Source organism: Colossoma macropomum, unplaced genomic scaffold (genome assembly GCF_904425465.1).
Source record: "Colossoma macropomum unplaced genomic scaffold, Colossoma_macropomum, whole genome shotgun sequence".
Lineage (NCBI taxonomy): Eukaryota > Metazoa > Chordata > Actinopteri > Characiformes > Serrasalmidae > Colossoma > Colossoma macropomum.
The window spans coordinates 15609645-15731132 of NW_023494795.1; the positions used below are offsets into that span (position 1 = coordinate 15609645).

A 121488-nucleotide genomic window follows, 5' to 3' on the forward strand; every position below is an offset into this window, starting at 1 on the left:
CAAGAATAACTTTGATTGTTTGCATTGTCATCCATGTAGTTACTGAATAATAAGGCTTAAGATGTAACAAGTCTGCACTGTAAAAATAAGAAGTCTGCTCAGCTTAAAATGATATAGTAACTGATTACATGGTTTTTCTTGAGTTGACTCAACTTGAGGACACCAGAGTTCACACAACTCAAACTTCTTAGTTGAGTCAAAAAATCTCCCAGCTACTGTTTCCAGGTCTGCATCTCAGTTAGCTAAAAAAAACTGAATTAACAATTTTTACTCAACCTCTGCACTAGCTGGCACTCCTTCTATCACACAGTCCCATCTGGCATAGTTTACTTTATCGGATATGGACAGCTATGGTATGGCTGGGATTCAAACTCACAACCTCTTGATGTTGGGATGAATTATTAGACAGTTGCACCGCAAGAGACGATACCATGCTTTAAAGTTAAAACAACAAATATTTTCTCCAGTGTATTAAACATTTGTAGACACAAAATCTGAGTTACATCATGTGTCCCTGAGTGGTGCAGTGGACCAAGCTGTCACCCCAACAGGAGGTTGTGAGTTTGAGCCCCAGCAATGCCATAGCCATCCGTAAGTGTGTACCCGTAAGGAAAAATGTCTAGCAGCATTGTGTGATGGAAAGAGTCCTGGCTAGTGGAGACGTTGAGTATAAAAAAACAAACTTATTTTATTTACCTAACTGAGCTGCAGAACTAAAAAATGAAAAGAACTTTTGACTCAACTAAGAAGTTTGAGTTGTGTGAACTTGACAAAAGCCATGCAATCAGTTATTGTATCATTTTGAGTTGAGCTGACCTCTCATTTTTAACAGTGTGGAATTTTAAAGGGTTAAAACAAGGAAAAGGTACAATAACTAGCGCTGTCAAATGCATAAATTAATTAATTGCAAATAATCACTCTTTTAGTTCATTGTAATTGATCACACTTTCCTTATTTGCTTATAAGCTTCATTAGAATGTATTGATTACTTTCAATAATTCAACAGCGTCATTCTCATAATGTGAACGCAGGCTTTACATAAACTAAACAACATCATTTTGTGTGTGGTCCTAATTTTTCTACAAAAAAAGCAATCAGAAGGTGTGAGATACCCAGTCTTTTCACAAACTCTTATGAAAGTGCATGCTTTGGAACAGCCACATAAGCTTTTCTGATCAAAATGTCCCTCGAAAGAGGGTTTCGTAAATCATCCTCCATCAACAGCGTCCACTGAAGGAGTGCTGAGCTTAGCTGCAGCTGTGTAGGGGGTAATGCATATTTGTAATGTATATTTATAAAATGTTAGGTAATGTCTCGCTCACACTCAGCCAGGTCAGTGGAGGGCCTGATGTCACTGTGTAAACCTTCAGCAAAAGTCTGAGTCTTTCTCACTCTGTCTTTTAACACACACTTCTGTAATGTCACAGCTGCAAACAGAGCCCCTCCAATGAAAAACATATATTAACCATTCCACCCATTTTTTTTGTTTTGAATATCCATTATTTTACTTTCTACTTTAATTTGTACAGCATTTTATATTTAAAAAGAGCCAAACAATGCTTTATTTATGTTTTAGTGGCCCATTTGTTTTAAATATAGGGCATAAAACAATGCCATACCATGCCTATATGATTTTTACAAAAAAGAAAAAAAAGTATATGTTGCAAAGGCTAAATTATGGCAATAATTCCACAATACTTTGATCTGTCAAATTGGGCAACAAAACAGGGTGCTTGTTAAAGGTTTTCTACCATCAGTAACATGTCTGTGGTCAGCTGTACGATAGCAAAGGCCCATCTGACAGTGTGTGGCAGGATGAGAAGTGCATTATTCACTTAACCATAATGAAGCTTTGTGTATTTCGCTTGCATGATGACTACAACATTTTTCTTAGAAAGCTTGTTATAGACCTTCATGAGAATGAGTTCGGAGTCACCCAAAACATTTGTCTCTGGGTTTTTGCTCACTATTGTCCCCCCCCCCACATCCCTACCCCGCTTGAGTTGCGACACAAGTCCATAAAACATAATTTTTCCAAACCACAGTCTAAGCGTGGTGTTTTTTGTTGGCAAAAAGAAATATTCCAGGGTATCCCATCACATTTATTGCTGAAATGATTGTGTGCATATGTGCACGCGTGGTTAAGAGTGCATGTCTCTACACATTTCTCTACACCATTTACACAGTACCAATAAGAGGTTATATGACTTCTTACAGAACTATATCTATTACTTAAAGCAGAACACTTTTGGTTTGATTTAGAACCATTTGCAACAGGTTCTTTGGTGGGTCTTTAGAAAACTATATAAAGCAGGCGCTCTATCATGTAAAATATGCATTATAATAGTAACAATATCAATAATATTACTGCAATAGTGCATAATAATCGACCATCATAATCTTTCAGACCCAACTGTCGCAAAATTAGATTTAGACACAGGTGAAAACGTTCTGCAAACGGTTCCTTGAGTTTTATTGGTTCTATATAAAACAATTGCCTGACTAAAAAAACTTTTACAAGCATCTTTGTACACATAGAATAATCCTTTGTTCTGTATATGAGTATGTTTGGGTGTATATGAGTGAGTATTTATGTCAGTAATGAGCAAGTGTATCTGCACTTCAGACATCATTCTATCACCGTAATGCAATGCCACCCATTCAGTGCTGATAACGCCACTGCTTTTATGCTTCCAATAAAGGCTGCCCACACCCATAAAGAAGTGCCTACTTATTCTCTGTACGCTTTTCAGGAACAAACGAGAACAATGTCTGCTTTCAATAAATCAATGGCATGAGTTCATCCTCGAGGGCTGTGGAGAGTACGGGCCTGAGTGTTAGCTTGCGACGTTTTCCTGGGAAACATCTGGAACAGAATTCCATGAAACACTCGAATAAGGCTTTGACCATTTTCGAGCCAGCAGGGAGCACATCTTTTAACCTTTTATCTCAGAGACAGAGAGAGAGTAAGAGGAGATCATGAAAGGGTTATGAGAAGAGAAAGGAAGGAAGACAAAGACAGGGTGCAGGCGACCGGGCCTTTGCATTTGTGGATCTAAAATGCCAGCTTGTAAGTCAGGATGCAAAATGTAGTTTTAAGCACCTCAAAATATTTTAGGCAATAAAATGCTGTGGCTATGGGTGCATGGCATTTTTGTGTTTGTCCTGTACATTGTTGTTATATACCAAAAGAGATGCAAAACTTTGCTAACTAACTCAGAACCTCTTGTCACTTATTGCTTTTATAAAATTGTGGCCAACAAGAAATATGATAAAATACACAATTTTTCAGAGAATAATTTGAGTTAATTTTAATAATAATTGACATAAACAATATTCCACCAAGAAATGCAGCTCCTTTAGAGTGCGGTATCGTTGTCAAGCAACCATACGCCACTACATGAGGAGAACGTTCGGTTGCCCGTCGCTGTATATTACTGTCATTTCATGATCTTTTTTTTCTTTTTGTCGTATAACAATCAACATATGATAACTCAGCACTGTTTAATGCAAAAACCTTCACTTTAAAAGTACTTCTTGGTCAACAAATTACCACCACAAATTACCATAGCACACTATTTAGGCAATATGGAGCCGTTTGGGATTTAGCCTGGATTTGGCACTAAATCTGACTGAAACATGGACATTTAAAGCGTGTAAGTCACTCAAGGTTTTAGATATAAAAAATAAACACATAATACGAATGAATAAATAACTTTGAATCTAAATCAGAGTCATTTTATTGGGCAAATACAAATGTATGAACAAGCTGTCTTGGTGAATTTGTTGCAACAAATAATACAAACAAATACAATCCACAATCACAAAGTGTATCACAAAATACACATATTCACAACAGAGAGACAAAATGTAGAGGGTCTTTACAATAATATTAGTCAGGTAGGATATAATTATAATAGGTATAAGGTCTCTAATGAAAACATTTCGTCAACTATTGCTGTTTTAATGCTTACATTTCCAGGGAATGCAGTGGAAAATATTATACATGTGTTTTACTAAAATGTCACACAACAGTATTACATTAAACATTCAGCAAAGTTTGAATAAAAAAATTGAAATGCAATAAAAAAATGTTTAAAATCACTTCACAGACTTATTTGAGAACCATCTGAGTGATGATGAGCATTTGTGATTGACAGCCCTCAGTCCAACACTCCCAGTCTCATAAGCCCCTGAACCAGAACTAAGCACACTAGCATGAGTGATGAGGAATGTAAATGGACTCTACATATACAGGTGAGGTAGTGGACCCTGCTGTGTCCATGACTCACTAAAAACATTATCCAGCATTTATATGGCAATGTCTTAAAGAAGGTTCTTATTTACTAGATCTGCATTCAGGGAAGACTGGCATGGCCGGCTGAACACACAAACAGATGAATGGATGGACAAATGGACATCAGGCAGACAGATGAGCTAGCTTGCTAGGTTAGCTTTCGCTTGGTGGTGAGCTGAACTTGGTTCGTTCAGTAAGTTTCTCTGACTTGAGCATAGAGAGAATGTGAGAGAACACTGTTTTGTTAAAGCTGTGTAGTACAGTTAGTGAATAATAGGTCCTAAGACTAATAACAGAATAATAAACCTAGAGTTAAGGGGGTTAAATGTGTATTAATAAAATGAACTCACTTACACACTTACTAGCACTGTAGAAAGTTTCATGCTGGAGGCAGGCTTTGTGGCTGTCGGTTACTCTGATTTGTTTGCACGGTATCAGAAGGCCCAGGCTGGACCGCGGGCCCAGCAGGATACCCTGCCTGTGCCCAGCTATAATTCAATCTGATCATGCAAAGGCTCTCTGCAGGATCCCTGGCTTGAACCACACTCATCTACAACATGCACAGACTCATGCGCTACTCAGCCACAGCAAATGAGTCAGAGTATTCAAAACCCATGCAAACGTGCACATACACACACACAGACTCAGGGTTGACCTTGTGCAATCATTGACCAGTAAGCATTAAATGAAATCAATAGAGAGATGAGAGGTTTGCTCCACATACAAAGAATAATAGGACTTGAATCAGCAAGCTGACTTTCTATTCAGGATTCAGCTTAACATATACGTCCACAAGGATCCAGACAGCCCTTCTAATTAGCGAATTTGATTACTCAATTGCTGATAGGTGTTCAAATGCCCACAAACAAAGCTTGTATAATCTCTACAGAAAAGCTTTACTAATAAGATGGCTGCTCATGAACCTAAGGTCACCATTGCCAATGCCAAGCATTATCCAGAGGGGTATAAATGAGGAGTTTAATAGCCCAGAATTGGGCTGTGGAGTAGTGGAACTGCATCTCCTGTAGTGGTGGAGCACCATCTTATACCTCTGGGATGGGTTTGAGTGGGGTTTGTGATACAGAGCTAATCATCCAACATCAGTAATGTTGTAGTGGCTGAATGCAATCAAATCTTCACAACAATGTTCCAACATCTAATGTACAGCCTTCCCAGACGAGTAGCTGTTACTGCAGCAAAAAGGGGACAAACTCCCTTTTAAAACTATTAATTTCAGAAGAAACACTGTAGGTGTCTACAAACTTGTGGACATACAGTGTGGTAAGTGTGTAACAAGGACAAGGTGGAAAAGACTTACACAGCATAATGTTGCATAACAGGATGAGAATGGAATGAGTTGTTGACAGTGATGTTGACAGTAACCTAACACTGCCATTCCAGAGTGATTACTAAAAATAAATTTCATTGTGCAAGTCCGCTAGTGCATCTGCATGCAGGCTGGATGGACGTGTAAACATTTCAGCAGGCCGTTTGATGCCAGGATGTATGAACAAAAGGGTTGAAGAAAATAAACCAGTCTGCTTTATGCTTTGCAGGGGGATTTTCAAAAAGAAGCTACCAAGAACCCCTGAAACATCTAGAGAATGCCCCCCAAGACTCATACACACACAAACACAGTCAAACACTACTGCACTTTACGATCCAAACACAATGACACACTAAGTAAGAGACAATCAACAGGTGCCCGGTGTGGCATACAAGAAGTCCTGCCTCCGCTCCTCACTGATCACATCCAGATGTAAACGAGTGCACACACACATACACATATAGACATGTGTGATGTTACTCTTGAAACATTCTATATGGCTGTTTGTTTAAAGTAGGGGTGTTAAAATAGATGGGTGAAAAAAAACATTTTCTTAAAGGGCCCATATCATTAAGAATTCAATTCTCTTACGATTTTAAACAAAAGGGTTGTATGTCGTATGTAAACAATGTTAAAGTTTTAAAACATGCCACTCACTGCCCAGTCCAGAAAGCCCATATCTTGGAAATAAGCTGCAAAGCAACCCATTTTCTATTGATTGTGATGTGACCAAAATAAACTCATTACATACAGTTATATTCAAATGTTTCACTTAAATTTTTTGTTCAATTTCAATTCAAATTTTGTTTCACATATTGATAAGACTTAAAATACAAAATGTGCCAAAACCTTTGCTCAGGCCACAATCTGTTTTTTTTTCAATATGTCAAAATCAACAAATAAACAGTAATGGTGCTTTAAAATGTGCATAAGTGTGTTTTCTGCAGAGAATGTGTGCTTATTTTTACACCAACAAAACATTTAATCTAATCAGGGGAGCCCAAACTGAAAAAGTGATTTGAATTTATGCTTTTTTTTTTTTTGTTTTTTTTTTACTTTGACTTGAAATTACATGATTCAAATGTGTCAGTCAGTTGCACGCCAATAAAATGTGTTAAGGCAAAATCACTACAGATAGAAGTGATGATTTTTGTCCTGTCGCTTGTTTTTCAAATTTTTGGATAAAAGGCATCAATATGCTTTTTCTTAAATCACACCAAGATAACTGTCAAACCTCGGCAAAAAAAATATTTATTTTAATACCTTTAATCCATTTGCATCCAGACTTTTGCATACAACTACATATATTGACCAATTCATTCTACAGCAATTTACCTCCACTCATTCACACTGAAGCTATAAGGAGTGTTTCAGCCTGGACTGCTCTTTTAAAGAAACATAATTTAGAGCTGACAATCAGAACAGAGACCATTTATATATACAGACAAAGTAACCAAAGTAACCAAAAAGTAAGGGATAAAGAAAGGTTAGAAAATTGTCATGTAAAAATGAGTTATGATTGTCTTTGGTACATAAACCCATACAATATTGTGAGTGGACTCTCAAAGGGAAAAATAAAGTCGAGAAATGTAGGATACGGGCCCTTTAAGGTCTGGTTTATATGGAAGTGTGTCGGCATGTCTGAGTGGTGCCGTTGCGGAGTGACGGATGGTTTTTCTGTTCAGTCAGTGTGTGTGTGTGTGTGTGACAGGTTGTATAGGAAAGTTAATGCACACCGCTGCTACATTAGTGCATGTATATGCAGGTGTCTCTTGGGCATATGCAGTCCAGCACATTTCACTCCATACCTCATGTTCCCCTCCTCCACTCCATGTTAAAGTTTCTGTCAGGCCTGTGCACTAAAAAAAAGTGATTTGAATTTATATGATTCTGTCATTTGCACAGTAAAGTGTTAAGGCTAAACATTACAAGTAGAAATGACAGTTTTAGTCATGTCAATGGTTCTTTTGATTGATGGAGATCATGTTGCATATGGTTCTATACACAGCCTTTTTGAAAAGGGTTCTATATGGCACCAAAAAAGGGTTCTGCTATTTTTACAATGTCAAACTTTTAACAATAGAAGAACCCTTTTGGTGCCATAGAGAACTCTTTTCAAAAAGGCTATATTTAGAACCATATACAACACATTCTCCATCAATCTGAAGAAACATTTTATCATGCAAACAACCCTTCAAGCATGCAAATGGTTATTTGAGTGTTCATGGTTGTATATAAAACCATGATCTTTACTAAAGAACCCTTGAAGAACCATCTTTTTTAATAATGTATGTTCAGAACCATGGCAAGACCTTAGCTTATAGAAAACTTGCATTCATGAAATTTTACATGTTCATTCCTAGTCATAGTCTGAAGGATATTACAAACGAATCTCCTAATCTACTGCTAATAACTGGACTTCAGCAAGACTTTATACTACAAAATGATCTAAGAAAAACATTTTTTATTGTGCATATTGTTTGATTAAACAATAAAACAATAAGATTTAAAAAATCAGTTCCAAAAAATATTTCTTTTGTGTCTTCACAATGAAATAAATATTGCAATTGTTATTCTAAATATGATTGCATGTCTAAAGTTAAAATAACAGCAAAAAATGGCAAAGATTAATTGAGATAACTATTGTAAAAATAGTATTGAATTGTATTGTATTGAAAAAAATACCTTATTCACCTGTAGTGTCTCACCTTAAAACACAATTCTTGTCAAAAAAGCATAAACTGAAAGACAGCAATTGTGTAGGTATAACACAGTTTGTACATGTGCAACCCACTTACACATTGGCACATTTTAATTATGCAAATACAAGGCAACTCTTTTTTGGTACATAGAGTGCCCATAGAGTGGGGGCACTGCACTGAAAAAAGAAAAAGAATCGAGGCCTTAGGCCTGCTCAGCCTGCTACCAACAGCATATGGAGGCAGTTTCAGACTGCCGTGAAACACCTCCCAAGGACTGCCTGGAAAAATGAGTAGTGTAATCTACTTTGCACAGAAATGAACGTTTTCCATTGCATTGGGAACATCAAGGACAAACCTTGTTTCTGATTTAATCACACAAGCAAAGAACTGGCAATCAGCTGCCTGATCAAAAGGCGGAAGAATGTGTACATTATGTATACACACATGCATTACAGGACGACAGCTTGTAAGGGACACAAACTTTGTATAAAGAAACGCAAACTTTTATTTTTAACAGACACAAACAACTGAACATACAGTTGAAGGCAAATACATACATATACATATATACATGTAGATAAATAGATAGATAGATAGATAGATAGATAGATAGATAGTACTTGGCAAAAGTCTTAGGCATCTATACAATGTGTGTTTTGTGTTTTTACTCACTTTTTTCTTTAGAATAAATACAAATAAACATCAATAGACAACAGGCATCACAAAGTAACAATAACCATCAAAAAGTTCCATTTTCTTTCTTTTTTTTTTTTTAAAAAGTTGACATTTTGTGAGATATTTTGAGGAGAAAAAAAAAGTTTCGTTCCAGATTTCTGCTGGATGCTCCCAGCCATCACAGACGTTTATGATTTCACATAATGAAGAAGATGCTTGGAAATGGTTAAACTAATGTATATATAAATATAGATAGATAGATAGATAGATAGATAGATAGATATAACGAAAAGTTTGAAGAATTTTCCCATGTAACATGCCAGAGTGAGAGCAGATAATGGAATGTATTAGTAAATACTTATGTTGTTAAACTGTTAAACTTAATGTAAATAAACTTGCTATATTGAGTTGGTTGCTGGCAGACATTTTAGCATGATTTAACGTTCCATATTTGCCTGAATATATATCAGAAACACAGAAGGAACTTCATGACCTCGGCATTCCAGCCCACAAAAGAGGCCAATGTTTTTTTGTTCAAGAACGGTCCATGGTTTAACCCTCTGAGGTGCAAAGCAGCCTAAGAGGCACATTGGAAATATTATCGTGAAAGCTTTTTAAACTTCTCATAGCCTGAGCGCTGGTCATTTTATCTGCGGTCCATTTCCATATTATTATAATAACAATAATAATAGTGGAGCCAGTCTGATATCAATTCTTGAGCCACCACACAAGAGTTGTTATCTTCACAGGCGATTAATCAGGATGTGATGATTCTGAGCAATTAGTGTAAATGAACAGCAGAAGTGGAGTAAACAGTTACATCCTGTGTCTTCTCCGGTATGTGCGTGCTGCATGCATGCGTGACACGCTTGATTTAGATGGGTTATATTATTGACACTGGCTTGCCACTTATGAAATTCTTGAAGATTGCTGACCTCAGAGACAAAAAGCATATCTTGGACTGCTCAGTCAGCCACTCATCTCTCGGCTGCGCAATGACAGGGGCTTTCCCGCAGAGAGCCATAAAAACTCATTACTTTTTATTAGTCCCAAATTTTCATTAAAATAAATTCCTTTCTGAAGAGGGAAAGAGAAAGAGAGAGACGAAAAAACTCACGTTTAATGAAAGCCCTTGATTTATAGTATGTTATTGGTCGTAAGAAGAAACAGCCTAGAGGTGGGAGGATGCCGTAAGATCCAGAAACTGCAGGGAAAAAAATGAAATTAAACATTCCCCATTCCCATCAAATCTGCATTGTGGTGAGCATCTAATTGCTTTCAAGGAACAGCCACATGCCTTTAGAAGATCACGTAGGCTTCTCTGTCTGTGAGGCCTCAGGCAGAAACTGCTTCACAGAGTTTGCGGTCCATCAGCATATAATTGAAACTGATATCATTAAGGGAGATTAAAACAACCCAGCTTGTCCATCAAAGCAGGTGTGAGGGGATGCAGTCATGCACAGCAGGTGGTTAAGGTCACGTAGTGCAATGGCATGTATCAAACGTACTCACTGACCCCATTTTTTTCCAATTTGTTTTCTTCGTCAATTTTTTCCTGTCCTCAAGTCACTCCACGCTTCCATGTAAACAGGTTGCGCGACTCACCTACCACTCATTAAGTGATTCATGGTTTACTCCCCCACACACGCAGACACACATGCACACACATAACATTACATGAAGGTGAAACAAGGTTATGCAGACCTCACAGTTGTTTTCTGTCATTTCTCAAGCTATGGAGTTTGTAAAATCCTATAAAAACAAGAATCTGTGATTTGTTGATTCTCTTGAATCTTTGAAAAACTGACAAAAGCACAAATAAAAGATTTATAGTGTTTTCACTGACCAATTTAATTGTATTTTGTAAATATAAACAAATTTTTGATGCATACAGCACACTAAAAAAAAGGCATGTTTACCACTGTATTAGAGGACTGTTGCAGTTTTGCAAGTGGAAGTTTTGCCCATTCTTGCTTGATATAAAACTTCAGCAGCTCAACACTCCGTGATTGTCATTGTCTGATTCTACTCTTCATAATACAGCATACATTTTCAGTAGAGGAGAGCTCTGGACTGCAGGCAGGCCAGGTCAAGCACACGTACTCTGTGTCTATGCAGAATAAGGCCTGACATTGTCTTGCTGAAATAACCATGGACTTCCTGGGAAAAGTCATCATCTTGACGGCAGCATATGTCTCTAAAATCCCAATATGGCAATCCACATTAATGGTATCTTCACACATGTGTAAGTCACACAAGGTGCAATACCATTGGCTTTTGCACCTTTAAAAGTCTGGATGGTTTTTGGCATGGAGATCTCAAAATCTATTTTTCCCAAAAACTACCTGAAACGTTGGCTCATCTGACCACAGTACACATTATTACTGTCTTTTGGACCATCTGAGATGAGCTCAGGCCCAGAGAACTCGGTGGCGTTTCTGCATAGAACTAATGTACAGCTTTCTCCTCGCAAAATAAAGGTTTAAGTTGCATTTCTGATGTATTCCCAAGCCCATGTGTCTATATTTAACACAGTAGCATGACGATTTCTCATGTAATACCATCTGAGGGCTTGTAGATTACATACATTCAGCCATGGTTTCTGGCTTTGCCCCAAACAGTGACTTCTCTTGATTCCTTGAATCTTTTCAGAATATTATGTACAGTAGATAGTGAAAGACCTGAATTCTTTGCAATCTTTTGTGGAGAAATGTTCTTTTTCAAACTGGTTGACAATTATCTCACAAAGTGAGAGCCACAACCAATCTTTCCTTTAAAGTCTGAGCTTTTGATGGATGCTGCTTTTAGGCTGAATCATGATACCCTCACCTGTTACCAATTCACCAGCTTATTGTGGAATGTTTTAAAACTATTAAATGCCTTTCAATTTTGTTTGTGTTGCAAACGTCAGAGTCAACATTTGTTTAGATTTGCAGCATACAATCAAATTGGTCAGTCAAAACAGTAAAAGTAATTTCTTTGTACTTTTTACTTTTTTTGTACCAACATTTCCAGAAATGGGGTTTGTTGAAGAGAAGTAACTCAATAATTCTTGGTTATGTACATGGCTTACTGCCCAGATAGACACCAGATGGGAGCCTAAACTCCTGCCCCATCTGGCCATCACACTCTAACAAGTGTGATGTTAACTACATACAGGTGTGTATAACAGCTATACAGCCTCCGCTATTGCTCAAGATCAGTTGGAAGTGCCAGTTGCTTCCAACCTGTCATGGATGCATGCATCACCTCAAGGCTGAATATCCCCCAGATACAGCACCAACAGACACTTTCAAAGTTTGTAAACAAAGATGATGTAGCAAAGATGTGGGGGCATTTTGGCAACAGAAGTAGAACATTCTGTCATTGACCTGAGTTAACAGAGGGAGCCAATCTTGAAATGTCCTGGTGTTATTCATGACACAAATGTCTGAATGCTGTGTATATGGTTGTTTGAGGTGTTCCTGGTCATGATTTTCTGTCCCTCAGGCAGCAGCTACTGCCTTCTCTGGGCTCAAGGCAATTTAAGATGGACTGAGACAAAGTGTCCTGTAGTCCAACAAATGAAAATGCATATTCTTTTTGGAAATCGTGGACACTGCATCCTGCAGGCTAAAGACCACGTGGCTTGTTATCAACATACAGTTCAAAAGCCAGCATCCATATAGGGGTGCATTAGTGCACATGGCATGGGTGACGTGCACATCTGTGAAGGCACCATTAATGCTGAACGATATATACAGGTTTGAAGCAACATATGCTGCCATCCAGATGATGTCTTTTTCAGAGAAGGCCTTGCTTATCTCAGTCAAGACAATGTCAAACCATATTCCACATGGATTATAACAGCATGGCTCTGTAGTAAAAGAGTCCAGGTGCTAAACTGACTTGCCTACAGTCCAGACGTATCACCTATTGAAAATGTTTGGTGCATTATGAAACAAAAAATATGACAAAGGAGATCCAGAACTCTAGAGCAGCTGAAATCTTACATCAAGCAAGAATGGGAAAACATTTCACTTTCAAAATTACAGCAATTGGTCTGCTCAGTTCCCAAATGCTGAGTGTTGTTAAAAGAAGAGGTGATGCAAACTTGACTCAACTTTTTTGGCAATGTATTTTTCAAAAAGCATTACATGCTTTGCATATCATTGCATTCTATTTTTATTTACATTTTGCACAGTGTCCCAACTTTTTTGGAAATGGGGTTGTAATTATGTTATATTTTATAGTATGTTTAGTAAAATGTAACTTTAAATAATGCATAGCCTAAAATATTACTGTTATAGTATATTTAGTATTTGTTTTTTGTATTTTTACTTTTGAAAAAGCAAATGATGATAAAACTCATTCAGAAACACTACCTAAAGCCAACTGACTATAAATCAAACAACGTACATGTATTTTACTATTAAATGAATTTCAACAAACAAACAATGCCCAGTTAAGTCATCATAGAAAGGATCGATTAGATTATCAACGGGCAGTGAACAGATTGTTTTTAAACATGTAGAAAGGACTCTTTTTCTACGTGTTTAAATATAGGTTTTGCTAATATTCAATAATAAAAAAAGGTTTCCAACCATTTACGATACCTTACCTTGAGACTTATTAGGCCTCAATTGACTCATTAGAAGTGGTTAAGCAAGTTAAGAATTGTCATTAGGAATTGTTAGCTGATGATAATTAGTGTAGTAAGAGTGTAAAAATTATCTGACTTTTCACACCTTTTGCTAACAGCCAAAGTCTCCTCTAAGCATTTAGGATCTGACAATGAAGCTCACTGATGATGACTAAAGACAATTAGTGTCTTCTGAGTTTTTATATGTAATGTTAATAAAAGTAAAATAGTGGTAAATCTGAAAAAAGTTTTATTTTGCCCTAAAACATTCTGCATGTACCTCTTTACTATAAATGTATTTAAAAGTTACATTTTAGGCCGAAAGCTTATCTTAAAACTATCACAAAACAACGTGTCAGGCATCAGGCAGCATATACTTAACTATTTTATGCAATAGCCTGCTGTGAGGTAGCTTACAGAGGCATTATATGCTGTGGATGTCTGGTTCCTATCACCACTGCTGTGAACAATTCTGACTCAACAAGTTTCTCTAGAATGGAGCATTTCACATCAAACCACTCTGAATGGCTTTATTTACATCCTAACCATTTAATTATGGAGAAATTTTGAAAAATCAGTGGAACTCACCATAATTTAACTTCAGCGTTCAGATTGGAGAGATTTGTGTTTATTTAGTGAAGTAATGAGCTGATGTAGGTGTGTCTCTGGGGGACTGGCACACAAACAGGCCTGCATACACTGCGGCAAAGCAGGAGTAGCACTGTCTGCTTCAGCCTGCACTTCAGCTGTACTCTGTCTGCAGTGATTAGGGGTTTGTCTGGGATCGTTCAGTAGTTCTAAGCTGAGTTTTACTCAAATGTTACATAGTTTCGAATTTCCCCTTGAGCAGAGTGACCAAAATGAGGAAGGATTAAGGGGATGATTCATCTTACATTGTAAAAATCATAATTTTTTTCAAACAGACTGTGTGCGTGTGTGTGTGTGTGTGTGTGTGTGTGTGTGCACAATTTTCCATTTGCTAATGTTTATTCTCTACTGTTTTTATGAGCAAGGCATCTCTCTGTTGATTCAAAACAGAAAATGTGTGTGTGTGTGTGTGGTGTGTGTGTGTGTGTGTGTGTGTGCGCGCGCATGTGTGTGTCTGGTGTGAGTTGCACTTAAGTGATTTGTAATGATATGCTGTTCTGTCTGTACAATGTGTATTTGTGCTCGAGTGAGACGTAAGGAACATACTCTCATTAAGTTAAAAGGACAGCCTCCAGCCACAAAGTGTATGTTTCAGGGCACATACACACACACACACACACACACACAGAGGTTTGTTTTTATACAATGTCAGAACATGGGGTCACATCCCATATGCATTATAAGCTTACTGGACAAAACATTGGTCACATTATTTATTTTCTAATTCTTGGTTATGCGTCCCCTCTCTCTTAACAGCATCAATCAAGGATTACTACAGTCTCTTGAGATAGTTCCTGTCCATTCTGGCTGCACTTTTCAGCTTCCTCTGTGCCTGTTTTAGCATTTCACCTACTGTTCCATATAAAAAATGGGGATCTAGTGATTTTGCTGGATGTTCAAAGTGCCCCAGTGTTTCATCATGGCTGTTGAACCAGTTACATACAGACATCCCACAGTGGTCATCCTGCAATATGAGAGGGTCAATATTGTTTTTGGCTTGGACATGAAGCACAAAGTTCATGAAAGAGAGTGATGAGTGTAATCTTTACATTACAGGACTGCTGTCATTAAGACACTTGGATGCTACATCATAAATAAGCAGAGTTTTCTCTCACTTTAGTCTTGTTATGCCTTCCTATATACATATATTTTCTATTGTTACAAGCTTGACATTGTAACACTAAGAAGAACTCTTTTTAGCGCGTTGTAGAATCATTTAAAAAAAAATCTGATTAAATTAGAGGATAAATAACACGAGTTTTAATTAAATGCTAAGTTAAAGAGATATGTTTTTAGATGCTTCTTAAAAGTGAGCACTGAGCTTGATTGTCTAATAAAAGGTGAATTGAGTTCCACAGTTTAGAAGCAGAATAACTGAAAGAGTCCCCATGTTTTCTGTATTTTACTGAAGGTATTTGCAAAAGGTCAGTATCTGCAGATCTAGGATCACATGCTGGAACATAAACAGACAGACACTCTGTGAATGTAAGTGGTGCTTTAAGGTCATTTAGAGCCTTAAAAACTAGTAGCAGAACTTTATAATCTATCCTAAACGATACAGGTAGCCAGTGCAGTTCTTTTAAAATGGAAGTGATGTGATCTCTCTGTTTAGTTTTTGTTAGAATACAGTCTTGATCATCAGAAGGAATGGAAATGTATAACTGGGTGTCATCAGCATAGCTATGAAAATGTATATTATGCTTCCTAATGACATCACCTAGAGGTAGCATGTGCAAAGAGAAAAGCAAAGACTCGAGGGTTGAGGGACTCCACAAGAAATGCTAAATCTTTATGATGACTAAATTCCAAGTGAAACCATGAACTGCCTGTTACTTAAATATGATTTAAACCATTTAAAACTGTGCCCGAGAGGCCGACCCAGCATTCAAGACGCTGGATTAAAATCTTGTGGTCAGTGCTATCAAAAGCTGCACTAAGAACTAATAAAACCGGAATAGAAGGATTTTGTGCATCAGCACTGAGCCTGAGGTCATTCACAATGCGAATCAATGCTGTATTAGTACTATGGTTAGAACGAAACCTGACTGAAACATCTCATATAACTTGACATTTTACATATTTAATTGTTTGAAAACAACTTTTTCTAAGACTTTACTTGAGAAAGGTAGGTTTGAAATTGGTCTAAAATTATTTAGTATGGAAGGATCCATGCTAACCTTTTTTAGCAGAGGCATGACATACATGTATATATATATATATATATATATTTTTTGAGTGTTCATGGTTTTATACAGAACCGTTTTCTCACTAAAGAACCCTTCAAGAACCATTTTTTTAAGATTATACAGTGCAAGGGTTGTAGGCAACTGAGAAAATTTTAAAAGTTTAAAACATTTTTTAAATTTAAAAAGGTTTAGGCTTAATCCCTGACTGGGAAACCAAGTCTATGGTCTGATTTCCTGGACAGGGATTACGTCTAATCTTAGACCATAACTTTACCCTCAGTAAGAAAAAATAAACGTTTTTGCTATTTCAGTTAAAAATTGATTGAAAAAAAAGCTCTGTACAAAGTTTGGACAGTTTGTCGATGCTGATATTTTAAGTTAATCCTGTTTTCGCTGGATATCATAAACAGTCAGGACTTTTTGTCCAAAAAAGATACAAAACAAAAACAGACACACACACACAAATACCCACACATTGAAATTTGTGGCCGCTGACCATGAATGGCAGCAAATGGCAAGTGCACAGAAAAGAAATGGCATCCCTGCTGTGTCTCAGCATACGCTGTACACACACACACACACACACACACACACACACACACACACACACACCCCGAAAGCCCTATAAAAAGCAAGGAATTTGGATAAGGAACATTATATTAAAGGCAAAGTGAAAGGTTGTGTGTAGTGCAGCCATAACCAAAGAACTTTCCCAGAGCAAAAAGATTCTCATTCATCTCCCATTCAGCTCAAATGCCCTATAAACACTTCAACAACATCCTTTTCTACATGCACTGATAAAACAAATATAATCCCAATGAACACAAAACACAGGGAAGTCATTTTGTTGTTGAATCATTTTTGAGTATTTGAGCAAAATTAATATCTAGTATACAAATAAAAATACATTTATATGAGGGAGTATGGATCTCTCATTGTTTACATTAGGAGGCTTAGATGTCACCCTGAATTAGAACTAACCCCACCATGTGGAGGCTGTACTTTAACCTGGCTAGATCTCAATCTGAGTTGTTTACATGCTTCAAAACAGTGCTATATTACAGACACAGTACTCACTAAAAAATGCAGGTGTGAATTATGTGATGTAGACAAACACCTCAGTGGTGGAAAAACAATCGTGATAAAATAAGTTTTAATGGTTCAAAAACAGTCTCTAGGGTGAATCTTAAAAAATGATCTGGACAATCAACTGCTTTGAAAATACACAAATGGAAATACAAGAAAGTGACAAAAGTTCTGTATGAAGCTATTTAAGGGCATAAAATATCCATGTTACATTTTACCCCCTTGTTAGTGCCCTTCTCCTTTCCATAGCAACCTCACAATATAATATACATCTGCAAAGGTTATGCATTGCAATGACTTGATTCAAATGCATAATTTTAATTTACTTGAATATTGCCTAAAGTGAACTGAAAGACAAAATATAACATATTTGTTGTATATGTTGTTGTAATGTATTTAATGTAATATATTTTATTAATATGGAAATGATGCACATTTGATCAAGTCAGTGCAATGCATCCCTATTTCAGTGTATGTTACAACTAAACTAATCCGAATGGGCTGGTGTCATTCATTCAGTCAGTCTGCTTAGCATGGTAGTCCCACTCACATTGATCATATTGATGATAAGCTTTGCCTGGCAGGGCTCTCATATGATTTCATGTGACAAGCGAGCGCCTGAATCAGATGTGTGTGTGTGAACACGTCATATGGGGTGACATGCGTAGCACGGTCTCCAGGGATCAGGAGATGGGATTGTCCAATGAGAGAGACTTTAAAGAAACATGCAATATGTCAATCATGCTACGTCAGCCTAAACACGCTAGCACAACCCCCCACCCTTTTCCTGCTAGTAAAGGGTTAATTAATTTTTGAGTGTGACTGGTGAGAATTCATTTGTCCTCTGGCCAAACTATGATAAAGGCTTTGAAATTTGTAGGCTTTAATTGACAATATTGTAATAAACAATGTTTTAAGTTGACATATTTATTTATATTTATTTATGTGTAATAACATAATAACCTCTAAAAATGGGAATGTAATGAACTAATGAAATGTAATAAGAGTCACAAAACCATGTAGTTGTAATAGACACAATGAGCCTGGCATTGCTTAAAGAGCAGGATAAAGCTATTAAACATCACGTAATCTGAAGCAATCCCCCCTACTATATTGCTTACAGATCAATAAGCATAGTAAGTATGTGGCATAGATGAGGCAAATTATCGAAAGACATACTGGATAAACTCATAGAATTAAACAAGGCACAAATGTTAGTTTTATGTTTACAGTGAAAATAAGCCATTTAGATGTGTAAGTGTTAATATTACAAAAGTACATCGTAATTAGACATTTTTAATGTTAAGAAATCATTTTTTACCCCCTGTAGTTTCAATTATTGATCTTTCACAAAAGTAGATCTTTCCCACTCATAGGAACCATTTTTTAAAGTTTTGTGCAATGTATATATATGACCCAAAATGACTTAGAAAAAAGTCTGGTTCCATTGACTTACATTGAAAGTTAAGTAGGTTTTATATATATATATATATATATATATATATATATATATATATATATATATATATATATATATATACATCTAAAATGCCTCATCACACTGAACTTGTAATGGAGGGGAATATAAAAGGTGAATATTTCATGCTAAACTATTTTATGTGCTATTTCACAACAATTAATTAGATGGCTTCTCTGTGAACATCATAAAAACAAAAGTTGTTAATGATGTTAATGAAACTTTTATTTAGTAATATTTGATATGGCACTTCTATGACTATGTAAAAAGGCTGCACACACACACACACACACACACACACACACACACACACACAAAGAGCTGCAGGCCATGGGTCAACTGATGTGCCATAAGTTCAAGCACCCCACAGTGTGTTTGTGTGTGTGTGTTGTGCTCCCACAGTGTCATCTGTAGCACTGGCTGATGAAAGCTTTACTGCTCACCCTTGACCTTCGAACTGTTAGCACTGTTTCCCTCTGACCCCACCCTGTGTCACACACACAATTAACACTCACACACACATACAAACATGGCAGGGCTGCCTAAACTCACATTGCATTAGATGACCATCCCCCTTCAACTCCTCCACATTTCCTCTATGAAATGACTGCTCGCAGTAACTGTCATGGCCTGACCCCTTAAAAAAAACCTTTATGCAATTACTAGGCTCAACTTATTCAAATACACACACATCATCTAAACCACTTATCCTTCTGGGTTGTGGTGGGTAGCGCTGTCGCCTCACAGCAAGAATGGCCTGGGTTTGATTCCTGGCCGGGCGACCCAGGTCATTTCTGTGTGGAGTTTGCATGTTCTCCCCGTGTCTGCGTGGGTTTCCTCTGGGTTCTCCGGTTTCCTCCCACAGTCCAAAGACATGCAGTCAGGCCAATTGGACACGCTAAATTGCCCCTAGGTGTGTGTGTGTGTGTGTGTGTGAATGTATATGTCTGTCTGTCTGCCCTGCGATGGACTGGCGACCTGTCCAGGGTGTATCCTGCCTTCCGCCCAGTGACAGCTGGGACAGGCTTATCCAAATAATTAATCGCAAATAATTGCATTAGTTTGTGTGGTTAAACACAAATGAATTCATATGAGCAAAGAAGCTGTCATCCATGAGTTTCAAAAAGAATTTCAAATTTTGATTAGTCGGACCACAGGACACTTTTCCACTTCACCTCAGTCCATACTAAATAAGCGCAGGCCCAGAGAAGGCGGTGGTGTTTCTGAACCTTGTTTATATATGTTTTTTTTTCTGCATGACTTTAATTAACAGATGCAGTGATGGGCTGTGTTCACAGACACTGGTTTTTGGAAGTGTTCCTGAGCTCATGCAGTGATTTCCACTACAGAATTGCTTCTGTTTTCCAATGCAGGGCCTGAAGATAAAGACCAGCCAATATTGTTTTTTGTCCTTGTCCCTTGTATACAGAGATTTGTCTGAATTCTCAGAATCTTTTATTGATATTATTCACCATAGATGATGAAATCCCCAAGTTCTTTGCTATTTTACATTGAGAAATGTTAGTCTTGAATTCTTGCACTATTTGCCTGCACAGCCTTTTACAGAGCGAAAGACTCAGCCTCTCTGCGATGCTCTACTGACCTGTTGCCCAGTAACCTAATTAGTCGTGTTAGCAGGTATTTTTTTTAGCATCAAATAAAAAAAAATATAATTTCTCTGTTTCAACATTTGATGTGTTCTGTGTACTATTTTCAATTAAATATAGGATTTAAATGATTTGCACATCATTGCATTCTGCTTTTATGTATATTTTGCACAGCATCCCAACTTTTTTGGAAGAGGGGTGTACATAAATTGCATATATAGCATTTAATGAAATATCTATACAACTCATTTGACTTTCTTTATTTTAAACACAGACTGTAACACTGTAACACCTTAAAGGCTTAACAAGTAGTGATGAAGAGATTGCAGAACACACACTAAAACATAATTTTCACATTAATAAACAAAATTATTTATTTATTCATTTATTCATTTTTCTTTAATCTGGAAATGCTAAAATCAAGTGAATTCAATGCATTACTTTTTTCAGCGTCTGGAGGGAAAGAGAGAGATACGAATGAAGGAGAAGAGGAAAAGGAAGAAGAGAAAGGGGGGAGGGAGTGAGAGAAAGAGAGAAGGAGAAGGGGAGGAAGTGGAAGGGCACTTCAACAGTAAGACGAGCCGTGAGCCGTGTGAGAGATTTACTGCTGGACGTGTGGAATGCTTCTCACATTTGGAGAACGAAAGTAGAGAGTAGAGGCAGAGAGAGAGAGAGACAGAGAGAGACAGAGAGAGAGAGAGAGAGAGAGAGAGAGAGAGATCATCTACATATGTGTTTATATATGTATGTGTACGAGAGGCCAAACTCGTGAACCAGATTTTTTGTGATCATTTTTACAATAACACATGCCCTGACATACATACACATATACACACATGTACATAAACATGCACACAAATGCAAACACACATCAAAATGAGGCAGGAAGAAGGCAGCGACAAGCATGTAGAGCATCTTAGGAATCTAAATACTGTGCCAGTTATACATACACACAAGCACACACACACACACACACACACACACACACACACACATACATACACAGTCTAAGGTTTGGGGTTCTGGGAAGAGCTGTTTCAGAAATGGAATTGCCACCCGCATCCCTCATAAACACTGAATTCTGGGAAAATATAAGTGAGGCAGCAGCTCCACAGCAGAATGAAGGGGCAGAGCATCCATGACATCTTAACAATCTTGTATGGCCTTTTTCTGGAGGGGTTTTCAAATATTTCTCTGTTAGACACCCCCAAGCTCTATGTTTAGTCCAGCTGAACATTTGCCCCAGTCATAGATGGAAAAGTCTCTTTCTTTATCTGTGCATGTCTCCCTGTGACCTCTCTCTTTCTTCCCACACAGAGAAGAGCATGAAGGTTCAGGCTGACCTGTCAAAAGGAGAGTTATGATGATCATCATCCTCCTCCTCTCAAAGCTTCAAATATACTCTCTCACTTTCATTCTATCCTTCTCTCTCGCTAGTCGATCACCATCCTCTCTCTATCTATCTATCTATCTATCTATCTATCTATCTATCTATCTATCTATCTATCTATCTATCTATCTACCTATCTATCTATCTATCTGTCTATCTATCTATTTCTTTGCCTCTCTCTATATATACCCCCTCCCCTTCCTCTCTCTCTCTCTCTCCTCTCAGTCTCTCTCTCTCTACCACCTCTCTTTCTTTTCTCCTTCATTCCCCCTCTTCTATCTATCTATCTATCTATCTATCTATCTATCTATCCTTTCTCTGTCTTTCTCTCTATATATACCCCCCCCACCCCCTCCCTCCCTCCCTCCCTCCCTCTCTCTCTCTCTCTCTCTCTCTCTCTCTCTCTTCTTGGCAAATCACAGGGCATCAGCTGATATCTGTAGCGGAAAGGATTTGGTGTTCCACGAAGTCTATTTAAAAGTGCCAATATAGCTTTCATCTCTCTCTCTCTCTCTCTCTCTCTCTCTCTCTCTCTCTCTATCTCCTCTCTCTCTCTCTCTCTTCTCTCTCTCTCTCTCTCTCTCTCTCTCTCTCTCTCCCTTTCTCTCTCTCTCTCTCTCTCTCACGCACACACATATCTGTGCTAAAGGGAATCAATATTACTTTGTGTTCACTAGGTCCTGTGCCCTATTTCTCGCTGTCCCTTCTGTAATGCGCTAACTGATCGAGCATAATGATAAATTCTACATTTGAGTTCACAGTTACAGGCTCAGGTATTACGATACTCACTACCACGGCATGCTCAAATACCTGTTTAAGAAAAGTATAGCATTTAGAGGAGTCAGAGAACAAAAGACTGCAGCTGTAACATGTCTGTGCTCTACAGGGTGATGTTAGCCGCAGGGCTCAGATGAACTGGCCACGTGTGCAGTGTCACCCTCAGTGGGCTTGTGTAAAACTAACGTCAACTACACTGGAGAAAAAGTGTGTGTCTGCCAAGTTTCGATCTTTGGTTCAAAAGTAGAAACGTAAAAGGAAGTAGTATTTTATATAAGTTATGTAAATATCACATTTCCTGACACTGCACATAGTATATTGTGTTTGCAATACTGGATTTAGGAATTTAAGACCATTTCAGAGGAGCAGAAATGCTCAAAACTGTTAATCTCTCACTTCTTAACTCATGAATTAACTTTTCTTAAGTGAATTTTTTTTTTTTTATCAAAAAGAACAATTCTTCCTATCAGCCTATGGGCACCACTGCAGCCTTAGTTTGTGATCCCGCTGTGCTAACACAGATAATTCTGTTCAGAAAAAAAATCAATCATCATGATGAGGTCTGTTAGAGCAGAGAATACAATAAACTGCAGCAGTACTTCAAGATTATAATAATCCTCAGAACTTCAATATGAAAAACATGCAGGATTTTTAACAAATAATGTCGATTTCATGTGAATGATGGTGCAGGAAAAACCATGAAGCAAATGATGAACTTTACATAAGAGTTGGTTTTTTGTGAATATCTGTAATTGAGGTTTTGAAAACACCAAACGCCAAGTTGACTTGTTGGAAGCAAAGGAGGGTTTTTACTTCTTTGGAGTGGTTTTCTTGTCTCCTTTTAGTCATGGCAGGTTTCCACCTGCTAGCTAGGTATCCCTCTATCACACAATGCTGTCAAACTGTGGGAGTAAAGGCTAGCACAAGCTTCCTCCAACACACATGAAGCCAGGCATCTTATCTTTTCGAACCGGTACTAACACGACACCCCTGGACTGCGCAATGCACTTAGAGGATAAAGCTTAACTGCCAGTTCAGTTAATTCAGTTAACAGGCGCCCATGTTGGCTAGCAAGAGTGACTGAGGGAGAGGGAGGGCCATCATACCCACCCAGAGAGAGTGAGGCCAGTAAGGTTCTGTTGAACTCTCAATCACAGATGGCTGTGGCATCAACGGGGGCTGAACTCATGATCTCCCAACACAACTGCTGAGCCACTCGAGAGCCCTTGGGTTAAATTTAATCTTGCATTTGGCTATTCCAGAAAACAATATGGCCTTGTATGGAAATCTATATCTTTCACTCCATCTACTACCTACATTTTGAGCCTTCAACCTTCAACTTCATAGAAAAGTCTAGTTAATGATTTTGAAGATTTCAGGTCATACTGTGTGATGGAGCAACAGGGGATGAATTAGCATTCTTCCAAGCTTTCTGACATTCCAACAAAAGTCTGGCAGCATTGGAAATCTGGAGCACTGGTCATGCAGTCTGCATGGTGCAACAGGCTGAAGTTTTCTCGCAGTGCTAAGCTTGAGAATCCACCCAAAATATCTTTGCCAGTCATGCAGTGTGCATGCTCAGCAGCTTCATATCACACATGATATGAGCTACCATCCAAATGCTACCTTAATCTTAGAGTGTGACTGCATTCCATACAAAGTGAAGAAGGATTAACAGGTTTAACACATTGTCATGGTGATAACAAAGCCTTGTATCTTTGAATTGGACACAGATTTTATTCCAAGGTTATGTCTGTTGGTCCACTCAGCATAAAATGTTCACAAATGGTATAAATACACCAAATTTGTGAGCTTTTGATATGACAGTATGTTGCTTTTACATACAGTTATATAACACATTACATACACCTTATTTACTGTACTATTTTCAAAAAAAGTCATTCTGGGGAATATTTGTCTGTTTTCTATTTTTCACTCCACTACTTCCCCAAACTGTTTGCAGATGCTATCAAATTTCCCAGTGCTTGAAAGAAGTCTTGTTCACACTGATCATTTTATATTGGTCTATACCGCACTCTCGCATATAGCTTCAGCTCCAAAATTAGTATTTTAGTATGCAGTTTTCTATCAGTTATGCACTGAAATAAAAATTATCCTATTTGAATATTTTAATATATATTTTATTTATATTAAAATAACTTGGAATCTATGACTTCTCTTCAAGCCAACTATCATTGTAGCACACATTGCTCAGTTTTTAGCTGCTCTTTCTAGGAAGTGCTGTTTCTGCTGTGGTTCAGTGTGTAATGGAAAAATGCCACAGTTGCTTTCTGGACTGAGGTACTCGGTTGGACATTAAACAAATGTAAATTATAAATATAGTTGTTTCCATGGTGTTCCTCCTGCCTAAAAAGTGTGGCACTATAGTGACACATGGAAAACCTAGTGTATACTAAGCCTAAATCTGTTGTGCTAAACCAGGAACTCTGCCTCAGAGCATAATCCTTCAGGCTTTAAATCTTGCATTCTGGGAAGTGGTCGTCTTCATATTGGCATGCAACTATTTCTTCTTCCTTCTACAACCCCATGTTTAGAGGAGCACAAAAAGTAGGCCAAAGTTAAACATGAAATCAGGCCTGCTATACCATCCTCACACCCCAAGAGAAATGGAAGGAGACAGAAGGAGAAGTTTAATGTAACAAATTGTGCAACATTACTTCACATGGCATTAAACATTCAACGAGTTATGCATAAGTTTATAACAATTGCCTGATACAGATTTCCACTTGTTCAGTTCCCATCCATGCTTGTACTTAGATTTTTGGCCAATATTTGGATTGAATAAAATGGTTTTGTACTGAAACCAATATAATAAAAATCTAGTCACAACTGCCTGTTTAAAATTTTAACTTTAGCCAGGTGTACACTGTACCATTTAAAAATGTGCTCTTTGGTTCTTCAACTCACATCACACGTTTCAAATGCCTTTCTTGAATGGCTGAAATGCTCGCTCCACCTGACATGCTACAACACCAGTGGTGAACTGTGACTATTCGAGCTAAGCCTCCAGTTCGGGCCATAAGTGTTGAAACTTAGTTAAAAATTAAGTTTAAAATGATAATACTAATTTCTGCTAACACCCCTAAGGGACTTTAGTATTATGGTAGCACTAATGGTGATTTACATGAACTTTTTGGCTATTATACATTAAACATGCACATCTGAAACTTGTAAAAGACATTTCATGCTTTTGAACTATATGCTTTTTGTAGTAACAACAAAAACAACACAAACAGCCCCCATAGCCCCCCTCCCCCGTATGGCTTTTGGTGACATCCCCCGTTGGTGATGCTGTATTTTAAGTGGCTTTTCTGTCTTGTTCTAAATAAAAGAGCATTTTATGAGCAGAAATTATGGTCGCCCTTGACACTTTCTCTGTGTGATGCCCCAATATACATTACTGTGTTGCAGTTTTACAGTGACTCCTTTAGTAAAACAGCTTGGCATGGCATAGAGTTGCCACTGTTTTCCATTTCTAACATCTGACTGAAACACACTGGCAAGGCTTCAGCTCATACTTACAGTCTGTAATATATTTAGTCCCTCCAGAAGGCCTAAAGTAATGCTTTGTTCTCACAAAATTGGAACCACTCATTTTAAATCAAAACATGAGTGGTTAATTTTACTGTTAGCTCCTGGTCATGTTAGTGGTTTACTTGATATGTCTCCTAAAGTCCAAACCAATGGGAGAAATTGCTTGTTTAAATACAACAAGCATAATGATTATATTATACAAAACAACTTAAAAATTACAGACATGTTTTTACAGATATGGTCCACTATGGATGATCTATTGATACTTAAATTATTAATTAACATTCTGGTGATACTCTGTTGATTATTGACAACATTATGGTATAGGGTAGGTTTAGAGGTTGGTGCAGGTTTTGTATGGTAATTAAGGTTAGGGTTAAGGTAAGGGGTAGATTTAATAGAATCTTTCACACTCAACTTCAGGTTCTATTGCATTTAATATCAAAAATCATTAGGTCTCTGGAGGCCTAGAAGGCACTAAGGTTTCCCTACCACTGCAACATGGATGCTCACACTTTATGTGAAACACAAGCCCTGAGTTCTGTCTATGGACAGTTTCCAGCAAAGCTGACAAAACCAACTACCGAGCAAAAACATAGATAAAGCATGCTACAACTTGTGTCAGACTGTGATTTGGAACTAAAACCAGGAAGATAAGGTGACATACATGGGTGGGCGAGGACAATACAGTCTCTAATCTTGGATTTTGCAGAGACAATAAAAAATGATCTTATCAAAATTGAGTCAGCAATATAGTGGACATAAAATGATGACTTTTGGCTTATATTTTTTTATTTGTGTTAACCTGTGCAGGGGCAATGGTTGTGTTCATGTGAACATGTGGTTTGCATGTAGCTCCTGAGAGTGCTCAAACTAAGACAAGTGACTGAAATTTCTGTCAGAAATGAATTCAGTAGTTTGACTGCTCAATCTGAGCTCATGTGGTCAGTTAATTGGGCATTACACTTACCCGCACACTGCACGTCAATTGACGGCAGATAAATCTGAAATTCAATCCCAGATTTCGGTCATTGACAGTGAAATTGGGCTTAAAACTGGGCTAAACCTACAGAGCCTATGCCTGCCTTTATGCATAGTTGAACTCCTGCTGGATTGCAACAGTTGCCATTGAGTTGTCTTCATATGAATTCAACTAAATTGGACAACTGGTTTCCTTCAGCGCAAATAAAGTGCATCAAACAATTGCAGAGCAAGAGGGGATTTAACCTGTGGAATCGTTCAGTACTGCTCTGCTTAAGCAAACACATGCACAAGTGAGCACTTGTGTGGAGTCATTCTATGTGTGTGTGTGTGATGAGGTAATGGTTAGTGCAAGCTCTTATCAGATGGAGAAGGGAAGCCAGGTGCATTTCCTGCTGGATCCTGAGCCACAGTCTTACAAAAGCTTCTTTGTCTGGCCTGTTTCCCCATCACTGTGCTGCTGTACGGCGTTGTGGATTCAGCCCAGTCTCCTGGCCCTCTCTCGGCCTTCCCTTCTGTCTCTCTCTCCTCCCGCCTGGGAGAGACCAATTAGTGACAATACAAGTAGGTTAGGCTGCCCATTCAGAGAGGGCATTGTTGAGCACAATGCCAGGAGGATTGTAAGCTAACAATAAGGCCCATAGGCCAGTGCTAGAGTGTCACTGACATTGTTGGGCTAAACCAAGAGAGCCATTTAGTTCCTGTGGAGTGAGAGGAGAGACCTGAGCTTTTTCTCCCTCTCTCCCTCTCTCTCTCTGTGCGAGTGAAAGAGAGAGAGAGAGAGAGAGAGAAGGGGAGCGATTTGAGAATGAAAGGTTTGTGTTTCATGGCAGAGACTCGTTTTCTTGTCACTTACACAACCTCTTTCTTTCTCTTGCCTTTTCTATCATATCACTCCATTGCAGTTTCCATCAGTGGCTGCTCCAACACACACGCTCACCCACGCCCACACACTCACTCAGTCAATAGTTCTATGGCCCTAATAATGATGGGAAAGGGATGATGTAATGTTCCCAGTCTGCAGGTCAGAGGTGAGGGGTTATTTAAGTGCATGCTTAAAGGGCAAACTCTAGTGGAGTTGTCTGGGGTCGTGACCTCTGATCCGAGGGTCAATGGTTCTTATTCTATTGAGTTTTGATATCATTCCATTATAGCGTACAATTCTTTCTCTCTTTCTGGCTCTCTCATTCTCTTACACACGCACTCACATGCACAAAATCAGGTGGCTCTCTTTTTTTAGCACACAAAGGCCTCACTGAGGTCACACATCTAGCTCAGTTGGGAGTCACCCCTGATAGAGGAGATAAGGACATGACCTGAAAATGAAATCTGTTTGGTGAACATGCGTAATCCAGTCGTATTTCATCATCTTAGGACAAATTTAGCACTTCTTCCATTTTAATCTGAGATATATCTGCTTTGCCCACACGCACACTGAGACTGATAAGATGTTATCAGCTATGCATGCTGTGATGTCACTGAATGAAATGTCTCTAAAAATGATTTCAGTCTTCCAATCAATTCTCACTTATAAGGTGAATAAAAACCCTTCCTAAATGACAGTGATGCAGATCTTTTCAATCCAATTCAAGTTTAGTGTCGGTATATAAATACACAAATGTACAGTATTAGTAAATGTGTTCAGACACATTTGTAGTATTGGCCCTCAAACTAGATTGTTAAAAACGGCTCTTGCTATATATATATTGCTATTTTAATTTACATTAAAAATAAAGAATGTGTTGCTTTCTCCTGTCAAGTTACCATTGTGGAAATCTGAGACTTTCTGCTAACAGCAACAATATGCAGTGTCACAGTTGCATAAAAAGTTCTTCCACGCTGATAATAAACGGTTTATTTCCACAAAACAAGACACTGGGTGTATGTATATATATATATATATATATATATATATATATATACACATAGCCAAAAGTATGTGGACACCTATACTTTGCGCCCATATGAGCTTGCTGGTCATCCCATTCCAAAACCATGGTGCTTAATATGTAGTTGGATCCACATTTGTGGCTACAAAAACCTCCAGTCTTCTGGGAGGCTTTCTGTGAGAATCTGTGTCCATTCAGTTAAAAAAGCACTGATGTTGGATGAAGGCCTGGCTCACAATCAATGTTCCAATTCATCCCAAAGGTGTTGAATGGGGTTGAGGTCAGGGATCGGGTGCAGGCTGCTGGAGTTCATCTACTCCAAACTCATCAAACCATGTCTTTATGGAGCCAACCTTTGTGTACAGGGGTGCACTCATGCTGGAACAGGAAAGGACCTTCCTCAGACTGTTGCCACAAAGTTGGAAGTATATAACTGTCTAGAATGTCTTTCGATATTAAAGCATTAACGTTACTCTTCAGTGGAAGTAAGGGGCTGAGCCCAAAACCTGAAAAACAGCCCCAGACCATTATTCCTCCTCCACCGAACTTTACTTTTGGTACTCTGCAATCCAGTAGGTAGTGTTGGCATTTGCCAAACCCAGATTCATCCTTCAGCCCGCCAGATAGTGAAGCTGCATGCTTTACACCGCTCCAGTCGACACATGGCATTATGCATTTTGATTTTAGCTTTGTGTGCTACCACTCAACCATGGAAATCCATTTCATGAAGGCCCCAACAGTTCTTGTGCTGATGTTGCTTCCAGAGGCAATTTGAAACTCTGTAGTGAGTGACGCAACACAAGATAGGCTGAAAAAATGTGACAACGTGCATCATGGAGATGGACGATTACAAGTATGTGCTGTTTATTACGCCATCCAATGCAAATGCATTTTTGAACACCAGCACATCATACATCATGCTCCCATACATCACAGTTTCTAGCCTACAGTCTAATACAGTCAGTTTGTTTTTTATTGCAAATGACATGAGGCCGTTTTCTTAGTTGATAATGATGGATTTCAGCTTCTATTTAACACTCTGGAGCCCAAGTACAGCATTCCATTACATCCACACCTCAGTCGCTCTGTTTTATTGGCCCTGTACAATGAAACAAAAGCAAACGTGATGTAAACTTAAAAGAGGCAGACAGTGTAGCAATAACAACAGTAGGATGGACTTCGAGGGCATGTGATCACCGGAGAGTGGGAAATAGCGAGCTTTGTACTCCAAACTCGCCTACTTTTTAGTAAAACATTGCCGAGGTACTGAAATTGGCCGTTTTGGATTGGGAGCTTGAAAGAGCTAATCACAACTGTTGTACATTATTTTAAATTGTTATTCTTCAGAAATAAAAAAAAGAAAGTTTTCTCTTGGATATTTCATATATGGTGAAGCTACAATAGTATATTTTGTTTACAAAGCTCTGTTCCTAGTAATTTCCTTTAAATTCAGGAGACTAAAGTTTTTTGATGAAAAACTTCTACAAGCAAATGCATTGTTTTGCATTGTTTACACTTCAGAAATAAAAAAATATCATTTATAATTTTTGTTTATTTAAATTTTGTTTAAAATATCACAGTGTATCATTACACCCCTAGTAATCAAGCTAACTAAAGTACTAAATTCTACTTTGTTCGCATTTTGTTTTGTTTTAATTAGCTACAAAAATGTAGTTTAGCTTGATAGCATAACATTTAAAACTCAACCGTGTGTAGTGATTCTTTATAGAGATTATTATAGAGATCGTCATTTGGTGGGTCACAATTTATACACCAATATGTAGTTCATTATGTAATACCTCAGCACTGTTACCAAAGTAGTGTTACACTCTTCTTTCATTTTCTTAAAGTTGCTTTACAGGGCCTGCTGGACATTCCTGAAAGTGTGTGTGCTTCTGTGTGTGTCAGTGGGCAGCGGTTACCCTTAGCGACAGTCCACACTGCCCATGACAGTGCTGCCATCCCTAACGACCCTAAAGCTATTTATAAAACCACCACATCGCTTTAGGCCTCTTTCTCACAAAAAAAGCTCCCTCTGTCTCTTTCTATGTCTCTCTCACTCTCTCTCTCTTTCTCTCTCTCTTTTCTACTCACACTTTCCTTCACTCCTCTCTCTCTCTCTCTCTCTCTCTCTCTCTCTCTCTCTCAGTCCCTCCCTGTGTGCTTCATCCTCTCTTTCTTTCTCTCCATTTCGGTCTGATTAATTCGTTCTTCCGCCACCCCCCACCCCCTCCCTTCGTTCCTTGACGACGAGTCATTGGAATCTGGGTCAGAACAAGCATCTGCTCTGGATCAGAGGCCACGGAGACCACAGACTTTCCATCCGATTTGCATTCAACACCAACCATGCTATATTTCAAACAGCTGTAGTCCACCACTATTCTATTAGTGTACCCCAAACCAGCTACTAAACAGCAATTAAGTCACATCAGTGCTTCAGTCATTACTGACCTGTAATTCCAATCTAAATGCAGTTAAGCCTTTGTCTTTTTTCGTGGATCATCCGACATTTTAGTCACATTTCCTGACAAACAGTAAAAGGTTTAGACTCAAACTTGTTGATATAAAATATAAAAGTAATCCCTATATAATTAACTACATAATTACATGTCTTTTTAGAATAAACAGTCCACTGTAGATGCTTTTCAGAAGTTCAGTCTGTCTAAACATTAAACTAAATAACTATTAAATGCAGCTGAGTTTAACCATTTCTGGATCACTGTACCAGTACTGGCACATTACCATCAAAGTGTACGTTTTTTTATATATTTTTTTTATGCATCAAATTGTCCAGCAAAGTGATGCAGTACACCTCTCAGAATGTGATTCCCGCAAACCACTTTATGCTCCATTATTTACAGCAGTTGCAATCGTCTCATTTGCAACATAAACACCAAATGAGCAAACACTAAATCTGTGGGTCCTTATCTTCAAATCCGCTATCATAATCCAAAACACGGCAAGAGTCAGAGATCAGTTTAGAGGTGGAACCAGGTGGAAATAAAACTCCTCCGTTCTAGCCTCTGTTACTCTGTGTCAGTATATCATACAATTATTCTGATGATTGGGAAAAAACTTGAGAGTGCTACCTTTCAAATGAGACCAAGATCATCACTGTAGCTCAGAATATGTGAGAACAGTGCTCCTTTTACTTTGGGTAGGCCGTTTCAGGGAAAGATGGGTCGAGAGTTGAAAGTTGAATTGTTGTAAATCTAACCTTTAATCTATCCATAATCTTCAACCTCAAACCTACACCTACTCCTTAACCTAGGCCTTACCCCAAATGTGTTGTTAATCAACTAACCCCAGAAAGTGTGTTAATAATTTAAATATCTGTAGATCACCTATAGGGGACCATTAAAATAACAGTATGGTTAAATAAATAAATGTAAATAATTAAAAGCTATTCAGACCATTCTAAATGAGGCTAATGAAGATATGGCCTTAAATAGTTCTGCATATACATTACATTCACTTACCAGTAACATCCTAAGCTTATATTCTTAATCTACACCGCTGCCATACACAACCTCAAACCAGCCAAATACCAACAGAAAAGTAAACTATCCTCCTAAGTAATATTTTATGCACAACTGCATACAGTCACTAGGGTATATTTACTCAGACTGAGGTCAGCTAAGCTCCTTTTTATCCCACAGACAATTTCAGCCTTAACTCCACGATGCAAAGACGACTGCTTTCATATGAAACCTTGATTCTGTGGAATAAAGTGAGACATGACTCACAATATGGGGTTTAGATGATTGTATCAAATTTGCTGGAAATCTTTTCAATCAAAGCTTTTAGACAGACAGTGAGGGCCAAGAAGCAGGGAGGTTCTACCCTCCCCTGAGATTATATCACAATCTGTACGACTGCTGCCTCCTTAAATATCACATACCACACTGAGTCCACATAGCAGTCCATCTCTTAATGTGCATGACTCTGTTCATTCACGGCACCGAGGATATGAATTAGACCTTTTCCTTTAGTTACACATCTTACAAAGTGATCCTGCAAGAAAACAATGGAGGGCTGCCAGCTAGTTCAAAGCCCACTCTGTTTACAAAACTGCATTTTTACCTAATGATTCGACCAGTTCTTTCTGGCTAAACATAATAATTTCTCTATGGGCCAGTGTCCCAGACTCAGATTAAGTCTAAATCTAGACTAAAAAGAATTTCCAATAATGATTCATCATTGACACTGCAATTTAGTCCAAGACTAGGCACAATTCATGACCGGGAAACTGGCTCAATGTGTTTTAAATTACTTTTCTGCAGTTATTTTAGTGACCACTACAACCACTACATTTTGGTCACAATTATGTTATTTGTAGGGCTAAAAATACACAGTTTTGCATTATATTAAGGATTTCAGTTGTGTATTCTATACAATAACAGCTGAAGTTTGATGATATTGGTGACAGCCTTAGTCTTAGTCATGATATTACCAAGAGATACTACCTCTCTAATCGAGAAATGCTACCTCTACCTAATACTACTAAGTAAAAATGCAGAATTTTACAGTGATTGGCAAACATTTGCCACACATATTTAGGAAGTGACCAGTGCTTTTTGCATGTTATTCCTACCCAAAAATATGTCTGAATGCACTTTACATGTTTTGGAACCACGAGAGAGTTTGTGTTTAAGTAATGGTGAGATTGGTAAAAATTACGACGCTGATGTGAAAAACAGCATGATCGCTCTCATATTGGCATGCAGGAGTGTTCGAGCATTTGCTACCAGTTTGCTAGATAGACTAGTGGTGTTTACCGAGGGCCCACAGACAGCTGTGGGTGCACATTAGAGCACATATGAGCTGTACATTAGAAATACAGGTGCGGGAAAACACTGTACAATTACAGTAATCATCTGTATTTAGAAACAGTACAGTGTTGTAATTCTATGATACAGTGTAAGTACTGTAAATAAACAGTACATTTTGGGAGAAATTGCTGCCGGTAACTTGCTGTAATTTTACACAAATATTTTTTTTACAGTGCATGTTCATCTAGTTCTAAATCAAGAAGGCCATCTTAAATTGATATCCACCTCGTGTAAATGCCCATCTCAACACTAGAAACTGATCTTTATGCCTGTAAAAAGAACCACAATAGCATCCCTGCAGCGATCAAGTCCTTTTTGTCACCTCATTATGGTTCATTCCATCATAAAGTGACCTGTTTGAGACACAATAGGAACACAAACAAAGGGAGCACTCTTATCACACACTGAAATCCAACCACATCACATTTGAGAAGGAAACTTGAGTGCATCTTCACTGGCTGACAGGCATGTTGTCTATAACAGACATGCACAGACTAAATAGACGATTATTTGTGACTTGCAGGAAGCTACATGGCTGCTGTTCTCACGAATGGTCAGAACTCTGCCATATCAGTTGGAGTTGGTCTTGTAGTGACCTTGAATAACAATTAGAGGAATGAGGAATATTGCTACATAGAAAACTCCACCATGTTGCCATCGACTTTCTCAGCAAACTGCAAAAGTTCCTTGGAGGAACGTAATTTCACTCCACTGTGTACTTGTACATAGATGGAATGACAATAAAAGCCTCTTGAGTCTTGACTTGACTTGACTTGACTGCAAAAGATAAAATAAAAAAGCACAAACTCAATTTTATTTTTGCCGTCCTGCAGTCTGTTCTTATCAACGTGACTTGTAGCTTTAAAAATGCTTCACATAATGACATCAAGTTTTGCCAAAACTCTTGTTGCATAAGTTTTGGTTTATTGATAAAAGGTTGTGTTTGACATGTTTCTATCTGTAATTTTATGTATTTCACAACTTGTGCATATTTGGTTTCCCTCATATCTTCGTTATCTACTGATAAGTTTTGTTTATTTTATTTTTATTATTATTTTATTCACAATATTTCATGCATCAAAAAAAGTTACATTCATAAAATATTACAGACATCTTCTATTTTCATAGCCTATATCAGCAAATTTTTGAAGCATTGAAACAGTTTTCATGAAAAATTCCTCAGGTGGAAACCAAGTTAGCTATGTTAGCTATGTTTCCATCTGAAGAATTTTTCATAAAAACTTTTTCAACGTTTAAAAAAGTTTGCTGATGGAGGCTAAGGAAAAGGAAAATTGAATATAAAGAGAAACTCTAGTGGTCTAGAGTGGTGCATCAATGCCTGGGGTGCACAGAAATCTCTGTGCTGAGCATCATATTATATAATAACACAAATTCCATCAAAAATGTATAAATGTAGCTGGCCTACTGATTTTAAATCTTTTGATTTTAAATGAGCTGGTTTTGTGTTTTCATAAAACATCAAAGTTTGTTTTATTTTATTTTATTATTATTATTATTATTATTATTATTATTATTATTTAATCAAGAAGTATTTGGAGAAAAGTTAATATAATAATTTTTTACAGAGAACTTTCTCTCAGTGATGCAGTTAGGTTTAAAAGTAATGAACAATTTGTATGTGATTACTTTTAAGACTAACTGTGTCCATTACTGAGAAAAAGTTGCCCCAGAATAGTCAGTTCAGGCCCAGATCGCCCAGTGGGTATTATGGGTGTGTGGCCAGGGGCCCAAGCCATAATTGCCCACGAGCAATTATGAGAAAATGTAAACAGCTGTTTTGACTTGTGATGGGAACGGCACAGTGGGTAAAAATGAACTGATCCCATGTCCTAACAGCAAGCGATGTGAGTGACAACAGTGAAACCAAAACACTTCCAATGTAAACAATGAGGATGTCTACACTAGCAGCGGGCAGCAGAGTGCGATGTGACTCATCATGCCATTTTTGACAGACGCCCCATTTCTGTTTTCGACACGTTGCATTGCTTTGCAATTCCACTTTAAAATGGATGAGAAGAAAATCTTCCATGAAGGAGAGAGGGACCTCTCCGACCCTTACAGTAAACAAGTTGGAGAGAAACAGCCAGAGTGCTGGAGGTTAGGGGTAAAAACTATTTGCGTTAGATAGCTAGCTAGCTATTTAGGTTAGCTAAGTAGATACAAGTTAGCATAACCAAGCTGCGCAACACCAGGGTGGTATAATGCCATGTTATTTAGACTACTGATGTTCAATGTGGAGATTAAACATAACTCATTTCAAACTCTATTAAATACAGGCCCCAAACCACAGCTGGACAGCTATCTTTCAGAGAGGTCTGTGGTTTGTTTACATTTTGACCTGACGCACACTTGACATTTCCAGGGTTGACATACTGCAGACCCTGTGATGCCATGCGATACTACATTTGAGTGCCAGTTTGCTGTTAGGACACGGTGTAATTTTGTGTCATCACAGATCATAACTGACACTCACTATGTCTTTCCTAGACATCCGTTTATTTATTTTTCACCTCAAATCACTGCTTAGTAACTGTTACACTATCCTCATTATCTCAGCCCAGCTTTCAGGTTTTTAAAATTGAGCTAGAGTTCCTATGAATGTACCCAGAATATGAAGCTCCAGGTATTTAACAGATGTGCCTGAGGGATCTGTAAAAGCAAGACCTCAAACTTCGACAGCCAAATACATGTTGACCACTTGAGTTAAAAAGCTAATTTGTCCTTGTGGGCAGTGATCTACATCATCAGAGGTAAAACATAAATGAAACATTTTCACGTCCACTGCAGCAGCATACTTTAGCTAGGCTGCTCGACACTTTGGGTTTTTAACTTTGCTGCTTTTTCTGTCTTTATGTACATTTCAGCTGTCTGATTGTAATTTATGTTACCTTTGCTGGGGTTAATGTTTTGCTTGTCAAGAGTGGATGCTTTATAGAGAGATGCTGCACTGGTTGTTGGGTTTATGTTAACCAGTGTTCTCATTAACGTGTGTGTAATCTTGCCATTAGTCACATTTACATGCAGCCTAATAATCTGTTAATAATCCAACTAATAGCTCAATTGGAATAGAATACGTCCATGCACACACCAATCGGAATAGACTAGTCCGATTGAGGCCATTCAGAATACAATTTCTATCAGATTGAACGAGGTGGGTAATCCTGTAAATAATCAGTTAAATAGAAGAATAATAGCCATGTAAACGCCTGTATCTGATTACATTTCCAATCAGAACGTGTAAGTACGTTCTGCGCATGTGTGTTCGCGTCACAGCAGAAGCAGAGAACTTATAAACCGGCTCTGGCAAACGTTTATAACGTTCAACATGGCGGGAGCAGAAACTGGTCTGCAGAGGAGACGAAGTTTGTGTTTTGAGCTTTAAAAGACAGCGGTGGGACGGGCGTCCAGCTTATGTGTCTCAGAACACTTCTTCCTCTCTGCCTTCTTTAGTAAGTACACGTGAGGTACATTTTTCTGAGTCTGACATATTTTAAACTAATTAAAAACACAAGCGCGCCAACTGAAAACTCATCTCACTTTGACTGGATCTCACATGCTGCTGGCTGTCATGGTAACTTTTACTGGTGGTGCTACATGCATGCGCGTCATTTTCGATCAGATTACTTGTAGTGCGCGTTTAAACGAAGATCTTCCATCAGATTGTTGAGTAGAGTGAGCATAAAGACACCCAAGTCTTAATCTGTAATCGGAATGTATTCAATCAGATTGGCAAAAACTTTGCATGCAAACACAGCCACTGTTTTGTCTCGATTGAAAAAAAGGTGGTTAGTATGCTGTCATTGTGACACCGCATAGGCCTTCTTTAACTTGCTGTGATATCAAAACAAAATTACTGACCACCCAAAAAAAAGTAGCCAGGTAGTGACCCACCAAACATTTGTGCCCAGGGGCCCATTAATTTGATGACAGCCTGTGTCAGTTCATCCTATTAAGCCTTTATAGCTCCCCGAGGAATACATTATTATAACAAATGCAACAAATCACCTTAAAAATGAATTTTGTTATACTGTAGTGAGCTAGCCTAAAACCTTGTATTTTTAGATTAGCTAGCATTTTATTTTAGTAAGACTTCAAACTGGTTTCATAGAAGTTCATAGTTAGTTAACTGATATGAATGACCATATTTTATCATGAAAACAAAAAAGTACATCAATCTCTGACAAAGACGTGAGGTAACACAAAAGCAACTTCCAGAGAAGGTAACTGTGACCTTACAAGTTCCTCTTATTTAAAGTAATGAACAGTTTATTACTTTTTTACTTCACCTTTAAAAGTAACTTCATCCAAAGTTAGTAGAAATTGTACCCGAGAGGTAATTTCATTCCACAAAGTCTTATAGCTCTCTGAGGAATACATATTAAAATCCTATAAAAATGGAGATTTTATAGCAATATCCTTACTCAGGAGTATAAGTCTGTCCTCTAGTGAGCACGAAAGAGAACTGCACTCAGATGAAATGAGGGGCACCCCTTATTAAAGAAAATGAGGACTTAATGACAAAGTGGCTTTGTAGCAGGAGGTGTGTTTGGAGAGACCTCAACCCCTTATTAGAGAGCTGTGAGGTAGCAAACATGGCTGAATGTGGGAACAAACACTAGCAGAGCTCTCTGTGGAGGTGCAACCGAACACAGATGACGTTGTCCTCCTTCCATCCAATGCAAATGTGCCCAGCGTCTTCAGCAGCGTGATACCTCTATTTAGTATGCCACAGAGGAGCCTTCCTTCCCTTTGCAAGTGATTTTATTTAGCAAAAGTGGCTAATGGGGCTAACCTAGCATTTAATGACTGGAGGGAGGCAAGAAAAGCTGAATGCCAGAAATGGGAAGATGCTTATATTGAACAGGAATATAACCAAATTAAGTAGAAACTAACAGCATTAGCAAAGACTCTCTAAAAGCTCTCCAAAGTTCTTAAATGTTTTTTTTTATCATTATTGTATAGTTACGGCTATATTACCATTATATTATGTAAAGGTTATTTAAAACTTGAAAATTGTTTTCACATTCACAATTAAAGTTATAGAAAAGGATCAAATGATCATCAATTACAAGGTTTCCCAAGGACCAAATATGGTTCTTCTATTTTCACAACCCCCAAAATTTGCTTACAGCACCATTAATTTTAGCAGTGCACTTCTCTCACCCAGGAAATATCCCAAATTGCTGAGTAATAGAAGTTATCAACATATGCCTTACAGCAAATTTAAAACAGTTTAAGAAATTATGCATTCTAGCTAGTATTTAAGATGTTTGCACATTGACCCCACATTAAAGGAACAGTTTGGCAAAAGTTCATATTTACACGAAAAGTGCTTCTACAGTTTAGCTCTAAAGCTATAAGACTAAGGCTAGGTTCACATTACAAGCCTCATTGCACAAATCAGATTTTTTGCTCAAATCTAATCTCTCTGGCGCGATGGTTCACACTCGTTTAGGTAAGTGATTCAAGTTTTAATAAAGAAACTCTCAGTTTCTTTATTAAAACAAGACAAAGGTGAAAAAAGGTGAGATGAGCTGCTTTTCCACTGTTTACAGGCTTTAACTTCTGTTTGGCGCTGCTGCCATGATAACGCTGTATGATGGTGAAAGCGCAGTGGAAAAAAAGCACATGAATTCCGATCTGAGCATTCATGTTAAGGTCACATGGCCATGAATCGGATACATATCCGATCTAGGACCACATATGAAAATGGCTCAGGTCAGATTTGAAAAGATCAGATTTGCATGTCCACACAGCCCTGAAAACATCAAATGGGAGTCACATTTTGGCAAAAAATCAGATTTGTGCCACTTCGACCTGGTAATGTGAATGTAGCCTAATGGTGCTAACAAACAGACAACAGTCATCCCAATCTTTTCTATTAATTCATGTCTAAAGCATTTCTCAACCCACTCAAACTGCATAAAGGTGTATAAATGAACAACACTTCACCCTGTATCCAAGCAAAAAGTTCAAAATGTGACTGCAAGACCTGTACAAGACCTGTTTCACCACCAAAACTATCACATAGGATAAAATCATTAAAGCTCACGCTTACATCACAGCTGAAAAATCCACGTTTCTGTCCATATTTTCACTGTGAGAAGGCAACTCAATACTATGAGTCTAAAAGGATGTGTAGCTGTCAAAAAAGTCTTTAATGAGAAAAAGAAACACACAAAATTGCAAATCAAAGAAGCTGCTGGTTTTCTCAGAACAATGGATTAACCACCCCAGAATCCATCCCAGACCTCAACATCATTAAATGTGTTTGAGATTACTTAGCGTGTGAGAAACAGAAAATACAACCAACTTTTAAAGCTAAACTTTGAAGGTGGAGAAAAATATCCCTGCAGATTTCTTTGAAAAACTGCAAGCAAGTGTTCTCAAAAGAATGGAAGCTGCAATAAAGGCAACGGCTGGGCACACTAAATACTGAAAAATGTTATATTTAGTTGTTGAGGCTTCTGTATAATGTTTCAGCCCAATATCGTGCTCATTTGCTCATATTTGTTCTCATAAAAATGCCCCAATACCAACATTTGTTACCACCTAATAGGTACCTGATATGTGATGTAAGTGTCCGCTAGTGTACTCTGCCGCACTAATGAAAAAACGACTCAAGCTGGCAGTGAACGAGGGTCTGCTTGCACGGTGGAGTGTTGCTGAAGCTGTGGCAGTTGGACACAAAGTCATTGGTCACTTCAGACATTCTGCCTTAGCAGATTTCCACAGATTTAGCCTATTTTTAAACACATACACACATGGAGGTGAAAAAGGTTGACATTTGCTATCAAAGTCTGGTGCTTTCAGGATCAGCGCACAGCAGGGGTGATTCTAGGATCAGAGCTTTAGGGGTGCTGAGCACACAATGAGACCAGCAACCCACACCCCCCCCCTTTTTTCTCATCATGTCCTTCATCATTCTATAACATTAATTAGCTGATACACATACAGACAGTACAAGTCTAGCACTTTGGCTTTAATATCAACACACAGGCCAACCAATGGCACAACAGCTAGTTTCTCTCACTATAATTCAAACAGTGGACAGTGGTTGATTGATGACCTGCAACATTAACTTGCTAGATAAAAAAACGTCAGGTAGCTATCAATAACAACATGAAGAGGGATCTGTGATTCAGTGCAGCAGAAATGAGGATTGCTGCTAATGACTGTAATGTATTGGTGCTGAGTGATAAGAAATCCTTGTCTGCGCTACTTACTGGAGACACCACACCTCACAGTCACACTGTAACTGCACTAGCACGCAGCTACTGCACGGCTCCAGGGAGAGCAGGAGGGTGGAAGGATAGGAGAGAGAAAGAGGATCATATCATTTGCTTGTCAGATAATAAAAAAACAACTTTTTACTCTTATTTTTAGGGGTGCTAAGACTCAATTTAGGTTTGAGCACCCCTAAAAATGGGCTAGACAGGCCTATCGTGCACAGTGTAGTTGGCAAAGCTGCCGTGGCTCAGTTTCTCAGTGTGTGCACGGTGCTCTTGTAGACAGAACCATCTGTAGGGGCTGAGTTTCATAGAGTATCTCAATCAGACCGAGTGTTTGGACACAGTGTGAGTGTAAAAATCATAGGTTTCTAATAGACAATGGTCTATTAGAACACACAATGTGACTCATCAAAGAACAAGATGTCTAAAATCGCAGTGTGTCAACTGCAGCTCAACTAGCCAAAAACACTCCAATAAGACATAAAACTCGACAAGCTCCTCAGAGTTGGCTCAGATGTGATTCCTGCTGTCACTGTGCTACAGAGGACGAGCAGAGATCAAAAATATGAAATGTACTTTACTTACATCTGTACCAAAGCACTTTCCTGATGTGGAACAAAATCTGCTTTTATCTACTGCAACGCTACTTGATCCAAGGTACCTAATGTAGCATAGCTAGCCTATCATTTAAAAGCAGCTAGATCTTAAGAGATTTAATTTTAAGGTATGTTGCACTCATTTGCACTGAATTATAAGTAGGTTACTCAGTGTGGTATTGGAATTGGTATTAGTGAGTGCCAAAAACTATGTATTTGTCTTCACAGTCTGATATGATGTATTCCTGGGAGGTTTTATACTTATTTTCTGATACTGAAAAATGTGTAACATGTACTTAATGGCAGTTTTGACTGGAAATTAAATAAATGAAGTGTGGTCACTGACTTCTGCACAATGCTGTATAAAATGTATTAAAGTTTATCTTTTTTACTTGAAGTAACTGCAGCACTTGATCTGGGACAGCTGTGGTGCTGTTTCAGCAATTCCTGCTTGAACCTTTCAGGAGTTAGTGAGTGAATGGGGGCAAGAGGGAATGAAAGAAGAGTAGACATAGACAGTCTCACACAAGCCCCTCTCTCTTTTACCACCCCCCCCCACACACAAACACACACACACACACACACACTTACATACACTCAGAGTGACTCTCTCATTAAAGGTATTGTATAAATGCTGATGTAATGAAAGTTAATCTGCTGGTCTCTCCTTGGCTAAGAGGCCTTTGTAAGTGTGATTACCCTGCCCACCCCTTACACAGGTTCATTAAGTCTTTGACCGAATGTGTGTGTGTGTGTGTGTGTGTGTGTGTGTGTGTGTATTTAAGTGTTTGAATGCAGAGACAATGCATAGAGTGAGCTGATCACAAAAGGCAAGACCTTCTCAGCATGTGCTTTAGAGCACGTAGGCTAGTCCGAAAAGGAACGTGAGAGTTTGTGTAAGTGTTAGTGCTTGAGTGTGCTTGTGTACTTGCGCGTGTGTGTGTGCGCGTACGCGTCCCGTCTCGGAGTGAGGAATCTGTAGAAAATGCTGAGTTCATTGTCACATGATGGAGGCAGAGGAGTGTGTGAAGAATGTGCTGCTCGTTAAAGCCGAAGATGCTGAAGCATGAAATATATCACGGCACCCTCTAGCTGAGAAGAACAAGATGTAACCACACATTCACCCCCCCCTCTCTCCTCAACATTTACAGCCTATATCAGATGCAGGACTTTTTATCAGGAAGAAGGAAAGAGGTGCTGACTCACACCTTAAACAGAAATGAGGGTGTGTTTATTTATAATCGCATCTTAAAGGGACACTGTTGTCAAAACGAAAAAAAATGTAACCCTAACTACATTTGCTGTAAAAATCAGAATCAGAATCTCCATTTTTGATGTTTTTCAGATTTTTTACATACTTTGAAAGTACCCGTTACCCTTCACATTGTGTGTAAATTTAATGATGAATGGACTTAATGAAATGACCTAAAATGACTTGGAAAGAAAGTCTGGTTCCATTGAATTGCAGTAAAAGTAAAGTAGGTTTTTTCACTCTCCTGAAAAGTTCTTATTTTGGAGATACGAGGTTTTAATCCGACAACAATGATGTGCACATTAGAATATCTGGACATATGCAGGTCTGAGTAGACATATACAATAAAACTACATACAGAACTACATACATAATATTACAGAGTGATATGAATATCATGTGTACTCACATCCGACGGTGGTGCTGCAGTAGTCTCTAGAGTAGTAGTCTCCTTCTGATGATGCATTTTGAAGGTGGAAGGAACTTCTGAAAAACTACACCTGCTTTGTGAGTTTTTGGAGGCGGGCTGTTTTGAAATTCTTTTTTTTTTTTCCAATAGCTTGTGAATGTAGGAGGAAGGCAGATAGCTAACGTTAGCCATAGCTAACACTGCTAGGAAGCAGAATCTCTTATTGCAGCCATAAAATTATAGTAATTGTCTACAAGTTATCATTACAATGGAGAGAATATATTACTCAAATGACATGATTTACTAATCAGATAAAGAGAACTACAAGCTAAACGCTAAGTTTGGCTTCTTTTTTGTGGCTGAAAGCTTACATTTTTTCTGGCATCTATTTTAAGCTAAATAAAGACAAAATCACTGTTTTCTTAATGGTCTTGTTGGACTGCCATGGCAAGAGTTGCACTAATGCTAGTTTTGTTTTTATAGGTCAGTAGCTAGGCTAGCTGTGTGAATTGGTTGACACCACTGGGATTCTCCATGGTTGTACTTACTTGTGTAATGCATGCTGGGTACGGTAGTGAGAGAACATTGATAAACGAAATCATGAAACCAATATAAAACCATGACTTCTGTCAAACTGATGAGGCTGAAAGATTCATTGCTGCACTATGGAATATGCAAAACACAGCAAAGAACATATTAAACTCTAGCTTTAGGCCTTTAAAGCAATTGTATACATAGGATCTTAAAAAATAATGGGTCCTCCATTTAAAACTATTTTAAAATAATGAAAAATCATAATTTATCTTGCTTGTGTACTGGCTATTGTCCTGTCTTTACCCAAGTTGATGCTCTCAAGACACACCACTCCACCCCCAACATCTTACATTAACCCAAATATTTACATTACACTTCCTGTTTGAGATTCTAAGATGATAATGAATATATTATGTTGCAGGTTGTGGAGGATCCATTTACAAACAGTGTCATGGATGAGGTGGATTATGAATAAGAGGGGATAAACGGACGTCAGGGCTGAGTGTGTAGTGTTGATAGAAGCTAACTGGTGAGGTGTGTTGTTAAGAGATTGGAAAGGGTGTGCAATATTTTCAGTATCCATATGAGGGTCCTAATTGTTTTAAGGGTCCCTTGCACCATGAACCTAAGTGCAGTTGCCCCCCTGCCTACTGAGTATTTACACCATTGCCTAAATGTAATACAGAGATTCTCACTATAATAACTGCTATGCGTGCTGTGTATTGGATATCATAGACGAATTGACAGTTCTTGGGTCATTAAAAGAACGCTTTGGCGAAAAATCTCATTAACACGGTTCTCCCATTTCCCCTAATGTACTTCATCAGCCAAGACATGTTTAATGCCTGAAGTTTACTTCTTTAGTTTTACAATGAAACTACGAGGGTAATGTAACTAACACGGATGACGGATATGACATAGTGAGTGCTATCTGTGAAAGTGACAGAATTCAGGCTATGTGATGGCTGCTACTAACGTATCTATCTATGCAGTGTACCTATCTCCATTTTGCAGGTCACCTCTTGCAGAGAAAGACAAATTAGTACTATAAGAAACATTCTATGCATTCTATGCTGTCTAACACTTCTACAACATTCTATATCTCTTTATATCTGTATAATATTTCTGTAGTTCTGCCTTACAGTGATTTGTAATACTTGATTAGCATCCTAGATTATAGCAAATATTTGAATTTGTTGTGAGATTCTTATAATAATCTTGTAGAAGTTACTGTAGTATTACTATCGTTCTTTTTTCATAAGGGAATTCCTAAGGTGCTAGAAATCACATTAGCAAATAATTTGAGGTTACTTAGCAACTTAATATGGTTTGACACAACTTTATGATGATTTAGGCATAGACACATTTACATTTAGGTTATTTATTACCTAGCCTCAGAACACCAGCACTGTAAAAATGACAAGTCTGCTCAACTTAAAATGATATAGTAACTGATTACATGGTTTTTCTTGAGTTGACTCAACTTGGGGACACCAGAGTTCACACAACTCAAACTTCTTAGTTGAGTCAAAAAATTCTCCCAGCTACTGTTTCTAGGTCTGCATCTCAGTTAGATAAACAAAACTGAATTTGCATTTTTTTTACTTTTAGTTTCTCCACTAGCTGGCACTTCACACAGTCCCATGTGGCATAGTTTTCTCTTTTTCTTCTGGATATGGACAGCTATGGTATGGCTGGGATTCAAACTCAAAAACTCCTGATGTTGGGATGAATTATTAGACAGTTGCACCACATGAGACGATGCCATGCTTTAAGTTAAAACAACAAATATTTTCTCCAGTGTATTAAACATTTGTAGACAATGCCATAGTCATCCGTAAGTGTGTACCCATAAGGAAAAATGTCTAGCAGCGTTGTGTGATGGAAAGAGTTCTGGCTAGTGGAGAAGTTGAGTATAAAAAACAAGTTTTGACTCAACTAAGAAGTTTGAGTTGTGTGAACTCATGTGTCCTTGAGTTGAGTCAACTCAAGAAAAAACATGTAATCAGTTACTGTATCATTTTGAGCTGAGCTGACCTCTCATTTTTAACAGTGAGCACAAAACTCAAGATGCAAATGTAGGGCACCATATCTAGATCAAACTATAGTTGGGATCAGTGGAAAACTTAAATCTTAATTAGATTTTTCACCAAGCTGTTCTTCTAATACACCAAAGAATTAATCGCCCAGACCCTGAAGTACAAGCTAAGAAGAAAGCTTATAAAAAACCTGCAACTTAGAAGCGCAACAGCGGTCATTGCTGGGTTTCTTCGGAGGAACGACATAAAGCAGGTCAAAATCACACAGAAATTCCACAATACTTCACCTCAATGAAGTGCTAATGGCCATTCAACTTTCACAGGCTAGCAAGCTAGTCTCCAATCTACATTCCATCTCCTTTCTGGCTATGAAGAGCATTTGGGCTAGTTCTGAAACCATGAACCCAGGCTGACCACTCACTACCCTTATCAAAACAGTTTTATTTTCATATTATTCCGCAGCTGCAGAAGTGCAGCATTCTGGCTCTGTTAGCAATTATCACTATGTATGAACGCCATGTGCCTAAGCTCATCATCAAATCATAAACAGTTCAGCCGCCATCAGGACTAAGAGCTCAGCCAGAGCTCACTGTGCCAAGATAAAGAGATAAAAGTGTCAGACTGCTTTAAGAGAATCCACTCTCTTGGCGCAGAGACAGAAACACTCGTAGCCATTAAGCAACTATTTAGCTTTACTTGATAAATAGCCAGAATGGCCAGTGATGACTTGGCAAAAAAAAGGAAAGAATGGCTAGTCAGCATCTTTTCAACAGTCCTTTTATATAGTATCTGCTATTTTATTCATCATTAAATATTTGGGTTGAAATGCCTTTTTGAGAGTGGCTGTGTGTTGAGATTAGGGGAGTGTGTTTTTTTTTTCTTCTTCATCTGGTGTGTTAAATTTCTTTTCTTTCTCTCTCTGTTCACCTTTTGACAGCAGGCTTTTGTGTGGAGACTGTGGGAAAGTTTCCTTTCCTGATGAGGTCATCCCTCCAAACCCCTCTTTCACTTTCTCTCTCTGTTTCACACACACACACACACACACACACGACTGGGGTATGCTATGACCCGACAAAGAAGTGTGTGTGGGTGGACAGGAGTGATTAACAGTTAATAGCGTACGCAACAAGATCTTCACATTTTTATGTGTATATATTGGCAAGTGTGAACAAATGAAGGCGTATTCGAAACGCTATGAGGAAGGTAATACAATCCAGTGCAATGTTTTGATTTCTCAATTTCCTTAATGATTCAATATAGAACATGACAAAGCACCCTTAACCAACACAAACCAGCCCCCAAACATCACGTAGGCACCACAACTTGGCTCCTCCACATAAACACCAACCCCCATACTTCACGCATACACTCCAGCTTAACATGCACCCTCCTCAGACATTTTACATATACATACACCCCCCTCAAGCCCACATTTCCATCAAAACTCATGTTTATTCTTTAAAGCTACATATACAGACCACCAGCCCCCAAACATCACGTACATGTACCAACCCCCAAACCTCACGTACACATACTAACTGCATGCACACCATTACAATACACCCAATCGCAACACACACATCCTCCTCAATGGCTCCACCATACTGCTACATCAATATCCACAAACACTTTTTAAATAAAGGTGCCAACAAGGGTTCCTTGGGATAAATCCATAGAAGAACCACTTTTGGGACCTTTCTGGCAGCTCAGTGTTTTAATAGTGCATGTATATATTAATTTAATCACAATATAGTTATCATGTGAATAGCAGTATGAAAGACGCATTAGCATCACTTTTGGTTCCCAAAAGAATCTTTCTTTTGATGATTCTTTGAAACCACAGCATTGAAACGTTCTTTAGGGCACCAAAACTGTTTGATTGACCAGATTGTGATCAGGTTGGTATATTGCAGACATATGTTCTTAAAAATAAAAGGTGTCAAAAAGGGTCTTTGCTGAAGTGCTGCATTTTTGTTCCCTAAAAACCTTTCAATAGATTTTTATTTAAAATCTCAGTTGAAACTAGTCAAATGAAAGGTTCTTTAGGGAACCCAAAGTGCCAAAATACAGGCATCAGTGTTCTTTGGAGTAATGCCAGAGTAAAATCAAATCTCTTTTCAGTGGATGGTTCTTTTAAAACTTGAATCCAGCCAATTGAAAGGTTCTTCAAGGAACTCAAAGTGGGATCACTTTGGTATATTGTGGATGTGTACTCTTATAATTGTTCTTTGGAACGACGGCATAGAAAAAAAACATTTGACTTCCTAAAGAATCCTTAATGGATGGTTATATAAAAACAGTCAGTTGAATTCAGTTAAGTGACAGGTTATTTAGGGAACCCAATAAGAGTCTTGTTAGTAGACATTCACTTAAAAATAAATGTGTCAAAAGGAGTAATGAGAAAAATAGAAAAATCACTTTTGGTTCCCTAAAGAACCTTTTAGTGGAAGGTTCTTTTAAAATCTAGTTAAATCCAGCCAACTGAAAGGTTTTTTAAGGAACCCAAAGTACGAACACTTTTGTATATGGTAGACAAAATACATAAAAGAACCATATTCGGTTCCCTAAAGAACTAATGGATGGTTTCTTTAAACCAGTCAGTTGAAAGGTTCTTTAGGAAACAAAAAGTGGTTCCTCAATAGAAAAGAGCCAATTTTGTCACCTTTATTTTTAAGATTGTATGTGAACATACCAATCTGATCTCACAGAAAATTATAATGAACAAGGCTTATTATATTAAATATCTATATTATATTATTATATTAATATCTAATTATATAGAAAGTAAACCAACAACAGCTAAACCTGCTCCCACATCTAAATTGACCATCCATACCATTCATAAGGCTGCGTAACACCTATATAAGTCTTTCATAACACATGACATAAACCTATATTGAGGTTTATTCCAACAATTGTCAGTTGCTATAATGTTTGCCTGAAATGACAGCAAAATTGACAAAAGCAACCTCTATGAGAACTGAAGCATGTTGGAATGAACTTTTAAGTGTTTATAGAGGTTTGCCATTTGCCGTTTGTTATGAAAGGCCTATGTAGGTGCCATGTAGCCTTACAAATGCTGCCTTTCAGTAAAGTGTTACCGTGAATTCTTACCAAATTGCAATAGTGAGATTCCACTGCATATACTGAACATTACCTACCAGAATTCAACACATACCAGAGGCAAATATAATCACCTTTCTGTCGGCAACACTCACCCAGTGCTAAGTGCACACACAGTGTAGTGAGTAAATGTAATTTGTTACCCCTGAGCTCCTGCCTGAGCTCATACTTCTCCATGACTATGAGTCTGTAGAAGAGGAATGCCAGCCGGGCAGCCGTCCAAATACACACACGCGCTCAAACACAATCACATACATTCATACACCTCCACACTGTACAGACACACTTCATTCCCACATGACCTTAGTCATCAAACACCCCTGATCGTGAATCAATCTCTTAATCAAGCATGCTGCCACTCGCAATGAGGTGGCAGGAAGCAGTGAATACACAAAGACAGACAGTGTATGTGTGTGAGAGTGAAGAATGCTAGCTCACTGGCAGTTCTCCTCAACAGACTTAGGGGAAGGGGAATTCCACCAATTTTTCTAAATTTTAAATTTCTGCAGCATGTAAATAAAGACATTCAGAGTGTTATGATGCGGAATGGTTAATTAAAGCAGAAAAAAACGACTTGGATTTCTTTACTTTAATGGTGGTGATAGGAACCAGGAGTCGTTTTTAAATGTAAATAATGTATATGCCGATAATGATAAAATGGTGATAAATCTGAAAAAAAAATTCTTTGAGATCTATTTTGTTGTACAACACCCTGCGTGCACATCCCCACTTTGCATGCATTTTAGATATTTTAAAAGTATGTTTTAGGTTAAAGGCTTATCTCTAAATACAATAAAACAACCTCTCAGACATAAGGCAGTATATTCATAACCGTCTCATATGTACCTTTCTGGGAGGGAGCTTTTGGAGGCGTTAAACTCTTCAGCTGTCTGGTTCCCATCACTATCACTATGAACTCGGTAAGTTCCTCTAGAATCAAGTGCTTCACATCAAATCACTCTGAATGACAGTCTATATCTTCTCCATTTTTATTTATTTATTTATTTATTTTGCATAATTTAAAACATTGTTTTAATTTAATGATAAACAGATTATTAGAAATGGTCCAAAATTAAAACAAAACAAAAAACAACCTTTTACACTGACTTCCATTGTAAGTTAAGAAGGTTCTCTTTCTGCTGTAAAGTTATGGAAATATGAGGTTACATGCACTTAAGTAAAAATTTGACATATTTATACTTTGCTGAGTATTTTCAAACGATAATACTTTCACTTCCAATCAAGTATATTTGTGTGGAAAGTAATCTACTTTTTACACACATACATTTTTTTGTGTTTTATTCCATGATGTTATGTTGGTAATTGAATCTGTACTGCTTTGCGATGAATCTCTGACCTCTGACCTACAACTTTTGTACTTTGACTCAAGTTGTTGTTTGGAAAGGTACTTGTACTTCTAAAAGAACATTATTTCACAATGGTAACAATGCTTTTACTTGATGCTATTTAAGCTAATCTACTCATCTCAGGTGGGCTTATATCCCACATGTATAATGTAACAACCTACATGTAACATGAATGTTCTAAACCAGACATGCCCAATTCTGGTCCTGGAGATCTACCACCCTGGGGAGTTCAGATCCAACACACCTGGCTCTAATATTCAGATGCCCCTGAAGGCCTTCACTCCCAGGATCAGGTGTGTTAGATTAGGGTTGGAGTTAAACTCTGTGCTAGATCACCAGGACCAGGATTGAGCACCCCTACTCTAAACCTAATCTTAACCTTAGTAACCAGTAGATGGTTTCATTACGTTTTAAAAAAATGAACCATGTAGCTTTAGTAAAAAACACATTATAAAGTCAGAATCTAACTATTGGTGCTGATGTTGTTGGTTATTCCTGTTTTGCTTTGTTTTTTCTATAAATTCAGAACATTTTTGGTCTGAAGATGTATAAAACACACACGTGTGTACATAGAGACACCACACACACACACAATTTGGCTAGAGGTGTATTAATAGTGATAATGATTAATAAAGCACATCTATTGGCTATCACACTCATAAGTATGTACTCCTTCGTTGCCCTCTCTGAAGCCACAGTATTTATCATCATAAATTAAATATACTTCAGTTATCAACATCCCATTTAATTTAGAAGTTTTCAATGAGCAAATCTCTGCCTCTCTTTCTCTCTATCTCTCCCTCTGTTAACTATTGCCACCTGCTGGTTTTGACAGAAACACGCCAGTCTTCACATATTGCCGAATAACAACAGATATGAGAATTTGCTTTTATTTTATTGTGAGCATGTAGGATGTAGTATATACAACTGTAATTTACAAAATAAATGAGTTATAGGAGAGTTTAGTAATATACAGAAAGTGATACAGAGAGATTTTTACCTCAACATAACAACACAAAGAGACAATAAAATGTATTTGTCATTCCTTCGTACGTGAAGAAAAAAAAGAGTTAGTAAATTCCATATCTGATGTGTTAAAACACGCTAAGTTTAGGATCTACTGTAACTTTTAAAGTCTATTTACAGAATAAATATATACGGTATGAACTGTTTAAACGTCCTGTTTGTATCTAACAGCTTGTATACTATATACACAGCAAATACTGAAGTCTGTAGATAACTACAATGTACTAGCATCATTACTGTACACTGCATTAACATGGGGGAGATTTGGCTTTAAAATAATATCCAGGTTTTTTCTCTTGTCAACACGGATATATAATTTACAGGTTTACACAACTGAATAATCAAACCAGACTTTTCTCTACTGTCAGATTAAACATAAATCAATGAATATGAAAGGGGTATACACAAAATATAAGCTAGAACACAACAGAAAAACAAATACAGTTTATTGTAAATGCCACCACTTACTGCTGAGCACAACATAAAAAAATAAAACTATATAACAGTTTAGATGCAGTTAATGGTAAAATATGTCATTTATTTTATGCAAAAGAAAAGAATGTTTTTCAACACTTAAAATCTTACATGTTTATTTAACCATAGGCATGACAGATTTCTCTTCGCTCAAAGAAATTGCTAAATGTGCATTAGACATGACAACATATTTAATTTGTTCTTTAATATAAGGCCTACTAACACAACTGGTCATTGGTCTACGATGAGGAAAACAAAAAAGTAGGAATGGATTTTTAAAAGTAGGATAGTATCTGTGTATATAATAAATATGGCTTGTGCTGAGTGTAGCCCTTATTATCCTCATGTTTAAACAGTTCAGCCATTGAGTTCTTTTGGTCAGTATTTGCTTTGACTTGCTCTGCAAAACTTTTATGGACCGTCATAACCAAGAAATTTGCTCTATACACATGCTAATCAGGTTTGCTTGCATTTCGCTGAGCAAAATTAGGCATTCAGTCAGATTTCTCCAACATTACCAACTACATGTCTGAACCCAGTTCTAGTAAATTCGAGGATGCAGCGCAGTTTCACTGAGTCTTAGAAACATGAAGTGACTGAGGAGGCACTGGAGAGCTAAATGGTGCTGTAAGCTGTTTGGATTTAACAAAAGACTTTCAAATTGAGGCTTACTAGAAAGTGGCTTGGGAAAGCGTTCTCACACAACTTGCCGACTTGGCACAGGGCAGACTGCAGCTCTGGCATTTAGATCACATGGTGCTGCCGACCTCTTTTTGCAACGGTCACAGCCAGTAATTTAAAGTTATTTTAAGCAGAGACACTGGGACTCCCTCTATTGGTCTAGTTGTGTAGGAACACAAAGCAGCTGGTAGCACTATGAACGCTACCCTAGAAAAACTAAAGGTCGGTCAGCTAAAAAATTTAAGTCAACATTCTGCACAATTGTTTTTTTAAATGTGTGTTAGGGGCAGTTTTAGACTGTGGGAGGGAATTGCTTAAATGAATAAATTGGGGGATAAGAACTGAGTAAAAATTCAACATAAAAATTTAAGCAAATCCACCACATTAACTGTTTTTTTTAATTTGCTCAATTTAATCTGTATTTTGTAGACCTAACTTAGAATCAGTAAAAAATGGCTGTAAGGAGAACTAAATTAAGAAAAATAAATAACGCTGTGGAGAAGGTTGACTTAAAATTCCAACTTGACTTTTAATTTTTAACAGTGTAAGTTAACAAAGTTTTATACTCATTAAACTCATTTTACTCATCAAAAGCCCACACTGGCAGTGTCATTAACAGTCTTTAGAAGCCTCTAAAACATTAAGATGCCAAACGAATTCTTTTTTTTAGCAAACTTTAGTTCCCTAAAGAAGCTTTCAAAAGATGGCTTTTTAACCTAATCTCTATTTCCACATCTATAACATCAAGTATTACCATGGACAATTATAGTTTGCTGAACTTAGTAAAAGAATAGAAAACCAACTGACTCAAAATACACTTATAATAAAAGCCGATGGGCAGTGTGCTTTCAGTCAACAGGTTTTTTGCTATTTTACTAAGTACAGGGAAAAACGTCTAAATTATCTGAGTGATCACATGCTAGAGATGCAGCAGATAGAGATTAGGGCTGAAAAACATGAGGGTATTCCTTTAAAAAGTGATTCACTGAAGGGAAAGTTCCTACAGGGAACCAAAATGTTTCTTCTACTTCTTCATCGCTTCATCGGCAGCTTCATTTCTAGGGGTGTAGAAAAAATATACCATGTGGTTTTGGATTCAGAGTGCAATGTGTGAGAGACTATTAAATATGGGGAATGTGAAATCAGCCAACCATGGTGCTGGGAGTGGCTGATTGTAGGCATGGTTCTACTTGGCCTTCTGAGAGCCAATCATCACCTTGGAGACGAAGTTGACGATAGCACTGGCAGGCTGCTCGGGGTCATGTTCTGCAAACAGGTGACACACGTTCTCTGTGCTGCTACCACTCTTCCTAGCCACAAAGCCAAAGATCCTGCGTTCACACACAAAAACATGCAAATCAGTGAGGAAAAGAACGCACTATGATTAGTTAGATGACAAAACAGCACTACAAAAAGACAGAGAGGTAAAGAGGTTGCGAAAGCAGGAGCAAGACTGGTTCAAACTTACTTTGCAGCCAAGCAACCGTCTCTCATCCATCTGTGAATAAAGCATTAGAGAAATAAGGCTTGAAAAAGTGCACCAGTACATGTGCTTCAGTTATATGTGTAGGAGCAGGTTTTCTTCCACTTGTTCACTTAGCCAGATGAATTTAATTACACAGCTGCATAAGAAAAAAACTTGGCATTTAGAGCTGCAAAAAATGCCTGTCTCTATATTTGGTTAACGGTTTGACTGTAAACGGATTAACTGACTAATCGAACCATTATGCTTTCTGTGGTTTCCTCTCACTTCTCCCTGTCACATCGCCACTGTCAGAATGACTGCAGTAAATATATGAACATTATAGAGCTTCATGGAGGATTATGTTATTTTAAAGCAAACAATATATTGACTTTTTTCCAACTGTCAGTCATCATTGACCGCAAGGCCTGTGCACTGACATTTTGGGGGCAGGCAACCCTAGTTTTTCTCAAGATAGCCTAAAATACTAGCTTGACTGCCCAAATGGGGATTTTAACCCCCATCTTCATTATACAAAGCTGTGAAGTTACCCATTCATGAACAATCAGCTATTTCTAATTCAATTTGGGCCTCACCTATATCCTGTTTTCTTGACAATAACATGACAATAACATGAATCTATTTGTACCCCTTACTGCCATCATTACGTTTGGATGTTGATAACAAATAGCCATAGCATGCAATAGGGATGGGAAATATGACCATATTTTATTGTTATCATTATAATTTACATCACAATATGCCTTTCTGAGTATATTGTGGATATATTATGAATTGGTTTTAGTGCACCACAGTAAGTGAACTGCATTGAATAAAAACCATTGTTTTCGTAGCGTTAAATAGCTTTTTTTGTGGAACTGCTGGTTCTTTATTGTCTGTTCCAACTTATCACAACAGAAAAAACTATATGCTGTCATACATAATATGCATCATGAAAATGTCTTGGTTTTCTATTTTTGTCTTATTGGCAACCTCTAGTATGCACTATGAAATTTTCTTGAAAAGATTCAGTGCTTTATTAACACTGAGAATTTCCCCATTGTGGAACTAATAAAGGATTATCTTATCTTATCTAATGGTATTTTCAGTGCTGTGAATAAGTGTTAATCTGTGACAGGAGTTAACAGAGGCAAAATCTTCTGAACTTCCTTGTCCATGTCTGTGTAGATGTAAATGTGTATGTAGTAATTACTTTCTGTCTTGGGGGTCCAGAGCGCAGAATATGACTGTGTTGACAGCATAGTGCCTCCTGAAGAACAGCCTGTGAACACATGTAATGAACTGTACTGAGCAACTCACTTTAAGCACAGTGCTTTAAAATTGTTATCTGCAGGTATTTATGAAGATGCACATCATAAACCCGTCTCAGTTGAGTGTGTAAAACCTAAGCTATCCACCTGCACCTGGTGTGTGAAAGTGTATTTTTGGTGCACAATCTAAATGTGTCTAGGTGTGGTCATGTCTGTCTGAGTAAGAGTACACATTGCGAATGTGTGTAAAAGAAATTCATCTCTGGCTGTGAAAGCAGATGTTGAGTCACACACTGTGTTTTGGGTGTAATGGCTGGTATGTGGTTTGGTGATGTAAGAAACTGAGACTGTTCTACCCAGGAGTGCGTTTGTGTTTTGCAAGAAGTTGTAAATGTGCAGTGTGCCCTGGTGGTTCGATGTTTGCATGTGTGTACGTAAGACGTACTTCCTCTGGTTGTCTGTAAGTGTGATGCCCTGTGCAGACACTTTAAAGTGGACGATCGTGGAGATGGCCGGAGGGTTCTGACCAAGGATCACTGTGGTGGCCTTCTGTATGGCCTGCACCCCCGTCAAAGACTCCAACTCCACACTGCCCAGGAACCACACATTACATGCTGAAATACACACACACACACACACACACACACACACACATTACAGTCACTTAGACAAGGAATAAAACCTTGAAATTTACAATGAATCAATAATGTAATCTTTTTAAATTAGAATCTTTTTTTTAATTACAACAAAAATACAGAAAAATATAGAAAATACATTACATGAAATAATCTAAAAGTAATAGATAGATTTTAGTTTTTAAAACTAAAAACTTTATTAAAAAAAAGCTATCCCACATTTTCGTGTCACTACAAAAACACAAAGAACTTGTTTGAGATAAACTGAGCAGACTGTGAATCAATCCGGACAGTTTACCCGGCAGCTCCCCAGTGACGCAGCAGCTCTTACGGTGTTAATATATCAGATATAACATTTTTATAAGAGTATCACTATGTGTCCACATGGTTGTCAGCTGAGTTTCCAGCCAATGAGAATTAAGTTTTGTTGTCATCAAGTCATCTCTCAGCTCGTGCAGCTGGGTGTTGAGAAACTGCTGCAACTGTTTCTGAAAACTCTGGCCACCTCACTCTGGTGAGACCATAACCACGTCTGTCATTGTGACGTGTGGTGGCACTGACACACTACCAAAAAAGTCACTACCAAAACATTTGATAGCGTTTCAGTGGCATTATGATTGTTTTAGTAGAGACAAAATGGAATGTTCAATAATTTGTTGTAATAAAACATACAGAACTAAGATACAGGGTACAAATAAACAGATAAAGTTTAAAGACCAAGTCTGTTAAAGTCCAAAATGTGTTTTCTCTTACTTTCAACCAGTTTGGCAGAATGATCCATACAGAATAGGCATGTCAAACTGGGGACCTTCCAGGCCAAAACGTGGTGTGAAGATCAGCATTTACCCTTATCTAACACTCTGACCTTGCTAATTAGCTGAAGAGCTGAATCAGATGTATTTAATGAGGCAGTGTGCTGAAGTCTGCAGTGTTCTGGCCTGTGAGGACTGGAGCCTGACACATGTGATATAGAAGAACACACAAATATCACACAAACCTGCTCCTTGTTTTAGAAGCTCAGTTGCTGAGTTTGTGGAGGTCTGTGCTTGAGTCTCAGTAAGCTCTTCCAGAGGGTCTGAGAGAGAGAGAGAGAGAGAGAGAGAGAGAGAGAGAGAGAGAGAGAGAGAGAGAGAAAGGGAGAAAGGGAGAAAGGGAGAGAGAGAGAGAGAGAGAGAGAGAGAGAGAGAGAGAGAGAGAAAGGGAGAAAGGGAGGGAGAGAGAGAGAGAGAGAGAGAGAGAGAGAGAGAGAGAGAGAGAGAGAGGATGTGATTAAATGATGGTATTAATGAACAATGCACAGAGCTAGGGCCTGATGAATAACTCATTTGGCTAAGAATATGTCTGTTTATGTACACAGACATACTAACCTGATCTATGGCTTTAAATTTATACTGTACATTCAGTGGAAATAGTTCATCAGTAGCACTTTTTATGTGAAGTACTTTTGTTAAGTAAAACAAGAGCTTAACATTGTGAATTCATGTTATTTACCTGTTTTAAGATTTATGTTTGAGTTTAAGAAGTGCAATAACTAAGAACTGAGAATTATATATAACAGTAAAACACTGTTTGACTAAGATCTCTGGATTTTATTTCTATTTTATTAATTATTCATTTTTTCTCCTTGATATCACTGACAAAACGTTCATGACAAAAATCAGTCATGTCCTAACATGCACACACACACACACACACACACACACGCCAGTACCTCTGGCGGGGATGATTAGTTTGCAGGGTAAAGCCAGCGGTGTGATGGAATGTTGGCACACAAGAGCGGTGAGGCTGCCTGTACACAAAGAAAAAATAAATTCAAATAAGTTATTTCTTAAAGTTTACTTGAGATATATGCAGAACAGAATTCCTTCAAAGAAGACTGATGCTGAACACTATGCCTGCAAATTTACGAAGGACACAACATGGCCACTAGAGGGAGGTGGTGTACAAGTAATACTTTGAGAACAGCTGAACGCATTACGTCTGCATGATATGGAGACTTAGGCTGCAATTATTATCTGTGCAATATACTGGTATGTATATGGTCATTTTACAAGAAAAGGAGAAACGTAATTTTAGAGGAAGTTACTGGAAAAGATTTATTTTCAAAATAATTTTAATCCATTTTTATTGGTCTATTCATAATGAAATATTAACACGTTGTTAATGGCAACTAGCATGTTAAAATTCTAAAAAAGACAAAAACCTAGATACAAGGTTTTATGATGATGTGATGATATATCGCCAACACAATACATTTAATCATATACACTTTGTCACATATCCCTCTGGCTCAGACTTACCCAGGAACTCCATTTCCCAGAATTCCCTGGGAGACCACATGACTCTGACACTTCCACAATCCACCAATCTTTGTTCACTCTCACCTGAGTACTGATCGCAATGCAACATGCCTTGTATTATTAGTGTGGCATACTGGTATTCTATATGTAATATAATGTAATATATTGTAATATATATGTAATACATGTAATAAGTAAATAACAAATATAATGCAATGTATTAGAACTGCTCTATATTAGTATCTTTGCTGTCTGGACAAAATGTTTTATCTCCAAAATGGTAATTTTACAGGAGAAATATTTTTTCTGAGTAATTTTGAATCATTTCTATTGGTTCATTTATCATGAAAATTCAGCACATTAAAAACAGAAACTGGCATGTTTAAATTCTGTAAAAATAAATAATATGATTTTTGTCATGATAGTTTCAATATATTGACAGTGTAATATATTTAACTGGCATCATGGCACCCTAAAGAGCAGCCACAATGTTTTAGTGTCTTGTTTGTTTGTTTTACTTGTTAAACTTGCCCATGGCATATAGTATATCTTTTCTATGTTTACTATATTGGATTAATTTTTATGTTGTCACCTGCAGAGAAATTCCATGTACTTGGCGAATACAGACTCTGATTCTGATTCATATACATATTTATGGATTAAGATTGGCCTGCCCCATTTTAACCAAACGTCTTCACAGTTGTTGGATTACATAAATGCCTTGATTTAAAAACACATCCATTGAAGACTAAAACCTGAGACTGGGCTTATTTGCAAATTGCAGCCTTCTGTGATATTAGTATTTCAAAATTTCATATTGTAATAATGATTTACACGTACCAAAGTAGGGTTCGTTAGGACAGCCCTTCAGCCTCACCCCTTTCTGTGTGCACTCGATCAGGAAGTGCCGCACAAGCTCACTGGTCAGATCGCCTGCTGCACACAGAGACAGGATATGACATTACTTAGAAAAGAATTCCCAGCTGTTCAGCAATGTACATGTGCCAGGGTGAACATCTTGGCACTACAAACGTGTGGTTTTTTTGCATCGTGACTAGGCTATTAACTATTTTAATTGCAAAAGGCTGCATGTATTCCCCACCCTCTACTCAGCACATGTACTTTGCGAAATCACTGAAATAAAAGGTCATATGGGCACAATAATGTGTGGCATGTGGTATGGTTCAATAGTAAGATTTGCGGTTTTGCTTGCTCAGACACACATGTACACACCCTACAACAGATATACAATCTCTTCCCACAATCCCCCACCCTTCCCCAATAAAGCTTGCGAAAACGACTCTATAGAGCTTGTAGACAAGGATGAGGATGTGAGTGTGTGAGTGTGCTTCGCTTCCTTCCTCAGATTCAATGAGGCAGGCTGTCTAAGGAGCTGCTCTGATATAAACACACACACTCTAGTACTTCAGTTCATTATTCTGCACACAATGGCATTCATTTGTGTGGCAACAAACACCAGCTGACCTTCATGTACATTTTTTTTCTAAAACACACCTGCTCAATCTGCGATTTTCCAGATTGGGCACAGTAAAATGGATCGGCACTGTTTCCTATCACTGTATAAAAGAAGCACTATGTTCAAATCGCTAAGGGTTTATTTCAGATTTATTTCATCAGAGTAACAATAAAAGGCAACTAAAGTGTGACATATACACTGACCAGCCACTTCATTAAGTACACCTCCTTGCATCTGCCATTTTATCAGCTCAACTGGTGGATCATTCTCAGCACTGCAGTAACACTGACATGGTGGTGGCATGTTAGTGTGTGTTGTGCTGGTATGAGTGGATCAGACACGGCAGTGCTGCCTGAGTTTTTAAAACACTGCGTTCACTCACTGTCCACTCTATTAGACACTCCGACCTTGTTGGCCCACCTTGTAGATGTAAAGTCAGAGACAGTAGCTCATCTGTTGCTGCATAGTTTGTGTTAATAGTCATCTAGACCTTCATCAGTGGTCACTGGACACTGTTGGGTGGATAATTTTGGTTGGTGGACTATATAACACTATGTGAGATCCACTTGTGCCAGCACAACCACCAACATGGTGGTCACTGCAGTGCTGAGAATGTTCCACCACCCAGATAATACCTGCTCTGTGATGGTCCTGTGGGGGACCTGGCCATTGAAAAACAGGGTAAAAGGGGGCTAAGGGGAGAAAAGGGGAGGAACAGATGGACTACACTCTGTAATTATAGAACTCGAAAATGGATAATGAATGTAGATAGATGCAGGTATATTTAATAAAGTGGCTGGTCAGTGTATACCTTTTCTATTTGTAAACAGCTTTGCTTGTTTTAATTAATTTATGAAGTGAATATTTGCATGTTTCAAGAAATGATGCCTAAAGGATCTTCCATTACAAGATTATTTTACTTGATGAGAATATTGAATATATGTAACAGGTCTAGAAATAGGTTGTATAATCCTCTAACTTTCTCACAGCATATTGGGAAACATTAGATGCTTGGACTCAAAGATATCATTTCACTTTAACCCTGTAATGTAAACATAGCCCAGATACTCTTTCCTTCTCGCCCCCTGACCTTTCTTGCTCTGCTGTAAGACGGAGGGTGGGGGTGTGGCCACTTTCATGGCCAGTCCGTACGCTCCTCTGAATGAGTGACTGTCTCTGACGATGAAGGAGCCAGGCTCTTTATCCTTCAGCAAGGCAATAGCTACAGCACATCAGGAGACAAAAGCAACTTCATGATTCCAGAAGAAATGGCGAAATGAAAAAGTGTAAGAGACACTTCACGTGATGATGCTCACCCTGCTCTCTAGAGATGTCCGGCTTGTACCAGAACTTCGACGTGTCTTGAACGAATTTCGTGGTGTCAGGCTTACTGGACAGGGGATCTGTTCAACATGGTAATAATGCTGTCAGCATTATGTTTGCTAGTGGGAATATATTCAGTGTACCTGATATTGTTTTATGTTATGTGTTTAGGTGAGAGTAATTGATAACTGACCTAGAATAGATGTCCGGTTGAATTAAAAACACTGGAGTATTAGTTGCCATTGATAATTTATAATACAAATGTCAGCTCATAGTCTTTTATGTGCCACTAAATAAGGTATATAAAATGTAATATATAAATGAGGCATACAGAACTTGAGTTTTAGTGTGGCACACACTACAATTTCTCAATTTTTATATTCATAAAGGACATAACTAATAGCAATATCATAGAATTTACCAAAACATTTATAGTCTTTACTAAATAATAAACCTCAACCTAAAACTTTGTCTTACTAACTTGTTATCAGCGATACATTAGGACTACATAAAGACTACATAACATCTAAAATTTCTTATTTATTTATTTATTTATGTATTTATGTATGTATGTATGTATGTATGTATGTATGTATGTAGGTATATATGTTATATTTTTTACCAGATTTCTACCTACTTTTTTTTTTAAACCTGTGAATTTGCACAGGAATTATTCTAAGTAGAATGATTTCGTTATTTTATTTTACTCACAACAAAACTGGTTAATAATACTCAATTCTAAAGTTTCGAACATTGGGTCTCATTCACAAATATCTTCCTAAGTGTATTCTTAAATTTGTTCTTGAGAAAGGTCCTAAGAAAAAGTCCACAGAACCACAGAACTGTTTGCACCTTTGTGCTCTTGGGGGTGTGTAGATTCTGTTCTTACCTGAGAACAAATCCCACAAAAGAAAACATTGATGAATGACAGAATCTTTGTGACAACTGCATAAGTTGGTTTTAAGAAGAGATTTCTTCCCAAGAATGGTTGGTGAATGAGGCCCAGTGATCACAAATGTTTGAATGATGATGTACATTGACTACATTGCTGTATAAGGGAATGTATAAGGGAATTGCTGCCAGTGTTGTTATGACGTGTATATTCACATTCAGCACAGTAAAATGTATCAGCCTGTGGAACTGCAGCTTTTCTGTGTGCTTCTGTGCTTCCTATCACTGTGTAAAAGAAGCACAGTGCTGCCTTTATTGTTGGTTGCACTACAATAGTTTCTGAAAGGGCAAGTACACACCTTCAGCATCAAATAGGTTATTGATTTGTTTCATCAGAGTAAGAGTTCCTATGCAACTATAACATTCCTATGCATTTTTTGTCTTACTCGAAATGGGTGTTTGTGACACAAACAAAACGAAAATCTACAAATGTGTTAGATTATGTTCTTCATTTCTCAAAATAAATGAGATGACAACTTTGAAAAAATATGTTATTAAAGAAGAAAAGTAGATTAAAAGGCTAAAATAGCTGCTAATAACAGAATAATAATCCTGAAGTTGAAAGGGTTAAGGTCTGTACAGACTTAGTACCTGGGCTAGGTGTTGACCCTGTCGGTGAACCATTGTTACTGGAAAATGAGGCACTGACTGCACTCCGGCTGAGAGAGGAGTTCAGGGAGAGCTCTCCTACATCCACCCCTCTCCTCTTCTGGGGTAACAGTGGTGGCTGTATCCCATCCAAGCCCAGAGACTCCAGACCCTCCATAGCCTCCAGCAGACTGAGCTCTAGACTTCCAACACCCAGAGAGGAGGGCAGGCCGCGAGGGCCACCCCGGGGAGAGCTGTGGGCATTGGGGGCAGAAAGGGGGAGCGGAGGAGAGGGCTGGGGTGTGTAGTGACTCAGGGGGGTGTTAGAGCCACTCTCTAACCAGGAATGAGCTGCAGTGGGGCTGGAGACAAGAAAATAGAAGTTTAGAATCAACAACAGTTTATTTAAAGGGCTTCTACAATGTATATTTATCCTGTATTGTGCCTCATTCAAAAAAGTTCTGGTTCAAACACTCCTTATAACTTCAGTACAAATGGGCGGGGCTAACTTCTGTAGGTGTAATAGGCAGATATACGTACATTTTTCCACTGTTTTTTACATCGCAAAATAAATTAATTTAAAATGGGCTGTTTCGCTGTTTAATATTTGTACATGAGCAGGGGAGTAAGTGGCACATTTACAAACAGTATATACATACTACAGCAAACATATCAACAATATATTAAGGTATTAATACATCAAAAAATGTATTAAAAAATGAAGGAAATTTGATTTTCCATGATAGGATGGTTTCAGGTAAAACAAGTGTTGGGAAATATGCCATACATAGGTCCCCGAATGATAAAGATGTTCATTTATTTTATTTAATTAGCAACACATTTTTTTGTGATTTAGAAAGCATCATCTCAAATTTGAATAAACAAAATACCAGCATTTAAACTTTAATTATATGTTATTTATGTGTTTTGTTCAGTAGCCAAAGCAGCTTGATGTCAACCAAAGGATACTGAATTAAAAAATCACAATATTTACATTTTTATTTTTATTTTTATTTATTTATTTATTTTTAACAGATTTCCAGTTTCCCATCTGAAACTGTGAATGAAGTAGTAAAACAATTTTATTTACTTACTTGCAAACAAATTGGTTAAAAAGATCCTAACCTTTTAAACAGTTTTGAACAGCTGAGGCACATTGACTACACTGCTGTATGTATACAGTACAGGTGATTTGTAGGTTTTGTGGACAGTAGGTTTGATTGAGAGTACCTGTCATTGATGGGGAGTGGGCTGGGGGTGTTAACAGAACGCATGGACCCAAACATCCTTTGGCAGGAGGTGGGACTTGACGTCATTTCAGAGCGGAAAAGGTCTCCATCTGACGACATAGGAACGTGTGTCATACTGTCCACATATCCCCGTGACTCTGCCAGGGTATAAAACACATGCTTTTAAGACCCCTTACACTAAAATAGCATTTCAACAATTAATTTAAATGTACACTTCCATCATATATGTTTAAAACCATTATGTATTTACTATAACAGCGCTATGTAGAGGAATAGTCTTGCTTATGTGGTTTCTGACACTTTCTTACGTGTTATTTTTAGAACTGTAATTTTTCTGAAAATATAAAAATTCAGTACTCATGCAATGCAATGTACTTTTGCCCATCTGTATAGACAACAATATGTGTTTGTTCACAGTGTGTTTTTCCCTGAATTATTAATAGTTTTACACAATATTTGAGTTCAGATAAACAATAAGGAGTTAACCTCAAACTATGTGATGAATTAAAAATAAAGGTTTGGCTTTTAACAAGTTGGGGGGCTGAACACACACACATGCACACCCACACCCACACATTCCTGAGATAGTACACATAACAAACAAAGGAGGAGGCTTCCCACAATTCTGTCTTTTGCAAAATTCTCCAAAATTCATAAGCTTTCAAATGCCTTCATAAGCTTTTTTTGATCAAGACAAACATTGAATTTAACACATAAATCATGATAACTAAAATCACATTGCTGCATCTTAGATAAGACTGCAGAATCTGCATATAGGCAAAAACAAATCCACAGTCCTCTGAGAGCAGAAAGAGGTGGTGACTGGAATTAAAAGCTTTCCCACAAGCGATGCACTGGAGTCAAGGGACGCAGCCCAGAAATCTGAACCTCAGAGCTTATTCCCAAAGCACAGAAGCCCTGAGCCCTATTTCCACAGAGCATTCAAGGTCAGTGAGATTCAGATTAAAAGGGAAGCACGCAGGAGAATGTGAGTTAGGGAGAGCGTGTGAATGCACTCTTAATAATAAAGCTTTCTAAAGATGCGAAGATTCTTTGAAAAACTTTTAATTGGTATAAAATAATAGGGGTGTAATGATAAACATGATCAACTGTTTTCAGGTTGAGTATAATTATCAATTGTGAGATCAAGATTTGTCTTTTTATTTTCAATATTTTATGTGTTAAAATGTCTTGATTTAATAGAGCTCTAATTATATATGACACAGACTACTTATTGTGCACCACAGGCTCGTCTGGCTGACTACAAAATAAGCCCCAAAAATCACTAACTCCCCCTTTTTCGCCCACTTTACCCTTAAAGGACACACTCAGATTATAGGTTTTGATCCTTGACAGTGGTTTCCATGAAGGATGGCAAAAGAGAGACCATCAGAAGAAGTTTCAAATTTCGATATACTGTTTTGAATATATTAATTTATTTATTCTTCCATGTCACAGTTCTCAAGACCCCTTTTTGGCACCTTTATTTTTAAGGATGTGTAAGGGAGTCTTCAGGCTTGTGAAGGTTATTCTTAATTAACTGAATCTTAAAAGCTGCTCCCTTTATAAGCAGTAAATCCTAGATGACTGGCTCCTACATGAGGGGTAAATGACCTGTAGGATTGAACCATCCCACAAAGAGGAGGGGTGAATGAGATGGCCATCAGTGCAAACAACACTGGAGCAGATGCTCCTTCATACCAAAGGAGAAAGGCCAAAAGGTCTAACGCACCATGATATAGAATAACGTACAACAGACTCTTTTGAAGACACTAAGTAAGCCCAGCAGGTGGACACAAACACACACACACACATATTATTGACTTGTCCAGGGTGTATCCTGCCTTCCACCCAATGACTGCTGGGATAGGCTCCAGCTCCCTCCGTGACCCAGAAGGATAAGCAGCTTAGAAGATGTGTGTGTGTCTGTGTGTGTGTATATATATATATATATATATATATATATATATATATATATATATATATATATATTTTTTTTAATAGTGAGTGCTGATAAGTGCTGACAGAATTTATTATTATTATAATTTGTAAATTGACAAAGCACATTTTAAAAAGTTATGTGTCCCCAAAGTTTTGGCAGGCAGAGTACACACATTAAAAGTAAAAGACGAAGAGCTCCACTAAATGCTTGGACGACAGGCTGAAAGCTGGGGACAAATAAGATAACAGCAAGAATCCGGCTTGTTTCCTGGTGGATACCGCTCACTGAGACATTAAGGGCAAAACGGAAAGCCACAACAGATAATAAGACTTCTAACAATCCTCCAGTGGTTCAGGTTCTCAAATGAAATGAAGGAGTACAAAGAGTTCTCAGTACTTTGAAAACACAGCGCACGCTACCAACTCCATGTTCCTCCAAGCGTGCCTGTGCCACATATTTAAGAGTACATGTAGAAAGCAGGGCTGTCAAACCACTGCTATAATTAACTGCAGTTAATCGCATTAGTTTGTTGTAGTTAATCATGATAATCACATTTCTCTTATTTACACTAACCTTTGTCCTTAAAGAAGGATATTTTTTCATTTAAATCAATGCATTTTATTATATATCAGTAGTCAAGATAAGCTTCACCAGAATGTTTTATTACCTTCAATAACAACATAAACATGGACATAAAACCATGTGAATGCAGGGTGAGAATGAACACAGGGTGAATTTCTAAATCCAGTTTCGAATTTTCTTCATCAACACCCAGTGAGAGCAACAGTGGCTACACGTTCCTATCCCTCCATCACTGTAGTCCTCTCACTCTCATACCACTACATTATGTCTTACTACTCTTATGAACTTTCCACTTTGCTGCCGTTAGTTATTGGGTTGTTGATTTATCCATAGTTCTCCCATGAACACTGTCCTCAGAGCCTGTTGAAGACATCTGTTGAAGGTGCTAATGCTACTAATATGGCTGACATCAGTGGTGCATTTTGCTTGTAAATAATACTTCAAACTCAAGGTACTTCATGTCAAACAAATTCATGACATGGCAATAGCTGGAAATTATGGTAACACTTTATTTATATATATTATTATATTATATTATATATTATGATAGTCTGCTGTAGATGGTTGAGTATGAAAGATTCTATTAAATCTATTAAGTCGAACTACGACAATGTGTTGATGACGTTAAAATAAATGAGTGGCATTAATATTATTTCAGAAGTATTTGAGGTTGAGAAGCTAGATTAAAAAGAAGAAAGAAGAACATGTGCTGGATATGTGTGTGTATGTGTTTTGCTGCTTTATTCTGACAACTGAGTCTCTCTGGATTAAACCTCCTGCATGCCACAGAGACAAAGGACGACTTCAGTTTTACAGGCTTAACAAACTCACCATTCAGAGGAGGAATGCACACATGCGCACACACACACACGCACACGCACACACACACACACACACACACACACACACACACACACACACACACACAAAAGACTGAGCCAAGTTGAAAACTATCCAGCTGTTGTGATCAAAGCTGCACAGGGGAAAATGAGTGGGGGTAGGAGAGAAATAGGGGAAGGGCAAAAGAATGGAAAAAAAATAAAGGAGGGGAGACAAAAAGAGAGAGAGAGATGGGGAGAGAGAGAGTGTGTGATGGAGAGAAAGAGAAAAAAAATCAGAAAAGTGAATTCCTTTCAGGTTAGAGTAACACATGCCACAATACTAAGATATTTCTGGACTCATTTTCAGCTCTCTGATTCACTATTTATACCTTTTTCCATAGCTTAAAATAGAACTTAACAAAAATTTGCAAACTGACTGTCAATTCTAAGCCCCACCCAAGTTGTTTGTTGCTATGGTGACTGCACACAAACAGAAGCATTGGATTTTAACTGTTAACCTTATCAGAGCTTTCTCAATGTCAATACATATCTCACAAGGTCATCCGTTACTGAGTTACATATTGCAAATGTTTCCAATCAATCATTCAGCAAAAACATCAAAAGCAAAACACTACTATCCATTCATCAGTGGCACTGGCTGTACGGTAGACTTTTCCTTGATTGATCCAGGCCACTTTTCTAAATTCCTGTCAAACTTATCAGTGTGGTCTCTCTGGAAGACTTTTGTCATTTTAATCCCTACAGCAAAAAGAAGCTTGGAGTGAATTAGTTTTACCCGAGGAGATTAATTTATAAGAAGATCGCAAATTTCATAATGTCATCATTTACGTTCTTAAAAAAAAAAGGTTCCTAAATGATTCTTGGCTTTGGTGTACACTTGTAGGAAATATTTCACGCACTACCTGAGCTGGATTTAGCAAGGAAGGTTCTGTAACTGGTCACAACACCTATTGTCCAAAATAGCAGCATTCAGCTACACGGTGAGGTTTTGTTCATTTTCATGGTTTACAGTAAGTCATATTGTGTCCTAAACCATGTCAACAAGTCAGCACAAGATTCATGAGGTTTTGGAGATGAAGTAACGGAATTGATTTAGGTGACTATTGACTTGCTATATTAGCTGTGTAGCTTCAGTTTTGTTTATTTGTATGATTTACAGTAAGTCATACTGTGTTCTAAACCATGTCAACAAGTCTGCACAACATTCATGAGGACCTGGATGCAGTTTAAGAAGGTTGAAAGATGTTCTGAGGATGTAGTAACAGAACTGATTTAGGTGACTACTGACTTGCTATATTAGCTCTGTAGATTCAGTTTAAAATTAAGGAAGCAAAATACACGTCTTGGCTCATCGACTAAATCTGTGGTAGGTTGAAAAGTGTGTAAACTATTCATTTAATAACAAAAAACACGGCTGTGTCTATTACCAGGCTTTGTTACATTACCATAAGGTCAGTTTGAACAAGACTGCTGTTAATAATGGAGCTCTGGGTTTAGTGAATTAGAGAAGGTCAGACCGACTTGCAAGAACTACAGACACTGCAGATTCATTCTGGATATAAATCACTGATCTCGTTGATTATAACTTAGCCCAAGACAAATTAATTCAGCCCAAATACGACTTTAAGGCCCCACCTCTGACCTTGTCCCCATCACAAAAAGTTTTTCCAATTATACAAAATCCACATACACAGTCTTCTGTACTCCTTAAATTTGGTTCAATTGGGCAACTCTGCTAAAACTACACTCTTCACGTGAGAATAATGCCCCAAGTGCTTTAGCTGTAAGTTCCATTGTCTCCATGCTTTCTGTATACAAGTGCCGCTTATTCACTGACTAATTGTCACCAGCAAGAGCATAAAGGCTGAATGCTTATTAAACTGGAGAGCCTTTCGGTGCTAAATACTGAGTTAACTGAAACGGAACAGAGTGAAATGCTTGCTCATTGGTCTGGCTTGCTAACCTGACAGCTTCTTCTCTAGTGACTGAAATGAGGCAGACTTCAAGCACTGTTAAAGCACATTAACAGATTTGGCTGCTGGTCCATGCTTCAAAGTTGCCCATGTGTTTTTGCACTCACACTGTGGCCCTGTCATCACTTCAAAGGCTTTAAAATTCCTCATACACGTTCGTAGTGACCACTGCATTCTGTGAAAAGCATTATCCTTCATGACATCTCATTGCCTAGAAGTACCAATTATGGGTCTAGTTTTGCATAAATGGCACATAAAACTTTGGGGTCCAATGATGGCTGCAAATTCTGCAATGTCTGTTACTTACATTCATAAAAATTCCACAGGAATTCTGTTAAGCTGCTATAGAAGTACATTATGTGGAGGTAAACTTAAAAAGGTTTCTAATACTTGCGGATCTCATTTAGAAAAGTGGTTCAATCCATTGAAAGGTTCTTTAGGGGGCCAAAAGTAATGCTTCTTCTGAAGAACTCTTGTTTGGCACCTTTATTTTTCAGAGAGTTGTTTATCTAGAGTGAGTCCCAGCTTCTGCTTGGTCAAGCACCATTTGAGCTTAAGAGTGTTTTGTTTCAAGCCCACCTAATGGGCCACTACAATTATGCAAGACCCCCATCCACCTCTTCCCAAAAACACGTTTCCACACTTTTCTTCAGTGAAAGAAAGAAAAACAATTTCTTCAAAGAATCTCCAAAGTACACTGAACCACACTCAAACACTACACACAAAAGCAGGTAGGGGTGGGCGACATGGCAAAAATATATCAAGATACTTCAAGACCTTTTTACAGTACATGATATCATGATATTTTTCTTAGCAGACACCTGATAAGTTCACTCTCAGAAAAAAACATATGGAACTGTCACTGGGGCACTATCCCACTTGTCACTGGTGTGGGAGCCTCAAGGGTACATCTCAGTACCTTTAGTCAGGGAACATAATTGCACCGTAATCCATTGAAATTATATTTTCTAAGTTGTATTGACTCCACACAGCCCGTCTCGTCTCCAGGCTTTTATTTTATTGTTCTGCTTTAAAACATTAGGTAATGAAAAGGTACAAATACATACTTTTCACCTGGAAAAACGTATTTAAGGTACACAATTGGACCTTTAAACCTCTGTTGTACCTTTGAGGGTACATTTTCATTGTTTATACCCTGATGAACAAAAAATGTACCTTTACCTCTAACAGTGTTGGAACAGACAAAAAGAACCAGTGGTGCCACGTTAAAATGATGAAAAACTTTACGAACCGTATTCTGATTTTTATTCAACATTTCACTGCATTAAATCCAATTACACAGGACTAATTATGCTCTCTTTGTATCGGAACATGCAGGTCAATGTTCTAGCAGTACTGATGATCCATGATATGCTCAGAAGGGCATAATGTAACATAATTATCATGATACATAATGTTTTTGCTTAGCCTTACAAGCAGGTACACTATATATACAGTTTGGACACCCCAGTCAAATTATGTATTTTGTTATTTTCTAAGTTCAAATTAGTACACAACCTCTACAGAGAACATACTTCTGCACAATGTAATTCACAATTGTTTATTTGACAAATTTAACATACACAATTAATATGGCCTGTGGAAAAAAAGTTATGGCACCTTTTATATTTTATGTTTCCCCCCCAATATGTTAAACACAAATAAATAGAAATTATGCACCAAACTTTGCCAAAAATGCCACTGTCAGGTTTGTTCCCTGTAGAGGACGTGTTAACGTATTTTCACTTGGAAAATCAACAAAACATGCTATTTGACTAGGCGTTCATACTTTTCCAAATGACTGTATGCTCAGTTGACTGATGCTGGGGACACCACGCCACCCCCCATCCACTTTCTTGCTCTCATGACAGTCCAGTGAATCTGCCAAAGACCAAAAAACAAACTGCCAAACCTCTTTTTCTTTCTTTCTCTCTGTGACAACACTACATTATCCTACTGATGTGAGTTATGGAGGGAGAGGGCGAGAGAGAGAGAGAGAGAGAGACAGAGAGAGAGAGAGAGAGAGAGAGAGAGAGAGAGAGAGAGAGAGAGAATGCTTTTCACAGAATGCAGTGGTCAGTTTGTGTGTGAGCCACGTGAGGAATTCCAAAGCGTTTGAAGAACTGACAGGACCACAGAGAAACTGCAAAAACACACGGGCAACACCAAAGCACAGACAAGCAGCCAAATCTCTTAAATCTGTTCAAAATCTGTCCCCGTGTGGAACCACACTTATTTGGGAAAAACTGAGGATTAAACACATCGAGAAAAAATCCAAAAACTACACAAAGAGACAAAAATAACTCTCCAAAAAAAGCATATCACATACATAAACACATTCAGGGCATGCAGAACACATCACCACAGTGACTTTGTGAGTGAGTTTAGACCTCAAACATTTTACTTTTGAACACTGTGGTTCAAAAAATTACAAAGTGATACATCAGTGGAGGTTAAGATGAGGGTGATATCAGTAGGGAGAAACAAAAAAGGAGAGGCATCTGCTGAACAATCAGCAACGTGACATTCCGCTGGCTGTTTGTAAATACACACATTTTCCTGGAGCTAAAGGGTTGGAATGTGTCTTTTATCAGTGCCTGAGGAGAACAGAGGAGGCAGAGAGACAGAAGAGAAGAGAAAAGAAGCCCAAAAGTGAAAAGAAGGGAAAATGATAAAAGAGAAGAGGACAGAAAAGAGAAGATCAAAAACAAGCCAAAAGTTGAGTAAAGACGAGAAGAGAAGAGAAGAGAAGAGAAGAGAAGAGAAGAGATCTTCTCTAGCAGGAGGTACCTTCTCACAGTTATCTGAGGAGACAATGCAATGCTGGCAGAGACAGCTAAAGCAAATGGCTAACTCATTAGCATATAAACACACACACATCCTCTGTGCCACACTCAGCCACACAGACTCAAACCCACCATAAAAGTGATAGAAGTAAACTGAAGCACCACAAAGAAGGACTTTTGCACACATACCTAGAGAAGCAGTCATGATGAAGAATTCTTCATGGGAGATTCATTGACAGAGAAAAAGGAAAACAGAGCCAATTGCTGTTTCTATTGCAGTCTGTCTGCTGCTGTGGCTAGTTTTCTGTCCCCTGTCCTCCGTCTCTGGTCAGTTTCAGCCCTCGCTGAAAAGATTTCTCCCCAAAGTGCTTTATTTCTCTAAAGTTCACTCTAAAGTTCTCTCCTCTTTCTTTCCTTCTTAGTGGTCTGCTTCCTGGCACAAACACCAGCGGCACGTCGCACAGTTACTGTCTGTTCCCCAGTTACTCTCCCCCACTGCCTCTCTCTCTCTCTCTCTCTCTCTCTCTCTCTCTATTTGTCTGCTGTGCCCAGATGAATGAAGTCATTGAGTTGGCTGCGATCTGTGAGGCTCCAGATGGAAAACTACTTCACTCATTATTCCTACAGTAATATGCCATTGACTGAGTGACTCCAGCTTTGAGGAGAGAGAGAGAGAGAGAGAAAGAGAGAAAGAGAGGGAGGGAGGGAGAGGGAGGTATGAAGGGGAGGAGGGACGATGACTGCCCCCGCCTGGTGTGAGGCCGATGGACACAGAAAGAGCCCTTCAGGCTCATTAACATATGACTTCACAACCACTCTGCTGCCTTCCACTGACCATTGACCACTCTGCATTATAAACAGCAAACCCTCGCAATCTGTTGTCTCCAACCAAAAAGGCAGCACCAGGGGTCAGAGGGCAGGACGTCCTCTTACTCTTACATCCGTATGCTCTGCTTTTCTACTGACATGTGCAGCCACCCAAAACATCTGCTCTTATGCACACAAACTTTCTCCCTTTCTAAAGTGAACATAACATCGCTGTCCGAGAAGAACTTGTAGCTCCACTTTGGTCACTTTTTTAGTTTTCTACATCATTCAAACACAACAGCTGTGCTTTATGTTGTGTGAATAAAACCTCTTTACATCAACTTATGTTAAAAGTAAAGAGTGTTTTTCCTTCTCCTGTAAAGTTACTATTTTGGAGATTCATGGTTTTTGGACAGTGATGATAGGGAAAGTCATATTGCACAACTAGCAAGACACATTTCAGTATATAAATACAATAAATAATTCAATTTATCTGAACTACAAACTGTTTTTAGGGTCATACAAAATATTACATCACTAGTTCTATCTGTAAAGTTGTATTTGTATGGTCCCCTAAGAGATGATCTGGACAACACCCCCAAGCTATCAACAGACTATCAGCAACTGAACTGTGGGTCTGCAAACCTTCAACAAAGAAATGTCCACAGACATTTAACAGTCCATTAACTAGCTATAAGCATCAAATATGTGTTGATGTACTGGTTATGGCAGTACTGTCAATTGGAGTTTATAAATATTACTGCATGAAAAATCAATCTCTATACTCAGTTAAACATTATATTGGTGCCCTTAAATGTGCAATAATGAAGGTATCTAACAATTACAAGGTAGTAGTAGTTACTGTGAATCAACTACAGAGGCCACAAAAAAGTATTTGGACATTTGTGCCATACTCAGAAATGAAACAAATTAATTGGGTTAGGAAAATGTCAAATCAAGTGTCATTTATTTTAAACAGACCGTTCCAAAACTGTTATTTTATTTTTGCCCAAGTATTCATCCAAAAGAAATGAAGTGTGTTTCAGATTGCTATCATTTGAGCGGTTCATTTACAGACTTCTGCAGGTTGGCACCCAAAATGCCTTTATACACTTTTGAGTTCAAGATTCCAACAATGAATACAAGCTCACCAACAACATTGTACACTGTCAAAAAAAGGTACTGTCTTGGTAAATTTTAGTCCTCTAAGGTACAAACAATAGACTTACCCTGAAAGGTACAACATGGTCCTTAAGGTCCAATTGTGGACTTTAAATAAGTTACACTATAGTCATGTTTCCAGGAGAGAGAAGCATATTGCATTTTCATATTTAAGTAAAATAAAAACACAAAATAAAAAGCTTGGAAAAAATCAACTGCAGAATAGCATACAATTATGTTCCCTAGTTAAAGGTACTGTGTTACCACCAGAGTGACAGCATTTGTACCCTGAAAGGTACCCTTTTTTCCTGAACGTATGAAAAAAGCCAGAGACTTTGACGCTCCACCTCTGTGCTGTACAGCACTCTATTTGCATTGGAATTTTTTTCCACACAAACGTATTTGTCAATATGATTTCGAAAAAATAATATAATTTGGTTAAACATTTGATGGTGTACTCTCAAAAGAACGTCATTAAAGTTTACCAATGATTAAAGTGTACAAATACTTTTTTGGCCACTCTACATATACACTGAGCTGATTCATCATGTTATTTAACTTGTACTGTACTTAAACTGTACTACAGACAAAATGAACTTCGTGGAAATAGTTTATATTTCACAGTTTAACATCAGCTGTAATTACAGCAGATTCAGCATTCCTTAACCAGCTGCCATACGAATTTACACTATGAAAAAACTAGTAAATGCACCAATAATAATAGTGCAAATTGCACTGAGTAATGTCAAAACTAATACCTCTGCAAGCATGTAGCCATCAGTATTTAATGCAAAAGTTTGGGCACCTGTGGTCAAATAATATGTTTAGTCAATTTTTTAAGTGGAAATAAGTTAACACATCCTCTACAGAGAACACACTTCTGCATAGTTACTGGTTTTTGCAGAAATGTAACATGTCGCCTGTGCAAAAGTTATGGCACATTTTTTATTTTATATTCTATTTTTTTCTAATATGTTTAACTCAAATAAATAGAAAGTATGCACTAAAATTTGCAGAAAGAAAATGACAAAGGTTATGCCGTATTTTCGCATAGACGGTCAGCAAAACATGTAACTTTAAAAGGGGGTATTCAAGTTTGCATATGACTGCATATCTATGGGGGACCTAAATACATTTTTGCTTAAATAACACCAATAAAACTTTTCGTATGTCAGTGAGTGGTGAAAACAGGAAAGATAGAGACAAAATGAAGATGGAGAGGGCGTGAAAGCGCCCAAATGGTACACAGGTGTTGTTACAATCACAAACTTGCTGTTTATTTAGTGCTTTTATACATTTGAAAAGAGATGGGCCAGAAGGGGGAGCTATCTCTGAAATAACAAGAGCTCTAGTCATAAATGCCATTCAGTACCAACTTTAATCTGATTCTAACCTGTGATTATAATTTATTAGAAGCTCAGTGTGTCTGTACTTTGAAAAATAAATATTTTACTCTTTCTCTCAAAAAAGACTAATTTGGTTTTGTTTCTCACATTAAATTCCGTTTGTCAGTGAAAGTCCTTTTCCTCTCCTCAAGCATCTCAGTAAATATTTACATTATTCTGTCAGTGTCTACTTGGCTGAGAGGGCTGCTGTTTATCTCCTGTTTATTTTAAATTAAACACGAGTTATGTAACCTTCTGTAATTTTCCCACATCAGGAAATTAAAATACACAACACATCCTCTGGATAGACAGCCTGGGGTCTTGAGGGCTCATCTTTCATCCTGTTTGTTTAATCCTTATTTTTTTAAATTGCTCTCTCCTGGGTTTAACTTCAGAATGAGCAGAGAAACTTAAGGAAGCTCCTTCTGTTTACATAAAGCTACAATAAAAATTTTATTACATGACAATTAAATTCGATCTGAAGCACTAATGAGGCTTTATGTAACACTATCTGAGCCAGAGTAAGAAGTTTATGTGCAAAAATCCTATTTACAAATTCTAATACATATTTAATTAAAACTCTGGAGCAATAATCTGTGCAGAACATTACCTGAACCAGAGGAAGAACTGCACCGAAAACAATAGCTTCAATTAGCTTGAAAATAACTTTAATGCTTTGAATGGACATGATCCGAATATGATTTAAATATGTACATCGGATGCACATGAATAAAATGCATTGACACAGTTCTTGCTTAAATAAGTAAACAGAAAGACAACATCTCCGTTGATGCATCAGCACTGCCTTACAACTTGCTGGCTCTCAGATTTGCTTAGCTATTATTAATTTCTTCCTGGTCTTATGATATTTCATGCTAGAGTTTTGCATTCTTTTCAAAGGTCGGCAAAGGTTTACATGAAAACATCTGTCCATCGTCATATAGTTGTACATATTTCAGCAGGCAGACCTCAGAGAGATCTGGACATCCTAAACTCCTGAATGGCCGAGGCCACAGGAAGCCTGTTTCCTGGCCCAAAGGGCCACTTCCTGAAACACACGAAGCTATTTTTAGTAGCTCAGAGTTTTTTAACACAGCAGCTACAGGCTTTACAGACTTATGGAGGTGAGGGAAATGATTTTGGTGTGAAATGCAACTGAGGCAAATGAATGCCTCCCTGAAATGCATGGACAAAGCTTATTTGTTATCTCTCCCTCTCTCTCTCTCTCACACACACACACACCACACACACACAGACACATGGAGATGTGCACGTACACATGCACACACAAAGTCATAAACTGTGTCATGTCATGGCTCTCTGCCCATATCCTTGAATGATATTACAGGTCAACTTAGAGCAGAGAGACACACACACACAAAGGAAATCTCACCATCAGCAGTAGCCACAAACACGAGTTAGTTCGCTCTGTGAAAAGATCTGCCTTAAAAAATATGTAAAAAGATTCCATTCCTACACTTTACTGTAGGGTAGTGTTCATTAGGCTACATGACATGTACATAACCAGAAAACCTACATAAACATTTTTAAAGGCTTTTTCCAATAGACGTCATCAAAGGCTGCTAAAGCTGACAAAACACCTTTGTCAGCTGACTGTTTTTTTTCCTGCCATTGGGTTGTGTCCTGACACTTTTAGGTGAAATGATACAGCATATTATAACTTATATTTTATCTTTGTAACACACACTATTCAAGCTGTTTTAGTTTTACTAGAGGAGAGCCAGTAACATAATTTGTAAAGGACTCAAATGGCCGATTCATACGGGATAAAGTATTTGTGTTATTTCCCCAAACTGCCCCACACAGCCTGGATTGAAATGTCATAGCCTAGACGTTCACTTCAGGGTTAAGATTAGAATTAAACAGATCCAAATAAATAAACAACAAAGGCGAACTTTCAGTTAACACCACATAGAGTAGCCTTAGGCTTAACAAATGTCACCCAACAGGTCAGAAATCATCAATCGCTCTGCACGGTGAGAGGTAGCTTCGGATATTTCATTTCATTCTTCTTCTAATTAGCTCATCACCAAAAATGTTTTCAATTACAGTTGTCCAGTTTTGAAATGGAGGATAAAGGAATAGGTGCCAAGAGATCTGTTTTACTTAGCCTCATCTGCTAAGTACGTCTCACCAAAAACCAGAGGTGCCAGGTTCTATTATTAGGCCTTGTGAGGTCGATTCGAACAGGACTCTTATTACTGAAGGAGCTCTGGGTTTGACGAATTCTAGAAGGTAGTTCACTAAGGAATTATTACTTAAAAGGCTTAGCAAAAACTATAGACATGGCAGATAATTACTCAAATTACAGCACCTCAATGTCTAATCCAGATGTTATAGGGCTTTAGTATATAAGCAACATAACACCGATGATGTGATCTTGTAAATGGCAAACTGAAACTCATTTTACCTAAGGGCCGCAGTACATGCCTGACTTTGCAAGCTACGTCATACTGTCAGCAATGTCACTGTGATGTACACTGAGCTAGAATGTCATTGTCATTTGACCCCAGAAAGTGTCATGACAACGTAATGTTAAAAAAAATAAAAATAAATAAAAAAATATCAGTGTCACCTGACATAGATGTTACGTCATCCTGTACTGTCTACTGGCATTTTTCTACATTTTATTTCTTTTTTGCACATTTTATTTCTTTAACAATATTGGCTGTTAGAATACTGTATCAACCAAATACTGCATTCTGTTGCTGCTGTTCTGGCTGCCACCTCAGTGACTGCTATGCTCATAAATGCTAGGCTATCTGCTAATACGTCATAGTGGGTTACATCCTGCTTTGCACAACTCTGCATATTCTCAGTAACATGTACTATCTGTGCCATGTTTTGTATTTATTGTAAGGCTTTTGTATTTATTGCACTGTATTATCTGCACTGTGTTGGAGTAGCACTTGTGTCCCTCTGTTGCACCAACGTTGTTTTGTTTCACTGTGTACTTGTATATAGCTGAAATGACAATAAAGCCACTTGAACTTGAACTTGGACAAAGCTGGCAAATGCAAACTTTAGAACAATTGGAGCCTTTTGGAATAAGTGTTTAGAAAAGGTCTATATCAGTTGTCATAAATGGCTTACGTAGGTGTCATCTGTCTTTATGAACCCAGCCACATACCAAACACCTTTATGTCATCATGGCAAATAAGTTTTCTTAATATAGTTCAGTTGGTTAAAATTTGTTTCTATGACCATACACTCAAAAGAAGTAATACACTGAACTAACAACAAATTACATCACATTCAACAAATTATATTACATCATCATAATTTAGTCATTCTGTTGACTTATTTTTGCCTATTATTGTGTTGCTATAATTTATTGATGTGGAAATAGTGTGCACATTTAAAACAGGCTAATCAAACGTACCACAGCTTTTTAACTGTAGATTAAGTACTTTTATGCTTTTATTTGCTCTCAGTGTGGGGGTTGACAGGTGAGTTTAGTTTACCTTGCTGTGTCCTTGAGAGCAGGTGCTGTGCACTGGGCTGAGGACTGTGGCTCATGTGGGAAAAGTCATACATACTCTTCACTGAAAGAATAAAAAACAAACCCTTGTTAATTCATATATACACAAAACCTAAGACGTGTTGTTTACACTGTAAGACAAACAGTCGTATGCAAAAGCTCAAACACCCCCAGTCAAATCGCATTGTTTTGATGATTCGCTGAGTGAAAATAAGCTAAAACATTCTCTACAGGGAACAAACTTAAAGATGGCACTTTTTTTCATTTTCTACAGTTTATATTTATTTGCTGAATTAACATAGTGGAAAAAAATAAAACATAACATATTAAATATGCCATAACTTTTGTACATGGCACATTTGATGTTTTCCCCCATAAAATGTTAAATTCAGCAAATTAACAGTAAAATGTCCAGAAATGTGTTCCCTGTAGAGGACGTGTTAACTTATTATCATTTAGAAAATCAATAAAACATGTAATTTGAACACAGGCACACAAACTTTTGTATCATCTATTAGCTTTACAAATTGATTTTAAAGCCATACATCATTATAATATAAGTGTATTTTTCAAAGACATAGAGGAGTTTTTGACCTCGTTGTTTACAAACAATTTTACCATAAACAGAGACTGTTAACAAAGCAATTTAAATTACCATTTCTCATTTTTTGCTTTCAGGCTCTGCCTATGCATTTGAGGTACACAAAAAATTCCAACATCATCCTTCACATTTACAATCACAAAAAACAAAAAGGAGCCAATTGAAATAAAAATCTAAGCGATGAAATAGAAGAACCACTTTTAGTTCCCTAAAGAGCCTTTCAATGCATGGTTCTTTAAAAAAAACAGGTTTGTAAATAAGATGTTTGAAGAACCTTTGTAAGGTTTAAATAACCTATATATCCATATATAATAACTAATTTAAAGAATTCATATATCACCATAACATACACCATATTATTGATGGCTTGAAGTGTCTAGTGTTTTCATACACAAAGCTTAAAATTGAATATAATTAATAGTGGCAAAGTAACGTTTCAACTGCAGCAGCTTCAGAATTTCTAGACACTCAGTGATACACTCAATAAACCTACACAGACATGCCTTCAAAGAAAATTTCTTCAGAGTAAAAAATAAGAGGAAAAACTTCTCAGAACGCTCATGTTCAAATAATTCATGCAAAGAGACAAAGCCAGTAAGACTTACCATAAGGCGTAGGAGGTGACACTGGAAATGCAGGTGTTGATGGAGGCTGATTAAGGTCCACCCATAAAGATCTGTCAGTCTGTGGAGTGAATTCTTCATAGTCCACAGTGTCACCACCATAAAGACCCCCATACTGATGAACAAATATGCACACATGTTTTTATACACTGTCAGGATTAGGGATGTGCACGGATTCATTCAAGGTGCCAGAACTCAAATACTGAGATGACGGTTCGGCTATTTGTTATGTTTCATCACAGGAAGATAAAGAAAGACCAATAAATCAGTGCAATGCCAATTTTATGTCTTAACAGGACTGTAAAATGTGACAAATGTATTCGTATTTGCGAGTAATTAAGTGTATTATACTACAACTTTGCTTAAACTTTGCTATGCCTTTGCTATGTCTAAGGTTTGTCAAGGACATTTTCAGTCACAATGAGACTGAATCACTGTATCACTACCTAGGCATCCAGCATTGTTTTTTTAAGTACAATGCTCTACCTGCTTCTAAGCTTTTGTGCAACACCAGTGCTTTAAAAAGGAAAGCCTACAGTTCTGCATTAATTTTAGCTGAAGTCAAGTATTTGGTGATGGTTTTTGCAAAATTAGTTAGAAAGCACATCCCTAGTCAGAATGAGGGAGCACACATTTTGTTGCTGTCCAAGGAAAAACATGTATCTCCATGCCGATTTATATTGTTCTACATAATTTGAACATGGCAGCTGTCCTTTACACTATGTGAAAAATTATGATAAATAGACGAATAGAAATGCTCCAAAATCACTTGGAATAAAATGACTTCACATGAATTGACAGTAAAAGTTAAGAATGTTTTGCCTTCTCCTGTAAAGTTACTATTTTGGAGATAATTGTTTTTCTTTGGACAAAGAAATGAATTATATATATATATATATATATATATATATATATATATATATATATATATATATATATATATATATATATAGTTACCTATATGTAATAACAATGTTCTAACCATAAAACTAACACTAAAGATAATGTAATGTAAAAAATATAAAACACATGGATGTGAAATTATTCAGATGGTTTGTCAAAGAATCAGAATCACACAGCATGGTGTGTGTGTGTGTGTGTGTGTGTGTGTGTGTGTGTACTGCACCTGGGACGGTTTGGAGAAAGCAGGCTTGGGTAATGCCTGTAACAGATCACCAGCAGGACTCCTGTATGCAGACTGGTTAGTGACATCACTAATCTGCCTACTGTCTATGCCTGAGAGACAGAGAGAGAGAGAGAGAGAGAGAGAGAGAGAGAGAGAGAGAGAGAGAGAGAGAGAGAAAGAGACAGAGAGAGAGAGAGAGAGAGAGAGAGAGAGAGAGAGAGAGAGAGAGAGAGAGAGAGAGAGAGAAAGAGAGAATTTTAATACCCATTACCCATGTCATGAATTCCAGAGTCTACACTGATTGTAAGTTCCAGTAACAAACTGCCTCTTTATAGTAAAATCCCAAAGACCATCATGATCTGAGAACTGATTTTTAAGCTTTTTAACTTGACTTGGACATTTTTCTCATAGCAGTATGATAGCATGAGTAATACAATCTTTGTTTCATTGGGAAAAATTTCTAGCATGGTCATCATTTTTCCACTGAGCTCTGATATTCTTTTCAGGACAGAGCTGTTTTACTGGTGTTCAACAGTCATCCACAGTCTTTATCCAGGAGCACTCCTGCACTGCACATATAGCTTAATTGGCGGATAAGCTGAATCAGATGTGTTGGAGCAGGGAAAACCCTAAAATGTGCAGCAGGAGTCCCAGGATCAGGACTGGAAAACACTGGTTTACATAGATTGAGCAACTTAGTACTAAAGTAACATCTTTTGGGACAGATGCTCACAGAAATATGTCTCGTCCAGAAATGTACAGAACAGGTTCTACATTCTAAAACAGCATCATCATGTCAGTAGACTGACCTCAAATCTAACTCTGGCACACTGTGTCTAGTTTTACAATGTCACAAAGATAACTAGCAGTATATAGCATTTGACACATAGGTTAATTGTAAAATCACTGTAATGCATGGTCTCAAGTGACATATTGGTGAAAAAAACATTATTAAAAAGTATGCCAATGTTCAATAAAATTAATAATAAATAAATAAAATAATAAAATAAATGATAATAAACAATTCTTCCACCAAGCACTATACTTAGAATAGTAGTAATAGTAGACCATGGTAATAATAGTAGGCTACGGCAAGCAAAAGTAATAGTAGACTACAGCCAAGCAAAATAGCTATTATTTAGTTATTAATAACCCGCCATATAATACAAAACACACAGTGGAGTAACAGTGAATGAGTGATATGAGGAGATAATACCATTGAGGAAAAGGGGACAAATGAGAAATTTAACGATAAGGAGAGTAATTAGAAAAATTAAGATATTAAGCCAGGACCATAAAACAGATTCTTGTGTTGATTGGCAACCATAGCCTACAACATTTTACAACATTGTCAGGGGTTCATTGCAGTTGTTATTAGGAACAAATGAAATTATATATGGAACATATGCTGTGATTTCTCACAGAGCGTGTTTTAAGTAATAAACCACTCAAGGCTGAGCATTACAGTGTTTTACACTTTGCGTCGTGGCATCCCTTAACTGTGATAAACCATGGCAACTTGTTGATTATTGCTTTATTCTAAACACATCAGAGTCTGATAGCCTCTGTCTGTACAGTAACAATGGACGGTAACTAAGATCTTGTGATATAATACAGGTGCATTACAGATAAACATTGATTTTTATGGTCCAGATCCTCTAAAGTCATGAACATGATGTGATGCATTCAGCGTTTTAGAAGTTCATACCACCATAACACTCCACTGACAGTGACACAAAGAGGTGAAGAAAAGTAAGTCTGCAAGGTATCTTTTACTTCAAATGCATTCCTGAGCTCTTACACAATACGCCTTCAAACGCACATACACATAACAGGATGTGTGCCAGAGGACATGTTACAGTAATGATATGCTGCGTATTTCAGTCAGGAGTCTTTTTCTCTCAGTCATCTATATGTGAGTGTGAGAATCAGTCACTGAAGAAGGGAAAATCCCAGACATCCTTTAAAAAGAACCCCTCCATTATAACAACTAAGATCATTGCACTGATACTAAATGTGTGACTTTATGCAAATGTATGAACGTCACTGGTCAAATTTTGTAGGTGTTATAAGTGAAAATAAGTTAACACATCCTCTACAGAGAACACACTTCTGCACATTTTAATGCATGATTATTTGCTGTTTATATGCTGAATTTAACATTGTGTAAAAAAAAATATAAGCATGCAACTTTTTACCCACTATGTTAAATTCAGTAAATAAATAAAAATTGTGCACTAAAATTTGAAGAAAATGCAAGTTAAGTTTGTTCTCTGTACAGGATGTGTTAACTTACATTCACTTAGAAAAACAACAAAACTAGTACCTACCCTGGGGTCTTCAAACTTTTGATTCAACTAATATGTGCAGATATAACCTGTGTGTTTTTAAGCCTTAAAATTGTGCTGCAGGCACAATTAACATTTAACTGAAGTTAAACTGATAGGAAGTTTTGGAGAACGTGGCTTTGTTCCAGTGAATCACTTACTGTACTTTTCTTCAAAGTTAAACTATTACTCAGCAAAACTGCACCATGTTTGTAGTTACAGCTGTCTCTCAAAATATGGACTATAGTTGGACCGGATACCTCCTAAAAATAGGTGCTTTATGTCATTCAAATATGACAATGAAAAATAAAAAAAAACTGATAAAGCAGCTAACAGGCTTCCTACTTTAGAAAAACACGGCGCCTAAATAAGCCTCTTAACACGCTTTTTCATGAATATGGCATTTTTGTTTTGGTAGATGTCAAGACTTTTGCAAATGTTTAGCAAAGATTAGAAATTGTGAAGGGGAACGAAACAATACTTCTCACAGAACGTAACAGAAAACAAGAACAAAATCATATTTAGCTGTTCCAAAGTGAAAACTATTTAAAATGGGTTATTAATGGGTTCTGAACGTTGTTATTCTTCATAGAATTCTGAATTATGACTACAATTAATCGCTTTTCTCATACATGCTTGCTTTCCATAGTGCTTCATCTCATTTCAGCAGTGCTGCTCTGTGAGCTGCATTAACAAAGTATCCTCAAAAATGATTTTGCCATTGTATCTAATTACAGTTGAGTCATTAGCTAATTACAGCTAAAGCCAGGTTTGGGCTAATGCTAGGTTACTTTGCTGTCTGATTATCTTCTTTCTCATCAGGCTCATGAGTAACCTGTAGCAAGTGCAGCTTAAATGAATAACTCCTAACCTAATGTTGTCCACTGAAAAAAGGGATGAATTTACTCAGTTCAAATGCATCATTACCACATGAAAAACACAGTTTGTCAGCACATCAGCACAATTTTGTCTTTCAGTTTTAGTTACAACTGGCAATAATTGTGTTGATGTAATGTAGAAATTATTCATGTATTTGCAGAGTAAATTTAACGCATCACTTTTACATTATTTCAATAATGTAGGCCTAATAAGCATTTGTGTTTTATCTACATTTTTCGTGCATGTTTACCTTATGTCCACAGACATGCATTCATTTTGCAGCGCAGAGAGAAAAGACCAATATGGTGGCAAAGTGGCTTTACTTTGCTAATTATGTCATCAACTAGTCTCTAATTTATATCTATGACTACAACAGCAGCTCTAATGCTGAAATTATATTTTATTGATTGAAGTAATGTAACCCATTACAGTTTAAATTCTTGTAATCTTGTAAAATACACCACCTGCATCAGCTGACTGCATGATTTCAACTATGAATATGAGCAGCACAAGCATGCAGGCCAAAACTTTGCACTGCTGTAAGACCAACAATTAGTTAAGGCATTATATTCCTATGAAACTAATGATTAAAAATCTTTGTGCTGAAGAAAAAGAGCTGCAACCTTACCTAAACAGGCCATATGGCTTTGCGACGTTTACAATGCAACACACTGGGTAGGTTTCAAGAACTGTGTTTATGATAGGAAAGAGCTGTTTGACTGATGTGCAAATTGGCCAGTCATAGAATGTTTAGTGCAATGTGACTGGCAAAAGGTAAAGTGGAGTAGGAGTTAGCAAAATTGGTACCTACTGTTTCAAACAAAATTCAAGAATACAGGATAGCATAAATGTTTTCTGGTTCTGCTGCTATATCTATATAGCTATATAGCTCTGAAAGGCTTATTTACAAATATGCACCTGCTTCCTACTAGCACTGAGCTTGATAAACAATCATTTCATGTTTATCGCAAGTTCATGGCAGCATGAACAGGCAGAGCCAGATTACATTCTCTGTGGTAGGTGAGGTTCTGAAAGCTGTGGTGATTTTAGCATGCAGCTTACTTCAGACAGTCGTTGTACCTCTATGGGCAGAGTGCATGAGGCTGAAACTTCTCACACTTAAAACCACAGCCTCTGCTGCCCAAGCCTCTAGCAAGCTACTAACAAAATACTTTTCAGTGACATCTGTTTTTTTGTTTTTTTAATAATGCAATGATGATTAGTTTCCTAGTAAGAATTAATAGTCATGCAACCCATGATTTGTAATGATTTAGGTTTTTTGACCTCAACAAGGGTCACCACACTACACAATGAATACACAAAGGAATCTTGTGAATCCAGGAATGAAGCTCCAGGAACATTTCCACTGAATTTCTAAGGTGTTAGCAGCTTCAAGCTCATGGGGATGCTGAGAATGTGATGAATTTCAGTCATATGGAAAGTGCGTATTCCTTCCAGTATATGTAGCACAGGTAATTGAGACGAACATGTTATTTCGACACGGTAAACAATGGTACTATGTCAAGTTTAAACAAAAAGAATGTCATACATAGACTTCACAAAACACTCTGGATCTGGATGTTTACACACCCAAATATGCATGCATGTGAGTGCACACACACACACACACACACGCACACTTACACAATTAAGCACATGCATACACACGCGTGCACACACTTCTGCTTACTCAGAGTCGCTTGCAGCACACACAAATGTGAGGGAGTTTATTTTGCTTAGCTCTACCTGCTCAAGGCACCACATAGAGGCCCATTATATATGTGCGTGTGTGCAGCCATAACTTAAGTCCGTCCCAGCCAACATAAGCTTTCCGCACGAGTTAAAAAAGCACAGAGTGAGGCTCCCTATTTCGAGCACATTCAAATGTCTAGTGGGGTTTTTGAAGTTCCAAGTATTTGGTCAACAGGACTACATTCACTGTTTCCACTGTCCCAAAGAAGTCCAGCAGTTTCCAGTAAAACTCAATGAAGGCCTAAAAATGTCCAGAAGCTCCACTCGGCATAAAATTAGTACAATAAACAGTTTAGCGTTACAGTCAAGAGCAGTACATTTCTGAAGTCAGTTTCATTCATAAAGTACTGTGCAAAGGTTGTTCATATTTTAGGACATATTTCTGAGGATATTAGATATAAAATAATCCACTTGCACAAGGAAGGGGAAGGTCAAATGAAAAATGAATGAGTTTCCAAAGCTGGAGCTCAAAATATTTTTGAAAGATACAGAGAAAATGGGACTTCCAACAACTGTGCAAGATCTGATAGACCACCAAAACTGTTACCACCAGATAAACAGCACTTAAAGCTTTCACCTTTAAGAGAGAAAATCAAGCTCCACTATTGCTTCAGATCTGAAAAAATCCACAAGACTTTTTTTTGTCGATCATTCCACTGTGAGAAGACAACTCAGTGCTATGGGTCTGAAAGGATGCGTAGCTGTCAAGAAGCCATTACTGAGAAAACAGACCAAAAAAAGCAAATCTGCAAATCAATAGAGAAGCTGCTGGTGTCCTCAGAACAATTGACTGACCACCCCAGAGTCTAGACCTCAACATCACTGAATGTGTTTAGGTTTATTTGGATCGTGAGCAGAAAATCCAACCGACTTATAAGACTGAACTTTAAAGGTGTGGAAAAATATGCAGATTTCTTTAAAAAATGGAAAGAAAGTCTCCTGAAAAGAATGTGGTGCTGTAATAAAGGTAAAGGGTGGACATACTAAATCATGAAAAATATGATATTATATTTAGTTGTCGATATTATATTGAGATGTTGTTGTGATTTTCTGTTACTGCTGTTGTCCAAAATCTTAATTTAAGATTAGAATTACACTGCTAACTGTATTGTTAGTGAAATAAGTAATACAATTATCTTATGTACAGAGTTTATCATCTACAAACAATAAATAAATAAATAAATAAATAACTGTGTATGTAAACTCTGTCACCAGCACATTAGCCCTTGTACTTTGTATGCCGAAGTATTCAGCTTGAGCGTTTAATAATAGTCTACAAGGTCGTGCAAGGTACTGTACACTAACTGTTTAAATATTGGTGCAAAATAACTGTTTTGACGTTCATGTCTTTTCACTCTCTGTGTTGTTGGGAAAGAACTAACTCAAAAGCAGCTTTGAGGCAGGAATTGCTCCTACATGCACATGCATATAAAAGACTGAGGACTAATGTGCCTTGAGAGACCTGCACTGAAAGATGCATAGCTTGTCAATGCTTCAAACAAATGTGCAAAAAACATTAGTGTGCATTTGTGAGGCCATGTAGCTGAGAGAAAATGCAGGAACAAGCCATTTGTCTTTAAACAGCAATGTTCAACACCATTCTAACACTTCAAAAGTAGTTTTACTTTTCAGTTTACATATTTGCTGGCACCTTCAGCTGCTAAAGTGTGCTTAAACATGCCTGGAACAAATGCTGAGCAGTATTGATAAAATGCAAGATATTAAATGTCATAACATTTTTTTATTTCAGTTTCTGTATTTGCTTGCACCTTCAGTAGCTAAAATCTGCTTGAACATGCCCAGAACAAATGCTGGGCAGTCTTGATAAAATGCAAGATATTAAACATCACAACATTATACCTGTATATTGCAGTATCAATGTTAAAGTTAGCAATTAAGTTAATGAGGAAATGCTTGCAAAGTATTGCTACTCTTTCCTCTTATTTGGGTAACCATGTGGAAAATAACTGATGTAAATGGCCAAAACCAAAACGTATTGGTTGCCCTTTTTTTAATGAAATAATAACAATATCTGTACTTGTCATCTGGTAACTTTGAGATGTTTAACTCTCTTAACTGTCACCAAGCATGGGCCTAATGTCTTACAAACCTGACATAGCTTGTTTTGATTGGACTGTTTTGTTGTTTCCTTTGCTTATAATTACACCAAATGAAACCTTGCACAGTATTGTGAATGCTAACCAAACAGAACACAGTTTCAGAAACAGAACTTAGTATTTGTTCAGTTTTTATGAATTTTAAAATAATAGCATATATGCTGCAGTTAAATGTTTGGTCCTAGATACCATGTGTGAAGTGCAAAAATAGAACTAAATAGCACTAAAAACAAACTGCTTTGGCAAAGCAGGAAGTTACTACTTCTATCATTCTAACATCTTATAGTAAAAATCAGTATCACAGCGTGACACTAATATGGATACTACTACTGACAATCCATCATGCAGCATTACCTGGTCCTGAAAAATCTTACCTGATTGGTTGGATTTTGCTTGTCCAGCTGAATGGGCAATTCCATTGGTGTGCAGAGAGGCTGAACGAATTATGTGACCTCTGGCACGTGTGGGCACTGGTTCAAACTCAGGGTCCAGGTCTAGGATCAGTTGGTTGAGCTGCTCAATTGACTGGTCAATATCCAAGGCGAGGGAGGCAAACTCATCATCCTTCTCTGCCTCTGATTCCTTCTCCAGAGCATCACTAGTGCTATGTATTGTGGAGTTGTTCCCCCTGCTTTCATTGAGCCCCACCCCCACTTTCTGTTCCAATCTGTCTGAGGAGGGGTACATGTAGGTATCAGCAGTGACTAGCTGTTGTTGCCTGACCCAAATGTGTGTCTGAAAGCCGCTGGGAACTGAGCTGTGTGGGTGAATCCGTGTAGAGTTTACTCCATGACTGTACACTTCATTTGAGGCTGGGCAGACCCCATCACCAACACCTACTGATCCAGCCAATGATAAAGAAGGAAGCTCATGGTCTGCTTCTTTAGAGTCTGGCGCTGTAGCAGCACTGCCATTAGCAGAAGGGCCATTTTCATCATCTAGAATATCAGTTTCCCGTTCTGTGGTTGCGGTTTCACCATTGACATGAAATGCAATGTTTAAATGGTGTGACCTTTCCCCTGCTGCTCTCTTCTCTCTGTCCCTGGCAACCATGAGCTCAGTGGTAATGACCTCCAGATGGGGTAGCTCACCCTCCATGTTGTCTACAGTAATGGCTCTCTGGAGCTGGGTGCGCTCCTCAGGGCTGTGGCCACTCTGGAGTCCAGCAACTGGTCCTCCTGTCCACTGTGAGTTACTGGATAGTCCAGAGTCACTGCTCACAGAGGGGGCGCGCTCACTTGGCTGAGCTGGGGGATGGAAAATGGAGAGAATTAGAATAATTGGCTAGCTACTATTGAAGGGTAAAGTGTATCTGATGGTGGTGATCCAACTGAGATGATTTTGGAATGTTACAGTTGACAGAAGTCGATTAACAGAATCAGTTTTATTTCATCACTTATGTTACACATATGTGGAATTTGTCTTGGTGAATGTAGACATGTTTGTTCAGGAAATATGCATTAAAATTATTACTTCAGTTAAAGAACATCTAAATAATTTATTTAAAATTATCACTTTATTTAAAGAGCATCTAAATCATTTATAGAATAAGAATTTGTCTTAATATGTTAGCATGTATGACATGCTAACATATTAAATAGACCAGACAAGTACATAAGATCCTGAAATAAATTAAAAAGGGAAAAATAGGACATAAAAAATAAAGAACGACACAAAAATGTGAAAATTAAATTAAAGATAGACAATAGATACAAAATTGCCAAAGTAAGAAAAGAGCCAAAAAGCAATGATTATGCAAATATGATGTAATATAATGGAACATCTGTACTGTTAAATGTAGATTTACTTGATTTAATTGAAGATCTACTGAACATTTAATGTATTTATACTACTACCACTACATGTTTTCAACACATCTGTTTTAAGAGAACAACTACTACCACTACTACAACTGCTACTACTACTACTAATAATAATGATAATTATTATTATTATTATTATTATTATGATTAGTAGTAGTAGTAGTAGTAGTAGTTGTCATGGTGACAGAAGGATTGCTAATAAACATTGACTAAGATGTCCTTATGTAGTTAAAAAAGCATACTTGGACAAACAATACGAGACATGTTTTCCCCAGATCTCCCTTTTAAGCAGGGTGCACAACTCCGATCCTGGAGGGCTGGTGTCCTCCGCCTTGTTGTCCAAATCACCACAGTTCGGTGATTTACCTGCTCAAACACATCTGATTACACTCATTTGTTAATAGTGGGTGTGTTGGAGTAGGGAAATCTCAAAGCTGTGCTGGACACAGGCCCTCCAGTACCAGAGTTGTGCAGCATTGCTAATCTTAAAACATTAGGTAAACTAAATGATACTTAAAAACAAAGGGAAATTTTCGCTAGTGAAGCTGAGATTCTTGGTGTAAATAGTTCCTCCAGAGACATCACTGATCTGTTACATGTACTAGTATCAGGTCAATCAGTACAAAATGCTGAATGGGATATTGGAAGGAAATAATGAATGAATCTGATTCAGTCCTGTAATAAATCTATCCTGATGTAGCACTCTCTCACTGTGTAACATGATGCTCAACTTAAGTGAAGTGCTTTCACTGGAAATAGCATTTTAAAGCTGAGTAATATTTAAAGGAGAAATACCGGATCACTACCAAAACAACAAAACTTAGTTAAGGTCAAATTAGTCATTTCATTTACTGAATCATTTCCTAAACAACCGTAATTAACGTTGAGTTATTGTGATGTCACAGACTTGCTCTAGGTACTGATGTTTACTCTAAGTAACCATGGTGACATAGGTGTGCTGAAAACCAACTCACACCTGAAGCGAAGCGTCCATACTTGCTGATGTACACTTCCACTCTTACTGTACGGTGTGTCAACGTCTAGACGCGCAATGTCAACATACCAACAAAGGGTTGCTAAAATGTTACTCATGACACACACACCCCAGACAGGCTTTGTCCAGATTTGCCGCGGTGTGACCATCACATGGCCTTGCTTAACCAGCACATCAGTCATGCAGCAGCAGCTGAACACTGATCAGCCCTGATAACGTGTCATCTCGCTCTCTCTCTCTCTCTCTCTCTCTCTCTCTCACACACACACACAACCACACATACACTAACTGCACTGCTCAAACTGGATATCGCGGCATGAAACCACCAGCAGTGTCATGCATGCAGGCCACACAAAAACACACACACAGGCACCCGGTTCAGCTTTTTATCACAAACTCACATCCACGTTTCTCTATCTCACATGTCTAGACTTAAAAAACAGCCCCACCAGCTAAGCTCCTAACTCTCCAGCGAGGGACTACCTATACTACCCTCGCTCAAACAGCATTCCAAACTCAGCAGTTAATCAATCTGTTCCATATGTTGGGCCACACCACACAGCCAGTGCATTCAACTCTGTGAGGGACTTCTAAGAAATGCTACTTTAAAGATTACTAAAAAAGACCACCAAAGAAAGTCTTTATCAGTCTGAATTGAATCAGGTTTGCTGTCTATAAAACCTCTGCTGAAGGTTTTATGCTTCTTTTGATGGGTATTCTACCAGCAACAGCAAACAGGTGATGGAATTTATGTATAAATTGACAGTTGGTTTATGAAGGTTAAATTTTGGGTATCATTTTATTTGAAGGCTGCCTTCCTAAGGACTTCATAACATATGCATAACCATTGAATAATACATTTAAATAGCAATACATTTTTCATTACAGAAAAATCTATGTCAGTAATCACAAGATAATAAATGTTTTATGAATGGATGTCATTATGAGTGCCTTATATCAGTCCTATAAAAGATGCTCTCAAACTAAAATGATGCTAAAATGTGTATGAAAACTGATCTAGGTTGATCTTAGTTCAGCCTTGCCCTTATAAGTTCTATTACTTAGGAATGACACTTCATAACACTTTAGTTTAAGGCCCCTCATGTCAATACAATGTCATTTACTTCACTAAATAATCTACATCACCTTGCAAACACTGCCATAAGCTGTCCATGAATATCATTGCTTTTCAAAGAAAAACATGGATCTCCAAAATAGTAACTTTACAGAAGAAGACAACAACTGTCTTAACTTTTAATGTTATGTAAGTTAATGTACTGAGATTTTGTTCCAAGAAAATTTGGAAAATTACTTCATATAACATAGAAAAATAAAAATTGACAAAAGGGTATTACATATATATATATATATATATATATATATATATATATATATATATATATATATATATATATATGTTACAACACATACATAATGCTTTATTAATGCATCATTCAGTGCTTGTGCATGTGTGCTTATGCAACTACCTTTGTAGCTAGACTTCAAATAAAGTGTTACTAAATTTTGAATTTGCCTAAGAATTGTTGATCTCATGTATGTTTTGTTTGGTGTCACTGGGTTTGAGAAAAATGCTTTTGTATTGAATAAATTATTATAATCATTATTATTACTTCAGAATGGAAGTGAAGCATAGGTGATGTGATGATACAATTCTGTAAAGTTTATCTTCAAAAACCTCACAACTATGTGCGCAGTTAACTGCAAACTCATGACTACAACCCAAAAAATTATTTTTACTGGATCAGGGCGCGTAATGTTGTAAAAGTATGTCTTCACTTAAATCCACATGTACAGCAAAGTTTTGAAATTGTATAAAATATGTGAGACATTCCCTGAACTAAAAAAATAGGGTACTCCCTTTTATCCACTGAACTCAGTCTGGTGTGCATTGTGGTTTTGCCTCAGTGCGCTCTAAATCAGTGGGTATGAGCAGTGAGATAATGCTTTGGCTAGCGTGTGAATTTCTCCATGTGTGCCCAAAAGTGGGTACGTGTGCTGGTGAGGGCTAAACACAAAACATTCATGCAACACCAAAACCCTGTTACACAAAACAGATGCAGCCAGGAGAGACCAGAGAGAGGAAGAGAAGACTTATTAGTGCAGTTCAAAGCTCCACTATGTTGGCCCTAATATCACAGGTTACTTCTAAAAATGTACATAACTGTGAAAATGTTATTTATCAGTCAAAAATTTAATTTTCAGTCAAAAGAGACATTAAGCATGTTAAGTCATTAAGTTATCCATTTTTCACAAGATGTTCCTGGGAAGATTAGATAAGGAATGGAGAAAGTTGAAAGAAAATAAGTAAAAATAGGAGTTTCCAAAACCAGTTAAAAATTTATTAAAAGATACAAAGAAAATTGGACTTCTAACATAAAGGCAAGACCTGGTAGACCACCAAAACTGTCACTATCAGATTTACAGTACTTAAAGTTTCATCTTTAAGGGAGAGGAGAAAATCAAGCTCCGCTCTTGCTTCAGATCTGAAAACACATCACAGGTGTTTTGAATTACTTGGATTGTGAGAAGCAGAAAACGCAACCAACTTCTGAGACTGAACTGTGGAGATATAGAAATATCCCTGCAGATTTATTCAAAAAGAATGGAGGGCAAAGTCACTAATTATAATGTCACTAATTGTGACATTATAAAAATATGATATTATACTTAGTTGCTTCTGCATGATTTTCTGTTAAATATATGTTTTCTGCTTGTTTTTTTATTTAATGCTGAAAAGCAAATAATGTGTACTTGATGCAGTATTTAAGACAATTACGTGGTAGGTATAGTGTAGTGGGTAACACTTCTGCCCTCCATGTTGCAGACTAGGGGTCAATCCCCCACCTGGCCAGGTACCTTATGCTATACCAGTAAGAGTCCTTGGGCAAGACTCCCAACACCACCTTTACCTACTTCTGCAAAATGGTTGAATTGTAAGTTGCTCTTAATAAGAGCATCTGCCAAACAGCATAAATGTATTGCCAGTTTGGCTGGAAATTAACCCTTGTGTGGTCTGTGGAACGCATTTTCATTTATTGTTACTTTAACCTCAGATTTCTTGGCCTTTGCTCATTTTCTATGAAGAACATATCACTGCTGTCAGAAGAAAACCTTGTATCTCCATTTTTTCAGGTTTTGACATAATTTGAAAAAGCCTGTTGCTCTTTACATTATCTGTAAATGACGAGTGGACCGAAAGAAATGGCCTGAAATGACTTGGAAAAAAAAGTCTGGTTCCACTGACTTACATTAAAAGTGAAGGTTTTTCCTGTAAAGTTACCATTTTGGAGAGATGAGGTTTTCTTCTGACAACAGCGATATACACATCACACTGTACAGCCCCTACACATTTATATTACACATGTGGTGTTGGGGTGAACCCGCAGGGAATAACAGTGTGGAGGTGCTGTGTCCCTTCACTCTGTTCTCCTCCTACACGGCCTGCTGTTAGTGAGTGTGTCTGTGTATGTATGTATTTGTATATGTGTGTGTGTGTGAGGGTGGACAACATGGACAGGCTGCCGACTGGCTACAGCTGCTAAAAGAGAACCCTACGCTGGCCACTTGTGATATTTTAAACATATGGTATTTTTATATAAATTGTTACGGCTGTATTGACTTTGAAAAAAAAAACTAGACCACCAGACCACCGAGTAACAAAAACATCAACACCACACAAGGGTTAAATAAATGAATGGTGGTCTCAGACTTCTGCACACTACAGTATAGACACCAAAAAGCAAATTTACACAGATAGAAAAATCACTGTAAATTAGTTCCATTCTTTAAGAATTGATGATTTAAATTCTCTCCCACCTGAATACGATCTTTAGTGTTGGACGATGAAGAAGAATAACAACAACAACAACAACAACAACATCAGCAACAACACAGACACTCCCGTATACACACCTCAGCAAACCAGTAAAGCACAGCTACCAGAGTCTCAAGAGAAAGAAATCCAAATACCAGGCATGCATGATAAAAACCCACAGCTGGCTGGTGGGACACACACACACACACACACACACACACACACACACACACACACAAAACCCCCTTTTCATGATGTCATCTTTCACTGCACTTTTCCCCATGTGAAAACCTTAACTCAAAAATGTACAAGAGCCCAGACTAGTTACACTAAACTCTCCAAAATACAGATAATATTACAAAACACAGAGGCTGGATTATAAATATCCACAGAGACCCCTCATTATGTTTACTCTCCTCATTTACTGAATTATTCTACGTAGTGTCTTACTATCACATTTAAACTTACTATGAAATTCCTCAAAGCTCAAGTGCATCACTGTTATTACATAACTATGAAAGCACTATAACTCATCATCATTCCTACTGTGTTGCTAAACCCTAGAAATGAGTAAATCAACATTTCTCATCCCCACACTAAAAAACCACACACGTTACACAATGATAAGCCAGCCCTCCTCAATAAATAGCAATTTAAGTGTATAATACAACACTACATCTGAATATAGCTAATAAAACATAAGCATTAGTTTAAAAGTTAAAAGCTCATGACATCTAACGTACACTTGCACATGTATCAAACTAACATTATTTTGTTCATTGCAGAAAATGGCCATAACAAACCAATCAAACCTTCAAACAAATCCCAGATCATATTCGTTAATGATCTACATTTTATCAGCACTGCTCTACAATCAAGCCTGTTATCAAATGCCTGAGACTTGAAATGAGCAGCCTAGACAGCATCTGACTGACTAGAAGTGACGGGAAAATGAGTAAAAGGAAGAGAAAAGTGTTATTAAGTGTTAGTTATTAGAAAGTTGAAGCTGTAGGTCTGTGACCATGAGGAAAAAGAAAGCAGAAAAGAGGGATAAAGTCTGGAGGTTCTAACCGTGAGATTCTGCCGGTGACTCGACCGTTTGGGTCCATTCTCTCTCTCTCTTTCTCTGCTTCTCTTTCCTCCCTCAGTCTCTCCACACAGCTTCACGCAGCCTGCATTCTTTACTATGAGGTGATAACAGCTCCCCTGGGCTGCCTTTTCTTTCCTCCTCTCTCTCTCTCTCTCTCTCTCTCTCTCTCTCTCTCTCTCTCTCTCTCTCTCCGTTCTCCTGTTGCTTCACTGTGCTCTAATATGTTCCCTTCTCTCCCTCCCTCTTGCCTCTCTCTCTCTCTCTCTCTCTCTCTCTCTCTTTCTCTCCACAGGTAACCCTGTGTGGTGCCTCTCCTGATGTATGGGTGGATCCTGGCTAAGGAAAGATTATTCCATTCTGAGTGGCCAGCAGTCTTCGGGACATAAGTTTTACACACACGCGCACTCTCTCTCTTTCTCTCTCTCTCACACACACACACACACATATGCAAGACCTTGAGCCGTCCAAATATGGTGGAGAGAATGTAAACACGAGGGTGGAGCTACATGAGGGCGGAGAGAAAGGGGGGTGTGGAAAAAGACAGAGAAAATAAGAGAGGTAAGGTAGTGGCAGAGAAGAGAAGAGAAGAGAAGAGAAGAGAAGAGAAGAGAAGAGAAAGTTTTATGCAGCTCTGAAAAATCTCAAGGCAGTCAAACAGCATAATTACAGGCAAAGGCAATTCTATATTTATAAGTGTGTGTATCGTAAACTCAAAGTCAGGCCACTCACATGTTCTTAACATAAGGCATCTCTAATTACACGCCAGTTCAAAATGGAATCACACAACCAGATGTGCATCAACCCTAAATCACTGCCCTCTGACGGACTTACACACAATCTTGTTTTTATACAATGTTAGGACATAGGATCATACACAGGTTCCATATGGATCACACACACACACACACACACACACACGTATATATATATATATATATAATATATATATATATATATATTGCTGTCAGAACAAAAGCTCGCATCTCCATTTTTGACGTTTTTTAGTTGTTGATGTAATTTGAAAGTACTTGTTGTCCTAATCATTGTGTGTAAACTTCATGACGAATGGACCAACAGAAATGACCCAAAATTACTTAGAACAAAAGTCTGGTTCATATATGGCTCATGATTAATTAATTCAATTTTTTTTTAAAAATTAGAATCTTTGTAACATTTATATGAATTTCTTAGTATCTGGTCTGTCCCCCCTTTTGCTTTAATGACAGCATGTATGCAAGCTGGCATGGCTGGCAAAAGTCTCTAATGAGTAGATTAAATTCGTCTGAACATGTGCTTCAGTGGAAGAGATAAGACTCCAAAAATCTGACCCTTTTGTACAAAAGCCATAGCATGGTCAATGTTACAAATTTGCTTAAATTTGAATAGTCACCTAAGATAGAGTGCAGAATCTTGAATATTTGTTCTTAATTTTACTTGTCATAACATTTTTGTTTCAAGATTTTGTTATTTCTTTCCATGTTTAAATGCAAAAAATCCCAGATTTTCAAAGTGGTCTCAAACTTTTCTCAGACTAATCCTGAACCTAACCCTAACGTTAACCTCAGTCACAAAAAAGAAATGGTTTTACGCTTTCAATTTTAAAGCATGAAAAAAAATATATATATATATATAAAGACAGGGCCATTTTGTGGGTTAGACCATTTTTTCCAGTCTTTACTACAAAGTTAGGACACTCTGCCCTGAAAATGTATGAAAACAAACACACATGCACACACACATACAGTCTGATGTTTGGATTTGTTTTGCAGAGAGTGGCAGAGAAAAACACCCAGCCTTTAAATATCCGGTCTGGCATTTCCTCTGTCTGGAGGCCAGAATGAGTCCAAAAACGCTTCACTCCCAAACACTCACTCAGCTGTATACAGACAGCATGGAGTCTCAGGGCTATGAAGGCCTGGTGGCCTGATGGGGACTTGAACTTACAGCACCATGTGAGCAGAGCAAAGCCTCTAATCACAGCTCTAAAGGTGCCAGTGCTCTTTAAGCAAGCAGCATGGGAACTTCCAGACCTCACAGCGCTCAGGTCAATCACGTTTCCGTCCACAATCAAACTGAAATATTTTTTCTTCAGCTTTGTGTGACAATCTAGCAAGGTCAGATTCAAGTTAAGCCAGCAAAGTAACACCAACATGGCAACACATTGTGGTAACTTCTGTGTTGTTGTTGACTGTAGAAATTAGAATATTGTGGTGAAAAGTAAAAATTAATTAAGAATTGGTAGAAATCCTAATTCAGATGTGTTTTACATTGATAGTTCTGCAAATAATCAAATTTATTCAATTTTCCCCTCGCTTCAAAATGAAGTCAATCAGATGATGTTTTATATCTAAAGTTTTCAGATATTCTTTTAGCAAGTTTACTGCGGAACTTGCTTGATCAAATCTCATCTGGTTCTTTGAACCTGTGCTTTCTCCTCAACAGTTCACTTACTTCAGTATGGCTGAGGTTTACAGTAATCAAAGCACTTCGCTTCAGTCAGCGGAGAAAACCATGGCAACACTGTAGCAACACTGAAGTACCCTGGTAACCAGCATGTCTGATTCAGTGCAGATTAGAGTCCCAGGTCAAAAACAGGTTAAATGTACAGTAGCATACAGTGCAGAATCTCTTTACTACTGCCAGCCATTAGTAGGTCAAGTGTAAAAGTCACTCAGAGCAGTCTAGTGTAGCTGCATATTTTCCTATACACAGTCAAACTCTTACATTAACACAAAAGCATAACGAGTCAAGCTCTTTAGTTAATGGAGGTCAGACGCAATGACTGGTAAAATGATGAACACTGTTTCCTTGCACAGTCATGGTAACCTTCATATCACAGACCCTGTCTGTTGTTAATGGCTTTTTGTTTTCAGTGAACTAAATTTGGCTTCTCTGCTATCATGCACAAAAGAGAGCCTGAGTATGTCTTTGTTGTGTCTTAAACAGCTAAAATCCTTAAAAACCACAGCTTTGCTGTGAACACTCAGTGTGAAGAGGTCCCACAACTGCAATGCAAGAGTGAGACACAAGAGTGAGACTGAAGAGAGAGACTGAAATCTTGAGTATCGTCTGATATGGATACCAGTCTGATATGTATTTTTAAACAACTACTAAGCTTTGCACTTCAATTAAGATGAGCATCTAAAAGTAGGCTATCATCAGGCACGTGCACAGACATTTTTGGGGGCAAGGTCTCAAGCAGGAGCGTAGCCTTGCAAAGGCCTGGGTAAGCATGGGCCTACCCAATTTGATCACAAGCCTACCCAAGCAAATGGGGAAAGAGCATTTCGTCAAGATAATTACATTTTATTTGTTTTCAGTGACGGCTGTCATTGTATCACGGCCAACCAAAATACAGTCGTAGTACTCTGGTTAATGTGCACACAGTCTTGCTATTGTTTTGTATCACTACAGGGTGGAAAGGTTGGAATATGTAGGGTGATGACTGAACTGCTGTCAGCAATACGCTACAGCTGATATTATGACATTGAAGGACAGCCTATAGAACAGCTATTATATAGGCAAGTATACTGCAATCATTCTTAGCAAGAGAGACAGTCTTACGTTTCAGATAAAAAAAACAAGTGGTGTCTTAAAGAGATTTAGTGTTTCGGCAGTGGGATTTCCAGCACTGTGGTGATGACAGGCATGACTGGTCAGAGTTCTGAGGGGAACCAAAGGCAGTTGGTACTTCACCAGAGGAGGTGCCCAAAAGCCATAAATCTTGTAGAGCCCAAGTTGACCCAAAAGCTTTATATCAGAGGCTGAGCCTCATCTCACTAAAACAGATCTTGAAAATTGGCAGCAGCCATATAAAATACAGTTGTTATACACATAGACCAAGTGGGCACTTTTACCATTTGAGGGGAAAGGGTCAGGCCCTCAAGCTCCCCTTGGACTGGCTGTCATGCTTAAACTACTTAAACATCTACTAGTCCAGAGGAAGAAATACACTGCTAACAACATATCACACAATGCAAGTATGTACTATTTCAGGCTAGATTTGTCACCGAACGGGAATCATTGGATTCATTTTTTTTCCCTCTAATATATGATTCAGCAATTTCTGTCAAAATTGGCCTTGTACCCATAAATACTGATGAGCCATCGCTATGTGACATACTTATAAAAAGGACAAAAGTTCATTGCATATCTAAAAACAGTAGTAGCAGCCATATAAGTCTGAACTGTGTTTGTACTTTTGTTCCTTTTTTATAGATAATATATTATACAGTCTGAGATCTATATAACCGAGTGCAGTTCCTTTGAGCAACTATTTGAGATGGAAACTTGTTTGGTTCCATTAACATATGCTTTATCTTCAATATCTTCTTCTATGCACAATGCATTTACAGTATGCAAATAGGTCCCTCTGTCTGTTTTGTTTACTGAGAATATGTGCTTTCCATTACACTGTAAGTGAAACATGCCTTTACATGAATGGCACATCAACAAACACTGCAAATGTCCCTGAAATACTGGTGTTGAAGACATTTCCTCTCAATAATAACATCCTGAGCCCTCTGGCAGTGGACAGTAAGTAGTGGTGAGGGAACGAGGAGAGGACCACAGGAACTATATACAAACAATCCGTTCTGTTTGCAGCTAATATGTTTATTTACTTGAAGGAATCGAACAATTTATCTGACAGATTTATTTCCGAAGACCCTAATGTGTATCGGCTGAGTCAGTGGAATATTTGTGGTTTCAGTACCTTCTGCTGCAATGTTCTCGTACGAGTCCCAGTGAACGAGAGGATCCAGAGTGTTATAGTCGATAACAACTGCAGAGCTGTTCCTCCAGCCATCACTGCCTTTATACAGAGAGAGTGGCCAAGATCAATATCACTGGAGCTCATAAAACAAGATACTGTCACTTGTCAGGCTGTCATAACTGATTATACTAGTAACTGAGTAAGTGATTCATTTAACAGTTAATCAAATAACTGGGTTTTTAAAAGAGGCTAAACAATATTGTCATAATTTAGTCACTGAGTTGTAAACAAAGTCATTCAGAGTGGTTTTATGTGAAACCAGTGAACCTACACATTGTCTTCTGAGTGTTCATATATAATGTTAATAATGGTAAAACTCTTTTTTAAGAGACTATTTTGCCTTATAATGCCCTGTATGTACCTCTCTACAATGAGGGATTTGTCTCAGGCATCATGCAGTACATTTGTAAGCAGTTTTCCCATATCTCATGCATGCATTTACATTTGTCAGGAATATGAATGTGTGTAGGTTAATGTTTGCCTTAAGTTTAAATATTTAGCACAGCTGTACAACTTCCAGCTACAACATGATAAATTAAAATTAATTACAGCGGTCAGATATCACTTTAAAGAAGTATAACGAAGAAAGCTCTTTGTTCTTCTCATTCATTCTCTTACTCTAAATTCCCTCTACTGGGCACTGAGTGGAACAACAGTCCCAAATTAAGGAAGAGCTCTAAATAGCACCTCTTATATTGACATGTGTTCTCCAGTAGCACTATTTAGAAGAGTAGGATCAAAGAAACATACCTTGAGGAAAGCCTGGAATTCTCACCATGCTTTCTGAAAACATTGCCTCCACCTCTCCATTCTCAGGGAACCTGGGATCTAGTATAGAAACACTAGAACTAAGTCAAGTTGTAAACAGAAGAGCATGTTAACCCATACAGTGTTATGTGGCCTTCTGCTAAGCTCTGTTAATGTCTCTCTTGGGTCCAAACTAGGATGCACTCTGACATATTAGATGGGTTCTGTTTTTATGTTTTGTATTGCTGACACAGGTGTTCAATTGTGCACACACGGCTCATACGATCACCATTGAGAAGCACTGCCAACAGAATGGGACACTCTGGAGCTGCCACACATGAGCATAAAGTCACCTCGTCCAAAGCCGAACGTCGGCTAAGGGTATAAAGCTGCGTGGCATTGGGCTGTGGAGCAGTAGAACTCTGTTCTCTGGAGTGATGAAGCACCACTGAATATCTTTGGGATGAGTTGGAGTAGCATTTTTGATCCAGAACTAATCCGTCAACTTCAGAACCGAGAACAGAGTTCACTAATGCTCTTGTAGCTGCAATTAAATTCTCACACAAATGTTCCATCATTGGTGTAAACCTCCTCTATAAATACCTTTGATTTCAGAAGAAACTTTGGATGAGCGCAGGTGTCTACAAACTATATATATTGCTCTGAGTGTCATTTGTTTCTGTGGCATCAGAATAATAGACATCAACAGTATTTCTGTGTGTGAAACTATGTTTAATTTGTGTCATATGTCTATATTTAAAACTATGGTACAGGGCCTAGCCTGGCCTGTTTTCTGGCAATGTCTTCCCATAGACCACACTATTTTAAAACCTGCTATTCATCCAATTTGTATTTCACGATGAGATGATTCATTCAAACATAATCTAACACCAATCTTATGTTGGTACTGTATTATAGATTACTGTACTTCAGCCATAACATTGTATTTTAAATTAGTACTGCTCATCCAGTATGTGATGTCAGGTCAGCAAACTCATGGTGAAAGCATGTGACTATGTCATTAGCTCCTCTCAGACAAATAATGAATACGATGTGGAGTGCATTTCTATCTCTTCCAGGTATATTCAGGCATGTTCTTTGCAAACTGTAGTGCACAATTCCTATTTATTTGCTAAGTGTGTATATATATTATATATTAATATAAATGCAATATGAATTTCTCTACTATGGCAAGGCAATTTCTTCATAAAACAAAGTCTGTTTAACTTGAATGTCATGGGCTGTCAAACGATTAAAAAAGACAGGAAATCTTATTCCATATCATGCACTGTTAGTGGTAAAGGTTTACCGGCCTGTATTCTGCAGTTGCATTTCTCCAACTCTATACTTGCAATATAAATGACAGCACAATATTTTGGCTACAAGAATGACTTTTAAGGTTGAAAATAGTATTTTTGTCATATAACACTTTCGAGTGTAAAACAGGTTGGTCAGAAGTAACAGAAATAATTGCCATTTTAATTTGTGGATGACAATGATGCTAATGAAAACTCAAGACAGTCTACTTGCTCAGACCGTCAGTGGACTGAGTGTAGTTATCAACCACTTTAAAGGGGCCATATCCTACATCTTTGTGTATTAGTTATGTGTCCAAACTAGTCATGATTTATTTTTACATGACCAATTTCCAACCTCTGTTTATCCCTTACAATTAAACTGTTTTTGTGACTCTGCCTTTACAAGTGCTGTATGTGAATGTTCTCTGTTCTGATTGGCTGTCCTGTGGTGTGAAACGTTCTTTCACATGTGGATGTGGCCAAACTGCTGTAGGCTGAATAGGTGAATGTATTCAAATGTTTAGGTTTTGTGACATCACACGCACAATAAATTCAGAACAGGGAGATTTTGCAGAAAGTTTGCATATATGAACTGTATGGACTGGGGAGTGAATGGTACATTCAGAAATTTTGAAAATGTTTACATCAAACTCAAAGTGAGGAAATTTGGTTTTTACTTGATATTGTCCTGTTAATGTAGACCCAATGAATAATGGCTAGTAATGATGAACACATTTAGAGAAATTAACAGCAAGGACATTCCCATCTTTGCCCTGTTTGAAATGCACAGCTTGAGCGTTCAACTCTGCAGTGTGTGTACCTTTGTTTGCAAGATCAAGGTCCTTTTTATAGAACAAGGAAGGGTGTCCATGAAGGGTGCCTGTGTGAAACTGCATGCGAAACACAAGCTCTCTGATCCCCCTCTCAGCATTCTTATGATAGCATACGATCTGCGAAAGGGAAGATAAACACTTGTATGAGTCGATGTGAACGTAAGAATAAGCAAAACATGCACGGCTGAGCAGAAACGCAGTGTGCAACCTCACCATAATGTCACCTTTGAGAAGCTGCGGCGGTTCCAGTGCGAAATAAACTCTGTCTGTCTGACCCATGGCAACCTTACTGAGAGACACATACACACACTTAATGACAGTGCCATGTCACCACAGGTTATCGTTCTGTGCCACATGTGATGCGTATACTGTGTAGGTGTCTTACTGTACTCCTGTGGTGCACACTGTCTGCATGCCTTGGTATACCCTCACAAAGAGCTGGCACCCTAAAGAAAGAACAACTGCTATGAGAACCAGAAAGAGAAAGTGCAGTAGATTCAGAAAGGTCTGGGTTGCGTGTGATGCAGTGTTGGCATGCCATGATTGGCAGAGTGATGTCTTTCCTATAGCATGTTAGCAAATATTAGCAAAAGCATTTGTTGATATTACTGGTTAATATTAACAACATCAATTGTGCATTTGATAACATAACTGAAGTAGGCCTAGCAATGTTTCATGAGGTTTCAATGTCTTCCTCCTACTTCTCAGCATCAGTTCTTTCATGCTGTTGTCCAGAATTTAGCATTGTTGCTCAGAAATCATCAAGGAGCATCTGATTTTGCTGTCACTTCCTTGTATTAACATGGCGTAATCTACCCATGCAGTTCCACAGCAACTGCTTGTGGTGCCCCCAGTACGCAAGTGTCATTTAAAAAAACTGTTAACCAAAAATTACTCAATCAGCCAAGACATATTTATATAAGTTTGCTTCTTTATTTTTGAGCTGGAGCCATGAGAATAATATAAAATACACTGTATGTCCAAAGGTTTGTGGACACCCTTTCTTATTAGTGAATTCAGCTGCATTAAGTTCCACCCACTGCTGACATATGAGTTCAAATACACATAGCTTGCATAAAGTCCATAGAAAAGCATTGAGCAACAGAATGAGACACTCTGAAGCAGCTGCACACAAGACTAAAGTTATCATGCCCAATGCCAAGCATGGGCTAGAGGGGTATAACGACCCCCAACATTGAACTGTGGAGCAGTGGATCTGAGTTCTCGGGAATGATGGAGCTCCATCAAATACCTTTGGATGAGTTAAGGTGAGGTTTGTGATCCAGACGTAATCATCCAACATCAGTACCTGACCTCACTAATTCTCTTGTGGCTCAATGCAATCAAATCCTTACAGTAATGTTCCAACATCTACTGCAAAGTGTTCCCAGAAGAGTACAGGCTGTTACTGCAGCAAAGGAGGGGAAAAAAAACTCTTTTTAATACTCTTGATTTTGTAAGAAACACTAGATGAGTGGGTGTACCCAAACTTTTGGCCATATAGTGTAAGTTTATGGATCCAGACAGGGATTAAGCCTAGCCTTGGACTACATTTTACTACAATTATGCATTAGTACAAAATAGATCATCACAATGATGTTATTCATGATAATATACAACCTGTTCTATTGCTTTTATTCATCACTTTTGCAAAGTAAAGAAAAGTGTTTAGCAAAGATCAAAGCAAACATTGTTTTAAATATTGTTTCCGTTGTTTTAATAATTTCTTCTGCCAAAAAAGGTAGTTCCAGAAACCATCCACTGTTGGTAATTAGTGACCGGTGGTCAAAAACAGTACAGGTATGGTGAAAAAATGTGTTGTAATCAGATATAACAACACAGGTGGAGTGCTTTTTAACCAATCAGATGGATATAACTGTTGAATAAAAACTTAGAATCAGCCTAACTGTTTGAGCATCCTAGATCACAAACAAAAACAAACAAACAAAAAACAAACTGCCCTTGCTGTGGTGTATGTGTGTGCAGTTGTTACCTGTGGGGTGAAGCTTTGGGATGTGGTGTAGAGTGATGCAGTGGAAGAGGAGAGGAGAGGAGTTTATCTTTAACTGACGGTTCAGGAGACTGCCAAACATCTGCACATACCTGAACCACACACAACATCGTCAATCTCCCTAGCCAACAGCACGGCGGATCAAATTCTCTTAACATAAACAGACTCAGACTTTGAAATCTCTGCTTGAAATATTTGGCGCGTCTTAAGAAAAACAAAAGACTTGTTTCAGCTTTAGATATATGATATGCAAAAAAATCCTTTTTTGGATAAAAACGATAAGGACGAGAGAGAGAGAGAGACAGAGAGAGAGAGAGAGAGAGAGAGAGAGAGAGAGAGAGAGAGACAGAGAGAGAGAGGAAATGAGGAGAGAGAGAAAGAAAAGTGAAGAGAGAGAGAGAAAAGTGAAGAGAAAGAGAGTGAGGTGAGAGAGACAGAGGCAGAGAAGGAGAGAGAGTGAGAGAGAGAGGAGGGAATTAACAGATCACAAAGAAAAAGGAAGTAGGGACGGGACCACGCTGAGTTCATAGCGTAAGCAGTTAATTTGCTGACCATGATCTGACCTCAAATCACATTTCAACATTCTCTCTTGTAACCCTCAGCTCTCATGACTGACCTGCTGTCAGGAGGCCAACTGACCAAGTGACAGATCTTTATGTATGCACAACGTTACAAAATCTTAGAATATTTCAAAGATTACAGATATGATGAAGTGATAAGAAGTTGAGAGGGAAAAAAGTTTGCCTTTTCTGGGACGGAGTCATCAGTGAAGCCATCTTATCATTGTAGAACCTCTTCATGGTGTAGCAGTCTAAAGCCTGTTCTTCACTGAGAGAGAGAGAGAGAGAGAGAGAGAGAGAGAGAGAGAGAGAGAGAGAGAGAGAGAGAGAATTTTTTTTTGATCCTTGTTCTGACTCACTGGATAGGCTCACTGTTCACTGTAAAGACAGATATTAATGTAAAATCTCATGGGCCGATATAGGACACTGTAATAAATTTATAAACTTATTTCCAGCATGCCATATACACTATAAGTCAAACATTTTTAAGGAACACTGAACATAAACATGAACATTTTATTTTTTTTTCAAGAGATAATGGAAAGTAGTGGTGTAGTTACAGGGGGGCCTGGAAACCAGATTTCTGACAAACAAAATAAAAGTCTTTTGATGCCGGTGAAAATGTTATAAAATATAACTCATATTTTGCTGTCATAATAAAGGATGATATAATACAGCCTCTATTTTCAGCTTAAACAACTAAAAGTGACCACCAAGCTCTCCTTTGATAGTCACTAATTTTCAGTGGCTGCTATCACCATGACACCGTTTACGCATCTGCATGCCTCCGCTGCTTGTGCACTGTCACTGTTTTACATCAACTCTGCAAAAAGGCATGAAATGACACTTTTTGTCACACCAACATTAAAACATAGTATCTGCTCAACTGTTTCTGCAAACTGCAGGAACTGAACCGAAGTAGTAAAACTGACCGCTGTCAAGAAAACAAAGTTATGAAAAAACAACATGAAAATCATAGTATTCAACTGTTCACCCTAGGAATCCACTCCCACTGCTGTAAAGGTTAATTAGCTGATACTTGTTGTGGTATGATATTGTAGTTAAATGTTGGGTCATCATGTTTAAATTTTCTTTTTTCCTCTCTGGGTTATGCTAATAGAGGACTACTTTTCTAACAAAATAGCTAGTGAGCTAGTAAGCTTGTTTGTGGCCATTAACCTCACTGTATCAATGAGACATAATGATTCCTAGTTGGCCCTCTGAACCTGTAAACAGCTCCCCTCTAAAATCAAATTCCGACTACATTAATACTGATTAAAAGCAATGAAATGTGCTTTTTAAACTACAAAAGAGAGATCTGACTAAATGCTAACTGCTGTAGCATCTAACTAACTGATTCTTAACTGATTTGTTTTGATTCTACACCAATTCGTTTTGCTCCTGGTGATATCTGTCCAGAACTATGCTAATCACATATTCTGAAAATAACAGTGCCAAAAAGGATTATAAGGAGTGATGTGATATGAACCACTTTTGGCAGTTCTCTGCAGATTTTAATGGATAGTTCTTTAAAGAACCACGCTTACACACACACACACACACACACACACACACACACACACATATATATATACACAAGTGAAGAAAGTTCAAAGAACCTCCAAATGAAGGTTGAACTGGTCATCCAAACCATATATTTGAAAGTGTACATTGCAAAGTAATGGAAACTTCTTAATCTAGATATCAGTAAACATATTGTGTTGTGTTTGTTGGTTGCAAATTGACCAAACTATAAAATATTTACATATATAAAAATCCTGCTTGCTTCCACACCTTTGGCCTGTTATGTTTCAGGAAGCTACTGTCTGACACCATGAAAGCATTTGGAAATCTCATGGCAACAAACCCCTCCCACAAGCAAAACACAACTTCAGCTCAAAGTTCATCCAAGTAGCCTGCCAGCCTTGAGTTATGTGTGCCTACCAATCATTTGTGTTTCATCTTTTTTTTTTTTAAATATTACCAATTGTTCAGCACTGTTCACCAACTGTGTTTCCAATACACATATATCACACTCGCACTTATCAGAGAACTGGACATGCAGGCACAAATCTCTAAACCGTGCCAGTAACAGAACTGATTCAATGTGTTCGTCTGATAGAAGGAAATATGTTCATAATGCTCACCACTGGAAATGCATGGCAAAAATCATGCTGAATCTTTAAAACCTGGTTAGTAACTAAAACAGTGCAATTTCGCATAAGCACATGTCTGAAGTTCCCACGTTGCGTTAGTTTTACCTGGTGGATACGCTGGGAAGGTTGATATAGGATGAAATGACGACTCCCACTCGGTCTTTGCTACCCTATTAGAAACAAATAAAGAAAGAGAGAAAGAGTATTTGACACCACCTGTGGCCCTTACACATCAACAGTTTGAGACAGAGGGTATAATAAGAATACACTTGCTATCCATATGATCACATTCATCAGGTTCATCATCATGTGGAAAGCCAGCAATTATACATAAACAATCTGCACTTATATTCTGAGACAATCAGTACATTTAATTGCTTATGAAAGAAGACAGCTTGCTTTCTTTTAAAATGTCTGATGAGCTACTCATTATAGGGGGATTTAACATTTCTGCATAATTAAATGGTTAAGATATAGTGCTTGTTAGAGTAGTGTAGTGGTATAGTGCAGTACTGGATGGTACAGTGTAGTGGAAGTAAGACTTCTGCTCTCTATACCCAAGACTGGGGTTGTATCCCCTGCCTGGGCCAGCACCCTACACTATACCAATAAGAGTCCTCGGGCAAGACTCCTAACACTACCTTCACCTACCTCACCAAATTGTAAGTTCCTCTGGATACGAGTGTCTACCAAATGCCATAAATGCAAATATATACAAAGCCACTCAGAGTGGTTTGATGTGAAATCCTCCATTCTAGAGAAACTTACTGAGTCAGAATTGTGCTGGTGATAGGGACCAGACATCTGAAGTGTTTAAAAGCTACCTCACAGAAAGCTATTACACAACAACGTTTATATGCATCCTGATGCCCAAGGGAATAAATGAATCAGAGATGAGGGTGTATGGTGGGAGGGAGAGACTGAGATGTACTGAAGGATGGGCAGAGATATTACCCTGCAGTGCAGCAACAGCACATGCTCAGTGTGTGTACTGAGCCAGTTCTCAATGCTTTTACACATGGAACACAGTAGACGAAGGGATGGAGCATGCTGCTCAGGCCAGCCAACATCCAGTACCTGAGAGGGAACACACAAACCAAAGATGCACCTTAAACCTAACAAGCTTTTCACAGAGTCATATGTATCAACTGGGTTTATGATTGTCACTTCTGAATTACACAAAATGGGACAGAGCAAGTGAATTTACCCTGGTGTTCATCCTCCTGAGCTCTTCCCTGGGCTCTGAGAGGTTAACAACCTGCAAAAGAGGAGGAACATCACTTGTTCTATAACACAGACTCTTTTGCAGTGTAACTTCTACCCTGGAATGTGGAATGAGGAGGCGGGACATACATATACATAGGCAAATGTCTTAACACCACCGTGCCTGGACAGTGGTTTGTAAACCTCTTGTGCTCCATCCTTGGGCAAGACTCCTAACACTATGTTCGCCTAGCTCTTTAACATGATTACATGTCATGATTACATGTCTGGATAATGCCACAAATGTGCATTTTTAGGGTTTTTTTCTTTTACTACAATCAATGCAATTGCATTGGGAGGAATTATAAGCAATGCATGGAGAAAACACATGAATCATTACGCCGCAATAGACACCTGGAGGGCACTGATACCTCGGCCCACACTGCAAAGAACTTATATCTAAGTGTTATTTAAGTGTAATCATTTTAAATCTAGTCTAGTTATATAAAATTTCTCAATCATTATTTTCATGAAACAAGCAAAATTATCCGATTTATGCCTTAAAACAAGCAAAATTATCTGCCAATAGAATAAGACGGGTTCTCTGGATAAAATAACTTAATAGAAAAAATAACACCTAGAAAAAAGTTGAATATTAATATGCTTCAATAATCCCATAATGAGACATATTAGATATACTGACTAGAATTAGGATGTTTTCATTTGCCAAGACATGATTTTTGCAGTGCACCTATGAAGAGAGTATAAGAAAGATATGCACTATAAACTGGATACTATATTAGTATGAATGTGCATAACAGCCCACACTACTATTCAGACAGTCACAGCTTTAAATTGTGAATGCACAAATATTTGGTATTCTCTGCATAAGGGCAGCTCAGCAAATGAGGTCAAGTCAGAGACCATTTCAAATGATCAACACATTAAAACTTTGCAATGGTTCAAAGCGTGCATATTCATAGCAGAATAACAATTTTAATACTAACTAAAAGATACAGTGAAAGAGCTTTTGTTTGAGTGAATGTGTTTCTTGTTCTCACCAAATAGTTGTCTGCATGTTTGGACTGCAACATCTGCATGATGTTGTGTAGGTTGTGCACGTAAGTTTGCTCTGGGCATGCCTGGTGGAAGGAGACAGCAATGATCCGCTCTGTGATGTAGTCCAGGTCAAATTCAGATGCATCTGCCATGACTGCACTGCTCTGTCACATCCGTGGATCTCTAAAGCACAATAAACAAAAACAGGAATGTCAAGCTCCAAGGCACAGTCAAGGTTGGGTTAACTGGTAAGAGAACTTCCCCATCTAAATAGATACAGTATTATACAGTATGGTTATAAAAATGCCATACAGCACATGAGGTCATATGTTTTACCACAAGGCACAACTATTAAATGGCCTATTTTATGGGAAACAAATTTGAAAAACAAAAGTGTTTGATGTAGCATGTAAACACTGTTAATATTTTAAAATGTATCATTCTCTCTGCAGTCCACACAGTCCATGTAAGCCTGTTTTGAAATGTCTGCTTTTGTGATGTCACAAAAATCAGCACATTTATATGTATAACCACATATTCAGCCTACAGCAGTTTCACACTGAAGTTATAAGGTTTCAACCTGCACTGCTACTTTTGAATGAGGTACAATATAAGGCAACAAAACTGAAAACTATAGGTTGGAAAATGGCCATGTAAAATGAATTAAAGCTGTTTTTGGTATACAAACCAACTCAAACATCATAAGTGGACAAGAACAATAAAAATGTAATATAGGGTCCTTTCAACTTTGGCTAAGCTGTACGCAACTGAAAAATAACAACCTGCAGTGCTTAGGTCAATAACTGCAGTCAGAGCCGATGAAATTCCAGTGTAGTCAGCACTAAGAAAGAGATCAAAAGGTGAAAAAATTTATAATGAGGCCTATTGCGTTGTTCAGTCTTTAATCTCACTCTTCTTGGCCTTCAGAGATTTTATAGGGTAATATGTTTCACAGGAATGACTATGTTTAACCATTTGAAACAGTCAACAGGCAAACTACTAAAACACAAAGTTGTTTTTTTTTTCTTTTAAATGTTATAAACATTTTAAGCACAAATATAGAACAGAACATAGTCTTTCCTAAAAGCATACTACTCTCGGTTTTCAAAGTACTGTAATGTGCAGATCAGAGACCATCCTTAATTTATTAATTTTCCATTCAGAATGGCCATTAAGCACAATTTATTCATTTTTTAGCAACAAAACATGTATCAGAAAATTACAGAAGCTAAATATAAATTGTTTCGGTATTAAGTGTTCACTTTTTATTATAACTTCCATTCTTCTTGGAAAATTTGCTTTCAGTTTTTCCACACCTCTAAAGATCAGTCTTAGAAGTTGGTTGCATTTTCTGCTTCTCATGATCCAAGTAATCCCAAACACATTCAGTGATGTTGAGGTCTGGGCTCTGCGGTGGTCAGTTCATTGTTCTGAGAAGACCAGCAGCTTCTTTGATTGTTTTGTGTTTTTTTTTCTTTTCTTTTTTGGTTTATTTATTTTTTTCAGTAAGTGCTTCTTGACAGCTACACATCCTTTCAGACTCATAGTGTTGAGTCTTCTCACAGTGGAAGGATGGACAGAAACACGTGTGGATTTTTTCTGATCTGAATCAAGAGTGGAGCTTGATTTTCTCTCTCAGAGATGAAAGCTTAAAGTACAGTTAACTGATGGGGACAGTTTTAGTGGTCTACCAGTTCTTACATGGTTGTTAGTCCCATCTTTTCTACATATTTCAGTAAATATTTAGAACTTCAGCTTTGGAAACTCCTGTTTTTCACTTTTTTTCCTTTTCCCCTTCCTTATTCAAGTGGATTATTTTATTCAGTTATTTTATTCAAGTGGATTATTTTATTCAGTTATTTTATTCAAGTGGATTATGATCTAATCTCCCCAGAAATATCTACTAAAAATGAATAACTTGTACTTAATTTGCATTTTGATAAGAAATTAAGAAATTACACAAATGATTGTTTGTTACTTTGGTAAAAAAAAAAATCTTTTAAACTCATTATTTAAGCTTCCTCTGAAAAATGAAGCTTAAGCTTCCAATAAAACTCGAGAGAAACTGTACAGTGAGGTGAAACAAACACACATGTACACACGCAGAGCACTTAAATTGACATTACTCCGATAAACTATTGACCTGAGCAGAGTGGACACACCTTATGACTACACAGGAAAGAGAGAAGACTTAAAAAAGACTATCTCACGTGTTGCTTTCCTCTATCCTTCCTCCCCACAAGCGTTTACAGCTCATTAATGAAATAATGGCTTCCACTTACGAACCACATCAGTGAGTCATCAAAAGTGCAGCAGTTTTGTATCATATGATACATTTCCCAAATTTGATCACTAACTTTGAAACTAACCTCCTGTGTGTTTTTATTTGCTGCATATAGCCGTTAACTGATTCATTTCGGTCAGCAACTTTTTGCCTAATTTCATTCTTGGATCTTTCCTGTTTTCATGGATGACTAAGGAGTCACTGCACACTTACACCCAAGTGAAACAGGAAGTTACAGATCATCACTAAAAATTCCTAAAGATTCAGCAGTGCTTAAAAAGGGAAAATATCAATGGAAACACACCCCGTTTTCTTCGCAAGAATGTACAGAAGTGCTAATAATTGTGATGTGTCTTTAAGTGATGTTTAGGTAAATTTATTAGTGATAATACACAATAGCACAATAATATCAGAAACAATAAGAATATCAGCAGGTAACTGCTTACAAAAATTATCTGCGATGGACAGACGTTCACGCTAGACTCACCGATCATGAGTTTTTATGGCCAATTCTGATTTTTTTCAGCCAAACTGGCCTAAGAATGATTATATGTGAGCTAAATGAACATGAGACACACTAACACATTTACAGTATTTTCTGTCAGCCAAAGTTGAATAAAAAACATGATTTACTCTTTTATGGGCCAAACTGCCATTTTAATTTTTAATATATAAACAGCATGTGGCAATTTTTCTGGCATTGGTGTAGAAGCAGTGTTCAAACACAGTGCAAGTGCACTTATCCTGGCTCACACTATTTACATCATAAAAATAAAACTATAGAACTATAAATAAGAACTATAAATTGGCCGAATGCATGTATGCCGATTCCAATCATGCATCACTAATTCAGAATTGACCAATATTTCAGGTCAATATGACGTATGATGATGTATTTATTGTACTCTGTAAAAGGAGAAGATTTAGGTAACACTGGGTTGCTGTGCTGAAATGTCTGCATTTTATCCATTGTAAAGCATTCGTAACCACATAGAAATAAACGTTCCATTCCTCTGTGGTGCGTATCCAGGTAGTTGCAGTCCTAGTTTTTGCATTTTATAAATGTTTATGTATCAGAATTGCCAGATATATAGATTTTAAAAAATTCTGGATATTGGCCCACAGTTCCCATATTGGTGCATCCCTAAATTTGAAAGGTTAGGCTTTTCCAAAAACTCCAGCGGAAGATCAAGCTGATAAACAACAAAGATGTTCTCCATATTATTTTCTCTTATCTTTACCAAGGGTGCCAGTTATTTGGAAATGCATAAATTTACATCATCTCACATAAACTGATTGTCTTTGATGAACAACACCTTTCTACAGAACTGGGAATCAAGGTCAGCCAATCACACAGCTTCTTCCTTTGGCACCTCTGAGAAGAGCAGGCACTCCTTATGACTACAAAGGAAAGTCCTTAAAGGCCTTAAAAGAGACTCCACATGTTTCACTTTCCTCCTGCCCTCTATCCTCATCAACTGCTCTACCAACACAAGAGTTTAGAGCACATTTAGTAGAAGAGGACTTCCACAACAGAAATGCATCAGTGCATCATTAAAAGTGCCTCAAATGGACGTTATATAGCAATAATATTCTACAGTTCGATCCCTGACTTTAAAACACTACTGTATGTCAAGTACTCTTCTGTGTTCTACACAAATCTCATTTGTGTTTTAATGCATTACTATTTAAAGGCGAATACCACTAATTTTTCAAACTGTATAATTATACCACTCGTAAACAAACCAATCATGGTTTGCGCCATTCTAGAGAATATTGTCAAACCTGAGAGATGTTCTGAGAAGATTTTGGCCTACAATATATATATTTTTAATCCATTCATGGTGGAGAGGTACATACAGGGTATCGTACAGTAAAATAGTCCCCAAAGCAAATGTTATCACTACTTTACCATTATCAGCATTACAAAACTCTAGTGGTAATCACTGGTGGTTTTGTATAGTAAATAAAATGGCTATATTTGTGTGGTACACATCTCAACCTCTGGTTCCTATTATCACCACTGTAAAGAAATTCAAGTCGATACGTTTCTCTAAAATGCAGCATTTCACATCAAACCTTTCTGAATGACTGTTTACATCTCAACCTTTAAATTATGCAGAAATGTTGAAAAATGTGTGGAATTCCTCTTAAACACATCTTCTTCAAACTAATCACACTTATCTTTTAACTATCTTTAACTATTTAACTATCTTTTAAGAGTCCCTTTTTAATGCCAGTAGCTTTACATATAGGCCAAGTTACAACACCACAACTCAGAATATGACATAATCAGAGCTTACCTGGACTATGAACTGTTATGGAGGTCTGTGGTCTCACAGGAACATCCACCTAGTGCTCAGCTGTATGCAGTGAAATAATATGAAGAAATTAAAAGGAACAGTAAGAATGTGAAAGAAGAGGAAGACGAGAAGAGGAACACGCTGCGTACTCCGCATGCTACAGCTCACATGCACTTTGCCCGACGTGCTGTATGCGTGCGCGTTCTTCTGTTGTCAGCACTTGCTCTTTGGTGAACATGACTAAAGCAAAGAGACCTAGAATAAGGACCACACCCCCGCCCTATCGTGCATAAGTGTCTCTGAGTCATACAGTAATAGGAACACAATCTGTACAGCTCTATTGCTGAACACTTTTTCAGTAGCCGAACCAAGGTAAACACTCAATACAAAAACATCTGGCTGTTTTGCTATGTTCTTATAAAGTGTACCAGCTAATAGTACGTTTAAATACAAAAGACACCTATTATTTGGTGGAAAATGTCAACATCATTTGCGTCCCACCACTTCAGCAAAAATCAGAGACCACCCCCCATTTATTTCATTTCAAAATGACCTTGAAGTACAAGTTATTTTTCAGCATCAGGTAAAAAAGCTGAAAACAAATATTGAACAAGAAATTACACAGAAGCCTCAACAACTAAATATAATATCACATTTTTCAATATTTAGTGTGTGCACTCTTCACCTTTTTCACCTTCACCAGCTTCCATTCTTTTCAGGAGAGCTGATATCCACACCTCCAAAGTTCAGTCTTAGAAGTTGGTTGCATTTTCTGCTTCTCACAATCAAAATGATCCCAAACACATTCAGTGATGTTAAGGTCTGGACTCTAGGTCAGTCCATTGTTCTGAGAACACCAGCAGTTTGATTTGCAGATTTTTTCCCCCTTTTCTTAGTAACAGCTTCTACATGGCTACACGCCCTTTCAGACCCATCACGTTTCTTCTCACAGTGAAAACTCTCGTGGATTAATCAGATCAAGAAGTGAGATTTGAGCTCAATTTTCTGCCATATTTCAAGGAGTACTGTTTTCTGATGGTGATGATTGTTAGGAATCCCAATTGTCTCTGTATCTTTTAATATTTTTTGTAACTCCAGTTTCAGAAACTCCTGTTTTTCACATATTTTCCTTTGTCTTTACTCATCCTTATGCAAGTGGACCATCTTATATGTAAGCCCTAAAGGAATATAGTTTTTCACACTACTGTACAGAGGTAGAGCTAACTTCAGACTTTGGACATTTTTTTGTCTGAAATATGATTGCATTACATCACAAAAAATCAAAACCTTTAAAAGCTTTCACTTTTAAGATAACCTGTGGAACAAATGGCACCATGCACAATGGTAAATAAAGTTGTTGGTGATTTTTTTCAAAGGCACAAAGTGTAAGTAGGTCATAAAGTTAAATATTACCTCTTCTTACAAGTGTGTGCACTGATATCTCCACTAGATAAGTTCCATCAACCACAATAAGAAAATTCAGTTTTCACAGTTCACTCAAAACACTCAAAGGAGATGGGTTTGAACTGGCTTTCAGTCCAAGACTTTTCAATTACTAATAAAATGCCTCCTATATCTCAAGAGCCACAGGGTAATTACTACATGATTACAATTATTTCTGGTTGGCTCATATTTATTGTATGTATTGTATATTGTATGTACATTAAAAAGTATTTGGCTCCATCAGTGACCTGTACAGACCAGAGAAATAGTACAATAGCTACTGACAGTTTCAGTACATTAATAAAAACATAATATTATTTGAATTTACTGCAATGTCTAGCTTAAAAGCTGCCTTTAATATACATTTTGCGCAGAGAAAACAGCAAAAGTATGAATGTGGAACATGCTGGCGTCATTGTTTAAAATACATGGAAGAAAAAACAGCAGTTCCAAAAGAATGTGTTTGCTGCCCCCTACAGTCCAGAACAGCAAGTACACAACCCGCAATGTTCCTTACAGTAGCGCCACCGAAGACATAATGATCACTATATTATCATAAATCAACTACAAAAATCAAGCAGACATCTTTAATTATTACTGCAGCTCATTTGATTATTCTAAATGAGCTTCTCAAAAACTGCCTGACCCTGCCCTCATTCACCCGTGATAATCAGCACTACAGCACTATAACAATAGAGCAAAAATTTGGACTATAACACCTATTTAAAAAAAAACTAATAATAATAATAACATACATGGATAATAGCTTATTAGACACACATCTATACTATCTACATCTGTACTACTGGACATTCAGGCCAACCACAGAGACACACTTTGTAGATTTACAATTACTGACTGCAGCCCATCTGCTGTTTGCAAGTTCTATCCCACCATCAAGGAAAACGGATCACAGTACCACCAATGACCAGATATTATATGGATAGTATATTTTCAGCACAGCAGTGACCCCCAAAGTGGCAGTGGTAGGGTACTGTGTGTTACACTGGTACAAGTATGTCAGGTGCATCAGTATGACAGCTGGGTTAAGGACAGTCCACCAAACAAAAATATTCTAACACAGGTGGTCCAGAAACTGACCACTGTTGAAGGGTTACAGGATAACTAACACAAACTGCGCATAGAAATAGCTATAGCTTCTAACTGTACACCAACAAGGCACATCAACCAAGTAGTCCAATAAACTGTCTAATATATCGACAATGCTTTTGTACTTGACACAATCAAAATGGCCACTAACTGCAGGTATATGGTAGACATACCTCAACTCAAACTTAGATAAGACAGCTTTGACTGATTCACATTTGATTATTTCTGCAGTTAAATAAAGTGCATACCGGCTATATTTTGAAAAACAATATTTTGAAAAAGGAGAGTGCATGAAGTCAGATATCAGTAAACAAAGTTTAGTTAGTAGTCTATTTAGTCCTTTAAAAACGTAAACCTGAATTATAAAACAAAGAAGACATTTAAAAATTGTAGGCATCGAGTCTGATTTTCTTGGAGTGAGGCTCAGATGTAGATGTCCGACTGTAGAGGTGTGCTCTGAGGGCGTTTGGGTCGCTCACGTCTTTCTGCTTCATAGCGAGCCCGCTCCTTTTGGAAGCGCTTGACATTCTGGAGTGTTTTAAAAGTAAGGAAGGACGCCACTGCATACAAAATGGCCGTTATGATTCCAAACAACGCCACAGCTGCATCAGCGCCACCCACTTTACAGTTCATCCAAGTGTATCCGTTGCGAGCATAAAGTCGCTCTCGCTTCAGACACACATCTGTTGAGTTCACACTGATCACAAAGTGTAGATACAAACCCACTGCAACCACATATATCACAGTTCCTACCAGCTGGAACACAAACTGACCAATCAGAAGCTTCCATGGGAGCACATGGGCAGGCTTGGTGCCAGACACCACGAATAAAAGTGAGAGAACAGCAAAAGTGAGGCTGAAGGCCACACCTCCATAGACTCCAGGTGCTCTCATTTGTCCAAACTGCATGTCCAGGTCACGCACCTGTTGAAGTTCCACCCCTTCAAATGGGATGAGTGTGTCTACAAAGCTTCCACCAAAGTTCATCGCAGACATGCCTGATAATGTCACGTGAGCAGCCACGATGCAGAACAGCACCAACACATTGGTCAGGGTTGCACATATAAGCACAATACCTGAAAAACACAACATACAAAAGCTTACAGATGGAGATATATATGTCTGTATTTCTCACAAGTTATTATAATTATGAGCTTATTCTTGTGCACGTGTACAACAAAGAAATTAAGTGTCATTTGTGTAAATATCTATCTAAAGGAACACTTCTTTACAAATTAATTGAAGCAATGACTTATGTGTTTAGTAGAACTGTTTTAACTGTGTTGGATCCCAAATTGAGTGTTTAAAAGAACATAACCACACAACCCTTCTTCTTCACAAGTGATAATTAGTGATTTTTTCTTGGCTGTACAGGTATTATTAAGAGAAAGCTTTTTCAGAGAGTGCTTGTGTATTGTATGCGTCGCCATGCTTTAACCTGAGAGTGCCCAACTAGTCAAACCAGCTCAGAAGAAGGAAAAGGGAAGCAAAGGTAGTATCATAGGGCGTGGTCTGTGCATGGAGAGAAACTAAATCTGTGCATTGTGTGCTAAAAAGACAGATACAATTACACCTTTTCACTTTGAGCTAATAAATAAAAACGACAGGTGATAAGGAACATGATGAAGGCAATAAAAAACAGATACCATCAACTCCCTGTAGCCACCTTTGCACTCCCCCTTACAATTCATACATGTTTTCGTGTAAATACCCACCCCTCCTGGAGCAAATGTGTGTACACTTTGACTCATGTGCTTCTGAAGGGACTGTCCTCGTATGTCTGGAATGGGATGAGGAGCCTCTGGGGAAGGACTGCGTAGAGGACCTGGTGGAAAACAAGTTATGTGAGGGGCATTAATAATGGCAGTATTATAGATAGATCATGTAACATTATATTGAAGTTCATTCAAGCTTCTTTCTATCTTCATTTATGTCATTATTTTATGCAGTTATTTTTCTACATCATTTGAACCTGGCAGCTGCCCTTTATATCATGTAAAAATGATTGGACCAACAGAAATGCTCCAAAATCACTTCGAATAAAACCCTTTTTACATTAAATTACATTAAAAATTAGGAAGGTTTTTGCCTTCACCTATAAAATTACTATTTTGGAGATACATGGATGAAAACAAAAAGGTACACTTTTCGGTCATTAAGGTACAAACAATGTAATTGTTCCCTCAAAGGTACAACAGTGGTTTTAAGGTCCAATTATGTACCTTAAATAAGTTTTCCCAGGTGAAAAGTACGTATTTGTACCTTTTCATAACCTAAAGCTTTAAAACAGAACAATAAAATAAAAAGCCTGGAGATGAGACGGGGTGTGTGGAGTCAATACAACTTAGAAAATATAATTTCAATGGATTAGGGTACAGTTATGTTCCCTGACTAAAGGTACTGAGATGTACCCTTGAGTGAGTTTCATACCTTTATCTCTGAGAGTGTATAATAAAATGTCGTAGGCTGTAAAAAAGTTGACCTCATTCAAAATGAATTCATAATGGAAGAGTTACACTAATTTAGGTGATCCATTTCTGCATTATACATAATTTGAAGGGCTAGTCATTGACGTTTTGCATACACATACACCTACCTGTGGTTGTTACTCTGGTCTCGTCGTGTTCGAGGCTCCCGCCTTTCTCCGTGTCCTCCTCCGTTCCTGTCCCTCTGCCCCCGCGGTCTTCTGGGCGGATCACTCATAGCTAAATGACTGCAGTAAACAGCAATTAGGTTAAGCCTCCATGTTACGTTTAGCTACAATTACACTGCTCTCTCTCTACGAGTGAAACCCACAGAGACAAAAAGTCAAAGTCATCTCTTAGGACAGCTAGGAAAGCGGTCAAAAAAGGGCAGAAAAAGTCGAAAATGAAGTGTTTACCTTCTGAAAAACCTACAAAAGAAAAGAAAACTGAGTCGACTCAAAATTAACTCAAGCCACTCGATAACGTACATAAAAAAACAGTTCAAACTGTGGCCATTTTGAAACTATTTGAGCCATTTCTTTGAGGCTGCGCTTCAGAAAACATTTGAAAACCAGACCCAACGACTCCGGATTCACCTCGTAAACTCAGGAAAGTACATAAACATGCTACCGCATTTCTCCACAAACCCCAGCATTATGTTTAAAAAGTTGCCTAAAGAAAACAAAATGATAACTTACTACTTTGAAGCTGGTGTTTCACATTGGTTTCTTTTCGCTCTCTAGGCTCCCGTTTTGAAGTAATCAGGAATCTCGCTCGACCGCTTTCCGGGATCTCTCGCGACCTCCGCGCGAAGTCTCGATCACGTGTCGCACCTGGAGAGAGGGGGCGGGGCTCAGGTGGCGGTAAAGAAGGGGCAGACTGCTGTGGTTTGGAGACATGGCGCCGCTTATCTGGAGGATTTTGAATAGTGCAGCCTTTGTGTTAGACAGTCTGGTGTCCACAAGAGAGCCCTCTCGGTTTCGGGTTACGTTAGAGATGGGAGAAAGAGGAGCCTCAGCACTGGGGTTATTGGA

At 37.8% G+C, this 121488-nt stretch overlaps 2 protein-coding genes across 6 annotated transcripts; both read right to left on the bottom strand.

The window, feature by feature from the left end:
• Positions 1-30287: 30287 nt before the first annotated feature.
• On the bottom strand, positions 30288-115717 carry si:ch211-191a24.3 (tensin-3). 4 transcript variants are annotated; one of them, XM_036581615.1, is made up of 28 exons: positions 115437-115717; positions 110852-111032; positions 109795-109845; positions 109542-109664; positions 108693-108757; positions 106616-106699; positions 105854-105963; positions 104246-104306; positions 104074-104149; positions 103848-103977; positions 101733-101810; positions 100923-101021; positions 88841-89713; positions 81392-81501; positions 80248-80380; positions 79025-79105; positions 64042-64198; positions 62815-63173; positions 61266-61352; positions 61040-61171; positions 59313-59408; positions 57884-57961; positions 57170-57247; positions 55983-56151; positions 55480-55548; positions 54273-54302; positions 54021-54135; positions 30288-30317 (listed from the first exon to the last, which is right to left on the bottom strand). In XM_036581615.1, exons 2-28 carry the CDS (start codon positions 110999-111001, stop codon positions 30309-30311), a joined length of 3603 nt encoding a protein of 1200 aa, XP_036437508.1. In that variant the 5' UTR covers positions 111002-111032; positions 115437-115717; the 3' UTR covers positions 30288-30308. The 4 variants fall into 4 exon arrangements, with proteins under 4 accessions (XP_036437508.1, XP_036437509.1, XP_036437507.1 ...); XM_036581616.1 differs by lacking the exon at positions 30288-30317 and adding an exon at positions 51498-53862; XM_036581614.1 differs by lacking the exon at positions 30288-30317 and having other exon boundaries at positions 51498-54135; positions 59313-59405; positions 115437-115716.
• Positions 115718-117007: 1290 nt separating this feature from the next.
• On the bottom strand, positions 117008-121280 carry si:ch211-191a24.4 (uncharacterized protein LOC100150331 homolog). 2 transcript variants are annotated; one of them, XM_036581618.1, is made up of 5 exons: positions 121153-121271; positions 120808-120882; positions 120586-120702; positions 119705-119814; positions 117008-119065 (listed from the first exon to the last, which is right to left on the bottom strand). In XM_036581618.1, exons 3-5 carry the CDS (start codon positions 120690-120692, stop codon positions 118413-118415), a joined length of 870 nt encoding a protein of 289 aa, XP_036437511.1. In that variant the 5' UTR covers positions 120693-120702; positions 120808-120882; positions 121153-121271; the 3' UTR covers positions 117008-118412. The 2 variants fall into 2 exon arrangements, with proteins under 2 accessions (XP_036437511.1, XP_036437510.1); XM_036581617.1 differs by lacking the exon at positions 120808-120882 and having other exon boundaries at positions 121153-121280.
• Between the last annotated feature and the right edge of the window lie 208 nt (positions 121281-121488).

What these genes read in the sequence shown, in the direction of transcription:
- si:ch211-191a24.3 (XM_036581613.1), bottom strand. Translation starts at nt 111,001, where the DNA reads ATGGCAGATGCATCTGAATTTGACCTGGACTACATCACAGAGCGGATC. An exon ending in CTTCCCAGCGTATCCACCAG is followed by an intron (nt 106,700 to 108,692) that starts GTAAAACTAACG and finishes TCTCTCTCTCAG; the next exon opens with TGAAGAACAGGCTTTAGACT. An exon ending in GTCACCTCCTACGCCTTATG is followed by an intron (nt 79,106 to 80,247) that starts GTAAGTCTTACT and finishes TTATTCTTTCAG; the next exon opens with TGAAGAGTATGTATGACTTT.
- si:ch211-191a24.4 (XM_036581617.1), bottom strand. Translation starts at nt 120,692, where the DNA reads ATGAGTGATCCGCCCAGAAGACCGCGGGGGCAGAGGGACAGGAACGGA. An exon ending in GACCAGAGTAACAACCACAG is followed by an intron (nt 119,815 to 120,585) that starts GTAGGTGTATGT and finishes GTTTTCCACCAG; the next exon opens with GTCCTCTACGCAGTCCTTCC. An exon ending in ACACATTTGCTCCAGGAGGG is followed by an intron (nt 119,066 to 119,704) that starts GTGGGTATTTAC and finishes TGTGTTTTTCAG; the next exon opens with GTATTGTGCTTATATGTGCA.